Below are 144,179 nucleotides of genomic sequence, written 5' to 3'. Positions count from 1 at the left end.
TCCCAATTAAACATCACATACGGGATCAAATATGTACCACACCTGACTTATTCTGAAAGGATTTCCCACACATGTTTTTTCTCCGGAGAGAGGGATCTGTGCATCATGGATCGCTGTGCACCTGCAGCGTTAACATCTCCGTGTTAAAACAAAGGGGAAACGGTCGGCGATCGGCACTTTGACACAGTAATTAAGGCAGGTTATCTGTGGAAAATGTGTGCGCTCCATAATCAGAATCACAAGACCTTTATTGATCTCCAGAGGGAAATTCGGTATATAGCAGAATATATAGACTTAAGAAAATATACAATCTTAACATCAAAACATATAGACTTCAACATACTATCATTGCACAAGTAAGCAGCGTTTAGTGGAAAACGGTATTTTCCCTCCATTATCCGAAAGCTATGAACTATAAAAATAATGTCAGTTGTGTGTCGTATGAGTTTAGACATGAAACAGGTTTTAAATAGAGCATAAAAGACAGTAGTTTCTGCCAAACAAAAGTTTGCAGTGCCTGGGCACATTCTCACGGCACCTCGAAAGGTTGCGGAGCAGTCCGCACATTCTCACGGCAAGTTCACTTTTCATACATGTGGCGAGTGCGGGAAAAACAGCATACACAATGTTTTTGTGCGTACGCAGCGTTGATACATGAGGCCCCTGATCACCAGCTACACGCTGCTGCTGCTGCTGCTACTACTGCCAGGTCGAAGTGAGAGAAAGCAAGATGGTCGCCGCCCACTCTTAATAGGCTTCCCTCAATCAGCCTTACTGATTACACCTGAAGGCAAACAAGACACAGGGAGAGCAAAGTGAGGGAGTTGCACGTAAGAGTGACATACACTCCAAAACCGATGCAAAGGTTCACACGCCAAGGGCCGTGACAGATCATCAGTATACAGTCGTTGGAAGTGTGTTGGATGTGTTGGAAGCTGGAAATATAAAGAGGGATTATAACCTTGACAATTTGTTGTAAACATAAAGCTTTCTCATGGTCATGTTATTGTGTAGAACTTAATTATTTTAGGGTCAAACTGTTATAATTCAGTCATGTAACATAAAATGTGTTTGATTTTATGTATTTTTGTTCTGTTCAGGAACAGCTGAATAAGACATAGCTGTGGTCCGTCGTGTGTCTGTGACAGTTAAACAGTATGGACACCCTGCAAAGATGTCTAATTGTCAAATGGATTGATGTGGCTGTACTACCAGAAAGAGGAAAACAAAAGAACAAGCCTCTCCAGCCTGTGTTGGGAGTTAACCAGATAACGTTAAATCTGCTTATTGATCAGTGATTCATGCGTCTAATAGCATAACATGCTCCAAGGTCCTGGACAATCTGCACAGCACCTTGCCAGAATCCAATTAAAATGTAAACAGCACTGATAGCATGCATTTTGATTTATAACCCATAAGATTTTCATCACATTAAACCAATTTTTTTGCTTCTTTGTTTATAGCTGGGACTGTATCTGGTACCACAGCATTATGTGTGGTGTATGTAGTCATGACTGTCATGAAGCTTCTTCTGTTGCCTCATGTTGTTAATAATATTCTAATGGCCACAGTGACAGGACATGTAAGGAAAAGACATGAACTGAGAATCCCCACAGTGCCCCTGAGAGCTCACAGTGCTGCAACTTAAGAAAAAGACTTGCAAATACAGAAAACACAAGCAAATTGAGAAAACATCTTCATCAATTTGACAACACAAGCGCAGCATTTCGAAAACGTGCTGCAAAGAGCACAGCAAGACACAATAAGAAAAAGTGCTGCAAATAGACCATAACACCAGAAGTGTTTCCAGAGGACTCTTAAAAGTGATGCACACGTGGGCATGGACAAGCTTATGATATTATCACATTATTTCAAGATAATGATAATGATGTTATAATGATCATGGCGTGCTAAAGTTAGCAGCCGATCAATAGTATACTGATGTTAGCCATTGATCGATATCATGCTAGCGTTAGTGGGCCAGCAAGACCAAGACCAACTCAGTTGAGAGAGACCAACTAAAACGCGTATCATTCATTTATTTGATTTAACTGCAATATCATGATATGCTATAACGTGATATATAACGTTAGCCCGCTAGCCGGGATCAATCACATATTGCAGTTAAATCAAATAAATGAATGATACACGTTTTAGTTGGTCTCTCTCAACTGAGTTGGTCTTGGTCTTGCTGGCCCACTAATGCTAGCATGATATCGATCAACGGCTAACATCAGTATACTATTGATCGGCTGCTAACTTTAGCACGCCATGATCATTATAACATTGAAATTATCACGTTATTTCATGATAATGATTCATTATCATGAAATAACGTGATAATTTCACGTTATAATGTTATAACTAGGGCAGGGACTCGATTAAAAAAATGAATCTAATTAATTAGAGGCTTTGTAATTAATTAATTTAAATGAATCCCATTTTAATCGCATATAAATATTTGACCTGAGAACAGTGAGAAGTAATTTTTTTCACATGGGTGTTTAGTATACCATTGAATAATGACTGAATACATAAGCTTAAGCAACCAAAATGTTGTTTATTTTTGTTCAAGTCCAACAGACCAGTGCAATTTTTGCCATTAAGTGTAGCAATAGCATTTAGAAATAGAGTACATTTCAGAAATTCGGGTGATATGTGAATTCCTTGTTGCATAGCTTGCACACAACCATGCTCTTATTGATGCTTCCATCCATTCGTTTTTTGTAACAAAATGTCCCATCATCCACGGGGCCAACCAAAGCGTCTCATCAGCTTCTTCGTTCATGTTCACTGTGGTTTGTTGTTGTCTGAACTCATGAACGCTAGTTGGTGCTCCAGTATAATCGGTCCGCCTGAAACTCATCCAGTGAGAAACGTTCCGCGGTGCAAAAATAAGTGTGATTAAAATGATGCGTCAATTTTTTAAAACGCGTTCATTTTTGTGTAATTAATTAATCTTAATTAAGGCATTAAAGTCCCGGCCCAAGTTATAACGTGAAATTATCATTATCTTGAAATAACGTGATAATATCACACGTGTATCCAGACATGTGCATCACTTTTACGTGTCCTCTGGAAACACTTCTGTTGTGTTGTGGTCTATTTGCATCGCTTTTTCTTATTGTGTCGTGTTGTGGTCTTTGCAGCGCGTTTTCTAAATGCTGCGCTTGTGTTGTCAAATTGATGAAGATGTTTTCTCAATTTGCTTGTTTTTTGTGTATTTGCATGTGTTTTCTTATGTTGCAGCACTGTGAGCTCTCAGGGCCACCGTAACAATCAGTATCATGAAAGAAAAAGTTAGCTCGGTGAATCCCTACTTCAGAGCAGGCCTTGAACCTCCACTCAGATGGAGATGCTCATTGCTGAACAGAAGGAGACTTTGGCTCAACTAAGCAAGTCCCAGGTGTGAGAGTAGCTAAGTTGAGCAGGCTGTTGCTATAAAAAAAAGCATACATAATACCCTTCTAATACTGTTCCTGGGTAGATAAAGGTTAAAAGAACTGTAAAGCTGGCAGCTGCTGGCCAATGGATCTTGAACATGTCCAACGTGCCCGGAGCTAATAGAACAAGCTCTTAGAAATCCCCAGACTGTGAAATTACCATCAGTGAATGTAGCTTAGCTATTCAATTCTGTCATCTCCACTCAGTCAAGAAAAAGCACATCTGCTTTCTGCAATATTACTGACTCTTACCCGTAGTTTGGAAAACCATTTTCCTTCACCTCAGGATTTGAGTAAGGTAAACTTGAAGAATTGAATAGCTGCCTGATCCATTTAGGGGGGAAATACTCTGGCCGGTGCAGATGGAATAAATAGCTATAACTAAGACTGTAATTGCAACAAAAATAATTTTATTTCATGTCACAAATTTTGCCAAAAATATATTGCAATCAAAATAATTGGCATAGAAGTGGCGTGACATCACGGTGATGGTGATTTTTTTTTAGCAGTATCTTTGTCTGGCATTTCTTTTTAACCCTATGCATGAAAACTATGACACTACACGATGGTCACAGTTTTTTTTTATCACATGGAACATGTGATTTACATTATAGATTCAGTGGAGCAGAAGCATCAGTGACCATGATTTATTCATGGTCTGTTCCCAGTGCACTTTGTTACATCTTTCTATTATCAAAAAAAATCTTTGTGATATTTCTGGTGTTTCCATTTAGATTTTTTTAATGTGCAAACTGTGATGCATAGAAAAATGGTCTATTGGTCTATTCTACCAAAATGAAAACATAAAAAAGGAATCTTCTAAACTAGAATTCTTTTTTTCCTGTGATCCCCTTAAGCATCCTGAGCCTTGGGCTGGGAATCACTGTTTTATCTGACACCTGAAACCTGAAGCATGATTCTAAAAGAACCAGTGAAGAAGAAGAAAACATATTGAAGGTTACTTTCCATTAAGCGATGCAAGAGACAGTTATTGGCCATCAAGGACAAAAGAGCACCGTCCTCGAGATTCACGGGAGAGATTAAAATGAAATATATCCAATAAGTGGTATATGAGCCAGCTGAAACAGATGGGGAAATTAACATCTGTGTGTATTCAATGACGGCATGCATGATGTCAAGAGAGGGTCGAGAGGATGCAGGTTGTCATTTCATTTAATCAAGCACTCAGAAAATGTCACTAATTAGATTCTCGTTCTCTGAAAGAACTTGTACTAATCAGTGAGAGCAACTTGTTTGTGTTAGCTTGAAAAGAGAAGCTGCATATTTGAGATAGCACTTTTATTTTTAAAGTTAGCCTTGGGTTATATTCAAAATATAATTTGTACTTTGAATGCATATATATCATAAACTATAAATAATTGACATAGTCACCGTGACGTCACTCATTGGTTTGTGGACTGTCCAGTTGAGGCATCGAGTTCAGCTTTTCACTCGTCGCCATCTTTTTTTCAGAAACGGGTAGCAGACCATTTTTGGACTGTGAAGGAGCGAGAGGGATCTGATGACACTGACTACACGCCTCTCTACACCGACAAGTGAAGTCGCTGCTAAAAACAAAAACAAAATGTATGTAAGAAAAAATACCTAAGTAAAATGAACAGCGACTCCTTGGAGTTTCTATTACTACAACCAAACACTGAACAATGATACTGATACATTGCCATGGATATGTATTGTTCTGCTTCTCTCCTGATGACGGCTCACCTTGTTAGTGACCTGTCAATCAAAGGTAGCCACGCCCCCAAATCATATATTTATCTTGTATTTTCTTCTTTATTGGACCATTATTTACACTATTAACATCAAATTGTCTTGAGTATTGTTGTTGATTGTTGTCCTAAAAAAATTCTCAGGTAATAAATCAAGTAAGAAGTTTTCACATTTTCTATTGAAATGAATGGACCCAAATGTTTCTGGAGCCGCCCTCAGCAGCCCCCTGCTGGAATTTTCGGTAGAATGCAATTTAAGGCACTTCCTGGTTTGCCTCACTGCTCAGACCCGGAGGATATATATATATATATATATATATATATATATATATATATATATATATATATATGTACATACTACAAATTACGGTACTTCTTTATCCATTATTTCAATCACAGCTCTGCAGCAGGTGAGATTCACTTCCTCTTTTTCTGTAATCACAGTTTAACATGTAAAGGCATCGTGGGGGTCATGACCTGCAGGGAGCCCCTTCAGGTATAATGAGGTCATTTCTGTGATCTAGCCGAAGGTGCCTGTTTGGAGGTCTGACCTCTGGCACTGTGGGATGATACATCAGCTTGCCCCACTGCACTGTGTCTGACGACTCTAAAATAGATGTCTGTTGCTTCCAGCCAGGAATGAAATTAACTAAAACGAGAGATGACGAAACGAGAGATGTGGGCTGCAGCTTATTGTATCTCTGACAACAACAAGCTGTCAGGGAGAGGAAAAATGCTCCAGCGACATTACAACCATTTTAGGTGTGCTTATAATTATAATGTATAAAAAAAATGGTGACATTTTCTTCAGAGACTAAGGTGAGGTCTTTCTCATAGTTTTTTTTGTCCAAAACCCCAAATACGTTCTTTTTTTAAAGGATATAAACAGACTTTGTCGCCTCAAAAACGTCAATATAGGGCGTTTGTACAGGCAGCAAAATACGACTCATACTTACGTTTTAGACTGTCCTCCGCCACCGGGCTGATGTAGTAGTAGTGGTTGATGGCAATACGCAGTTTAAATGGTGGATGTCACACTCAGGGCGGGCGGGAGGGTGTGGAGGTGTAACAAACGTCAGACTTTCACGCAGGTGAACAGGGTTCGTTTTCTTGTGTGAAAACAAAAGTAAGCATTTTTTACGTAAGGTCTGTAGCTCATGTTTTGTGAATCACATTTTTTTTTTTTAAACGTAACTTCCTTATTTATTTTTTAAACTTTCTATTTTTAGAGGGCTCCGCTGTACCCTGTGCTGCTTTTGAAAAATATTCATATGTGTTATGAATGGTATTATGCATAGTTATGGTTGGTATTGACAAACGGTCTATCTCAGGTTAACAATTCCTGCTGCGGTTTCATTACAGTTTTATGTTATTTTTTCAAAATTGTCATCCAGTAGCTATCATCCAACAAACTTTAAAATGTTGGACTGTCTTGGGAACAAGAGAAAAATTGAGGTTTTCCACAAAAAAAAGATTGTAAATTAAATAGCTCCCTAAAATAAACTTTCCCGGCATACATCACTTACTGTGCTGCAGCACTACATGAAACATTTCCACCTTCAATTCTTGTGGAAATTAGACATCCTATAGTCAGAAAGAAACATCTGTTTACTTCAATGTGCCATTCATGTTCAGAAATGCTGAAGTTTTCTTATTAGGTACCTTGTAATAATCTCCAAGGACATGAGTGAAACTCTGTAAAGAGTACTTTGGGTGTTAAAACTGTTTTCTAGGGATTTCCCTTTTTTCTGGAGGTATTGGAAAACTACAAAGATGCAGACAATCCACAATGAATTTAATTTGATCAACCTGAGCCTGAAGCTGCAGCAATAGATGATGGATTTCCCTGTGGTACAGCAGCCCTGTCCTATAACAGGAATATTAAAATATATTCCTCAACACAAGTCCACTGGGTCTTAATATACATGGAGTGTGTATGTGTGTGGGAATGTGGTAGATGTTGGAGATGAGCAGGTTCATTTGGAGTGAGCTCAGGTGGAGATCCTCGAGAGACATTCACAAGGCCTTTGAAGATACTTCCGCTCATTCACTTTGCATTACTTATGGGAACGTGTTTGCACTCACTATGCATGAATCAATAGTCAAGAAGGCTTGCGAATGAAGTGTAATTCTGATGTGCATGTTGATACAGCCCACCCTGAAACCATTTTAAATACAGGTTTAAACTGTGTTTGTTCTTGAGGGTTGTACTTTGTTTGCATTGGGAAGCAGTTTGCATTTGCTGATTATCATTCCTATGTCAATTTTCACAGACAAATTATTCTTAAATCTTTTTTTTTTTTCCCCAATTTTCACCTGAATTTAAAGTTGCGACTACGAGAAATATTATCACCACGGTCAGATCTATTTGTCCATTTGTTTTCAATATCCTTAGCATAGCTGCTGCTGAAAGCTAAGTGTAGCTCCCTGACACACAAGTGACTGACAGCTGTGCTTTGTTGCCTAGCAACAACAAGATGCTTCCCATGGCAACGATAATAACAGTGTGATCAGAGCAGGAAAGCATCTTGGTGAGCCTAATTTTATAGACATCCTGTGTGCCAGCATTTAAAAGGAGTCAACTACAGTGTTTGTGCTGCACATAGTTTTTTCAAACTACAATTCTGGCTTGGATCTTTTGCATATATATATATATATATATATATATATATATATATATAACTGAACCTCTCCTCTCTATGCTCCGCTTTTCAGATAAAGAGCAGCAAAGCATTTGGTGCCTCTGGAGGTCTGAAATCCCCTTGTTTCAGTCTGGTTAAATCCGCAGGGTTAATAAGCACCACGGGGTGCTGCCAGTTGGGGGAGGGGAATCGATAATCTGATAGAAGGCTTTCAAGACAAAACAAGGTGTCCTCCAGCTGTGGTGCAGCTGAGCTGATTGAATCTGACGGGTTTTATTACAAGTCCTGGCATGCTGCTCTGCAGTTTGCCACCAATTAAGGCCACTGCCCTTCTTACCCTTTCACCTCTACAAGATGAACACAATGTATCTGTACCCACTGATTAATGCTGTGACCTGCATCTGGAAGAAGGAGCTGGTCTCTGCTGGCCTCAGACACCGGTGATCATTAGCCTGTTATTTTTCTGTCTCTGTCATTATATCACACCTTGGGGCAATCTACACCTCTGTTGTGAAAGCTTTTCTGGATAGTTTCAAACATCCATCATTTCTCTGTCTCAGTGAACAGATGCTTCTATTTCTACAAATGTATCAATCCACAGTGATTGTGACCAACATACATGCAATGGCCGTCAAGTGGAAGAGAGTTAAGCATAATAGGAACCATTCAATAAACAACTTTCCATTTGTTGTGAGAATGACATTGTCTCTATCCATCTGATTTAGTTTTTTTTTTTAGTTCATGTCTGTTGCTCATTGAGTGGAAGCCTCACTCTTAAACATGGAGACCTGCAGCCTGTGGTGGAGCAAGTAGGACTGGGAAATTTTAAATCTGGACAGCTGCTCGGCTGTCTCCTGCTGTCAAACACAACACAAACAGACAAAGAAGATTGAAGTGTCTAAGTGGTTTTGCCAGCAAAGAGTGTAAAACGTACATCCTACAAATAAGTGAGGAAAAACCCCCAAAGTGAAGGAAATTGGCAGTTTCCTCACATTTGCATTTCATATAGTTGTTTTTTTTTTTTTGGGTAGAGCTAGTCTAGAGAGATGGCCCCAGGGAGCCATCAAGTTTTTTTCTGGATATTGAGCTGTTGAAAGTAGAGCTATGGAATTTTTGGGAAATTCTGCTTTCTGTACTTTGCTTAAAAGATTTCATACCTGTGCATCTTCATATATGCATCTTCTGTGATCAACAGACTTTGGACTGTTGTTTACAGTCAAAAGAGAACACCAATGTTTAACATCCAGTTGTGGGAACTTTAGTCCTGAAGCCAACCTTTTTTCTTTCCACTTTTATCACAAATATAGATTAATAAAGTAGTCTTCACTATTCCATATTCTAATTTATCAGTGACCTGTCTCATGGTTCAACTCACTGTCACTGTGTTTTTCAATATCTAACCAGGACTATATCCCAACCTTTATAACTTTTAATGCTTTAAGTGCATTGACATAAAAATGGTTTATGCTTATGGTCTAGTTGGTACAAGTAGCAAAACAAATGAAATACATTGTCAGGAACTATTGTGCTGGTGTGTTAGGTATCAACATTTTTTGACAATGCTCATTGAAAACATATCATCAGTGTGCTCATAGACTTATTCAAGAAGACAGTGTTTTCTATGTTCAGGGAAACAAAAAATGATAGTGCTGTTATTGAATAATTTATTTCTGTTTGCTTGTTTTTTAGTACCATATCCTTTTTCTGCATCTCTGCTCAGAGCTGAAATGTTCCTTTATTGCCTGGAAAAATAACAGCACCGATGGGTCTCAGAGCTCTGCACTCTGCACAAACCTCCACCAGCGAGACCCCTGCTCTGTCTCTGCCTCAACTTCCTGCTGCGATTGCTCTGAGTCGCCAAGAAATCTGTCAGAGAGTTTTGCAGCCGGCTGGGGAAGAAGAACCCATTCAGCGAAACTTTGCTGAGCATGCTGTTTTCTCTTTGTGCAGTCCACGGCTTCACATCGATCCAGCCACAACATGCAGCAGCCAAGTGACAGTACAACTACATGCCACTGGTGTTCTCTGTGCAGCCGGGAGTCTTTGCTTGGTTGCACCTGTATTTGTGTCACTGTGGAGCTTTATTCCTTTTTTCTCCTCACTGTTGGTGCTCCTTCTGTCCTCTTGCCTCGAGATCAGACATTTGAAGAAAAGTCAGTGTGACATTGGTAAGCACTATTTTCAAAATGGTCAACCAATGTGTACTTTTATACACTAATTATTATCATCTTTTTCTTCTTTCTTTTTTGCTTCAATTAATTTTTCTGCTTTATTTGGTCACACAGAAATTGCCATGTATGATGCCTTCAACTGGAAGAGAGAAAACTCAGTTGTTTTATACGTGGAGAGCTTTTGTTGGTGCACACTGTGCAGACATATAGTGCCAGAAAAAAAGTTTGGACCCAGCTCCTCATTCAACATTTTTTCTTTATTTTTATGCTATTTTTTACATTGCAGGTTAATATTTAAAACATCCAACTATGATGGAACAAATATGGAATTATGTAGTGAACAAAAATGTGTTAAACAAACCAGAATATGTTGTATATTTTAGATTATATGAAGTAGCCACCTTTAGTCACACTGAAAGCAATCATTACACCAATTTTCCATTATATCTGAGTAAAATAATGTAAAATTCCAACACTACAGAACCAGCAGCATTCTGGAAAAATGTAATAACCAAGGTTTATGTTTATTTTATGGAAGCACACAGATTTTATTTATTTATTTATTTTTTAATTCCCTTGACAATTGAATGACAACACAACTAGTGAGGGAAGGGACTGCAAGTGATCTCCTCTGCCTTCCCTGATTATGAATCTGATTTTTTTTTTTTTAACTGGTCAGTTGGAATTTAGGGTTAACACATTTTACACTCTTTCGTGAGTGTAGATGAGAGTGATATTCATGCTGAATGGAGGCTGAATGAGGAGGACTTGTGTGGAAAGATGAGAGGGGCTAAGGGTGCAGGGCTTTGGAGATCTCATTTGAGTTCTGCCTCTTGATTAATGGGGCCCTTCTTTTCAGATTGGGTATTCATCAAGAATTCTGATGAGACAATCAGATTTCCACCGTAACATTATTCCTACAGCACAATGAATGAATGCACTTTTTATGGGGCCCATTGTTTTAATGATGGATTGCATGCTGCATCTTGAGAAAATTGAATACATTAGAGATCAAGTTTTTTACAAGATCACGGAAGTTCTGCAAGCTCTGCTGTTCTACAAATATGATGAAAGTTGAAGACATAAAGCCACTTTCCTGGTTTTCAGATTTTTTATGTTGCTAAAAATTAAATCATATTTCAGATAATGCTGAACAAAGTGACTGTGCAATGTGAAAGGGTCACTTTTTATGCTGAACATAGAAAGAATAAAATGCTTGCGATAGCGTTTGACAAGCAGCATTAAATTGCTGTTGTAATTATGAATGACGAGTGTGAAAGCAAATGAGGAAGCAAGGAATTTAGTGTAAAGCATGGAAAAGGTACCCATCAGGAGTGCAGGGGATGTGGTATGGGTCCAAATTATTATATTAGTAAATTATGATAACTTAACTTCTGTGTGTGACTTTCTATGTCTCAATGCTACTACTTCACTTTCAGTAGTTACATGCATATATTTTACTACTAAACCATGTTTTATAATGCCTAACCATGTACTTTTTTTGCCCTAACCTGAGGGCAGTTGTTTTGTTGGCTAAACCTAACCAATCTGCAACCGTTTCACAATATGAAGCGCATGGCTTTCCCAAAAAGTGTGTTTTGTGAAGCCTAGAAGGTAACGAAATTAAACACAAATGACTTATGAGCATTTCTGTCTGTTACAACTTTAGAAACAAAACTGGTGGACTCAAATGCACGACTCACAGGCAGGAGAAGATATAACAAAAGTCTTTACTTGGCGAAAATTCAATCAAACAAAAACTCACTAACAATGTGGATCAAAGTACAAGAAAAGCGCTCACTTGGAGGATCAATAATCTAACACAAACTTAAATCAAACCTGATAACATGAAAAAACCTGGCTGGGGAACACAGGTGAAACCAATCAGGGGCAGGGTAGACAATCACAGTGTCTGGAAATTCATACAAAGGGAGGAAGAATTGCTCAAGACAATAAAGGACTACACACGGCTGTGGCTCAGTTGTTAAGCCTGGATTCCACTGGATGCGTAACGACTCCGACAGGGGTCTGTCCGCAACGGCTGCGTATCTACGCAGTCCATCAACACCCACCGGATCCGTCTGTGTCGGAGCTGTTGCGGACAGCAGAGTCCCGAGGACGCACGAGATCTCGCGAATTCACGCCTAATCAATTTATATAACTGGAAGATAATCAACATCTCCTCGTTAATGACTGGAGACAAATCCAGCGACTCCGTCTTAACGAGCGCTAACGAGGTCGGCCGGCTTGTTAACGAGCCGGCCGACCTCGTTAGCGAACCCGAGGTATTTTATTTTGAAAATATACCGGTGTTTTATTTTGTGTCTGTGCAAGACTTCCTGTCCCGAACGATCTGCTCTGTGCTGAATTTATGCGTAGTGCTCCATCGTCCGACAAAAATAGAAGCTCTGCGCAAGTGTTGCGAGGGCTGTCGGATGGCCATGCGTTGTCGGACTCATTACGCAGCGGATCTGCAGTCGGTGGAATCTCACACATTGATTAGAATGGGTGCGTAACGGCTCCGATGACGGATCTGCAGCCGTTACGCATCCAGTGGAATCCAGGCGTAAGAGTGGTCATCCACTGATTGGAAGGTTGGTGGTTCGATCCTTGACCTTGGCAGCCTACATGTCAAAGTATCCTTGGGCAAGATACTGAACCCCAATATGGCCCGATGCTGCGTTCATCGGTGAATGAATGAATTCCCAATGGTGGCAGGTGGCACCATTGTAAGGATAGTGAAGCATGAATTTACCACCTCTCTGAGTGAGAAAAGTGGATTAAAGACCAAGTCGAAGTTCCTTTTAGTTTTCTTTATTATCAGTCATCAGAATACACTGCCTAGGTACAGCGGAGGAGAACTTTGTCAATTTCAAGGCTGCTGAAAAAAGGTGTCCCGAGTCCAATGGAGCCCGTGTTCTCTCTGAATTTGTGTGTGAGGTTATTTATTCAAATGTTCCAGCCCATACGCAACGCCTAGGCGCGTCTTCCCGGGCACAAGCACGCTGCTAAATCTACCTTTTAACCTTAAAAGGAAACAATCTATATTTTTGTTTATGTCCACATTCCAACACCTGTTCTGTCTGATATATCTCTGACCCCACAGCCCCCAAAGTCAGGGTGAGGCCCCTCTTACTAAAACAAAACTCCTTTACCACATGTAACATAAATTATACCATTTGTGGCATAAAATATACTACAATAGCCTCGGCCACCAGTATGAATGAGTGTGTTGTTCACACTTGAATGAGGGCAGTCTGTAGTGTTCAACTGCTGTTTCCATGGAACTTCGGCCTTCAAAGTTCTCATTTGAATATTTGCTACTACCACCAAGATCTGCACCCGCGGCGGCTCCACCGCTTTGGATAAAATCGCTATATAAGTGCATTCCATTTACCATTTACTAAAAGGCCTGACATGAAACATGAAACACTAAACATGAACAATGTTTGTTGAATCAAATCAACAAACTTGACGAGACACAAAAAAATGTTCATATCTTGGTTTTCCATGGTTTTCTTGATAATAACCAAAATCATGATCAAGAAAACCATGGAAAATGGCTAGATATCAGCTCTTAAATTAAACTCTTATGAGCTATTTTTGTTGTTATCATTATATTTGTCCAAACAAATGTAGTTCGATGTAACAGGCATTAAAATGAACAGTAAATTAAAGAAAACAAGGGTAGTCTAATTTTTTTTTTCCATGACTGTATATACCCCAGATCCATATAAATGTTTTGTTTTTCATTTTCTGAGTCAGTACACCCTGGGTCTATCCAAATGTGCAAAGGACACTTGGGTGCTGCCCTAATAACCAGGAACACAACTGACCACAACAATGATTGTTTTAACATGGGAAAAGGATATTCAGTGTTGGATCATCAATATGGATCTATTTTACAAAGTCTCCAAAAAACACAGCAGTCCAAGCCTGGATTGCAAAGCTTCTGAAAGGGATATGATCACATTGTAACACTCATTGGACCAGCACAAGCAAGCTAATAACAGCTTGTAGGGGGTCGTAGAATCTGAATGGTCCTGGTGTTAATAGAGGTTTTTCTCCGACAGTAGGAAACCGTTGAAGACTTACTTTGCCTCGTCGTCAGTCATTTAAAATGTAAATTGACTTATCAGACACACTTTTCACATTTCACTGACTTCTTCTAAAATATTCATTGTGTTTCAAAAAGCAGAACTCTGATTTAATTATGCTGAAGAGAACCTGTGATGTAGATTATGAGTTTCAAACGTGTGTGGTGCGTTCAGTAGCCTACATCAGAATTTAGTCAGGTACTGTGTGTGTGTGTGTGTGTGTGTGTGTGTGATAGATCCTCACCCAATTAAATTTCCCCATCCATTAATCTTTTTTTCAATTAACTAAAGTTAATTGATCAAAGTTTAATAAAAGTTCCCTGTGCACCTGGGGAAAACGGCTATAAATGGCTCCTAGTTTTCGAATCGAAGCAAATAGATGTTGTGATTCACCACGCAGTGAATCAAAGCTTGTGAAATTTAGCAGGCTGAGGGAACAGGTGAAATACAATGACTCTCTATGCTCTCGCACTAGAAAGGAAGGATCTCATCATGCTCACAATAATTTCAACTCATAGGAAAATATCTGTTATTTGTCATTTTGTACTTCTGTAAAATATTCCAAATTTCTGTTGCTGAGATGAGGCTGATTATAACAAATAAACTGGGCAAGTCCACATTCTTGCTTTTATCTTGGGGATTTTTATTTAAAAAAATAATCTAAATGATATATATTATATTTCTCTGAGTTGGATTTCCTTGAGTGTTAGTTGAAAAGGTGAGAAGCTGTCATTCTGTCTGTATAACCCTCCTCCCCCTTTTGCTCTTTGACCTTATGTTGGAACTCAATGCGGCTGTCAGACAGCCTGCGAGCTGCGATGATGTGTGGGTGGAATGTTCGGTTGATGTAATGAGCCAGAAAAGTAGTGACAGAGGAGAAGCCATGTGCAGGAAGAGTGTTTTTCTCTGGGTAAGCGACGGACAGGACGTGGGCTTCCGTCAGGAACCGGAGAGGTCGGCAGGAGAGGAAGTGTCCGCCAAGGCCTTGCTACTCCGTTCCGGGTCGTTAGTTACGACTGCGACCCGGATAATCCATCCACGGCTGGGAGCGGACCGTGTACAACCGGAGCCAGAGATTCAGGAGACTTGTGTGAACTGTGGCCTCCTGGGACTTAAGTGATTTAGTGACTTTCATCTGCCAAGCTCATCGAACTCTTTTAAAATACATCCTCCTCTTGTATTTACCATAATCTGTTTTTCTTTTTGGTTATTTTAAAGCTCTGCTCCTCCTGATTTTAAGAACCTGTGTTTTTAATAGAGTCCTAGGCTCTTCTTAAACCTAGGTGGCGTTGTCGGGCCTTTTATTATTTTGAATCTTTTGTTAAAGTGTTGCAATTTGGTGTTAATTTATTCAAGGCCTGTAGCCCTGGGCCTCGCCTGTTGCACATCTCTGTCTGCAACAGGTCACCTGGTGACCTTCACAGGCCGAACAATGCAATTTCATGCATTAAAAGACTCTAAGAAATAACTAGCCCAGGATTAGTTTATGTCTTCATATTTACTTATGAGCAAGGTAGTCAGGGTTCAGTCTGAAATCCATCAAATTCAGTTTCCAATTCCTTCAAGTGTCCAGTAACAGAACAGATATGGTGGAAATATGGGATGCACTCACTATTAGCCACTAGCCTGGCTAACGCCAGACTAATCACAAATGAGATTAGTCTGGACACCAGTAATTAATTTCTCTGTAGAGGGGGCGTGGTTTACGATCGTCCAGAGCCGTTTATTGGGCACTACGAATGTCTACCTACAATGCTCAATTCTGCTTCTGCAACATTTTTCTGCAGTATGTTCTGGCTCTGGCTGCTCACAGTCTACCAGCAGTGTTGGTGTGTGTGTGTCTGTGAGAGAGTGTTGCTTGCTGCTTTGCTTCTCCAGTTCTCGCTTTCTGCAAGATAATTTATTTTTTACGCCTTATTCCCCCCTCATGTCATTCAGCCACACACATCCACTGATTTTATGGGCAATAGACCAGCTGCTGCGGGTCTCTGGGCGGCTCCGCTGTCCCCCGGCTCGCTGCGAGATCACCGGCGTTACAGCAGTGAGCGGTAGCGGGGCTAGTTGGTAGATTAGGCTTTTGCCAAATCCTGTCGGAAGCAAGGCTAAAACATCCTTTTTGGTGGTGAAACATGAGTGTAAAGCCAAACATTGCTCTTTTTTTATAATCAACTTTCGCTCTTAACTATTTAAAACGCCGTCTACAGCTAGATCAAAAGAGAGTTTCACGTCTGCTGCAGCCATGTTGGATCCATAACAAAACTACAAAACTACGAGTTTCCATCTTTCGAGTAGTACGCGTCATCTGATGGCCAACGAGTGAACGCTGGCGCAACTAGCTGCCGCTGCTCGCCGGTAACTTTTCAACTTTTAACGTTCCAGGCTGATTTTATTTTATGTTGCTATGATCTAATCGGACAGTGAAATTGCGATCATTCTGGAATACTTTTAAAAACTGCTGGCACTATCGTTTACGTGAGCTGTCACTTTTCGCTCACCTGTCTTGTCCCGGTGTGATCCTCACCTGGCGTTTTCTGGCCGTCAGCGCTGCCTGAGTCCTCGTCCACAATGTGGGCCGGTAGGACATTCATCCTGTTTGTCTGTGTCTGGCTCTTTGTACTGCCCGTCCACCTGCCAGTGGCGGGTCTAATCCAGTACTCGGCCACTGACCTGCTCCGGCTGCGCCATCACCTGCCTGGACCAACGCCAGAGGCTCTTCACCTCCACCCGGACATCATCTTCCAGCCCCGCCAGAGATACATCCACCGAGGGTCCCGTCGGAACTTTCACCACAACACCTCAACAGCAATAAAATCCATCTGGTCCAGTTCCCGACGCCGGACACGTCGCCCTCCACACTCCACCAGCCGGGCTTACGACCACAGCGTGTTAGCCCGCCTAGCCCGGTCGGCTAGCACCACCACCAGCTGCGACAGCTCTCCACTCAACTTCGCTCTACTCAACATCCGCTCACTGACAGGCAAGGGACATCTCATCCAGGATATCATCACAGACCGTAAGCTCGACTTTCTCTGTTTAACCGAGACGTGGCAACAGCCCCAGGACTACTCCCAGCTCAACGAATCCACTCCTCGTGGGTTTGTTTACACCTGTCAACCCCGCGGCTCTGGTCGGGGAGGAGGTCTCGCTATATTTTACCGCGAGACCTGGAAAGTCTCGCCGGTATCTGTGCCCGTCTCCACCACGTTTGAGTCGTCTGTCTGTAAGCTGTCTGGTCCCACTCCAACCATCATTGCCACTGTCTACCGCCCCCCAAAACCCAATAGTAACTTTTTAACTGACTTTGCTGCTTTCCTCACCCATCTATCCTCTCACTCACCAAACATTATACTGCTGGGGGATTTCAATATCCACATGGACAATACCAATCTGCCACTTACCAAAGACTTCACATCCTGCCTAGAGAGTTTTGGATTACAGCAACACACCACCATTCCCACACACTCCAAAGGACATATTCTGGATCTAATCTGCTGCTCTGGTGTCACCCCTCTGGACATAACCGCTGATGATCTCCCCATAACTGACCACTTTCTCCTCTCATTTACAGTGAAACTCACTCTCTCAATCTCTAAAACACCACGCCTCATCTCTTACCGGAATATAAAGAATATTAACCCCGCCACTCTCACTTCAATTATTCACTCCTCCGGCCTCCTTGACATCCATAATCTATCCACCCCTGATGATCTGGTTTATCACTACAACAATGGACTCCATAATATTCTTGACTCTCTTGCTCCGTTAAAAAACAGGTCTGTCTCCTTCACCGTCTCCGCCCCCTGGTTCACCCCCGATCTTCGCCTCATGAAATCCAAAGGTCGGCAACTTGAACGACTCCACAAGAAAACTGGTCTCACCATACACAAAGACATGTACAATAACCACACATTACGCTATAAGGACTCCATTGCCAGCACAAAAACCCACTACTACTCCAGTTTAATCACCGCCAATGAAGGAAACTCCAAGTCACTGTTCTCCCTACTTAACAATATCACCAAACCCCAGGACTCTCTCCCCCCTCACTTATACACAACCTCCTCCTGCAATGCCATTATGTCCTTTTTCACTGAAAAAATCAAAAACATCCACCAGAACCTCGGATCACTGCCTCACCTCAGCACCTCAGCTGACCTTCCCCCACCCACCCACCCGGATCCGGACATCCAAGCCATCCACCTGTCAACTGGACCCCCTGCCCACACAATTTGTCAAAGCCTGCCTCCCTTCTCTGGTCCCCCTCATTTCTGCCATCATCCACTCCTCTCTCACCACTGGAACCGTCCCTACACCCTTCAAAACTGCTGCCATTACCCCAACCCTGAAAAAACCTGGCGCTGACCCATCCAACTTCAACAACCTCCGCCCTATCTCCAATCTACCCTTCATCTCCAAAATCCTAGAAAAAACTGTTGCCTCCCAGCTCCACTCTCACCTATCCCACAATAATCTGTATGAACAGTTCCAGTCTGGTTTCCGTCCACTCCATAGCACCGAAACAGCACTCATCAAAATCACCAATGACCTCCTTATGGCATCTGATTCCGGACTCCTCACCATCCTCATCCTCCTCGACCTGAGTGCAGCCTTTCATACCATCTGTCACACCACCCTCCTCAGCAGGCTTTCTTCCATTGGCATCACCCACACCTCCCTGGACTGGTTCACATCATACTTCTCTGGCCGCACTCACTTCATTCAACTCAAGTCGCACAAATCCATCCCCTCCTCCGGCACCTCAGGTGTGCCCCAGGGCTCTGTCCTGGGGCCCCTCCTCTTCATCATCTACCTCCTTCCCCTCGGCAATATCTTCCGAAAATTTAACATTCACTTCCATTGCTACGCCGATGACACCCAGCTCTACCTCACCACCAAACCCTCGTCCTCTCTCCCGCCCACCTCCCTCACCGATTGCATCTCTGAAATAAGAACCTGGTTCACCTCAAACTTCCTTAAACTAAACAGTAATAAAACAGAGGTTCTTCTCATTGGCACAAAATCCACTCTATCCAAAACCGACAGCTTTTCCCTCAACATCGACAACTCCTCTGTTTCACCATCCCCCCAGGTTAAGAGTCTGGGTGTCATCCTGGACAGTACATTATCCTTTCAATCCCATATCAACAACATTACCCGGTCTGCCTACTTCCATCTACGAAACATCAATCGCCTCCGCCCCTCCCTTACCCCCCACACTGCTGCCATCCTCGTCCACAGCCTCGTCACTTCCCGCCTGGATTATTGCAACTCTCTCCTCTTTGGCCTCCCTCAAAAATCACTCCATAAACTTCAACTGGTCCAGAATTCAGCTGCCCGCATCATTACAAGAACCGCCTCTATCCACCACATCACCCCTGTCCTCCAACAGCTCCACTGGCTCCCGGTTCAGTTCCGCATTCAATACAAAGTGCTCCTGGTAACTTTCAAGGCTATCCACAACCTCGCCCCCCCATATCTGTCTGACCTCCTCCATGTTCCCACTCCCTCCCGCTCCCTCAGATCCTCCTCCTCAATACACCTGTCTGTCCCCTCCGCCCGTCTCACCACCATGGGGAGCAGAGCATTCAGCCGCTCTGCTCCCCGCCTCTGGAACTCACTACCACCCCAACTCAGGAACATTGACTCACTCCCCCATTTCAAATCACAACTCAAAACACATCTGTTTAAAACTGCTTATTCCCTCTGATCACAATTACCCTGTCCAATCTATCTTTTGTATTGTATTGTTATTAATTCTGTGTATTTTATTGTATTTTATTGCTGAATCTTTTCTATCTTTTTGTACGGTGTCCTTGAGTGCCAAGAAAGGCGCCTCCAAATAAAATGTATTATTATTATTATTATTATCGTCTTGCCGTCCCTCCACGTTCTGTGATTGGATCGCTAAAACAGGGCTAAGAAACGGCAGTAGTTGCCAGACTGTGTTGCATTTCGAAATGAAATTGAGCGCGCAAGGCAGTATGGGTATACCCAGGCTAATTAGCCACTATATGAAACATCAGAACATCACCTTCAGCTCAACCTTTCAAAGATGGAGCTCCTCATCATCCCACCCCATCCCACCTTATATGCCTATCAATCTTCAGCTTGGATCCATGAAACTTGGGTGTCATGACTGATGACCACCTGACCTTCAAGGTTCATGTGTCCTCAATTGCCCAATCTTGTCGATTCGCCTTGTGCAACATCAGGAAAATCAGACCCTATCTGACCGAGTAATCGACACAACTCCTGGTTCAGGCCGTTTTGTTACCGTTTAGACTACTGTAACGCTCTACTGGCGGGTCTTCCTGCATCACCACCAAGCCTCTGCAGATGATCCAGAACGCGGCTGAATGTCTGGTCTTCAACCAGCCCAGGAGAGCACATGTCACTCCGCTCCTCATCTCTCTGCACTGGCTCCGGGTCACAGACCGCATCAAATTCAAAGCCTTGTCTCTTGCCTACAAAATAGCAACGGGCACAGCCCCTGCTTACCTAAACTCCTTTGTTCAGATTCACAAACCCTCCCGTCCACTACGCTCCTCAAGTGAAAGCTGTCTGGGTCCTCCACCGCTGAAGGCCTCTGCGTCTCAAACCAGACTCTTCTCCTCTGTAGTGCCCCGGTGGTGGAACAAACTTCCAAACTCCGTCCGTTCTGCTTATTCCTTCTTAATCTTTAAGAAGAGACTGAAGACCCAACTCTTTACTGAATACCTTCACTCTTGACCTACACTGATGACAACGATAAGTATCGCACTGACCGCTCTCACGACGCTAAAAGCACTTGCATCCTAATGGCCTCAAACTTAACCAACAGCACTTACTCTTGCTATGTTTTTTGACTTCATCCTTGCTTATGTTGTATTAACTCTCATTTGTGCGTCGCTTTGGATAAAATCAGAAAATCAAAATTAGTCTGCTAATGACATTGTAGAATTGTAGAATATGTCCCTGGGTTAATGGTAAGATCCTTTTTAATTGCTTAGAAGACTTGGTCATATAGATTCAGATTTAATCACATGAGTATTTAGGAGTATTTGTCATGTTATTACAATTGGCCATGGTATATGTGGAAACCCTGCCTCTGCTCAGAGACTGCAAGTGTCTTAAGATACCTGGACAAAAAACAACGCAGAATCAAGTAAAACATTCACTCCATTAACTCTGACACGGCACAATAAGATAGAACTAGAGAACTTTGACATTTAAAACACTTCTTCATAAGCCATGTTTTAAATAGTCATTGGCATCAGATGTGATTGATTGACTTAGTCTTTCTCCTGCCATCCACGGACTCTAGGTCAATGACTTATATTCATGTATGAATTTTAATTTGGTGCAGAATAAAATAATATTTTTTGTTTGTGTTGTTTTCAGTGTTAAAATGTTTTGTTTGGTAATTTTTCTATGTCACGACTACAAGGAATACTTGAGTAATTGATAACACAATTTGGCTGCAGGGTGTTTATAACTATTAGTGTTGCATATTTTGTGATATCACTTCTGTGTTTACACACAAATAACCCAAGCTAGAACCCAACCACACTCATATTTGACTCAAATGACCCATCTGACCTCTGTGTCTATCCGTGGCCTTGCCTGGAGTAAGCAGACACACACACACACACACACACACACACACACACACACACACACACACACACACACACACACACACACACACATTTTACTACAAGAGGCTGTATGCAATGCAAAACAGGGAGCATGATGATATGAGGCTGCATCATTATCCCTGAAGGCGCACCCTGCTGCAGAGTCTTAAGGGTTCATAATCTGCTGCTGCAGGGCTTTTCTATTATCATGTAAAAGGAAAAAAAAGTAGTTGCCTTCTTCTTTACCGTCTTCTTTGCTCAGAAAGGCAAAACAGCAACATTTGGGTCTGACACGGATTTTATATAATAGCTTTTGTTCTTTCATCATATTACTACCATTGTAATTGTGACTGTCTTTTTCACACTTACACTGATATGCCATTGTTTCAAGCGTAGAGGAGGAAACTTTGTCATATTCAGCATTGGGGTTTGGTTGGAGTGTCCTTTAAAGATGCATTTGCACCAAAACATGGGTCAATAGAAAATCCCCTGGCTTACAGACATGGAGAAAAGTTTAAAAAGTGTATTGAAACTTGCAGCTGAAGGCAGGTGGGACTGTAAGGGGAATCTGGGAGGTGAAGGGTTGAGTTGGTGAAGCAAGGAATGAAGCAGAGGGAATAGAGCAAGGACTTCAGCTGCAGACGGGTTGGAAAGGGTGATCCAGAAGGTAGGTCATCCCGAGCACAAGGGGAAAGGTATTACCAAGCAGGCAACACAAGACTATTATAACATGCAAACACAGAAAGCACTAGAGGTTTGGTCAAGAAACTACCAGTGATGATCAGGGGCAGCTGAGTGGGGAGGGAATCAGGAGGCCCAGGAGGGGAACTGAGGCTTAAGGTCTAGACCATAACAGATATAGAGATAGTCTAAGGGAGCATGAGCTTGACTGACAGGTGCCTCAGCCTACCATGCTCGGCCTTTGTTCTGCCAAATTGTCTGCAGTAAATAACTAATCCAGTAACTGATAAAAACAAATTCTAGACCTGAAAATATCCCTGTATTAACCTGTGAGTGATGTTTCAGAGTCTATGTAACATAATACTGGTTTTGCACAATCACCAGCTGTGGGTTAAAATCATGAAATTTTAAAAATTGCTAAAGGTGTTCAGGGTAACGTAAGTTTTGAGGCAAAACTTCAGTGGGAATGTGTTGTATTAAATAAGAAAGGATGACTGACAGCCCTTTTCTGCACTTTCATGGTTTGACTCTTAAATGTCATTGATGTGGGGTTGCTCTCTTGTCATTGTGCAAACTGTGATTAAGATGAAATCAATCATTTTTATTTCATGCAGTCTCCCAGGCTGAAAAGTTTATTGCACAGTGCTTTACAGTAGACAGAGATATCAGCTTCACCATATGATTTTTTTTCTTCCACAATGTTTACCTGGATGATGCACAACTTCACATCTTTCTCAGCCCTGATATCATATTTCTAGATCCAGACTCACTGAAATGTGAAGCATCCATATTACTCGAGCTGAAAAACAAGAAGCCTTTCCTCATTTATTATTTAGTCGTTCTCCTCGCTTGCAGCTCCTTTTCAAGTTTAGCAAAACTGGCAGGCTGTGTTTACGTTCAGCTCCAGTCTATTATTTATGCAAGATAATCGTCAGCGTGCATGAGTGAGTGAGTGATTGTGAGAGGATAGTGTCGACACAATACAGTATGCATACTGTACTGAGTTGTGTGTCTGTATAACAGTCCAAATGCGTATGTCTCTGTTGGTTGAGATCTGAAAACACATTCTGAACATTTGTGTTCTGAGTTTGTGTGTGTGTTACTCAACAGCAAACATTACATTCAAGAGGTCTGAGTATAGAGACATCCAACCTCTACAAAGTTTTTGCTACAGTATGAGTGTGTCAAACTGTATTCATTTTTAGAAATACTATATGACAAGTAAACGTTTTGCAGCATTTCCCATTAATCACCTATAATGTGTCAAACCAGCATCTACCTTTTTCCGCTAGTTTCATAGTGAACTGACAATATTATTTTTCTTACAATAACAGAAGGATCTCTCACACAAGTCAGTCTGGCACTCAGTCTTGCATTCAAAATCCTAACTAAGTTATTGTACAGAAGTGTTATAAGACATTTAGTAGAGAAACCTTCAGCCTTGTTTGTTGGTCTTTTTTTTCACCGGTTACTTTCAATCAAGTACTTCTTTATCTCAGTGTTGTACAGTAATAAATTAGAGTCCCATTTCTAAGCACAAATTTAGATTTTCTGCCAATCTTTGTTTTTTGTTTAGTTTTTGAGATTAAAAACTATGGTATATTTCTGTAAGTTGAATTATGGGGTTGGTTTTATGATGTTCTGAAGTTCTGATTTGGAAAGTTTGAATGTTCTGTGGTGTTGAACTGGTCTGAAAAGAGCCAAAGAAACATCGAAAGTAAGATGTTAGAGAACAGTTTTCCAAAACAAGAGTGCATCAAAACACCTAAGTGATGCCAAGGGAACACACACACACACACACACACATACATGCACACATACACATACATACACATGCGCATAGACACATACATAGATGAAAACTCTATACAAGGATGTGAAACTGCCAGTTGAATCAGCTTTGTCTGCTTCTCAAATGTAAAGTCAGAGTTACTTCATTGACTTCTGCAGCAACATCTGCTTCAACACAACCAGCTGCATTTCTTGAATTTTAGAGCAAGAGATTCGTTCAGTGTTTGATTTTTTTCATAGAGTTAGAAATGACATTTGCGAGACATAAAAAACAAGTGACTCAGAGCTTTCCATTTGAATTCTAAGGTCTGAGCAAGCACTTAGATTGAAAGTGTAGTCATGACTGAATCCAGACTGAGAAATAATCCTCCAAATATTCTCCTGTTAGATTTTATTCTGTCTCATGTCAGCACTGTTCTGCATGAGGAACTTTTATGTTTCTGTTAGAAAGGTTGCCCTTTTATTAAAACCACAACATCACTTTCAAGGTATTCTTTTTCAAAGCAGAATGAAACTCTGCAAAGCCCTCCTTCTTCTGTGAAGCTTGGCAGAACAGAGGAAGCCGACAGACAGCTTGATATAACACTGATTTCCTGTCAGAGAGGAGAGAGAGGACAGTACCTGTGAGGTGTAACATCAGTGCCTGTGTCGGTATGACTGCAGCTATCTCCCAGAATCTCAACAAGTTGGTTGTGAGCATGCTTTTTTCCCCGCACATATTAACGATGTCCGAACTGATATTGATCCTAATAGGCCCAAACCTCTTAAGTCATAGATGTCTTGTTCTACTTTTAAGCCATTCTTCTGTGCTACCCTGTGAACTTTAGCCCCAGAGACAATTTATCACTGATTAGATTAAGTGTATTTAGGTATGCTTTTCTCTCTTGATGTTCTCAGTTTACTGGACAATCATGTCTCCAGATTTTGCTTCTTGCTGACACTTTTTAGTTATTGCTATATAAAAAAATATTAGACCACCCTTTTTTTCTTCAATTTCCTGTTCATCTTAATGCCTGGTACAACTAAAGGTACATTTGTTTGGACAAATATAATGATAGCAACAATAGTAGCTCATGAGAGTTTATTTTAAAAGCTGATATCTAGACATTTTCAGTGGTTTTTTTGACAATGAGTTTGGCTATTATCAAGAAAACCGTGGAAAATGGCTAGATATCAGCTCTTAAATTAAAGAATTTGATGAAAAAGGGTGTTCTAATAATTTTTTTTCCATGACTGTATAGTTAAAATAGTTTGTTATGGTTGTTTTGGTTGGTTTTTCATTCGATTACTTTTTCTTTTTAAAGAAAATGAAAAAGCATCATTCAACAAGCCCAACGAACAACTAATTCTAGCAGATTATAGTGCAGACACCCCAATCCCTCCACCAGCATCCATGAAAACAGTAATTCACTTAAGGGTATACACCCTGCATGCATCTGATTTTTAAAGCAACACTTTTCATTTATAAATCTAAATTATTGTGAGGTTATGCACACATCCACAAACCTGACACGCCATACATCGGTGTAAAGATACTTTTCAAAATCACTGTTGATACTACAAGTCTTTGTGGTGAAGTGAAACATTACATAATTTCAAATGTGAAAAGTTTGTTGGTAAGGAAGTGAAGCAAAATGCTTTATTTAGAGGTCAAAGTTCACATTCGATCAGCAGAATGAAAAATTCTTTGAAGGTCAAAATGTCACAGAAACTATTAAATCTGTCAGTTGAGAGCAAAAGACTCTCAGAAATAGGGCAACTACAAGGGCGAGATCACAAAGTGCATCAGTACACAAAGATAGTGTGAGGGCTCCAGGGTGGAAGACAATGAACCTCAGCTCTTTGTACAGCTGATTAATGTATAGCTTCTGTTCTGGAACTAAAAAAAAAAAACATTATGTGGCATTGTTTCAGCTCAAAAAGGATACATTCACATATTTTATTTTCTTGTATAAAACAGCTAAATAACTAACTAATTAGATTTGCACCAAAGTGGCTTACAAGACCACAATGACTTTCCAAAGATCGAAGAGAGTGAAAGAGAAGAGTCGGTCTCCACCCCCACTGATCATCCACCCACGATATCCTCACAGCTGCTGTGCTAGAGTCACATAGGGATGTGAATTAAATAAACTCATTAAACAAACACATAACTAAGAACTTTGCCAATACATGTAGTTTTGCGTGAGTTTAGAATAATCAATAAAAATAATAAACTCCCCTTCAGCATTTGGAAACTTTGTTGTCTGCAGGTCGGCACTTCACACCAAGATTAAATGTATTAGCTTGTGTGAAAAACGTTTTTTTCTGGTTTTGTGTGCTCAGGAGGCAAACAGGGCCATACATCAGCGCCAGTTGATAGAATTGTCTCCCTCCAAATGATTCCAGGCCCAGCCACAAAGCACCACTGCAGTGTGAACATGCATATTTTTGTGCATATGGTCTGCAGATTCATAAAACAGCCATATATAGGTTTATGTGTAATTTAACAACTCAAACATGATGGAACAAGTGACCAAGAAGTCTTTCATAAGGTACAACTTGTAGTTTTTTGGCTTCCACTAATGAATTATGGGTTGAGTCTGACCATAAGACAACATTCTCTTTTACATACAAAATGGCATATATCTGTCGTAGAAAATGAGAGTGTTGCAGATTGATGATGCGAGTTAATGATGTGCCTCTGGGCATTCATCACACAATCTGATTTTCCTTTAGAATTGATATTTTCACTGATTGGTTTGATGAAAATCTTGGTTCTATCAATCTCTCACGGTGTGCCTTCCAATTGACCTGTGAGGTTGATGTTATTACACTTTATTACACAGCTTCATTGAATGTTTGTTTAATGCATTCAATCATGGCATTGTGTTGTTATGTAAAACAGACTGATGGCAACTGCAGTTAGCAACAGTTACCTTTCAGGAAACTTTGTAAATCACCAAGATTTGAGGTAGAGCAGCCCAACAATTTCTCCAACCTAAACGACCCGTAACACACACAGCGTTTTTCAAAATGAGCAGCTCACTGTACCGCAGAGCGTTTTAAAAATAGCACAAACATCATTATACATACACATACGTTTTCATGTTTTTTTCTGGCAATCTACCAACAAGATCTCCAAACTTAATGACAGAATAGATCGTTTGTCAGTACTACCCATAACGACATAAGTGTTTGTCAAAATGAGCGTTTAACAGCTCACGCCACCGTGGATCCTTCTAAATAGCACATATACGTCATTATACATATACATACGGTTTCATGGTTGTAAAATGGCTGCAGTTTCTGTGAATTTAGGCCACAAAACCACTGACCTAGGTTTAGGGCAAAAAACTTCCTGGTAAGGCGTTGTATAAGACAGTATAAATGGTAAATAAATGTACGTAAATGCTGGAAGTGAAGTAGTTATGAGGGTGATGTGAGCCATGGAAGTTACGTAAAAAACGGAAGTTATGTAAAAAAAATAAAGTAAGTTACATAAAAAGGTAAGTCACGTAAAAAGACGTCTACTTTTGTTTTCACACAGGTCACCTCCCCATCCTCCCGCTCCGAGTGTGACATCCACCATTTAAAGTCTGCATCGGCGTCAATCACTACTACTACGTCCGCAAGATTGCATCGGAGGACGTAGGTCTATAATGTAAATGTGAGTCGTAATTTGCTGCAAGTCAAATGTCTTATATTGGCGTTTTTTAGGAGGAGACCAGTCTGTGAGAAGCAAAGAAACAAAAAAACCCTTATTCACTGGGAAGGTGTAAAGATCACATCGTAGACATCATAGATAACTTATTACTTCATACTCTTGGGATCAGAACATCTGACATGCTTTATAATAACTGACATTTCTAGGATTTCAAGGAGTGATTCTGAGATGCATGACAAACACTGATTCAGAGTTTTGAGAAAGTATTTTACAAGTACACTTGTAAACTACTTAAGTTCACTTTGATTTGCATAGTGACAACAAGTAATGTTATGGGGTTAGTGGTTTGTTGGAGTTCAGCACACACTTATCAACATCTATCAGATTGCAGTAATGATCTCTCACTGGGCTGCTGAGTCCCTTCCTCACTAAACATGCTGACAGCTTTTGAGAAAGCAGCACTGACGTGAGAATCCATCTTAAATTCATGAAGACTAGTGCTAATATTTAATATTTCAGAGTGTAAAAACAGAAGACGGCTTGTGCTGCAAGCTGTTTGTATATTTGTAAACACTTGCAGTTTATGAAGAGAAAAGCCTGGATGTGACAGATTATTAAAAAGCTGTCAGGCTGTCATGGAATACATCTCCATGCACCTATTTGGCATCTATTTTTCATCCATTAGAAGATCACCAAACATTCTAAAATGCAGTTTTTTTTTCTACAACAGTGAATTAGATCTGTCCGGATACAACTGCATGTTGTTGTTGTTTCTTCAGGGAAATTTAACTTTCATCAGTCACAGTTTCTCTTCTTCCTGAAATATATTTCAGGCTATTACTGGAGCAGCTGGAACTGAGTAAATTGCACAAAGTTTTTGCAGAAAGTAATTTGGAGTAAATGTAGTTATTGATTTCATAGGCCCATATGAGTATTGTCAAGTGGAAAGACCTCATCGTCCCCCAGAAAATCTTTCAGCTGAAATGAACTGATGTCAATGCATGCAGACAAATGGTCAGATTCCATTCCTAGCTCGGATAATGTTGTGTTAATGAAGAGAACCAATTTCCACCAAATTAAAATTCATTTGCATGAGGCTTAAGTGCATCTGGCGGATACATTTCCATAAGCCAGACAGGGCTTAGGGGCAGCACTTGAGGCGTTACTGTGCTTGTAATAACTGAATTAAAATTTTATTAGAAGCAGCTAATTTCAAGTGAAGAAAATTACTCTGACAAGTCGGAGGGTTTTTGGGACACTGAACGGAGGCAAGGCAGGCACATTAGAGAGCCTCTTCACTCTTCACGCTTCCTTATGAGACAGATTCATGCTGCTGAACATGGAGCAACTTGATGGTTGCTGTGTGTGTGTGTGTGTGTGTGTGTGTGTGTGTGTGTGTGTGCGTGTGTGTAGGTGTGTCCTTACTACAGTGAGGATCGGTTAATTTTTTTATTCAACAGAGTAAGGACAGTTTTGGAAAATGAGGACATTTTTCTCTGGTCATCATTTCTTTAAAGGTTTGTTTGGTTTTAAGATTAAGGTTAGAATTAGAGTTAATTAAGGGTTGGGGTTAGGCATTTAGATGTGATTGTTATGGTTTGGCTGTAGCGGCTAGGGAATAGATTACGTCAATGATTGTCCTCACAAAGATAGAAGTACAAGGGAGTGTGTGTGTTTTAATATTTGATTTAATGTCTGCAATGAAAATTACTCCATGAAGGATTAATGAATTTTTACGGGCTGGATGAAACTGAACTGAAGTAGGTCATGTTTACAATACGAAGTCTGAAGATTAACACACAGCCAATGGGGCCTCCACATGCAATGGTGATGGGAAATAATTTGGCTCAGTTTAAAAAAAGAAGGGAAAAAAACCACTGCATCCATCAATATTTTTGATATTAATGTTGAATCAAATTGATCTGGAATGTGATAGCTCATAGGGGTAAAATCTCCCCCATTTATCTGAGAATACGTTTTAGAATTAAGTCTTTGGCTAATACTTTTAGTTTTACAGCATATTTTGGATTAAATCTCAGTGTTCTCATCAACCTCATTTAGAGTCACAGCAGGAAGCTGTGTTCAACAAACAAACTCTGGACTCACCCTTTTTTTAAATAATGGAAACTACATGCTATTATAAAAATCTTGATGTTGCTAATATTAGTATTAATATGTATATTTTTTTCCTCAGTGACAAAGGTCATCATCACTAATCTGATATGGTTGGTCTTTGTGACATGCATACAGGTAAGTAACAACAAAAAAGGTCATAGTATAGTGTGTCCAAAAAAACAAAAAAATATGTTGTGTAGTATGTCAAAAAGTAAAAGTAAAAAAAACAGTCACAGTAAAGTTTGTCCAAAAATGCCATTGAATAGTACATTGATGGTTAATAGTATAGTCTGTCCAAAAATATATTTAAAAACAACACCATACTATAGTGTTTTCAAAATAAAGAAATAAATGCCGTAGTATAGTATGTTGATAATGGTAATAGTAGTATGACAAAAAATATAAAGAAAAACGTGAAGTACTGTAGTTTACAAAAAAATGGTCTCCTTTGTGGAGATTTCCCTTGGACTAAAGCCCAGAGGATGGGTTTTCTGAAAACCCGCTGCTCAGCGACTGCTGTGAATGGGTTTGTGAATAGACCAATGTAGTGAATGCCTTTTTTCCCTGCTGCTGTGCTTAATTGGCACAGAATACAGTATAACAAAGCCGTTATGGCAGATGAAATGGTCAGTTCATCCATGCCAAAACCCATTCTAAATTGCAGTGTGGGATTGTTTCTCCTCCCAATCCTTCTTGTTGAGCAGTAACTGGTGCTATAAGGCATTCATATACAATATCTACCATCCACTTGCAAAAGCACACTAATTGTTATTTCGTGGGCTGATTTTGTGTGCTTGCTTGCAAAAGCACACTAACTACTATTCACCGGGCTTATTTTGTGTGCTTGCTTGCAAAAGCACACTAACTACTATTCACCGGGTCTATACTTATTCTTATTAGTGCCACGGCTTAGCAGCGAGGCACTCATGCGAGTTAGTGATCGGCGTGCACGTTTTCACACAATGTGCACGTTTTCGCACAACGTGCACAAACGTGCACTTTTTGGCCCATCCGGAATGCATTGCGCCAACTTTGGGGCCTCACCATTCGCACACCGTTGCTCATCAAAATTCTGAAGCGATTTAGGAAGTTGTACGGCCTGAATTTAACTCTAGTCCTGTGAAATTCCAGAGCGATTGAGCATGAAGTGCGAAAACATTTACATTTTTCCAAACTAATGGGGAGGACGATTTTGCCATGTGTGTGTATTGCACGGAATGTTCAGAGGGCCGACTGGGGATTGAGTGATGATGTCATCACGCAGAGTGTAGAGGGAGAGAAGAAATTGTAAAAAATTAATTTGAAAACTGCGCTCCAGGCCACAAATTCCACTCTACAGAAATAATTTATACATAGAAACGTAGGAAAATTTGTCTTCTCGCTCACAATCCTCTGGTAAAGCTGTCAGAGTTATAGTTTGGTCGTAGGACGCACAGATGCACCACCAACACGCACCAACTGCCCGATTGAGCCCCATATTAAAAACGCAGGAAGATTTCTGAAAAAAGGAGATGTTTTTTTAGATCGCTCTAACAAAGCTATTTTTTTTATTTTTCTTGTGGCCATAACTAAAACCAGTATTCTTAAATCTCCATGGGCAGAGTTTGGGTGATGATGCTCTGTGGGTTCCTACTTTAAGTACCCCTGGCTCATTCCACACCATAATTAAATTGATGAAAAAACTGTCATTGTTTATTCAATTTTAATGTGTGTTTATGTGTGATTATGTCTTACTCAGAATGATAAGAAGTATATTTGTAACCAGGACAGTGACTGCACTAGACACCTCAACAAGCCAGGAGGTTATGGTGAGATATTCTGTTTTTTCTCTCTTATTATATCACTATTTGATGTGAATACATTTAAAATTGTAACTATAATTGCACTTATGCATGTCAATAACTATAACTAAACATAGTTATTCAAAAAAACAGTTTTCATAAAAGCTTTTCTTTCCCTGCACAGGAATTGTGACAGGGAAATGTGTTCCTTTCAATTCCACCACCAAGATGTGTGATGTGAGATAAAAGGATGGTGTCCTGCTGAGATTGACACCATCAGGCCGTAAGATGATATTGTGCATGTGTTAGAGCACCTTTCACAAGGCTTTGCCATCAATGTTTTGTTATGTTATGCTAAAAAATTTAAGAGGGAGCATGTTTATCCTAATAGTAAAGTAATGTTCTGCAATTCATTTCAGACACTCATTGCTACATTCACACTGTAAATCTTAATGCTCAATTCAGAAGATTTTTATTTTTTTTGGGGGGGGGGGGGGGGTTCACATTATTTTATAAATGTGGTTCATATCAGACTACGTGTGAACTTACAGTCCTGAATTGTGACCACTGTGAAATGCGACATGACTGTTAAGCCTGAGGTCGCATTGGAAAACATCAGATCATATCCGAGGCGTGATATTCGTGCCCTCTCATAGTGCAGTCCAGCGTCGTGGAATGAGGTGATCCATGTTTTGAAGCTGCCATCCGCTGTGCCATCTTGGAACTCCTTCAGATGAAACCATCTAGCAAGTCTACATACCAGGATGTCTCTGAGAACTCCTTCCTGGAATGTTTAATGAGAATTCAATATCAGGATATCTTCGAAAAATACAAGACCTATAAAACAGTGCTTTGGTATATAGGTGTTGATTGGGCTCAGCTCTGCTAATAATACAAATTAAGAAAAGCAGGGAAATTGCAGCTTCAGAAAGACCCTGGGATTTTCATGGGCTCTTTCCCATAGAGTTCCAGAGGTAATGTGTACTCTGTTGTATTTATGGACTATTATACCCATTCGGTTGAGCTTTACAGAAGAGAGGGTGTCCAAGTCACTCACCAACAAAATTATAACCTGATGGGGACTACCAGACTACATCCTGTTTCCCCTAAATTCCACTGCATGCATAAAGGCTGCAGATCTGTCGGCAGAGCCGATACGCATTCATTATAATCACTGTGTGAGGTTCCACCGACTCCAGATCCGCTGTGTAGTGAGTCTGTCGTCGTACCCCCATCCGTCAGCCCTCGCAACACTTGCACAGAGCTTCTATTATTGATGGACGATAGAGCACGGAGCATCAATTCAGCACAGAGCTGAGACCATGTGAACCAGTAACTCCGTCGCTGAGACCATGTGAACCAGTAACTCTGTCGCTGAGACCATGTGAACCAGTAACTCTGCCGCTGAGACCATGTGAACTGGACTCTGTCGCTGAGACCATGTGAACCAGTAACTCTGCCGCTGAGACCATGTGAACCAGTAACTCTGCCGCTGAGACCATGCGAACTGGCGACTGCCACTGAGACCATGCGAACCGGCGACTCTGCCGCTGAGACCATGTGATCCAGTAACTCTGTCGCTGAGACCATGTGAACCAGTAACTCTGTCGCTGAGACCATGTGAACCAGTAACTCTGTCGCTGAGACCATGTGAACCAGTGACTCTGCCGCTGAGACCATGTGAACCAGTAATTCTGTCGCTGAGACCATGTGACCACCTGTATCGTCCTGATCTATCACGGAACACTGCAATGCACTCAGGAGATACAATCAGAATAGCATGGGTGACATTTGTGGAGAGAGACTGAAGCTGTGCATCTAGAGGCAACCAGCCACCAGGGTTTCCTTCTTGGGCCTTCAGGTATCCACATCTTATGGGAGACATGCGTACATTGTAGACAGTGTTGTCCATTAGAACTTGTTTTGGCATTTCCTCAACAGTCAGGTGGTCCTGAACATATGGGTCCTCTAACAGTAGCTGGTTTTTGAACGCCGACATAGAGTGAGTCTCCCATCTTGAGCACTCTGTCAAAGTTGGCGGTGTTGAACTGTGATCCCTCGTTGTGGTGGGCCAGAAATGTGAGAGCAATGCAGGTGCACTGATGATTTCTGCTGAAGACGTGGTATCTGTCATCACTCTGACTGTGGCTCGCCCTCACAGAGAAAATAGGTTTTCTCCCTCTTTGCTGTGGCTCTTCAATGTGAGGTTCTTTGTGTGGCCAGTGGGGAAGCTAAATAAAGTGGTATGAAGATTTATTATTATTATTATTATTATTATCATTAATTATCCTATTACAACAATATTTGTCACATAATTATTTTTTTATCATAATTTCATAAAAAATAGAATGTAGTATAAATTACTTTAAATGAGATTAGAATTCAAATTTAAAAATTTCACCAGAAATTATTTTATTAGAAATGTGGGCTCATTCAGGATGTTTAATCCATCATTTCAGGACTGTCAAGAATTTATTAGCTTTATCCAATGAGACTTCAAGTTTAATATTGTGTGTGTCGAAATCTACATTTGAATGTCATTATTTGCGTTTGAGAAGATAAAAGTCATGTTAATTGCAATTATCATGATGTCATTAAAAATAATGTTAATATCATTAAAGGCCTTGATAATCTCTCATCAGTCAGCTTTCTTTGAGCAAATAAATATGCACTATTTATTTCAAGATTTAATGGGTTTTTTTTAATGTGCTCCTCTCAAGGTGGTGTCTAAATATTAAGTCAGGATTAGCAAAACTATCGTTCAAGCTATTTGAAACGTTGGTATCGGCATCTCACATGCAACCTTTAGATTCACTTTTTAGTTTTAGACTTATCTTTTCTTTTCTCTTTGTTTTTACATAATTTCACATGAAAAATACTATGTAGCATCAATTACTTTAAATGAGATTAGAATTTAAAGTAAAAAAATAAATATTTCACCTGAAATTAATATATTATTAATGTGGGCTTATTAAGGATGTTTAACCCATCATTTCAGGACTGCCGATAATTTTTTATTTTATCCAATGAGACTTGAAGTTTATTATTGCGTTTGTGGTAAATCTACATTTCAATGTCATTATAGTTATGTTTTAGAAGATAAAACTAATGTTAATTGCAAAATTAATGTCATTGAAAATAATGGTAATGTCATTGAAAGGCCTTGAAAATCTACCATTGCTTTTTTTGTTTGTTTGATGTGCTTCTCTCTGGGTCAGGATTTGCAAAACTATCGTAAAATTTTGAAGCAACCAAGTAGATTGATAGTTGTGTATACAGATAGCTTTCCCCTGAGACGCCGGTGTTGGTCTCTTGCATGCAATGTTTAGATTTACCCTCTCTGCCCCCTCCCCAGAAACAACAATTACAAATCTCACAAAAGTTTTGTTAATCTAAAAAGTTACCATCAAGATGTAACCTCTCCTTGGATGGAAGTGTGTGCAATGGTTGGTTTAAAAAAAAAAAAGATGATGTTTAGTATGATTTGCATTAAGTCATGTATTTAAATATACATTTCATGTTTGTGTTTGTTGAAATGGAATACATACATGTTTTGTGTATCACTTTGTGCAGAATTAACAATTGAAGAATTTTTAAAAAAGCCTATCTTTTCAACTGGTGGAAAAGTCAGAAAATACAGTGACTTCTATACTAACCTCCCCCCTAGGGCCAGAGGCAAGCACACAATCAAAATTTGGAGCTATCCAAGTGGATGTGGATGTGCCTGGTGAAACAGACTGAGGTAAGTGTCGGCATAATTAAACTATTTAGCTACTGTCCAAGCAACTCCAATTCAAAACCTGATTGCCATTGAATTTGCTTTGGGCATTTATGATCCCCTGAAGAGGAATTTGAATGGTTTTGGAGACTTATTGACCTTTCATCTAGTTCCACTGACAGACCAAAATTTCCCAATGACCAAAGCTTTGGTCTATGCAGAGTTTCATAAAAACTGGCCAGATTTCCATCCAATTCTCTTTTAATATTCATTATCGCCAGCAGAATAATGGTAATTTCTTTGACCTTTCCTCCACTGTACAAAAGAATCATAAAAATGTATTAGAAAGCACTCCAAGAAAATGTCTGACTTACTATTAATGCTTTCCAGGCAATGCAGCAAACATTTATTTTTCGGACAATCAATCCTCAAACTCATCCTCAAATCTTTGCATTGGCTTTTCACTGTTGGTATAAAGCACACTGAATGGTTTGTTTGCTAAATTTTGTCTTTGCTTGTGATTGCAATTTTGGCTATTTTAAATTATTCTGAAAATGTTCAATTAAATTTAGTAAGCAAAGTATTGTTCCCAGATGAAATTGTTGGATTTATATGATACCATGATCTTTATATACAGGTACATCTCAATACATTAGAATATCATGGAAAAGTAAATTTCCAGTAGTTCAAGTCAAATAGCCCCAACCAAGTATTGAGTGCATAGATGGACATACTTTTCAGAGGCCAACATTTCCATATTAAACATACTTTTTAAAAACTGGTCTTTTGTAATATTCCATTTTTAGAGACACTGAATTTTAGTTTTTAGTTCATTAAATGTAAGCCATAATCATTATAATTAGAAGAAATTAGCTTAATTAAGACATGCAAAGTTTCATTATGTGTGTAATGGATCTATATAATGTGTTATTTTCACTTTTTGAATTGAATTACTGACAAATAAACTTTTCTATGATATTCTAAATTATTGAGATGCACCTGTTTTATCTCTGCTAGTGGTATGACTCTACAAATAACAATATTTTCAATATACACTCACTGGCCACTTAATTAGGTGAAGTATGTACCTCATGAAGTGGCGGTGTGGTCTTCTGCTGCTGTAGCTCATCTGCTTCATGGTTTGACGTGTTGTGCATTCAGAGATGGTCTTCTGCATACATCTTGACCATTTCTACATGCATGCATTGAGTTGCATGTCATTGGCTGATTAGAATTTTGCATTAATGAGCAGTTGAACGGTGTATATCATGAGTGTGAGTGTTTACTTGGGCTTTGGTTTTTAGCTTTGTTTCTACCTCCTTTCCAGATGGCTATTATGTAAGGTAAAATGCATTCCTCTCATTGCCTAAACATTAAGCCTTAAGTGATGTTTCAATGTTCCAATATGAATTTATTTCATTTGTATAGCAAAAATCCAAAGAAAAATCTTAAGGGTTTTATTTTCATACCTTCTAGGAATCCAAAAACATCCAAAACCCGCTTTTAGAAAAAGTAATGTGTGGAAAGGCTTGCAGGAGTTATTTGCATTATGAAAACCCAAACGGTCTGTCAGACAGTCATCGTAGTTTCTGTTACATTCACAAGGGGACCCAAGAGCAGGACACAGACAGGAGGCATGGAGAAAGGTTTGAACTGTTTTTTTTAACTGAGGAAATGAAGCAAGGCAGGCTGAATGTGGCAGAGGAAATGGTAAACCTGAGCACAAGGGAAAAGCACTTGTAGGTGAGTGAAGATTTGTAGTTCTTATACTGCAGCTGATGAGGAAATGGGAGGCAGGTGTGTCATCAGGGATGAGCTGACGAGCTGATCAGGGGCAGCTGAGTGGAGAGTGAACCAGAGAGCAGGAAAGAGGCCACGCGTGTACCCACACAAATGTAGGAGGGGAACATACCAGCTAACACTAGGAAACTGAGGTTTAAAGTCCAGACAATAACCAACAAGTTCTTCAACATAAACAGCAGAAGAGGTTGTGTGTCAGTTCCACAAATTACGGCACATAGGCATGTATCACGGCCCGCGTTTCAGGGTACATATTAAGGTATCGCGGCTAGGCTCGTGGTACAACGGTGCATTCTATAAACAGCACACACGTACGGTCCGTGGTTGTAAAACAAACCCTGCAGTTTCTGTGGATTTATGTTGTAAAACCACTGACCCTAGGTTTAGGGCCAAAAACTTTATAAAGGCAGTTTAAACAGTAAATAAATGTACCTAAATGCCGGAAGTGAAGTAGTTACAAGGTTCACGTGACTGCCGCAATTCACGTAAAAAACGTAAGTTACATTCAAAAACGTGATTCACGTAACTTACGTAAAGAACGAACCCAGCTCTCCCGGGTGAAAGTCTGTTGCTTCTTTGAACGTCAAGAACATAATTAAAGTTAAAAATGGTTAACTTTTGTTTTCAGACGGTATGCAAACCCAGCTGTCCCGGGTTAAAGTCCATTGCTTGTTTGACCCATCCACCACCCAAACCGCGGGAATCTACCCTTTTAAACTTCCCTTGGCTGTCAATCACTATTATGCTACGGTTTTTCGCTGTCTGTACACACAACCTATACTGACGTTTTGACAAGAGAACAGGCTGACCGTAACAGTTCTAGTGTTAAAGTGAGCATGATCCCCATGAAGAATGTGCTCCAGGGGCCTCAAGTCCTGGTTATTGCTCTTGCGGATGTGATTTTCACTGTCATAGAAAATTAACTTAAAGAAAGTTTTGCATCTTTGTGAAAAAAGATGCGAAACAAAAAAAAAACAACCCAAAAAATGGCTGCTCGAAGGTTGGAAAATGAACATGATAGGTGTACAGTAAATAGATTATTTTAGTTAATGCACTTTACAAAAACACCAGTACCTGGTTACATAATGTAAACTCTAATTCCCAGCTGACATTCTTTATGTCATTCTTTCGTTGAAGAGTTGGTGGAGAGCAGTTTGGCTCTTCTACACAAGCTGCTTTTGGACTTGTGCCTTGTGGAGGCAACCTGAACAGAATATATAGCATGCAGTATAAATCTGCTCAAAGACGGAGGTGACAGCAGCACCAGTGTGTCGCCAACAACAGCAAGTATCTGACTGCAGTACAATGAGCTGCAGTTTCAGTTCGCCGCTGTCAAAGTGCTGTTGTTATTTTGCAGCTCCTGTATATGATTTACTCACCCAGGCTGAATGAGTTTATGTAAATTTAACAACAGGTATTTAACAAAGTCACCGAGCCTCAAACAGACTGCAGAGTGGGGAAAAATTGCTTCACAGCCAGAGGGATGACAGTAAAAATATGCAGAGTAAGGGACAAACTGGTATGTGGAAGGAAGGATGCGGTGAAAAACAATAATTTGGAGTATACAATTTTTACAATATCATGTCAAGTTTAGTGTTGACATTGGAGTCTTTAGTGTTAACCACCAATGATATGTGTAGCTGCACACTAGCTATTTCAGCTTAGAGTATTTACAACAAACATGCTGCAATTATTAAGACCTCAACAGGGGACTTTTAGGGGGATAGCAGGTCAACAGTAGATGCTACATAGAAGTGGAATACACCATTTGAAAGCTGAGAACCAGAAGATTAAGTTGCACTGTGTTTCAATAGGGTGTACTCATAAATCTGTAATATGATTGGATTATTAAAGTTTATAAGAGTTTAGAACACATTATATGAGTATATGAAGGCCATACCATGCTTGATTATGTCTCGTCAGTTGTTGCAGCAATTTTGGGGTTAAGCATTTGTTACACAGATTTGGTGCTAAATTCTACTTTAATGCTCAAAGAAAAAAATCTGTCCAAAATACTACAATAGACCAAGACCTTGAGGAACACCATAGAAAAGAGGGCCCATTTTCATTTATATATCTTGAGGTCAAAGGTCGAGGGATTCTTTTGAATTCACATCAACAGCTCACTACAGCCTCTGAAAGAAAACGTCGCTGGTGGGCCTTGAAATGCTGACAGGTTAAAACACATCAGCAGTCTAATGTCCACTCAATTTTGTTGGAACCTTGAAAAGAACTTAAAAAAGGTACTTAAATTTAACAGGAGTCGTTTCCTTCAATATTCAATTACAAGTAAGTTGACTGTGCTGAAGCGCTTGTAAAGAGAAACAAATTATAGTTCATTCTGTAGTGCATCACATATCTATTTATATATTGAAGGGAGGAGGGACAAAAATGCTTTCAGAGAAATATCTATCTTTTAGTCTTCAATCTGTGAGTGGGCAGGCAAGTCACTGTGTTATAGCTTAGCCAGCGGGTGCACAGAGATGCAATGCAAACAAATTATGATGGTAAATATATAATTTAAGTAATGACAGTGTTTTGTTAGTAGTGGTATAAAGGCAAACATTTTACATCTGGTTCAATTTATGATTATTTAAATGAGTGGTAAGAGAAAAATCTTTTTTTATGTAAAGGAAAACACAAAATTCAGGTGCCAGGTGACAATTCAGAGTATAAAAAAATAATGAAATTCTGTATTGCTTTTCAATGCATGTTCTCCTGAATGCACCATGAAGTCAGGTAACTACATGAAATACAAGCTAAGCACAACAAATAAACACTTGCATGCATGCAATTTACTGAAGTTCAGTAGAGTAAATTGCTCCACAGAGTCATGTTATTATTTGAATTACTGTTAATACATTCTGGGTATGTATGTGACCAAGCAAATTAAATTATTTCAATTTCATATGAATTTGTATTTGGAGGAAAAAAATACACATACTTCATTGTATAGAGTCCCCTGCTTAATGCAAAATTGTATTATTTGATACAACAAGATCTCCAACCTAAACATAATAGACCATCTGTCAATACCACCCATAACGACTCATTGAGCCTTTGTCAAAATGACAGCGTTTCATGGCTCGCGGTACAGATCGAAGCATTCTAAATGTAACACAGACATCATTATACAGTACACATACGTACGGTTCGCGGTTGTAAAAAAGGCTGCAGTTTCAGTGAATGAATGCTACAAAACCACTGACCTAGGTTTATGGCAAAAAAACTTCCTGGTTAAGCGTTATAAAATATAATAAATAAGTTAAAAAAATAACATAAGTGCTTGAAGTGAAATAGAGGGTGATGCGACCATAAGTTAAGTAAGAATTGTTTACTTTTGTTTTCACACGGGACACAAACCCTGTTCACCTGGGTGAAAATCTGCTGTTTGTTCAACCCCTCCCTCTCTGAATGTGGCATCCACCATTTAAGTGCCGCATCACGTCAATTATTACTTCTACGTCTGCAAGATGTCAGCGGAGGAAAGTCTAAAATGTTAATGAGTCATATTTTGCTGCCTGTACAAACACCCTATGTTGTTGTTCTTGAAGGAGACCAGTCTGTCTGATATGCATAGTAGTTCTTTAGTGAATGTGGACAGAAAAAATGATGGCTTTCCAACTGGAATATCCACAAACAAGGAGTAACATTATGAAAACCCTTGTAGAACAGCTCCAATCTGCCTTTTTAAACAGCCAGGCGTTTTAAAGGATTTGACCCGAATACGTCCAACTAGGTCCCCAGTGACTCAAGCCTGCCACTGCAACACTGCCGTGATTTTCCATTAGTGTGTGACAGCGAGGCCGTTTATAGCAGAGAAGCCCTGTGGAGAAAGAGGTTAGCTGTAATTATTCAGCTGATAGGTTATGAGCAGAGCGGGCCTGTCACACCTCTCCTGGCTCCCTGGACTGAAGGATTCAGAGGCCAGGAGGAGTGTTTGGTTATTAGTCACAGCGGCAGCAAGCATTTCCCCAGAGAGGGAAACTGCACTTTCAGTAGTAGTCGTTTCATATTTCATTTGAGGACTCTTTTAGTCTTATCTCCTACATGTGAATAATACTACCATTGGTCTTGTTATCACACATGCTACAAATTTGGTATTCATCCTGACCTATTTCTGCACATATCACTTCCACATAATATGGAAGATGAAAGTTGACATTAGACATTAGAATTTCATGCTGTCAGATGTTCATACTGCACTACCATCAAGAGTGGGTGCAATTTGCTGTGTAATAATATGATGGAAGCCAATGCTGGATGTGTTAGAAATGGGGTTTTAGTGAGAGTAGGTCTCTCCCTCTTTGCACAATTGACTTGACACAGCGCATTACACGTTCAGCTCCAGAGTAAGTAATTGTGAAGATTACCTGCCTGCATTTGTTTAGAGCTTGAGATGCAAACATTTCAATCACAAGTCTTTTCACATAGCTATGGAGCCCCCAACCCCCAGGATCAGCAGAGAAAGGAAACGAAACTGTGCACACAAATTATATACCATGCTCCCGAATTGGTAGTTGTGCATATTGATTTGCAACAACGAAAGCTGCGAAACACCCGATACAAAATACAATATAGCATTAAATGACAGTTACATTTGGAGAGATTGACGTTAATTGGCCTATGCTGTTGCCATGGAAGTGCTCTGGATATGAAAAAAAACACCTTATTGCACTTGGTCTCTTTGCTCTTCTTACCAAGAAATTCCACCCCTACCAGCATCAACCGAACAGCTGGTGATTCCCACCCTGCGAGGTTTAACTCACCTCAAAAGTACTTCCAGACTTTTCTCTGTCCTAGTACCCAAATGGTGGAACGAGCTCCCCACTGACATCAGGACCTCAGACAGCCTGTACATCTTCCGCCACAGGCTGAAGACCTACCTCTTCCAACAATACCTATGTTAAGTCATGGTCGCCTAAATTAAAAAAACAACAACAATAAAAAAAACCTCTTCTTCTTCAGCATATAGCACTCCTGTAGTGATTACAGATGGCTCTTAAAGGTTATGTACTTACTCGGTTCCTGTGGTCTAAGGCTAGTACCATCAGGTTGAATGCACATATTGTATGTCGCTTTGGACAAAAGCGTCAGCTAAATGACATGGATTGGAGTTTTTCTGTAGGTGCTGTTTTTTGTAGGCTCTATTACTCATTTTCTTCTACTGTAGGTTATTGTTAAAATGACCCCTCCATATCACCACAGCTTTTATATGGATTTCCAATATGCCTAATGATGAGAAGTTAATTTTGTTCTAGAAATGATGTGGGATTTTGAAAGCTTTTCTATTAATGCACGTGTGTTGTTCAGTCTGTGGTGTGAATCTGAATCTGCACTATATGTGTATTCATGAAAGAATGTACCAAAGCTCAAGGTTTTCCTATGTAAAAAATATTTGGTGAAATAAATTTTCTGACTGTTAGAGGACTAATATGGAAAATTTTGAAAGCAATAGCATGCAGTTTCTGTCGTGGCTTCCACGGTTTGTTTGTTTGTTTGTTTGTTTGTTTGACCTTGGTGGCATTAGATGGCCAATAAGATCCTCAGACTCATACCCGCAGTATTGGAATTGCCACTCAGGTTGATGACTCACTCTGTCAATAAAAAAAGAGAAAGTGGCAAATGATCTTTGGGCTTCTGCAGCTGCTGCTGTCCTGTTAGCTTGCTGGAGACGTTTCCTCCCACAACGGAGCACAGATGATGAGTTTGTGTGACCCCAGTTTTATCAGATTTCCAATATGAGTGCTTTGCTCCTATACAGGTTCTGTGTCAAGGACCTGAGTGCACAGGGCTAGAGTAGGTACACTGTGGGCGAAGAGTGTATGAACATTAAGAAATATTATCATGAAAGTGTATTCACTGTGGATGAAATTCATCTTCAGCTCTGATGACCTTAGTTCAATTTTAAGTTCTTAATTAAAAGGTTTTTTTAAAGTCATTTTACTTGGTTACCCAATCTTGTCATGTGAAAATCAAGAAAATGTTATTTAGCAATGTTTAAACATTTGGTGTTCTAAGAGAAAGTAAAATAACTAGAACAAGATGATGTCTCATTTTTCATTGTCTGGAACTGTAAATGAGAGTCAAAAGGACTCATTTTACCCCGTACATGTTATTTTACCCGTACTAGCTTAGATATAAAGTAGATGTATGTAGTATGGCTAGGGATGTCATTGTAAACTATTCTGTGTACTTTGTGTCATGTGGGTGAAATTATATCTTCCGCCACTGTATGACTCATACCGGAATCTCTTTGAAGGTACGTATGTGATAATTCATGTTGCATAGAAGGAATTGTACAAATATATGTCAAGAATCTTTCTTCCATTGTGATGGCTATAGTATGACATATTTCACACTTGTTTCCAATCAGCTGATGAAGCAGTAGGAAGAATATTGTGTGGTTGTCCTGAATGACATCGAAAAGATGTGTGAGATGACATGAAAACACCTTTTTCTCTGAAAAACTGAGTCTGAAACAGCAAAGTTGTGGACCAGACAGCTAAACTAAGTCAAATTATCTGTAACCGCTTATCCGAACTTGGGTCGCAGGGGGCTGGAGCCAACATTAGGCAAACATTGGGCAAGAGGCAGGGTAAACCCTGAGCAGACAAAGAGACAAGCAACTGTTCATGCTCTCAGTCACACCTACGGGCAATCAAGAGTCATCAATTAAACCTAAGCTGCATGTTTTTGAGTGGGAGGAAGCCAGAGGACCCAGAGAGAACCAATGCTGACACGAGGAGAACATGAAAACTCCACACAGAAGAATAATTTGAACCTGCGACCCTCTTGCTGCAAAGCATCCATGCTAACCACTATACCACCACTATACACCACTGTGTAGCCCTACAGCTAAACAATAAACTGAAATACTTGTGAAGGTATATTACTCCAAAACAAAGATTTAACTTGTTTATAGACATAAATAGACAGACTTAAACTTTGGTTTTCACTTGCTCGTAATATATCCTAGCTTGAGGGACATTGTCTGATTTAATATACTGTTTGTTCTGTATTTCTCCTTCAAGTCTTTAATAAATGTGTTTTATGGATTTGTGTGGGCCGTACATTGTGAGACAGGACAAAGTATTATAGACAATTCAATGAAAAAATGGACATAACTTATGCAATTGTGTTTATTGCATAGTAGAAAAAATACATTTTAAAAGTCTGTACAAGTTTGTGTTCCTTCTATAAAAGACATGTTCTTGCAATATATCTGCACACTGTGCAGGAATAAAGATTTTTGGCTTTTTTTCATCCAGTTTCCGAAGAGTTTTGGCTTGCAAAGGTCCCACATATGTCACCATATGCTGTTTTGGTTCCTTGCATGAAAAGCAAGGTATTTCCTGTTAAAATTGTTAAGGCAACAATTGTAAAACACCGGTTGATAGAGGCAGAGGAATAGACAATCCATGAAGTCTGTGTTTGTGATAACCACTCGTCTTGAGGTCCAAACTTCAGTCTTTAAGTGTTTTCTCGGTTTCCACAGGATAATTAGGTTTTAGCGTATTCTCCCACCCTGGGGAAGAACAGAATACAGATAGTGAATGGAATATTTTTTTAAATAATTTTGAAATCAAGCAATTTGCCTTCAGTTGACAGTAATAACTTGATGGTAGGTTGATTGTTGGTGGCATTGGTGTTCAGGAAAGCGTGTCTTTCTTTACCTTCTTCCTCATCACAAGCTCATGCTGCATGGTTGGATTCTGGGTGTTGGTGTGTGGTCTGAACAGCTCTTCTGCTCACAGCCTGCACACTGGATTGCTGCAGTACTATAGGGAGAGTTACTGAAGCAGCACCTTACTCACTGGTAGCTTCCATTCATTCATTCTTATCTGGAGAACAATGAAACAGAAATGAAGAATGAGGCTAGAAACAAAAATATACTCACAAAACTTTGTTACAAAGAAAACAGGGTATATAAATGTATCATTCACCTGATCCAGGGTGATCATTGTTTCATTGTCTTTTTCTTTGGAAGACGCCTCATCTCACCACCCAGTGGCCTCAGTTGGTGCCCCGGTTGAAGTGCTCCAGCACGGTGGCGTTGGTTCTCTCAAAAAGCCACTGCTGGCTAAGAGAGGAGGGGTCGCACGAGTTCATGAAGACTCGCCGCTCGCTTGGGCTGCTGTCGATACAGCTGTTACTGACAGGGTGATACAGACTTTTATCCTGGAGGAAAGAGAGTAGCAAAGACATAGACAGGACAGCCATATTCATATATAAATCGTAAACTTTTTCTCAGGGCATTTAGTTCCTTGATATGATTATGGGGTGTTTTGTGAAAGGTTAAATATACAATTTGTTCCATTATATTTTGTTTTCTTGAAACCATTATATAATCCCACACTTATTTCTAGAACAGATGGTTGTGTCATACTATACTTTTCATTATTTGTTTATATCCAATTTTTTCCCTTAGTCTTAGGAAAAAATATGTTTCCATTATATTATTTGTGCTTTCCCAAATAAAATATTTGGATTCTGGACACACATGCCCACAGGCAAAGGTTTAGGACAAATAAACAGGGTGAAAAAGCATACTAATATTTATTTCAGTGAACTAATTGTATTTATTAAATTTGACACCCATGCCCCCTGGCCAATGACATGAGGTCAAGATTTAGTTAAAATTTTAATTCTGTGCCAAAATGTAATTTAAAAATGTAATTCCTGACTTTGTTCCTCCTTTAAACTCTGATTTCATCTCAACCAACTCCTTAGAGAAATAGATGGCGCTTTAAAATGCTGTCCGAATGTAAGTTTGAGTGTTTTGAAAATGTTTGAATTTTACACCCCAGTAGTAGTATAAGACAGGACGATGTGGCAGGCACCCATCCCACGGGTCTGACTGAAGGACACTGAGATTTATGCGCTGAAAGCACTAGATTTCCCAAGATTGTTACATTTATATACACACAAAAGATTCTAGAATCACATCACATAGTGTCTTTCAAGAAAAAGGAAGTGGGGGAGTGACGGCTAGTTAAGCATCCTGCAATTTTCCCTCACATTCATGTTTAACAGATGGTCACCATTATGTTGAAATGATCCATTAATTGACTTCAATGATGCTCAGTTTACCAAAGACAGCAGCTCAGTTGGAAAGGCTAAATAGAGGATACAGCTGTAAATACCACCATTTTTTACAACTCCAAACTCTCAGTTGCTACTTTCACCTCCCATACCTCTCTGTAGCGCCACAGCTGGTTTCCCTTCATGCCGTGACAGTCGTACAGGGTGACGGGGCTGTTGTGGGAGACGGCATCGAAGCAGACCTTTCTTGTGTGCATGGGGTCACCAACCCGAATATCCTCCCTCCAACCAAATGTTAACACCTGTAGAGAACACACTTTAAACGTAACAAACATCACACTGTTTCCATCCTCTGTTGCTCTTCCTGACATTTCAAACCTTTTTTTTTTTACTACTTCCTTTGAGGAGTTCTTCCTACCTGAACTGAATGTATGAAGATACTGTCTCATGTTGAACAGGTTGGATCGAACTTATGATTTTGGGGGTTATAGAAACTTGACGTATTGAGATGACCTTTTATGTTTACTGCATCCTTGCTTAAAGAACATTGTAGGTAAATGATGATCATATGCTAGATGATTCTTAAGGGTCATTGTTGTTGGCGATGTATGAGCCTTAGCACATAAAAGCAGTATTTAGGGTTTACATGGCGTACAAATGGTATTTAGCATGCATCATTTAGCATATTACCATACAAATATTTGCATGTCAACATTAATATTTAGTTCCCTATGAACCCAGGGTGGCAGATGCATGACTCTGCCTTTTGCTCTTACCCCTATACCTTTGCCCTAACCATAACCAATCCCTCTCCTCTACCTAAACCTAACCAACCCAAACAACCAAGAACTAGCCAATTAGAGGCAACGAAGGGCAGGTCATGGTTTTGCCATTCTAGGAAAAACAATGGCACAAAGCTATGTTAAGTATGTTGTTTTTATATTGGCAGTGTAGCATTAGCAGCTACAAGACATTTATATCAAACTATAGCTGAGTTAATAAGGATTCTCTGTTGGTCTTTAGATGTCTGTATAACATTTCATGGTATTTGGTCATTATGTTTAATTAAAAAAAAAACAACAACCTTACATCAACACAGCATTGCCATTTCAAGAGCTAGGATAGTGTGGCTATATATATATATATATATATATATATATATATATATATCAGAAGATATAACAAAGACGCATATACCTGGCTCCATTCAGTCCTGAAAAATGCTGCCTTGAGGCAAGCCTCAGGATTAACCTCTGTTTGAGCGTGTCCATGTGTAATGGTCCTTTCAGATACAACGTGAAAAGTGCAGAACTCTAAACATTCAGTATGGAAGGACTTCAAGGTCAGGGAACTGAGAGCTTGTGAGCCATTTTACTACACAAAGTGTAATGGATGACCCTCACCTGTCCATGGCTCCAGGCCACCTCGCCTCGCCCTTTCACACAGCTCTCCAGGCGTATAGGGCTCCCTGACACAAAGTGTTTGATTTCCATGCACATCCCGCTGCCCACGTTTCGTATCTACAAAACACAAAAACACATGGAAATGGAGTTAAAAAGAACTTTAAAAAAGGGACTGCTCTTAGTTATGGAGACTCACCGCACATGTTCCATCATATATCATTAGCTTTCATGGGCACCTGTGAGTTTAATTTACATGGTCAGAAGCTAAAATATTGATTTATTACACATCATGTAGCCTATGTAACCTTACAATCTATAAAATGACTTGTTGGTCATACTATACTGTGCTTTATTATTTAATGACACCTCTTTTTCTTCCAGAGTACTTTGTGCAGTCACATTCACAGTTTGTGTCCACCGAAGTTCAGTGTTGTTGTTATGTTGTACACTTGGGAAGGGCCCAAAGCCATGTTTGGCCTCTGGGTGTGCACCCAAGATGCTCTGATGATACTTGCACCATGCAGGAGGGGAAAGCAAAAATCCTGTGGTATTGCAAACATGTTTCATCACTGTTTCTGTTCTGTTTTTACCATCTTACCACTAGGAATTTGACCTATTGCTAGCTCCAGCTCAATACACACCCCTCTTTCAACTTGGAAGCCTCCCACTAGTATTTCATTTTTGGAGAGTCAAAAATCTTGTGTTGAATTGAACATGATTATGTGCCTTTCTAGGGTCACCTTATACTGCAGCAGCAAATAAGATTTGTGTTACATAAAAATCACACCACAGCCCAATTCAATCATCATACACAGAAAAAATAATCATCATTAGAGAAATTGCTCTCCTTTCTCCAACCACCTCAGTTGGAATGGTAGATTTGCGTAGTCCGATTCTTGTATGGAGGACATACCATTCTTAATGTATATGCACAAGATTAATTTTTTTGTTACTTAACACAAAAGTACACTGACAGAACTGGATCATAGATTTGTAAATACTGTGCTTCCATCACTTGATTCTTAACTTATTCATGATAAGCTCACAAAGTATGCTCATGGGGGATAGACTCATTTCATTTTCATTTCATTTCGTTTGGTTGTTCTGAGAACTAGAGTTAAATTTAGGCTTTTAAAAAGGTTCTCCCAGATAATTGAAGAGAAGGTGGAAACCAGTGACATTTTCAAACAAAGGCTAGAAATTCAGTTTTAACTTTACTTTTAGCCAAGGAACAGTACATGATATCTTCCACCTTTCTTTGATATCTCTTACTTTCTCTGTCTTTCTTCTGTCTGGAATAATAAGAAAGTATAGGACCTTTATTAGTGATGAAAAAACTTTAAATAACTGTATTAATGCCGACAGTGGGTGGAAGTTCATTGCCTTATTTTAAAATTACTTTATTCTCCCATTAGTCAGTCAGGTGTGCATTAGAGCATGTACAGCACATCTCTGAAATCATTAAATGTGCAGTGCAACGAGAGAACTAGAGAAATTCAACTTTTCAAGGTATTGTACATCCCGGTGTTGTTTTTTTTTATGGATACATGTAAGAGTATGTTTATATAATAAGATAAACCAACGGCGCACAAACTTATAATCTTATGTTATTGTGCATGCAAGCCTGGCTGCACATGAATATATACATTTTTGTATATTTCTGTGTATGATTTCTTCTGTAAAACATCTATCTCTGACTTATCAAAGCAGTTTCACAAACCAATCCTTACCTCTCCCCACGCAGCAGCAGGAGGCTCCACCATTGGGTAGTGTTTGGGCAGATCCCAGGCCACCTCGCTCATGAACCACTTGAAGCTCTTGCAGTTAAGGCGGTTCCTCAGCTCCTTCTGGGCCGTCATGTCACCTGCTGACAAGTGGCGGTACTCGGGGCGGCGCTGGTAGACATATTCGGCATATTCATCCATCCACACCTCTGCCACGCGTTTTAGGTTCTACAACCAAAGAGAGAGTCATCCAGACAAGTCTATTTTTCTTAGCTGGCAGCTCAAATCTGCCAGAATGGCTATGAGCCTTCAACAAATAAACACAAAATCCCACAATCCCTGGCAGCGAGGGTGATTTTATAGAACCACATTGGACTGTTTTGTGAACATAATTGTTGACATAGTCTGGTCTCAGGAAGTCTGCTCTGGCAGTGACATTGGTTTATTGACTCTGCCATGGAATAACCCAACATAACAGTAACATTGTGCTGCAGCTGTTAAAACCTTTTACCATTGAATTCAAGCCGACCTTATCTGTTGGTCGTTTTTGTTGGAGTACGCTTGAAAAAATGATACAAATTAAAGAGAGAAAACTCTGATGATGAAACAGCTATTTCAAATGTGTGCAGGAAACAAGACTGAGTTCATTCTTAGCACCTTTATATGAATTATTTCCTTCATCTGCAGGGTCAGGCTGATCCAGGACCATCAGCATTCCACTGAGGTCCGGTTTAAAGACCGCTGGTCAGAATGAAAAGTCAAAACCAAGGCAAGTGCCTTTCAGTTGCATACTGATCCAAGTTTCAGACTGCAGCAGGGGCATACATAATGAATGGTATTTGGCTACACCTCAGATGATTTAGCGCTTTTAGACAGTTTCTTATTCTGGGTAGGTACTTTGAAGCGTACAAGGAACAAAGAAACTTAAGCTCATTCTTCACAGTAACACCTGCAAAGGCTAAAAGTTGTAGATAGTGGATACACTGCATACTGCTGCCTCTTTTCTGGTGGTCTTTTGTTAGTAGATGCTGAGGCGACTGTAAAGTGCTCCTGTGCATGGAGGAGAAAGAGGAGAGTACTTAGTAGAGGACGTACGAAAGAAAATTGCTGCCATTTGTTATACTGCACCACTTAAAGACTAGCTCACACTAAGGTGATGTGCATATGTGTGTAAGTGTACAGCATGTGTTTGCATATGTGCAGTAATTATGTATGTTTATGTGGGTGTTTAGGTGTGTGCTTGAACTCAATTTAACAAAGGTTCATTCACTCCTTTTTCCGTTAGCTAATTTATTCAGTTACATCTATTTTTAGTTCAGTTTCACTGTTCAGTGCAGTTCAAGGACACAGATGTTGCTTTAGCAGTGTTTGTGTTTTGTGTGTGTTTTAATGAAACTGATGCCTTTTCCTAATCTCTGTACTCCAATAGCGAAGTGCTGAGCTGGAATATATTTGGTTTCACATCAAGCCATACTTCAGCACAAAGCCAAAACGTTTTGCTCTAGTTTTGTGAACAAAATTCATTTGTAATTTAAATAACGTGTGTCAATACAGCAGAATGCTAATAAAGTAGAAATCAGTTTAACTGAAAAGATGGTATTTTTTAAATTTTGCTGCATAATTGGATTTGATTTTGATTTTGATATTGTTTGACTAATTCTAAAATAAGAGCTTTAAAAGAGACAAGAAAAAATCAAAAGAGCTTGAAATAAAGAGGTGGAATAATAATAAAGACCTGCTAATATAATACCACTGTTATAAGCATGTGATATACTGTATTTTTTGCTGTGAATGAGCTTGTCTGTGTCATTCAAAAGCTACAAAATAGATTACAAAGGAATTGTAAAATGCAGACCAGATGAATGGGGAGTATTAGAATGAACTAGTCCTCCAGCTACAAAAACAAACAGTATTATTACTACTTCATACATGTAGAAGTAGTAATACAAATAATAGTAGTATATAAACGTGTTCCTATTTCATCGCCCACATTCATTTAATGTCCTCTTTGTACAAAAGCAGCAGCAGCAGAGTTGCAGCACACAGCTCTGCCAGAACGTTATGCACAAGGCAACATTCATGGTCCCAGTCTACCCAAGCCCCCAGGAACAGTGGCTGGCTTTGAAGCCAATTTGACAAAGTGAACAAATTTCAATTTCCATGTCTGTCACATCATGCTGTTGGGCCCAAAAATGCTTTTTCCTACTTTATTGGTGTTACCACAGTCATGGCAACTGTGTTCCATTTTGTTAGGGGAGGTAAGGTGACGACATTTTCTGACCATTAAGCAAAACACGACAAGGCAGTAATAGTCGGAAATTTTTATGTCCGCTTCAATACATTATATTTCATCATCATTTTTATCAGTTGAAGTCCAGAAAAGGTATGAAATGCAATAAAAAGTATCTGGGGTACTAAAAAAATGCATGGATGTATCAAAATGAACACGAAATCTATAGTTTATTGATTCCCTCTGCTGTATTGTGTCTTAGTCTCACTGTGTGGACCTTTGACCAGTTAGGTTTGACCTGTCTCTACTTAAGTTCAAATGGAGATTTACAGTGTGGTGCACCTGAGAAATGTTACTTGAACAGAAGCACAAACATCATTACAAATACTGTACAGGTACATCTAAAAATTTGAAAATTTTTGTAAAGTATTTCAGAAAGTGAAACTCATACATTATATACATTCATTACACATGGAGTGAAATATTTCAAGCCTGTATTTCTTGTAATTTTGGTGATTATAGCTTACAGATAATGAACACACAAAACTCAGTGTTTCAGAAAATTAGAATATTACATAAGATCATTAAAGAAAGGATATTTTGAAACACAAATGTCATTCTTCTGAAAAGTATGTTCATTTCTATACACTCAATACTTGGTTGGGCCTCCTTCTGCATGAATTACTGCATTAATATGGCGTGGCATGGAGGTGATCAGCCTATGGCACCATGTTGCTTGTATAGCAGCCTTCAGGTCATCTGCATCTGGTGTCTCTCACCTTCCTCTTGACAATAATCTATAGATTCTCTATGGGGTTCAGGTCAGCCGAGTCCAGCCCAGTAACACCATGGTCATTGAACCAGCTTTTGGTACCTTTGCCAGTGTGGGCAGGTGCCAAGTCCTGCTGGAAAATGAAATCAGCATCTCCAAAGAGCTTGTGGAAGCATGAAGAGCTCTAAAATGTCCTGCTAGATGGCTGCTATGTTGACTGTGGACTTCAGTAAACACAGTGGACCAACACCAGCAGAGGACATGGCCCCAAACCACCACTGACTGTGGACTCCAATATTGAACTCTTTCACAATATTCTAATTTTCTGAGACACTGAGTTTTGGGTTTTCATTACCTCTAAGCCAGAATCATTTAAAAAAAAAAAACAGGCTTGAAATATTTCACTCGTGTAATGAATCTATATAATATATGAGTTTCACTTTCTGAAATGAATATTGAACTATTTCATGATATTATAATTTTTTGACATGTAGTTGTATGTTCCATTCGTTGTGGAGCAGAAAGGAGTGTCCTGTGTTGTTTATGCTGCCTGAGCTCCCATGATTATAAAACATGTGATCTGAGTGAATCAGCCTTTAAACAGCCAATATAGATCCATTATGCTTTGATTAGCCCTGCAATCAATCTTATAGATTAGTCCTAAGTACAATCTAATGTGATCCGTTGTTGTTTTGTGCACAGCACCACAGCAGTGATGTAAGAGCACTGTACTGAGGCTGAACGCCTGTATCAGACAGTTATAGCACACAGAAAATCTGTGACTGATCTGCTGTATTGTATTTTGCCATGAACTGTGAAGGCATGCAGTACAGTGTGAAGAATTACCTTCGCCAAGCTGATCCCACCAGGGACCTTGTAGGGGACGTACTTCCTATAGATGTGTCCTACCCTGGAGCAAGGGATGTCCTCCATCCGACCACCGCACATCCACACCTACAGAGATACACAAAAAAGAGTAAGCTCTTTCATCACACGGATCTCTATTGCATATAGAAGCTTCATCCAGCTTAACGTTCAAAGACAGAAAGTTGTGGAAAGGTAGAAGGAAGGTGAAGTTAGGAAACAATCAAGGAGATTGGCAGGAGACTGATGACTAAGAAGAAAGAGGCATGAAGTGCAGTGGTTCTAACAGGCTTATAAATCCTGGGAGACTAAGAGGAGAGAGGAGTGAATTCAGAGGGAGAGGCAATCAAAATGAAATGGCGGCATAGTGGAGCGAGAATAGAAGACACCATAACCAAATTATGATATGATGGTGACCTGAGCAGCAGGGTTAGATTACAGTAAAACTAAGACACTGGGTCACCTCATTGATACAGTATTTTCTGACTGTGTTTAAATTCAGCTAGAATGGGAGAAACAATTGGATAGCTTTTTAGGAAAACAATACATGCCATCTTTGAAATATTGAAATTAAATATTTTAATATGTTTTAAGCACCCAATGTGGTTGGCTTAAGTGAAAACAAACCTTCCATTACAGTAATTTTGTCTCGTTTATTTTTCTTTCCCTTTTCTATCTCACACAGCAGAGACATCTAGCTTTGGCTCCTCATTTTAATCCTCAAACTATAATGACAGCAGACTCTTGGCTTGCAATGTTGAAAATAAACCTCGAGAAAGGAAGAGAGGCAATGAAGAGGATGATGATGAAAGAAAGACTTAGAGACAGCAGGCGAGATGGAGGGGAAAAAAAGGGTTTTTGTTTAAGGACAATAGCAAAATGAAAAGTAGGGAAATGAAAGGCTGGATTTAAACAAACCGGTTAGGTATAAGAAGAAAGAGATGTGGGGCTTTCAAATTGTTTCTGTAGAGGAAAGTTCTTTAATATGTAAATTAGATTTGTGCTATTTGATGGTTGAAGATGGTTGGAGTTGAAGAACATGGACAGGGATAATGAAACATGAAATACAAATTTTTTTTTACAAATGACTTCATTCGAGTGTAGGCATGTACAACGCAGAGTTCAACAGGGGTGTAAAGGGAGTATTCAACCTTGAGTCGACCTGCCAGGACCTGACTTCAGATTGACTTCAGTGGGTAGAACAGATGGTTCTTACACTGAATAGCCTAAGAAGGAAGTCCAAGCAATATTTCTTCAAGGTTCTATTTATCTAACGGCAAAATCAGCTCCTTTGTTACGACATTCTGCAGATGGGAGATTAAACCTGTTTGAAGAAGACTATGTGGCATATTCTTGACTAACAGGCAGGAGAGCCTTGGAACCCCCACCCCCCAATTATAAATAATATAAGTAACATAAGGCTGAGGCAACTACAAAGGCTGGGCAGTGTGTTTTGAAAAAGGAAGATTGCAGCCCAGAGGTTTTGACTTAACCAGGCAAAACCTCTTAAAGAACAAAAATAAACCAGTTGCAGACAAGCTAGCAAAGACAGACTTATCCTCGAATGGGACTCAATATGTTGCAAAGGTTGAGGAACAAAAGAAGGATTGAGGTCTTCTGCCTGGGGACACACAGTACAGTTTCATAGTCCCCAAAGGATGACCCTAAAATAACCACATTGGCTTAAAAACTACAGTTTCCAGCTTTTGTGGCTGTGATTTTTGTTATGTCTTTGACCTTTTTTTAAAATTTGATTTGAAGCTTTCCCACCAACCTCAGAGTTTCTGTTGTTACAAAATAATAATAACTTCAAGCCCCAGCTAATTTAGGCGAAACCATTCAAGTCCTCATCGCTCTGTGCAACCAAAGCAAACCGCAGTCTCTCTGGTCTGTAGCAGATGAAACTCCACCACCAGTGAGCCCACTTGCATCACTAGAGTGCACACAGCTCAGCTGTTGTTCTGTAGTTCTGATAACTACAGAACAACAGAATTCACTCCAACTGCATAAATAAAACATGTTGCTGCAAGACAAAACCCAGCATTGACTAAAAGTACAACTAAAACTTCAGTTGTTTCTATTGGGGCCTTATAAATAAATAAAACAGAAATACCTACAGTTCAGTGTTTTCTATGTGGAAGTGACTCTATTGTGTGTTTGCTCCATCTACAATAATAATAAGGGGCAGCTGTGGCCAAGGTAGAGCGTCCGCCCACTGATCGGAAGGTCGGTGGTTCGATCCCTGACCATGGCAGCCTACATGTTGAAATATCCTTGGGCAAGATACTGAATCCCAAATTGCTCCAGATGCTGCATTCATTGGTGTGTGGATGAATTACTGATTGTGGTAGGTAGCACAGTTTAGGGTAGCCTCAGCCTTGAATGTGTGTGAATGGTTGAATGAGCGCTGTCTGTAGTGCAAAGTGGTTACAAGACTAGAAAAGCATTTTATAAGTTCAGTCCATTTAATAATGACCTTAACAAGGGCTGGCAGCAATACATGAATAGTCAAGATAAAATAGGAATATAAAGCTTAAATATTATTCCAGTCTGTATAATCTGAATGCAATGGCCCTGGAAAAAAAAACACAATTAATTTTGGAATGTATGTTTTGAGAAAAAGATTTTTTCTCTGCCCTCCGTTTGCTTACTTTTATTCTAAATAACTACTTCTTTTGGCTACATCTGTGGAGGTTTAATTATTTTTTGCCTTCAGAGTAGCTCAGTCTTCAACAAAAAGTTTACATAACTGAAACTCCAATCAGCTGGAGCGATTTAAAAAAATCCACCATCAGTTTAAGGCCCTCCACTATCCTCTCGCTCTGCAATGTGAGGTCATATTGCCTTTGTGCTCTGTGTGCGAGTATGTGCCGACATTATTTCACTGTGTGAGCTGGAAATGCTTGCTGTTCCCATACCAGTGTGTCCAGGATGGAGCTTTAGATTACCGGAACCAGTGGATGAAGTGATTGTGTTTCACATGCGAGTAAGGCCTGGCTGTCTGTGGGAGCAGCAGTTCGCTTGTAAGGATTAGTATGAGAGCCAGTTAATCTTTTCACCTCAGGAGACTGGCTGTCTGCTCTGTATCAGCTAATGGGGATCTTAATAAAAAGGAAACCAAATTGAATATCTGTGGGCATAAAGTAGACTTAAGAGGCACAGCTAGACATGTGCTGATAGCAAAATTTAATAGTGTGATAATCCTGGCCAAAATATTAACCTTCCTATAGGATATTATCTCAGTAATTACTTAAGTAAGATGAAAAGCCTCAAAACAATATTAAAACATAAGAGCTTTTCACATCAGGCTCAGCCCTAGGTCACGGTTGGTGTTATTTGAGGCCTATCGTTCATACTTACAACATTAGCTATCCTCATCTCTTGCTCAGGGTGTAAAACAACATTCAAGCATGGAGTTGTATTTTGCATTTTAGTGTCAAGGTGTATACATTCCTCTGCATCACCATCTCAGGTCTAGGAACTGATTTCTATTTCAACATCAGATTTCAACTGCAATTCCTGCAGGGCTTTACTATATACCCGCAAAAAACTGTGTTGGAAAAGGTTCAACAAAATATGTTGAAAACAAGATAACTGAGCCTACTTTGAACTAACTTGATGTTATCTGTGCAAAGAAAACTGTCATTGGAAAATTAGCTAAAAATAAAGTAATAACTCATATGAGCCTCTTCTCTTTAATCTGTAGTTCTTATCAGCAGGATGTCACAACATTGCTTGTCTTCCAACAACTCTACCAGATGATTTTTAAAGTTTATTTCATATTAGTGTCTTCTTCGCCTCTTCTATGGCTAAGGTTTGCTTAGATCTAGGCCCCGTTTACACGAGGATGCTTGTGGGTAACGAGACGGTGTTCTTTGGGGCTTAAAAACACAAAAATCTGAAACCACCCTCCAGAGTGGAAAACTTGAATACGTTCCGCCGTATCGTGTCCGTCTACACTGTCAAGACGCAAAACTCTGCTCAGATCAGCTCACGTCACGTACGTGATAGTATTACTGAACAGAGAAGGATCTGTAATTTCCTCTATCAAACTTTGGATGCACCAATTCGGCGGAGGCGAGCCAGACGGCTATGGACGAGACCTGGGAGATCTAGTCGATGGTGGGATAATTTTGTGGAAGGAGCAGCTGATGAAAATGCGTGGCGCAACTTCCACATGCCCAAAGATACTCTTATCGCTTTAAGTGATGCTGCCTGGCATGCATACCTAATCAAATTCCACACACTTTTGCGTCTCCGTATGCACACAGATTTCCTCCCGAAAACGCTCGTCTAAACACGGAATAAAAAGTGAAGATGCGACGCGACGTCATCGTGTAAATGCAGCCTTAGGCACAAAAGCAGGGGGGTTATGGTCATGGTTTAAATGACTAATGGGAAACAGGAAACTAAACAGAAATAATCACTCTCTTTTTGCAAAAAAACCCCCAAAAAAACAATACTTTTTCGATGGACATTTGAGAATATTCTTCTCTCATGCATCCCCAAACATGAGAGTCAGAGGTCAGCGACACTCCACGCTCCAAGGAGCTGGTTTCATGTTGGTGTGTGATGTGATGGAAACATTGCCAACCTCATAAATGTATTGAAATTTTCACACACAACACCTCTCCTCCGCTCCCTCCACTGGCTACCAGTGGCTGCGCGGATACGCTTCAAGACTCTAGCTCTGGCGTACTCTGCTGCTAACGGTTCAGGTCCTACTTACATCCAGGACCTTGTCAAACTCTACACCCCTGCCCGTCCTCTCCGCTCTGCATCAGCCAAACAGCTGGCGACTCCCACCTTGCGTGGGTCAACTCGCCTCAAAACCACTTCCAGACTTTTCTCTGTCTTGGCTCCCAAATGGTGGAACGAGCTCCCCACCGACATCAGGACCTCAGACAGCCTGTACATCTTCCGCCGCAGGCTGAAGACCTATCTCTTCCAACAATACCTCGGTTAAGTCATGGTCACCTAACAGATATATATATTTAAAAAAAAAAAAAAAATTCTTCTTCTTTTCTCTTCTTTTCTTCTTTAACATATAGCACTCCTTAGCAATGACAGTTAGCTCTTAAAGTTGTGTACTTACTCGATTCCTATGGTCTATGTCTAGTACCATCAGGTTGAATGCACTTATTGTAAGTCGCTTTGGACAAAAGCGTCTGCTAAATGACATGTAATGTAATGTAATGTAATGAAATTCCAGAAATCATATCTACAAAATACATTACAGAAAATGATTTTACATTTGTCCACAAAATGGGGAAAACTCTCTACCTGCAATTTAAATGTGTGATTTATTCATTTTTACCTTGAAGGAGATCTCATACTGTTCTCCTCCCCAGATCTCCAGACCAGTGTCATATCCTCCAAGCTCCCAGAACCACTTCCTGTCCACAGCAAACAGTCCACCTGCCATCACCGGGGACCTGCAGGATACAAAACATACAATATGCATACTTACGACTTGCTTTGACACAGTTGCATAGCTGTACCCAAAACTATTACATGCAGAGTGACAGCATCGCTTTCCACTTCTAAACTGCCAAAGAAAACTATATGCAAGATTTGCTCACAAAAAATTCAGCAACACACTAAAAAGATCGTTGAGCTCATCACTTTGTCAGAGTCAAAGGAACAAAGATGGGGAGAGAGAAAGCAGGGAGACAATGAGAAACTTCTAACAAGTGAAATGTCAAAATATCTAGGAACTTCTCAAGAGAACAACAGAAGTTGACATAAGCAGATGCATATTCATTAGTGAGGCACTTTATAAACTGTATCCTATCTTCCTACGTATGTTTTATAAAAACTGAAGAAGCTTTTCACAAGGTTAAGGATGACAGATGTTCATCCTGCCAACGCTACATTCCTATTGTGAAACTAAACTGCATTATGTTTACTAACAATGAAGCCTCTAACAAAAACAAAAGGTCTAGAAAAGTTTATTAGTGTTAAATTATTGTTCGTACTGGACTTGGCTGTTAGCTGCTCTGGGAGAATAATTCCCTTCAATTGTAAATTGTGTGATCAGGGGTCCAGGATCCAGATCAGATCTGGGCATTAGGCTGCCCATGGGCCACAACCGCTCTGTTGGCTGTCCCTGTCCGGCCTGCGTGATGTTATTTCTGCAGAATTAAGTTCAGAGCATTGGTCTGGCCCTCTGAAACCTTCGAGTATCTCATGTGGCCGCTTGGGAAAATTAACTGCCCACCCCTGGTCTAGATCCTCAGCAAGAAATGTATTAATAGTACAAATGTAACAAATTACTTTCACTTGGTTCGGTTGATGCAACACAACTAAGTGGTTAAGTTTAAGAAGCAACAAACAAAGTGAATAGGTTCGGGAAAAAAACAGGGTTAACTACTTTGGTGCATAACTACTGGATGCAGTTGCATGTATCCATGTATGGAGGTTTACAAGATCACAATGTAAAATAATAACTTGATCTTTAGTTTCAAACGGTACATTAACAGCATTTTTTTTTAGAAATACTTATTAACAGTCAATGAAAACAGCCTGTGTTTGAGATATTGAGTTAAATTAATTCACCATGTACTTTAATGCCACATTGCTGCTGCCCGATAGCTTCACTGGAAGTAGAATATTTAGCAATATATTGGCAGTGTCAATTGTTTGTTTGAAACAAACTGAACATATGAACACACGCATTTGTATGCATGTACCTATTTTATTTGCTGTGACTGTGTGCTTCTCAGTTGGAATCCACTCTGCCAAAAATCTAAGCTAACAATCAACCAATCCAAGCAGCACACTTTTCAGCCAACATGGTAAAAAAATGTCATTGAAAAAAATAAGAGCCACAAAAAGAGAAAGAAAAGAGCACCTAGACATAGACAGTAAGTCAGAGTTCATGTATTTATGGTGGCACTATTTCTCACCAGATAATGAAGATGCACTGAACAGTGCAGAACCAATTAGCCCACTACAGAGCACTTTGACTTCTGTCTGCTGTGACAGCTGAGTGCAGGGCTTGTTAGCTGTTATATTGCTGCTGTGCTTGATTGTAGCTGCAGCACACCTGAGGCAAAAAATGAGGGCAGCAGGTGCAGACACACATTTATATTTGCTAGCTCACAAAGAAGCCAACTCTCTCCAACGCATGCCTTATTCTAATCCGATTAATATGCTATTGATGTTTCCAATCAATTAAAACTAACCCCAAATAAACTTGCTAAAAAATATGTCCCTTTTTAGTGCAGAAATCCATGTTTCCAGGTTGTCATATTTATGAGCTTTACTAGAGGTCGGAGGCAGACAGTCAGCAGGTAGTCTGCTCTCGCCACAGTCATCCCTGAGGAGTATCAATTAAAGGCAAACAGGGCAGCTACTGTACTGTCAGCAGTGAGAAACTCTCCAAGACTTCCCACGCCTCATGAGCAGTGAGCACAGATATGAGTCCTGTGGTGATAACAGCCTGGTTTCTCCAGTTTTCCTTCTCCATCGGTGTAAAAGGATGAAATGAATCTACCAGGGATTACAAACACCTCTGTACCTCTTTGTGACTTTAAAAAAAAAAAAAAAAAAAAAAACGTTTTTCACACATCCGTATTACTCTGGACAACCTACATTCAAACTTATAATACTCATTATTTTTATTCTAATAAGAGTCTTATTATGTCTTTGTCCACTGTGGGTTGTGCTATCCTGATTGGTCTCTAAATTACTACTACAGCTGAACGATGCACGTGTAAAAAAAATTAATTGCTTTGTTTGCCGTGTAATGAAATTTACATTATGTATAATTCCTCATTAAAGTTCTATATTCAGCATATTTTCAGACGTTTATCAGTTAACCATGTCATTCCAAAAACGTGGAAATTCAGATTCAGATTTCTGAGCTTACCACCAGCCAGATTGCTGGTAACAAGAGCATTGTTAGTGCAATCACTGATGTTAGGTGATAATATATTCTGATTAATTCCAAAGGTGTTGGATGTGGTTGACGTCATGATTTAGTCCAGGCCACTCAAGTTCTTTCACACCACACTGGAAAAAGCATTTCTTTATAAAGCTGGCTTTGTGCACAGACACAGTTAGTGTCACGTTAAATCAATCAACCGCTACTAAGTTGGAAGCAGACTAATTTTGTACAAAATATAATTTACTATTTAACACATTTTTGCAGTGGTGGGCCATCAGGGCCAGCAAGGCCTTCTCTGCTGGCCTAACATAACCAGAAATCATGATCATGATTACGATAAAGGTTAATTTAATTTTTCATTTACTTTCCCTAAATATCTAAAAGTATTCATATTCCCTTCATGTCATATTATGCTCCTTCCAGTGCTGTTGTTTTTAGGTTAGAGTTTTTATCCAATCAGAATTCAGCTATCTTATGTTGCCAGGCTGTATGAAATCTGCCCGGGCCTTCACAATCAACAATGCGGGCGTCTGTGCACTGTAAGTGAACGGTAAAATACAGTTGATAGATAGTTGCAATAGCCAATCAGATCACGAGTTGTGTCAGTAAGGCCCTCTAGCTGGCCTCAAGTTGAACGTGACATTTACGCGTCCTGTGATTGGATATAATATATATATATATAATAATATGGATACTTACTAGTTTGAGCCACGGCAGTGCTATGCAGATCAACAGAGTCACACCCGGCCGGGACTGTTAACGGTATGTAAATAATCTGGCGCATCGGTGCAGCTGTGTGGTTGTACTCAAAGCAACAGGTCACAGAAAGTCGTGATACGTCACGTTTTGACATGAAAAAGTTTTTTCACAAAGAGACTTGTTTATTGTTTCGTTGTCGCCAAAGTATGGCCGTCTTGTTAGTGTCTTTCTGATATTAAACTGCGATTTTGCAATTTATTGTACAATCTTGTTAAAGCTTGCATATTCTTTGTGGACTCATTTAATAAAACTTTTTGGAAAGATAATTTTAAAGACCCTTTTATTTTTAAGTTTTGACAGTAGCATATCAGATATGTTTTAATTGCTAATACGGTATTGTTGATTTTTAAAATGCGCCGGATAATAGCCCATTTTGTACACAACTGAGGTGATGCAATGCCTAGTAGTGCTTAAGTGTGTTTCTAACTACTCTCCAGTCCTGGTGTTGAGTGTGCCTGAGTGTGAAATGCACCGCCCGCCACTGCATTTTCGTCATACTTTTGGGGAATGTGCAAGCACTACACCAACTTTTTTGAAGCAACTAATTAGCATTCCAGACTTCAATAATGTTTTGCATGATCATTATATGAAAATATCTCAAAGCCTCAAAAAAGGCTTTGTGTCACAGGTGTGAAAATTGGACCATTATTCAGCTGGTGTAGACAGCTGTTATATTACAGATGTAGGGCTTTTTTGAGAAGGTAGTCATGTCTGGTGTGGAGAGTGTGTTAGATTCCCGCTGGCTGAAAGACTTTACTGTGAAGCAATTGCAGTGAGATTACACAGATGTGTTTGATTTTGCCTAGAAGAATAACCCATGGCTCTAAAAAGAAATGTCTTAATCTATAATGAGCATGAAGGACCAGTTTTAATCATTGCAGGGGAATTGACTTAATTAACTTTAATGAATTGAGACAAAGTGAAGCAAGATGAAGCTACTAACTTTAGAAACTTCCACTTATGTGTGCTGCTTTCATTAAGAAAGCAGTAACAAAGAAACCCAGACCTAATTACCCTCAGCATTATATATTTGTATGCATTTTTATAATTGTGCATGAAGAAAATTAAATTTCACACAACTTTATTTTCTCAAGTATGGGATACACAAATGTGCATTTTTTCCTCCCTCCCTTCTCACACTGGACAAGAGGCAAACAGCTGCATGTGATGGTGCTTTGGGATATTTATGAGATGTCTGTTACATAAAAAATAATGGTCTACTACAGTAAAGTGATCCATAAGTCTACAGTATGCACGTTATACATCTATAATATATAATAATACGTCTGTGTGTGTGTGTGTGTGTGTGTGTGTGTGTGTGTGTGTGTATGCGTGTCTAGGGCATATGTCGCTGTTAGTCAGACTGACCTAAGATTTCGTATGTGGCTTGCACATGGCACGTAGGTGTGCATCCTCAATTTTGAAGATTTTTGAAATTATTTTTCGAAATATCATTATTTACGTAGGACGTGTTGCGGCATTGCACTGTTTCCGATCAGACGCCTTTTAGGGGAGCTCCGCCCCATTGTGTGATAGGCCTACACCTGGTCACTAAACCAATTTGCTCTGGATTTCCACACCTGACTCATCTCATCTGTAAGTCTATTTAGCCTACCTTTCTTTTGGAGTTTTAAAGTGCGCTACAGGGTTCGATTTTTCCAATAATATTCAAATAGTTTCCAGCGAATATCAATGTTCAATGTGTTTATGCTGGATGGTGTGCGTACCTTCTTAAAAGTTTTATGGAGTTGCAGACGTTGTAGTGTGGCATGTAATGCACGAATACATACTTCCTACGGACACGGCAATAGAATTGATAAAGAAAAAAAGAGGTGGACATTTGGCACCTGTTTAGAAGTATTCCACATGTCAAGTGCTGTGGTACAACAGTGTGGCTAGAAGTAGGAGAACCACTGAGCACAATGTTTAATTCATGTGTTGACACAGTGTGTGCAGCTGGAACACTGCAGTGCATTGGAGTAGCTGTTCAGGTGGTGTTTGACTTCCACTGTACCGCCTGGTCTACGAGCACATGGACCATGAAAACAAAGAGACCAACACAATATGATCTAATATGAGTAAAGTCTGTGGACACTCACTCGAAGGGTTCACTGGGGTCGTCGCCCTGCAGCTCTGTAGGGATGGGTATCCGTTTGTAGTACATTTCCCAGTCAAACGCCCCTCGCATGGCGTCCCCAGCCTGCGTGTCATAGCCGAAGTTGTCGTGGTCGATCACATCGATCATCGGACACACGATGGTCTTCCTGTTCTGGGCAATTCGGTCTAAGAGACACAGAGGAAGACGGATGGTTGGAAAAAAAAAGAACTCCACTGCTTTTCAAAGAAGCAAACACAATACAAGCCTTTAATGTTACAGGACGTAGAGTTGTGTTTGTTTGTCTGTTTGTGTTTGCTTATTGTGTGTCTTTACAGTGGTAAAGAAGGCGTCAGTGAGTGCCCAGGAAGAAAGAATGTTTGTGTGTTTGTTTGTTCGTGAACAGTGCCCCTTTTTCCACTGAGCTCTTGACACATGTCAGATGCACATCAACCATCACTGAAATAAAAAAAAAGTTACCAGTGTGTTGGCTCAATGAAAAAAAGGTTTGATGAGGAAGGACCAACTGGTGTAACAGCTCCTGCTGTCCTCTCTACTGCTCATAGCTCAAACTACTGCAGTTGTTCAGTAGGGCTTGGAATATTTTTTCTTTTTTTACCTGTGGCTCCAATTTTCTACCTCTACAACACATATACAACAACAGTAAAATCATAGCATATGACTTTAACACGAGGCTAAAACAGCGAAAAAATACACAAAACTGTTAAACAGCATATAACATTAACCTTCCTGTAGCATGCTGGGAAGACCTGAGGAATTTAAATAAATTGCATATATCTTGGCATTACTTTGGCCTTCAGAAGGAGGCTTTTTCTGATCCTACATCCCACTGCTGCACTCTGATGCACCCACTGAATATATTCTTTGAAAAGCTTTATATCTGTATGAACCATTTCTTTCAGTGAGATGGAGCTCATCTAAACATTTTCAAGGTAACTTATGAGTGATGCTGCAGAGTTAGAATTTTTCTGACTAGATGGCAGTTGGATTAAATACAGTACTGAATGTATGTGGTTCTTTCTTTCTCTAAGAGTGATTTCTCTTCCCTTTTTAAATCACATTATTGTAGATTGATTTAAATGCCACACATGATGCAAACCTGCATGGAAAATTAAATTACACTAACTGTCTCATACCCTCTTCACTCTCTCTCCATCATTAATATGTCTCAAAACCTGCTGTAATAAACACAACTGCCTGTTTATGTTATGCACCGGCAGACACGCATTCAATTCCAAGTATTGTGTGAACAGATTGACACAGAGGTAACGTGGGTCATAAAGTTTGTCGTTGAAACGTTTCCATGTGGGACGGCACCACGCTGGGAAACAAAGGTTCTTAATGGAAAAATGGGTAATTGAGAAAGTGAGACTTTTTGTGAGCAAGTCCATCAGCCAGGAGAGAAGGCACTTAGTCTCACAGCAGGGGTGGTGTGTGAGTGTGTGTTTGTGCTCTATTACTTCAATCTGCTGTGAGAGGACCTTGAGATTGAGAACAGTATTTTTAAAGAAAGGACATATTGGAAAATTTCAACTTTTTGGAAAAGAACGAAAAGAAAGAAGTACAATCTCGATTCCAAATAAGTCAGGATGCTTTGTAAGAGCATAAGTGTAAAACAGTAAAACAGAATGCGTAAAATGTATATCTCACAGTATATATTTGCGGGAAAAAAACAAAAGTTTATCAGTAAGAACATACAATCCACTGTCTTTTTGCAGTTTGAAATGGAATATATTTCACAAATATTTCAGTTCTAATTATGTTTTTGGACTGGGGTGGTATTTTTAATGTGAAACATATTTGGAAAATGAAGTCTTTTTTAAGAAGAGCCTGGCACCGGATACAATGATGAACATAAACAATGAAGGTTATCCCGAAAAACAGGAGAAAGTAGTTATTCTATATGGCTTTCATTTGACAATGTATGTTTAAAAGGCAGATGACGAAGTCTTCAATCATTTTTATGACTACATGTGCGTTTTTTGTTCCTCACCCAGCAGAGGAGGCAGCCAGTTGACATTGGCCTCACAATGGGAGTCCAGAAATGTGATGACTTCCCCTTTAGCTGCGCCGGCTCCAAGCAGGCGAGTCCTGATCAGCCCCTCCCTCTTCTTGGTCCTCAGGATGCGAACCTTCGGCAACCGCATCATGTACTCCTCCAGTGCCATCTTTAGGTGCTCTGCATAGAGGGGAGGGGGTACATGAAGAGAGTGGAATCATTAGTTCGATGTTTAGAGGGTTTGACGATTGTTTCGTGAGGTGGTAAAAGGGATTCTCAATCAACAATTTGGACATAAACATGTCCAGCAAGCAACCAAACTTTGAGCTTATGAACCACACATCTTTCAGCTTTGTCTGTTGAAGAAATTTGCCTCCACAACTTTAGTTTATATGATAACCACAGCGTCAGAGGGAGAAGACAGTGCTTCCAAAAGCTGGCATTAAAATCAGCAGCATATTCCAAAACTAAATCAGGGACCTGCTCCATGACGCCAGTTTACCAAATAAGCAAGGCTTATTTTAGAGGGTCTGACTCATTCCACAAAGCAAATTCAACATAATACACAGCAATCGAGCTTGCCCTATCTTAACTTTGCTGTATGGAACCACATCAACTGAAAATGAGTCAGACTGACCGAAAAAAGCCTGGCTTATTTGGTAAACTTGCATTATGGAACAGGCTCTTGATATAATAAACCAACATGAAGCCTGCAGCATATGAAGTTTTTATGAAATTTTGAGGTGTATGGTACATAAAAAATACAAAATAAATTCAGATCATACAACTGCTTCCCTCTCTGACAACCAAAGCGTAATGCTATTTAATTATCAGAGCAGTGTAAAAACTAATATTTGATCATTTAAAAACTGAAACTTTTTCTCTGCCACTACATGTTATGGTAGCAGTGTGGGCATTTATAATCAGCAATGAAGCATAAGAAACAACAGTGGTGATCTAAAATTTAAGGGTCAAAAATCAATATGCTAACTTTGTTAAAATAACTTTCCTTTCCTTCCTGTGTGTCTGTTTAGTTCTATTTACAGCACTGGGTTGCAGTGCAGTGGCTACTGCAGTATCCTGTGATAGACTGCCAGTCTGTCCAGGGCGTATCTCGCCTTTTGCCCACTGCATGCTGAGAGTTGGGATGGGCTCCAGCCCTCTGCAACCCTGCACAAGATAAATGGTTTAAAAAATGGATGGATGCTTCCTGCAGTAGCAGTGAAGGACAGATTCAGGATGGGGAACTTTTTAAAAAACACAAAAGTTGTACAGGTCCCTCACTGCCTTTACATAAAACACCTCTCATGCAGACAAAGGATAAAACAACTTTTCTTCAGTCTGCCTGTGGGATTTTTACATTTTCATTGCAGAAATTATAGACAGAACACTAAACTGCACAGGCAATGAGTCAGACTGACAAGCTGCAGGAAAGTGTTGCTTTATTGATGCAGGACAAAATGTCTTAAGATAAAAGAATGACTGATAGTTGTATTGCATCAGTAAATAGTCCAAACAGCACACAACCTCTGTGGCGCAGAAATGGAGATGTATTGATTAAATGACAGAGAGCAGATAATGTAGAAAATATGCTTGAAGGAGAAAAGAAACAATGGGAATCTATGCTTAAGGAGTTGTCCATCTCCTCGCTACATATATGAACTTTCCTTGTGTATGGTGTTTGCTCTAACCAGAAGTTGTAGTTGTATTAGGCTTTTCAGGTGGAAGGACAATTCATTTTGTAGGATAACCATTGGCCCTGGACTGCAACTGTAATCAAATCCCATCCAATTTTGCAAGGTTGGAAAAGGCTCTCTATGTTGTCTCTATTTGCAAATGAAAAGCTTTATCTAAGAAGATTTCAATATGTATTTCTTCTCAAATCTTGCATGTTTGTCTTAATATTTAGTAACTAAACCAGATACTCTTGTGCAAATGGTGCATAACTTCTGTGTGGCAGTTAAGAAGAAGCCTCCCTTTTTGCTTTTCGGAGGACGTGATTTTTTTTTTATTTTCTCCACTAAAATCACATATTTGAGAATAACAGCATGAGCCCTGAGTGCTGCTAGTGGTTTGAACATAAATCATTCCCAAAGCAGTCAAAACATTAAATACAACTTCAGCGGATTCTTTACAAAATGCCACAATACGGCCTGTCGACAAAAAAGCAGAGAGAGGGACTTTTCAGAACTTGGGAACTTGACCTTTTAACTTAGGCTTTTAGAAATTATATTAACAAGTCAATTCTAGATCTAACTGAGATGACAGGATAATAAGAGAAAGAGAAAGTGTTTTGAAAGGCAACCGAGCAGAATGCAATGACCTCCAGCAGGAGAAAAATAATGATGTTAAAAATGTTAAGAAATTCAAGAAAGAGACTGCAATGCAAAAGGGACACCAAAAACTGACTTGACTCCTTATTTTTCTGCTGCTGCTCCCTACATTACACATAATGTATTTCTGTCACTGTGAAACATAAAGTACCTTTAATATCTACAAGAAAAACAGGAAGGATGTGACAGGAATTGTTCATTCTGACCTTGATATTTTACCCTATCTAACTACTGCCCAGAAGTAATGATGTCCAACGTCTTCCGTGGCCATTTATGGACACTGTTCTTTTCTTTTATCTGTCCGTTTGTCTTTTTCTCTCCTCTGGTTGGGCTTCAAAGTCCTATTTTACCCTACATCTTTGGGCACTTGACCAGACAAGTCATATTGAATAGATGTCTAACATGCATTTTCCAACTCCACCAGCCTTTAGATCTTTCCTTATTATACCAACTTATTTTATTTATTTTTTTTCACAGAAGGCAACTTACTGTCCAGTTAACCTAACATCCATGTCTTTGGATTGTGGGAGTAAAGTGAAACTGCTACACTGTAGTGCAGTCCAAAAAAATCCCAGGCCAGCTGACAGTGGGGGAGAGGCGGGGTACACCTTGGACAGGCTGACGGGGCAGATGCATAGACAGACAAACAATTCATACTGTGCATAAAGGAGGGCCTTCACAGATTTATGAAAGCTGATCCTCAACAGACATAAAAAAATACACTGCTTCTACACTGGTTCTAGCATTACACTCGTGATATGTGTGCATTCTGGTTTGACTTAATTATGACTATTAGAAGAAGATGATTTCAGATTAAGATTCCCTAATTAGTCCCACAATGGGGAAATTCAAACTCTGCATTTAACCAATCCTTTTTTGAACACACCAGTGAACACACCATGCTTAGGAATAGCGGGCAGCACATATCTGTGTGCCTGTGGAGCTGTGTGGCAGCACAGCACGCTTGTTAATCCAAGACGTTAAATAAAAACGGGTTGAAATCAATGATCAGTTTAAAGTTAACGCCGTTAAGGTACCGAAACATGGTACCGTTTGATTTTACATGAATCGGTACTCGGTAGTACCGACGGAATTCGGTCGGTACCTATAAAAGTACCGAATTCGGTACCCATCCCTAGTGGCTGGTTAGGTGCCTTGCTCAAGGGCACTTCAGTCCTTGACTTGTCAGTCCTGGATTCTAACCGGCGACCCTCCAGTTAAAAGTCCGATTCCTAACCACTAGACGGACTGGCCTTTTCAAGCATTTCAAGCATAATGCACTGTTTGGGTGCTAACCGCTAATGTATGAGAGTATTTTGCAAAGATATATATACAGCTGCATTTCTCTCTCACTCAGTTCAGTTGCGACTCCCTCCTCTGTCTGCAACCACATTGTGTCCACTGTGCCACATGAGGATGCAGTGTTTGAAACTGAAACAAGGCCTCAACACAGCAATCAGTCCTGTAAATAACCAACACCAACGTCAGCCTTCAAACTGAAAGCTACTGATGCTGTTTAAAGCCATCAGTCTTTTTTTTATCTCTCACCTTCTCCCTCTTTATCAGAAATGAATCCCAAATCTCATACCAAAATCTAATCCTTCCATCTCTCCATCCCCAGACTTATGTGATGCTTTCTCTCTCCTTTAAGGATTATATTTGACTCCGATGAAGGTCAACCATCCGTTTCTTCCATTGTTGTGTTTATTGTGTTGCATAGCAGCTGACCTCCACACTGTAAAGTTTGACATTGCAACAAGGGTAGGAGGGCTCCATAAGGTCGGCGCCAAACTCCGCAGAAAAAGCAATCTGTCCTCCCTGTACGCTCCTGCAATAAATCAACCCATTAAAAACTAACCATTATGAGCCTGACTCCAGCTCTTTATAAACGCTCACCCTACACAAAGTGACGCTTACATCATCCCGCTAATGACAGGAAGTGAGGCAAAATTAATCAACGAACATTTGCCCCGTGTGTGAAGAGAGCTTGTATGGGGAGAGGTGAGGGAGAAAGATCAGAGCATTTAATTATGATTGGTTAATTTTCACTGAATAAATTGGAATACTGCTCATACTGTTTACCAAAAGCAAGGAGGCAATTAATCACGCTAATGAGAGTGAGCTGATGTCGGCAAACACATTAGTCTTTATTAAAATGTGAAGCGGAGGAGATTGGAAGGCTGAAGCGCTGTGGATGTTGGGGTCACTTCCCAGCATGGAGCAGAGGGGTGATTCGCTCATCACCAGGTTGATGATAAAAGTCCAGGCAATTTATAGAGCACAGGCTAGAATCCACCTGAACTCCCAGTATACCATCCATCCCTTTCTGTTTTTCTTTCTCCCCCTCTGCAGTCCGGCACTCACTTATTTCTCCTGTGGACGGTGCTGGGGCTGCCCGGCCCTCTTTCATCTGTTCACATGGGGCTATACTCAAACATGAATTAGCGGTTAGCAGATGAAAGGCACGGCAGTCGGCCTCAGGCTCTTGTCAAAGTGTCTGTGTGCATTTAAAATGTCATTGATAAAATGTACATGTGTTTTAAGCTTAGGCTTGTCTGACTTTGATGCATTTCCTGAATTGAAATCACACCAGCTAGTTAGCCAACCCTGGAGGTTTACTCCATCACAAGCTCCTTAACTTCTCAATGTCCCTCTTGGCATGTTTTAAATGTGCTGACTCGTTATATATATATATATATATATATATATATATATATATATATATATATATGTTAAATGGAAATAAAAAATTACATGAGCTAATGCAACAGCTTCAGTCTGTTCATTCAAAAAAACCCACAGGATTTTTACCTAACTGAGACTTAACTGCATCCAGTAATTAAGTACAGAGGTAGTCATTTTTAGCCTTAGCCTGTTATTTTTTCCTAACCTTAACCAAGTTGTTTTGTTTCCTAAACCCAAGCGACAACCGCCAGGGCTAAAAAGTGAAGCAATTGTGAAACTGTAATTCCTTGACTGGTTCCAAAATGCTCCAAATCCTCACTGACTCCAAAATTAAAATTCCCAACTTTACAGCAAAAATAAACATGTTTACATTTTAAAATAGCTCATTTCCCACTTAATGACAACTGTGTGGGGGGTGAATTTGGTATAACTCACCTGTTGAATTTATATTAATACTTAAAGTTATACAACACTAAGGTTGTGGCCGCTATGAATGCCAGACGGCTGCCCTCACAGGTGGCTCGCCACTGCATTCAGTCCGCCTAAGCTAAACTCCGTTCCAACTCTTTGCCCCCTTTTTGGATTATTCGAGAGTTAGGATGAGTGAGGCATTGCCAAAATGGCAACAACTGGAGCCTTGAGAGCCACCCACTTTGAGCCTCATTTGTCGCCTCAGAAACCTATGGGGGACATCACATTTGTGCCTAAACATAAGTCGTTTTTTGTTCCTAAGTCTTACCAAGTGGTTCAGTATTTGACGTCCTGGAAAGCAGCCTCACCAATCAACTATATTTCTCGCATACTGCAACTTTAAATGCATTTAATGCTCTCAACCGTATTAACAAATTTCAAAAGTGATATGAGCGGTTTGGGTTGGGCTTCCTGCATGACATGCACACAAACTAACACACAATCACAAAGCTGCCCACATGCGTATTTCCACAACAAATACCCCCATCAACATTCTCCCTAATACATTTTTTAAAAATCAAATCAGCGTTGAGACACCGTGGCTCCAACATGGCACGCTAAGCTCTGTTTCTATGGTGGTGGATTAATCCCAAGATGCTCTGGCACATCACCAAGCACTGGAGCTGATCGTTTATTCCCTCAGCAAAATATTCCAATGCCCTTCTGAACTCTATCACACTCTGTCAATTTTCTTCCTGCAGCAGCATGAATTTCTGCTTCTATCATTAAAAAAAAGGGTTCTCGAGTGAGTGACGGAGTATATTGTAGGTCAATGTTGGCTGCATTGTTAGGGACAGGAAATGCAGGGATGTTAGTGAGCTTATGCATAGTTGCATATTATGCTCTGTTGGAATGTTCATTCTTTCACTGCACGACAGTAACATCGCATTACTGCTGATGTTGCATTGATCAGTCTCGTCTTAGCCTCTGTCGTCAACAAGACCTCAAGGTACTCAAACTCCATCCAGTTCTATATCAAAAATAATGCAAAGATAGATTGGGGAGGTGAAAATAGAAATAGAACAGAACATTTAATCCCCACCCCTACATATTCTACATCACACTTACTTACAGAGGGAGGCTGAAGTCAGCCCTGCAGGATTTAAGCTCTGTTAAGCTCCAGGCCCTGATGGCCCGTGGGGGCTGAAAGTCAGATTTTTTTTCTCCACCTTGAAAAAAGGTTTCTACTGAGTTCTTTTGATGTCTGCTAAACACGAGTTGTGCCACCTACCTGGAAAAGCATTCTAGCTCTATTACAGAGTTTCACTCACAGATTTTAGCTATGCTCAGTTTCAGCGCACATTAGAGTTAAGACCAGTAGAGATAATTAGATCCCTATTGTTTGCTGATTTTCTATATATATAAGCTCCTTCTAAAACTACAGACAGATAAATATGCATGAGCTAACAATGAACAAAGATAGAAAATAACAATGCCCTGTAGAGAAAGAAATAGTTTTACAGTTCACTACTACTAATACTGGTAAGACTGGTAGACAGGTAAACCAAAGAATGGATAAGAGACGAGTGAAGTTGCTCAGTGGATTTTAAATGTAGCTCCACACTACATTTTCTAGCTTAATGCAGAGGCCAATGAATACATCACCCAAGCTACTGAAGACAATGTTTATTTGTCCTCACACAGTAAACGTGACTCGTCTGGTCCTGTCTTCTTCAGAAAGATGTTTGAATCGATCAGCTCCCACTGATGGCTCAACATCCCTAAATGGCAACACTTAATTAGCTCCTTTTGTCCTCTGTCGACTGTCTTCCTCTCAACCTCCCTCTTCATATCACTCTCTTCCTCGTCTCTCCGTCACACTTCACTGAGCACCATTACCTCATTATCTCCCTACACCCTCAGTCCCATACACAAACAGATACACATACACACACTGACATGACATGAATAAACATGCTGAAGTGCATTCAGTCTGTCTCCACTGCTGGCTCTTTCTCTCTCTTTCTCTCATGTCTTCTTTGCTTCCATTGCTGCCTGTCCCACAAATCGTCTTCTATCTCCTCATCAACACTGCATCCTCTCCATCATGCAGATGGTTAGGCTGCTGGTATTGATAAGACTCTTCGAAGAAGCTCTACACTGCTGACAGCTGCTTTCTCAGACAGCCAATGTTACTTTATCATTAATAAAACTGTCATGAAATGAAATCAGTCCATTAAGTACCCATCAGAAACAGAGTTTACAGTATGAATGTTTATTTCTAAACAAGCGCCAAGCAGATGCTCCAATGTTTTGCTTGCTAATGGGCATCGCCAATGGATAGTGATCTCCGTTGGTCAATAGGTCCGTCAGTCAATTCAGCCTTTAATCACAAAGCCTTTGCTCCAGAGCAAGACTATCTATCTGGATAAGTACGGGCCAGATTGTTGTGCAAGCAGTGATTATTCATGATCCACAGAGGATGACTTTTCATCTATCACTACAACCAGATCAACATTGCTCCTTCATTAAAGCTAAATTGCTATAATGTATCTTAAAATTGTACATGTACTTGATAGATATTTGGGACTGGTCTCCCCTCAAAAACGTCAATACAGGGTGTTTCTACAGGCAGCAAATATGACTCATATTTACATTTTAGACTGTCCTCTGCCGCCATCTTGCGGGCGTGGTAGTAACGGATGGCGATGCAGAGCTTAAACGGAGGATGCCACACTCTTTCACATAGGAGTTTTTAACGCAACTTCTGTCGCTCAGGGTTTGTGAATTACGTTGTTTATTTAACTTCCGATGTTAATGTAACTTCCGTTGTTTACGCACCTTCCATTATTTATGCACCTTCCGTTGTTAATGCAACTTCGTTTTTTTACATAACTTTTGTGGCTCATATCACCCTCGTAACTAATTCTGGCATTAAATCAAAGTCAGAGGTTTTGTAGCATAAAATTCACCAAAACTGCAGCCTTTTTTATAACTGTGAACAGTACGTGTATGTATAATGACGTGTGTGCTGTTTTTAGAATGATCCGTGGTACTGTGAGCCCCGAAACATTAATTTTGACAAATGCTCAAATGTGTCGTTATGGTCTATTCTGTCATTTAGGTATGACATCTGGTTGGATATTCTTGGTCCCGGAGGATGAATTGTAATGATTTTGGTGCTTGCTGCTTGGTTGGAAGGAAGGAAAACCTACAGCCACATGGCCCTTTCTGGAACAGTTTGGACATGCCTGCTTTAGGGCCATGATTAAATCAAAAGTTCCAATTGAACTTACACAATTTCAAAATGTAATCTTATATACCTAATAATCTAATAGACAGATTGCGATGAGATTCACTTTGAATTAATGACCTCTGGTGCCAACCTCAGATATGAAAATTTTAGCCAAGCTAAGTCTTCAAGCATGTGTAAATAATCCCATTGCTGCTGGCTGTTTCAGTGTGCTTACTTTGAGGATGATCCTATCCACTGCCAAAATCAACAGTTTGGAATTTAAATATTCAAAAAATTAAGCGAACAGGTTTATTGAAACGATCCAGTAATGTTCAGTAGTTTAAAATCCAGAAGAATGCAAAAGTAGAGCCTGATAAATAAGTACAATCACAAAAAAGATTTTTTTTAAATACATGGAAAAGATTTTATGGACAAAACCACAGAGAGACCACATTTTGACATCTCTAAAAACAAAGATAAATGCAGACACTCATATATTGCAGAGAAACACATTTTAGCACTCAGAATGTAAGTGCATGGCAGTAAAGATAAATGTTTACTGTCTCCTTGATGTTGTGGACATTTGAACAGAGAGACACTAGCATTGCTTGACTTTTCATTTTCAATATTTCATCATGAAAAAGGTTTTCAAGCTACAATATCCTCACCATTAGAAGAAGAAATAAGAGGAAACGCACATTTTTTTTCTGGATTCAGTCCACATGAAGCTGTGGTTGGCAGCACTGTGCACCAGCACTGGCAGAGGTTATAATCATTCTCATTCGACCAAACACAATGAAAATCCGTTTGCCTCCACAATGTGGGACATATTTCTACGCAATTAGCAGCAGACCTTGTGGTCATCTCTGTGGTGGCTCCAGGTTGGAGGCTTTGCTGACGCCTGCTGGGAGCTGTGCTGTTTGACCGCCAAACCGCTTCTACATCTGACTGGAAATACATCAAAAGTCACTCTGCATAAGAGCAGAGTACAGGCCACTCCTTATTTGAAATGAAGTATCGTAGCCATTCGCTCCACTGATCCCATTGGGGGAGCAGAAAATAGGAAAGTAATTGGACAATCAATCTGCCAATGGCAGGTTTCCATCATAGAGTAGCTGATAGCTCAGTGTGGACCAACTGAGTAAATAAAGGCTCTGGCTACCGGCTGTGATTACATGACACACGTCTTTCTCGTTCAGAATAAAAATCAATGTTATCGACAAATTCAACAAATGAAAGGAATAAAGTGTCCTGTTTACAGCCACTGAAGTGGGCAAACACAAAGGAGAGTTTTCATCGATAACACTCCACTATGATCAAAGAAGAACCTGGATTGAACCTTTGGCCCATTAGTTTTACTGCAGTGTTTTCTATCAATGCATTACTGTTGAAGTAATAAAGTTTACCAAAAAATAGTTGGTAAGTAATATGATCAAAGCCAGTAGAGACTAAAAAGACACACATATCACTTGGTCATTATGAAGGGGAAGGGTGTATAAAACATAAAACATTGGGTAATAGAATAACTATGTGTATTGTAAGGGAACATTGAGGCTCATGCAGGAACCACTACTGACTAGATTTATTCTTAAATTGCACGAACACATTTAAGAAAGCTTGTGGCATTCAATGTTTTTCTCGCTAAATACAATGCACAAATGCTGGAGTGGTCTCTGGTCTGTTGTATGACTCATGTGCATTGACGAAAAAAAGAAAAAGAGAAGGGAAACATAACAGTGGAAAGAAAAATGGAACAAAGACTTCCCAAAGAAAGAGTTTCCAACAATAAGTAAATGCACCACACAACAGCGCAATACTAACTGTCAGCTATTATGCCATAATAGTATGCAGAAGTCTTTCCAAATTAACAGCACTAGTAAATTGAATGCAGAATGCAAAATGCACCAGTACAATTCCTTAATATGGTTATGAAACAATATGCAAGAAGAACAGTGAATCACTGTTTCACTAAAGTTAACACAGAGACTTATTTAATAGACTTCTGCTTTGTATTGAGAAAAGTAATGTGTTTTTTCAACTATGAATATTGCTTTATAGTCAGAGAGCAGCGGTGACTAGATTATACACAAAAACAAACCAACTATTTGGCAACTCACTTCACCTCGTTCAAACCCCACTGTTACATGGCCAAGGGAAATGAATGAATTACACCTTTCCCTGCATCATTAACTCCTGTCAGACTTGTGAAAAGCTTTCAGCCCCAAACGGCTCCTACTGGTGCTGTTTATGTGCCAGCAGATTCAGGCTGCAGTGGTACTAGCCTGTTCCCAGGTGCCAAGGTGTTAATACGCAATGCTCCCCTGCAGCTATCGCTGTAAACACTATTTTCTTTTTTTTTTATAAAGTGGAATTCATTAATAAACTATAAAGTCCCAAAGTGACTGTTCATGGGGTGTCAAAATCCTCGATGACATAATGTGGTGGTGAAATACAAATAAACAATATCATACAGGAAATGTGGTTTAAATAAGCGTAACATAATTTTGAGATATGTTTTAGGCTAAACATATTGCTTTGGCAGTGAGCAGCTTGCAGATCCCTTTAATGTAAAAAAGCATCATGATGATCGAAGTCAACTGAACTCTGGTGGCATTGTGTTTTCTTTACACAGAACTAACAGTTACTATGGATTCCAACAGCAACCCAGCTTCAATATGAAAAACATAGATATTCATCAAACTGCCATTGCAGCAAAATTCACACTTCCTTTTTATATATTCAGTATGTTCCAAATATTCATGTTTTCACTAAAACATGACTACATAGGGCTCTGCTAGTTGACGGCACACAATCTCACATTCACAGTCAAAATAAAAACACTGCCATGTTGGCAGGAAAGCAAGAGAATTGCAGGACAAATTATTGCAAGCAGTTTGTCTCTTCATCTGCTGTGTGCCAACAAGCCAGAACAATTGGGGACAAGTAAAAGGCAGAAGATTTCATCTGATTTCTTCAGAAATAAGGATTAGTCAGTCTCTGGGAATGAGTCAGCTTTAAAACACGATAGCACACAGCACTTGCATAAAAGCTGCCGTTCATCATAAAGGTATAATTTCATGAATGGTGTGGCCATTAGTGATTAAGTAGTTCACTGTTGGTAAATCAACGCTGTACCATAAGTAGCATAATTGGGAATAATTGGGAAAGCAACAAGCATTTGTAACTTACTGAACATACTGTTATATAGATGTTTTGGTTGTTTTTTCCTTGGAAATGTCTCCCTGCTGGGAATCAAAGTTGACTGCAGCAGCTGTCCAAGCTGCAAACATTTAAGAGCCCTATTTCAAGGCTTTTTCAAGGGGTTTGTATTCAATAATAAGAAAGTTTTTTTGGTGGAGATTTCCCACTGGATGAACTCTGCCAAGACAAAAGCAGCAGGGTTGGGAGCAGAGGTGAAGTTTGACAATCTGAGTACCACAGTGACTGATCTGACTCTGGCGGATCTATGAGACAGATTTAGGAGCTTTGCTGATCTGATCTCAAAAAAAGCTGATATTATAGAACATACAAGGCTGCAGCATGCAGGCACATACTTTAATGCACACAATCTGACATACCACACTTCGTCTTCTTTAATTTTCTCTTTCCTGATGTGGAGAGGAAGGAGGCAGCTTTCTGTTTCATTTCTGTTTCTGTATGTGACAAGTTACAGCTACTTTCCCTGCCCCGTCTGGCCATAAATCCGTGAAATGACTTGGGCTCCACCAGCAGAATTTATTGCTCATGCTCATCCACCAATGCTAAGCTGCCAGATGCACAAGCAACCATTTACCCAGTGTGACCGTCCTTACACAGCAGCAGAGACGCCATGGGTATCACTGTATTATTATAATCATATTAGAAGAGTTACGCAGTATTGACATTATCATATTTTACAATAGTTTTGACTAATACCACTGTTGATAATGTGAATATTTTAGGGTTCGGGGATAGGGTAAATGGTAACCTCTTTAAGGTTAATGGTCACCAAGAAAAAAAAAAAAAATTGTGAAGCTTGTGAATTAGGTTTTTTTCACGTAACTTCCGTTGTTTACGGAACAAAATGGCTCACATTACCCTCGTTCCTACTTCACTTCTGGCATTTACATACATTTATTCAGTGTGTAAACGTCTTTTATAACACCTTACCATGAAGTTTTTTGCACTAAACCTAGGTCAGTGGTTTTGTAGCCTAAATCAACCTTCAACTGCAGCCTTTTTTACAACTAAGAACTGTACGTGTATGTACAATATCATGTGTGCCATTTTTAGAACACTCCAGTACCATGAGCCACGATGACTCATTTTGACAAACGCTCATATGGGTGGTATTGACAAATGGCCTATTCTGTCAATTAGGTTGGAGATCTTGTTGTTTTTTCAATAAACCAATAGTTATGTGGGGTCAAGTCTTTCTCCCTGTTCTCTAAAAGGTTGCAAAGTGGTTGAAAAAGAGAAAGTTGCTATTTATGTCTTTACAGCACATTATACTCATACTGTAATATCTGATACATTCAGGAGTACTTTGTCATTTCTGTATCAGGGTTTAAATTAAGATATTTTAACACTTGCTTAGGGCTCGCGGGAGAGTGGGGAGACAGAGAAAATGAGGAGATATAAAAGAGCTGTTGTCAGCTCTGATAGCAACACTTGCTCACTGTCTGTAGCTCAGTGTCACGCTTGAGCTGCGGACTGTAAATCAGAGCTGCCTGCTGGTCAGATGTGGTAACAGAGAGAGGGTGAGAGAGGCAGAGCGAGGGATAAACAGAGAGGCTTAGACTGAATGGTGGGGGTCACTCTCCCCTGACATGGTGAAACGACCTCAACTGAAAACTAATTAAAGGAAATACAAGGAAAGTGTAAAAACCTGGAGGAGAGGAGATAGTGTAGTGAAGGACTGAGTGGGATTTTATTATTTACTCCATAACACGACTGAAGAACCATGCTATGTAGGAGGGAGAGGACAGACGCTTTACTGCAAAATCTGCAATCTGCCACACTGTGCAAATTAAGAGAATAAAAAAAAAAATGAAGACGCTGCTTCCTGATTTACTACTATTTGACAGCAGGGGGTAATTTCATGGAAATCTTCTTTTTAGTAGAAAGCAGATAAGTTTTGGTAATTTGAAGGGAGAAAATAACCATTCCAACTCTGAAAGTACCCAATAAGTGTAATGACACAATCACCAGTCCTCATCTAAGTAAAAAAAAAAAGTAACTAGTTTGAGACTCACAACCACAGAGAGGAAATGGTATTGATGCAAAATGAAGGAGAACAAAAAGATAATTGTAGACCAGTGCTTTCTGCTTGATAAGGTGAGCGGGAAAACAATAACTAACCAGTCTGGGACTGATCTTAGGGTATACCTTTGCATGCAAATAACTCATAAAAATCCATCATGTTAAACTAAAGTTTGATGCTGAAATCAGATTTGTTTGTGTTTTCCTTGCGGGATGAATCTCTGGTGGATTGAACAGCTTTATGGAAGATCTTACACAGAACAGAGAAATTTTAATGGTAATTTGTTTAACTGGCTTTCTCTCATAGAATCCATTCTTAACATCCAGAATAAAAATTGTACACGATCACCATCATGTTAAGTGTGGAGCCCCTCAGCATGCTACATCATTGGTGGACTCCAAGGACTGCAGTTGAAAATGATCCAGCTGGCTAACACACAAGTGTTAATGAATGTGCAGTATGAATAAATAAAGGAAACGTCAAAGGAAGGAATGCACTTGGAATTTAATATTAAGCTTTGAGAAAAATGTGTAGTGCTACTTCAGCTTTTTTAATTAGTGAGGTAAATTTTCAAACTGTCACAGAGTAATTTAATACATAATAAACTGATGGGGGAGATGAGATATGCAAGGATGAGTCAGATTCAGTCCAGAGGGTGAATGATTGTTCGAATCATAAACCCATCACCTCTACTAAACAATTGCCATGAAATTTAGCCACCTCTCCAGCTTTCCCACCAAACCTCCAGGGCACCTCTTGCAATGATTCCTTTCCAAAATCACCACCACCTGACATTTAGCATTTGTCAGCTACAGCTTAAACAGACACCAGCTAAACATGGAGTTAGTATTTGTCTCACAAGAGTCGATTGGACCTTTAGTTTTATTTTTTCAAAAATCTGTTGCTCGGCTATATCAACACTGGTTTAGTACATCATTGTTTTTGCATGCTACCATCACTTTTAATGTAGGATTTAAGGATTTGCTTATACGGATGGAGAACTTTACTCCAAAATGTGGTCTGGTTCAGCTGATTAAAAAAGTAGGAGCAGAAAAAAAGCGACAAATCTGTTCAGATGCACTGACAAGGTCATTGTAGGAAGGATGCCGTTTTTCCCACCATGATCTGATCATATGTGATCCTCAAAAGATAACAAAAAGATTTCAGTAGAACTTCGTGAGCAGTGAGAGGAAGGATTGTGAAGCCTTAAAACTCTGGCCTTGGATGCAAGACTACAAAAATAAAGCATAGCAAGCTTGGCGGTTCCCCATAGAGGTTGACCTTTGGGTATCAACAGAAGATTTAGCTCACAGGATGAGGCATAATGCATCAAGAGCCTCTTGAGCCTAAACTGAAGGATGTAATGAATGAAGGTTGAAACAATTCAACGCAACTATCAATGCATGCAATAAATGTTTTTCATTTATACCTAAAGACCCTAATACATTGAGTTGTTCAAGAGCATTGGGACTTGAAACTGAAGCTCTGGTTTAAAATTTCAGAGATGTGAAAGGATGACGAGTTACTGAGGATAGTGGCTGTTTCGTTTTAGTTAACTTTGTATAAATAGCTTCAAACATTCACAGCATGTTGATAAATGGAGAGAGAGAGGCTCATATGGAAAAAGATGCTAACTTTAAGCAACACTGGAGGGATCCTTTAACGACCACATTAATAACACTCGAGGTCATTTCTATAATTGCAACATGTGTAATCTCACACACCTTACAGGCAAACTTTGCAATGTTTAAAAAAAGTAAAAGCTGCCTCATCATGAGCTAATTTGCCCCAGGATAACTGTTAGAAGCAGTTCTGGTGCATAATGAAGTTATAAATATAGCAGGGCATTAGTATGGCTGTAGGCTCTGCAGATGCGGTTAGGCAGAGCATGGTAACTCAGCGTCAGCAGGATGATTGGGAGGGTTTCTTCCTGTCTGTGTGTAATATGTAAACTGAAGTACCTTTTTTTCTTTTTTTTGCGGTGGGCCAGGACCTTAGTGATTCACATGGATTGATTTTGTTTTGTGAATGAGAGTTATATCATGAAGAATAATCATCTTTCATTATAACTCTCAGTAAAGAGAACGTCTGCCCCCGGGGTTATTATGAGTGTTGAAAAAGCCAAAAGGGATGACGTTGCAGACCCACAGTATCCAGATCAATTTTCCCTCATCCTACAATGGATAGTCCCTCAAAACCTACAAAAGCCAGGAGGGGTATGAATCGACCAAATCTGGATATTATAATATTCAGCTTTGATGACTACCAGCTTAAATTGCTTGTCATCACTATAAGGGTAAGTGTTCATTTCAGTGAATGTTAACATATGCAGTGGGCAGTGTAACATAATAATTGTCCTTACTTGAATGTAGCATTAACAAACACTGGTCTGTATTTTCAACTTATCAAGATTTCACCATACATTATCACTGTCTGAATGAATTTCAAAAGCACCCCATATAATCATACCTAGATGGACAGCAGTTATCATGACAGTGCCAGTTATATAATTAAAAAAACTACACTAGTTAGTTTTTGAAGTTCACAAACATTTCTTTAAAAAAGTACTCAAATAAACTGTATTAACTGTAAATGAATATTTAATTGATACAAAAAAAACTGTGTGTGTTACTTCTCAAGGTCTCATTGACATTGAACTAGGAATTGCGTTGTGGATGAAAGTGTGCAAAACTATGCACAGATGTATGTGCAACTCACCAGACTCCTTAAACTAATTTTGAATGATAAAGGTGTAATTTGACCCATCATACCAGATGCCAAAAAGTTAACAAGAGAGTCTGGGAGATGTCAATCAAACACAGTCCGCAGACACCGAAGCACACCTCGGATGAGGTCTAATCAGACAGAATAAGTAAAACCACCTGTGTCAGTGAACCATAACTGTGCAGGGCTTTTTAAGCTCCTGTATAACCCCTTCTCAAAGTTAAAAAATAAATCACAGCAGAGTATCTTTACATTGGACTGCATCCTCAGTGAAGTATTCCACACCTTCACACACAAATGCAAATACAGTAATATTTATCTTCCCACCTTTCCCATATTCTTATGAAAAATGATTTCTCAGCGAGGTAAATTAATGTGTGAACCAGAAATTAAGGCCACACTGGCAGTCATAACCAAACTTTATAATAAATCACTTTTTTCCCTCTTCCTCTATAATGCACTTTCTCCCTCATTTATTATGCATGGTTCAATGCTGAGCATTGATTTGTGGTATGCTGCATAGAATCTTTTTGGGATTATTCTTTCCAACATTGTTACTCCGGCCACTCAACCGGAGACCAGAACCGATTGAAGTTCACTTTGTCCTCGTGTCTTCTAAAGCCTTAATTACAAGCTGACTCATTGCTTATCAAAGGACAGCGGCAGTGAGAAGGAGTGTTAGAGCAGGCGGCCTGCAAAGGTTAAATCCCTTCTCCGCAGCTGTGTAATGTTCTCTCATCCATCCTGGCGACAGAGGACCTAGACACATCCCAGGTTCCAGGCTATTTCACACACAACGGAGTTGTTTTTTTTACCTCCAGCCATGTGAGGGGCAGAGATGATGTAGGGAAAGAAGTGTCATGATGTTTGTCGTGGATTCAGTTTGATTAAAAGTGTTAAACAATAGCTTATAGGGTGAAGTCATCTCATGGGTATTGGCCTGAGGGAGACCTGGATTAATGGAGCTGTGATTCCCCGTGCCTTGTATTGCAATCTTATTGATTTTTTTTTCTTTTGTATTCAGCACCTTTGCCGGTTTTGCACATTTACTCACTACTACTAAGTTATTATAAGGTGAGGTCACATGGATAATTAGCCTATACATAAGATAGAGTCCTGATTACTTGCACTGGAAAATATCTGAAGAATAAGTTCTTTTGACTTTTTTTGTCACTCAGCCTCAAACAATTTCTTAAAAAAACACTATATGTTTGTAGCTGTTAGTTTGCTTTTTTTTTTGTTTCCACTCCACACAGCAGCAGCAGTGGGGCAGGGAAGGGGGGGGGGGGGGGGGGGGGGGGGGGTGTCTCTCAGCTGTGATGGGTGTTAACCTCTAAATGAGTCTGAGGCAGCGGAACATCTCATTACCGTGGAGACGAGAGGTAAACACATCCTTCAACGAGGGACCGTGACAGAGAGCACTAATTAACAAGGAATTAAACACTTTCTTAAGAGGCCTGATGAAGGAGGGACAGTGAAAAGGAAAATAACACAGACAGGTGCGCGCACGTACACACATGGACACACACGTACACACACACACACACACAAAAAGAGATACACAACAAGCAAAGCCACACATGATGAACAGAGAGATGTACGACAGATGTCTCCTCCCTTTCGCGGTAAAAACAAAAACATAAACTTTGTTAATGGGGATTAGCTGTCAGAGCATACTTGATGTGCATTTTACAACAATTCAGGCAGTAATTTTCTGCAGATTGTGAGAGTTTAGGGCTGGAGGAATTAATATTTTATATTTCTATCTATCTTTAAATTTACTAAGCTTGTTAGCGGTGACTTTTTGAGCTTGTGTTTTCACACCAGTAGTGAGGAAAATACACCTGTGTCTAACAGATTTACAGTATACAAAATGACTTCATATGCTTAGAAATACTGAATCCTCGTTATATCCATAAGGTTAGATTCGTGCAATACAATAGAGGCTTTGCAAAGGGTTTATTGTGATATTTCAAACTGAGCTGCAACAAAAGACACACACTTCTTCAATTGGCTCTTGAATCCTCTATATCTGAATCGAGAAGACCATACTTTATTTCTTTTTTAAGACCAGGTCAGGGAGCACGATATGAATGGTATGAGAGGATTCTCATACCAGTGACTACTCGTAAGAAAGTCATTGTGATTTGACTACTGATTCTATCAAGCAAGTGGGATCACACGATGCAGTTTAGCCTCAAGCAGATACAATGTATAGAAGGTCGACCGGGCCAAGCTGCTAAGTGTTTTCTCTAGGGTCAAAGAAGGATTTCAAGGTACTCTAGATCAGTGTTAAATAATTTAATATTGAACATAAATACTGAACTTTCATAGAGATGCTCACTCAAACTGTGCATTTCTCATGGTGTTTTTGTCTGGTTTAAGCTTTGGAGCAGAAATGTCTCATTTAAAATGCCATTATTAGATAAAAGTGTGAGGTCTGGTTAGGCTCCCTATACATTTCACAGATGCATTACAACAGATGTCTGTCATTTTCATTGTCATAACTAAACCACTCCTAGCTGATTAGACAAATGCAACATTAACTGGATCAGCCGAGGGTTAGGTTGCTGCTAACATTGTCATTTGTTTCAGAAATGAATGTCCAAAGCATGTTTCTGAATAAATGAGGAAATATATACACATTGAGGTTGCAAGAAGATGCTTGATTTTACATTATATCTCTATAATATGTAGTTGAAATAGTTTTTCACAAGCTCTGGTTTGCACAAAGAAAAGATTCAGCGTGTCAAGTTACCATCTAAGAAATTCCCAATAGTCGACTGATTAGTGTGGTTTCCAGCTGCCGGGGTTGGTCTGTTCTTTGTGGATGTTTCCCATGCTAATATCTCAGAAACAGAGCTTGCATAATTTAGGTAGGCTTTGTGAGGCTGAGTGTGAGGAGGTCACACAGACGGAGAATTTCTTAAACCCCTTTTGGACAAGGAGTTTCAGTCGAGGCTTCAAAGGAGGTTTGAAAGACAGGATCCTCATTCCCCGGCCAAGTAGTTATTATGTCTTTGGTTCTGATGAGTTACTTCTGCTATTTGGCTGAAAATTCTTCCTCGCAATCGCTTGAAATTGTATTTCCCAGCCCTCTGATGGATGGAAAACATGCTAAACTATAAGGAATACATCAAGTTTCTACAGTGTGTGTACCAAACTCATTGAGGTTTAAGATTTTAGCATCTCATGGTGACTTCTAAGACACATTGGTTTCCCTGAAATCAACTTCCAATTGTTTAAAACTTTGGGGAAAGAAAAACTATGGAAGCTGAGGTGTTTTATGAGTGCAGATGGGTGTTCTGATGAGTGATGAGTGTGTGTCCTCTGTACCTTTGTCGCTGAAGTCATCCACCAGGATGACCTCTGCTATGAGCTGTGGAGGAGAGCGGTTGAGCACGCTGTGGACAGTCCTCAGGAGCGACGACCAGCCCTCGTTATGGAACGGGATGATGATGCTGGTGTTGGGCAGATTCTCTGCATACAGCTTCTGTTTACAGCTACAAACAGGTAACAGAAAAACATAAATTGAATTAATACACGGAGGGTGCCCATTTCACATTCTGTCTTTTTTTTCTTCATCCATCTTATTGAGGAAAGGAAGAAAGCATCTCATTTACATCCATCATGCAGCAAGCATTCTTCTGGATACACATCGGCCTGCTCAGCAGATCTCAGGTCACTGAGGTGACATACAGATTCAGTGCTCAGATGGATTTGTTTGAGCAGACAGCAATCCTACTCAGCTGAAATCTACATGCAATCTTCTCTGAAACCGCAATTCAAAGCATTTTCTGTCATTTGCTATAACAGTGAAAATTGCACATTCGCTTGCCTCTGAGAGAAAGAAAACAGATTTCACATGTGTTACATATAAATCAAATGTAATCCAAACTGTCTCCTGTTGTGTTGCACAAAATAATATAGAATAATGAAAACAACACATGTTGTCATGTTCTGGAAAAGAGCTACAACTTGAGCTTACAGTAAATGGTAAGGTGTATAATCTATCAAAGCAACATCTGTTGTTGGCTGCCTTAACAGCAGCAAAAGAAAAAAAAATCATGGCTCAAAACCAGCTCAGAAAGGGATACAAGCTTTGTGTTGGACAAGGTTATGTTTCTTTAAAGATGTTATGGTAATGGCATCGTCTCCTGCTGGAATTTATAAAAACAACATATATAAGTGATTTTCTGATCTGAAGCCCTTTTGGCAACACAACCTTGTTAGTCAGTGCCTTTTAAAAACCCTAACAAATCACCACAAAATCATTTATATTAGGGTTTTCTGATGCAACACAGCTATTTATATGATATGTTAGGTGTAGGCAAAAGAAAACGACTCAGCTAGGGATCATGTTGTGGTTAAATAACTACTTCCTCTTTCATTATAATACTTAAAAGAAATCAACATTGACTGTCGATGAGAAAAAGCACTTTGGGCAGAAACATACAACAACTTTTAGTTAAGAATCCTCTAGATCTTGAATGAATCTGTGTGCAGCAGACAGCGACATGTTCCTCCTGCATCAGAGGCTGCCATGATCTTATTATTTGCAGCACATGCAGCTGTTATCACTTGCTGTAGCTGTTAACATGTTCTCTAGTCATGGGTCACAGAGATCGCCTCCTACATGCTCGTCAAACGACGGGACCCCTGCATAGCAGCTAATCGTAGAAAGAGAGTTATGGGCCCTCGCTGATGGAGAGAGAGAGAACGTGTGTAGTAAACTGTCTCAGTCGATCAGTGTCTGTGTTGAACACCAGCATGCGTGTTCCTCATTCAAATATGAACGCTTGGAGACAAGCAGGTGGAGTGATAGGCAGACGGCCGGCTGGTGACTCTTAACAAACCCAGTCCAATTCCACAGGGGATGGAGGTGTGTGTGTGTTTATGTGTGTATGTGTCTGTATGTGTGTGTGTGTGTGTGTGTGTGTGCTTCAATTAAATCTTGTCAGCGTGTAGAAATTGAATGTGTCAGTCCCAGGTCTGGGACTGACTGCCTCTGAGGCGCCGACAACATGCCAATCACCAAGAGGCAGACGCTGCCTACAGGGCAGACAGAGTAAAGGAAGTCGTGCGGAGCAGCCGGTGGTTGGCGGGGAAAGCAGGTGTGTTCGTATGATTGGTCACAGGAGAGTGACAAGTGTCTGGCAGCCACGGGGGCTACATCAGTCTTTAACACCATTTACATGCTAATAATTCAATTACAACCACACGGAAGTGAGGCTGTGATTATAGCCGTTGTCATGTAAACACTTGTATAGATATTGAAAGAGGGGAGGACTTGAGAAGGGCCTCGTTTAAATCTGAAACACTTGGCCAACCGCCTTGAATATTTACTTAGTGTATCAAAGAGAGTTGGTCTTCATTATGTAAAAAAAAGTAAGACTCACTCGGAAAGTACAGGTCTCCACTAGAGGTTAAGAATCTCCTGAAACTCTACTCAGAAAACAATCATTTTAAAGTCGATTGCTTGTCTGTCACAAAGCACCAATTCAGACTTTTTACACATATGTATTATGTTGTTGTTTTTGATCCATTTATTGCTGTTAAATCACAGCAAAGTAAGTATATATTTGGTACATAGCACTGTAGAGGCAATGTACTGCCAGTCATCCTGATACCGTTGCTGGAGAAGGTGGTGAAGTTCACTGAGCTGCAGTCAGTTCTAGGTGATATTATTATTCAGATGTGACAAAGTTTGGTTTTCTAACATATGTGGGAGTTGAGGTACAAAGCACTGGTGGACTAGAGGCGGAAAAAGTGCCCTCTTGGATGCCCTTTTGGTAAATAAAACATGAAGTGCCCATGTTTTTTTCCACTGAAAAGGCCTTTTTGTGCACATACAGCAGGTGCCCTTTTTATTATATTCGCCCCTGCCCCTCAAACATCCTGAGTCCACCAGTGGTACAAAGTAGCAATAATAGTGGTTATTTCTGAGATGTATGAGGACAGAAAGTAATAGTAGCGTGGTTCACAGTAACATAAAGAAACACAAATTTGATCCTGCGGTCAAACGAAATGAAAAGCAAGAGGTTCTACGTTGCACACAAACTACATCGGGCAAAATGTTGCCTGGAACTGGAACTTAAGACTGAAAGCTTGTTTTTAGCTTAGCTGGAAATGCCTTCGCCATCAACTAAATTAGTTGCTGATCACTTGCAGCAACTACGAGCCACAGCAGTGAGGAGTCAGGTGTCCATGACAATATAAAATGGTCACTTTAATTGTGTGAATGACCAGACAGTCATAAGTGTGCAATTGGTCCAGTAGTATGAGAGATTAGCTGCAGATGTAACAGACAGACAGATGGAGAGATACACACGTGCAACAGAAGTTATGATCCCCTCCAGACTTATGCCTGGCAGAGATAATAACGGCTCAAGAGACCTGAAAGACTTGTATCTTGACTTCCAATGTACTAATGAAGATTTGTCTTGGACCCAAAAGGACTTGATCTGAGACTGGACTTGCACATGCCCCAGAAGACGTCACACCGGCTCTGTCATCTGCATGCATGAGTGTTCAAGATGGGTATCAGTGGATTTAATAAGAAGTTTAAGCTGAGATACATTGCAGAATATGTGGCTGAATGGAGGTAAAGAGTACCTGTTAGCACAGACGTACAAGTCAAGGAAGTCCTGCTTTTATAAACACTGATGAAAAAAATATTCAGTCCTTGTGGGGAAACTGGCAGAGAGGAGGTGTTCAAAGCTGCTCTCCTCATGAAAGTAAAGGGTCAAGAGTCAGATGATAGTTCTCTCTCTAATGAAAAAGAAAAACTGTGATTAAATGCCTTTCAAAACGCCATTCCTGGGGTGAGAGGTAGCGCACAGCTCACAAGAGTCTATATCGGTTCTGGTTTCTAAATTAAAAAAAAATAAAAAGGAAAAGTTTTTGTTGCAGCAAAGCCCTACCAGTAATCGCTGACAAATGTTGCAATAAACATTCTCTACACCACCTGCTTTTCCCATGAAGATAAATACACAGATGGATATCAGGGACTTTATTAAAAAAAATCCAGATTTAGTCACAATGTCTGTGCATTGGTGTTAAAACTGAAAAAGTTCCTTATCATTGCATCACCAGCAAGCCAAGGCATGAATTGTTGACTGTCTACAGGAAGCTTCTGACTTTGTTTAAGAAGTGCTTTCATACATTTACCGGGAGGTACACACACACGCACAGGCACATGCACACACGCAAAAGACTCACTTTACATGGCGGATGTCAGGCAGGGAGCGGTTGAGGGAGATCCGATTGCTGATGTAAATGTTGAAGCCGTTCTCTCTGTAGGCCTGGTCCACCCGGTCAGTTTCTGTCAGAGGAAATGGCCTCCCCTGTTCACCGTTACCTGCATCAAATGCAAACATGCAAAAAGTGATAAATAAGTAACTTTCCATCAGTGTACCCATGATACTGTATATGTATGCCAGACAAACACAGCTTCAAATGAATGCTTGCTTAGTTTTTGGTTACATGACATATCAAATGTGTACGTTGATTATATGTCTATGTTGTATAGGTGGCCCTACATTTTAGAATTCTGAATATAGAGTCTTTCTGGTTTTTCCCTAAATACAGACTGGACGTCCCTTGAGACATAATATTTCTTTTGAAATACAAACCGGGAGAAAAGTAGCTGCATGTAATAGATTGCAGCTTCCAAGCACAGATGTTTTTAGGGCTTTGATGAACACATTTAATTATAGATCAACCTTCAGATTAATTGGTGAATCTTCTGGTCTATAAAATGTCAGAAAAAAGTTTTTAAAAAATGTTTTCCAAATCTTAAGTTGACATTTATAAATTGCTCTTTTTGCGTGATCAATAGTTCATAACCCCAACATATTAAGTTTCATATCATAAGAGACCAAGAAAATCTGCAAATATCTAGATTTGAACAATGATTTAAATAAAATATTTATCAATATGTTTTCAGTTCATTGAGTAAACTAAGTATTTCAGCTCTAGACTATATAATACAATATCTATGTGCTTATGCTACATGCAATACAGTATACTGTATAGCACTTAGCTTAGATGTAAGGCAAATGTGTACCTTATCACTTTTCAACAACCCTTCCCCACACACAAACATTGTGGAATCTCAGCTTGTTTCAGGAGTGCATCAAATTACACTGTGTGGCATGTTTCATTAGCCACTCATCAATGCACTCCACACAAACACAGAGGCACATGCATGCAGGCTGATCTATAGTCAGAGGAGAGCATCAAATTAAAGTGAGCTGCCTTGTTCCATTAGGCAGAAATGATCTGTCTACATTCCTGAAGGTAATAACTGTGGAAAACAACTCCTCACTTTAATGGCTCATTTCAAAGATAAACTCTCCTACTTAACATTGTGCTTCTCCGTGCATAATAAACTTGTTACATGGATCACTTAAATTATGTTTTCTAGTCCTCCTCAGGCAAATCTGAACCCTAAGAAATATTTTGAAAAATTAAAGAAAGATTATTTTAGACTGAGTCACAGGGTTTTTTTCTGTCTTTTTTCACCAAAAATGAGACATTCATGCATCTCAGTAATGTTTTTAATGGGCAATGCATGTTACACACTTGCCTACTTAGCTGGTGGCATGTGAGGTGATGCAGACAGGTTTGGGTATTGAGGCAGACACTTCAGTATGACTACCGCTCTCTCCAGGAAGCAATAAACCATTCATCCTCAGTCTTTCAATGAGCCTCTCTCAAATATGCTAAAAAATATTCTCAAGCTGTGTCACAATTTCAAACAACATTTTTATCAGCAAGTATTGAGCATAAAGTGTGTTTTTGCAATAGAAAAGTACACCAAAAAGTCAGGAAACATACTAATTATACTTTTTTCTATGGTCCTGTACATGGGCAATATTTTTCCTCAATGCATTGCACAAAGAAAGCAAAGTCTCCACTCGCAGGTAAGATAAATTGGAGCACAGGCCAGAATGTACCTTTTTTATTCATGCTTCCGTTTACAGTTGTACAGTATCTTCTCTACTGATGATTCAACCAGGAGCCCATGTCCATATAAGTGCTAACTATGAGTCACCTATCATTGTCTGCAGAAAAAAAATCAATAGGAGATTTATTTTCAGGAGCCATAAATTGCTCATTCTGCAACTGTATTGTATGATCTTTCACAGTCTCAAAACCATTTGGTGCTCTCGTACAAATCCAGCTCGTTTGTTATTTAAGTACCTAATACCCTATAAAAGCCAGTTAAATCTGTTGCATTTGTAATTTTAAAAAAAGGCAAAGGCGTGTTTCCCACTCAAGGCCTGAGGCTGAATCAATGCTTATGGTAGAAGATTAACTGTGTTTAATTATGAACTCAGAACTGTACTCGCAGCATTGATTCACACTGCTTCTGAGAAATCCACTTGGAAGGAATTAAGAAGAGAGAAAAAAAAGAGTTGAACTAAGACTGCTGGAGTGTGTGTACGTGTGTGTGTATATGTGTGTGTGTGTGTGTGTGTGTGTGTGTGTGTGTGTGCGTGTGTGTGTGTGTGTGTGTGTGTGCCCTTGTGCTAAAACACAGCACATGTTCTAAGCAAACGAAACAGCAGCATCAGCAGCACAGAGTCTCGGCCCTACCTGAACGAGCAGCATCTCTTCTCATTGCTTCGTAGTCGTGCCAGTCCGTCCGCCGCACGCCATCAAGTCCCAACTGAGCAACCTTCCTCATCTGGTTCAACCCCTGAAAGAACACATAGAACCAGACCGTTGTGTGGAATTATATCAACTAGCCTACAAACTTTAGTCAGATCACACAAAAGGTCTTCGTGTTATAACAAGGAAATTCAATTTATGAATGGGGTTTGTGAGGAATTTTTTTTCTTTCTGGGGATGTAGCAGACTCAGTTTTAAGGATCTGGCATGGTGAGTTTCAAAGAGTGAAAGGTGAGTTTTTATTCAAGTGGGATGATGTTAGTCCATGTGGTAGCCAGTTCATTGCAGAGAGGGCATTTCTTCAATCTTGACCTCACTGTATAAAATGACCTGCTGCGACATCGAGGATAATCACAGCCTCATGAGACTTTACAATCACTAGAGACCAAACGCATTCAGAACATCTATAGCTTTTCCTAGGTATACAGTTTGGAAAACAGAAGTGATCATCACCCAATCACTTACAATACAGAAATTTCCAGAATGACCAAAGATTTTGAAACCAAATCAAAGTGTGGATTTTTCTGTGTTGTTCCAAAGATCTTGGTGTATTGATGTAACTTTTTATGAGCATTTTTATCCATTCTCGAAAATACAAAAATTGCCTAAATTCAGTACTAAATGTGTGTAACAAATATCAACCCTATAATTGCAAATAAAAACATAGCTCAACATGGAAATGTTTATGTTCTGAACCTGTATACACCTTATTAGGTTTAATTAATTAAATAAATCATTTTTATTAGAGATTTTTGACCAGAACAACTTGACACACAGTGCTTAGCTGCATCACAAATGAATCTTCAGGTTCACAGCTTTCGGATCATGTACACCACTGATATGTGGCATTTATTGTTGACCTGCTAGCTCCCCCTAAACATCCACTGCTCACAACCCCCCAATTCCCTATAAAAAGGGGGACTAATAATAAGGGGTTAACAAGAAATGAAAAAAAAGTCAAAACAATAAAATACGGAAAGAGATTTTTACTAAATCGTATACATTTGACCAAAGATATTGGTGCAATAAAATGCAAAAATAAAATATACAGTTAATGTTTTTGACAAACACACAAACTTGTAGAGAAACAGACTTTATCTGAATTTATCTTCCTCCTTTCTGACAGCTAAAATCTGTATGAATTTTATTTTTCTTCCTAAAGTGCGCTGCTGACAGCTGGGGGTTTGCACAAAATATATATTATATATTTATTTCAGCATCTAGAAATTGACATTCAGTTAAACTGCTGTTACACACACATACACACCCTCATCACCATAAGCCATTATTCTCTATTCAGCATGTAAATACAAAAGCAGCCATTTATGAAACCCACTCTGCTTTAGAAATTACTTTCAGTGAATCAAGATTTTATAGGATCACAGTGAAACGACAAATCAATTAGCTCCATGGGAGGGTGCAATTAGTTAAATGTTGTTAATACAAGCGACACGTCTGACTGCATGGAATATCATTAACCAGGCTGCTAGCTGATACTATAGTTTAGTCAAACAAACTATGATTGGTGTAATGGGAGTGTGTGTCCATGTGAGTAAAGTACAGACAGCAGCAGCTTACAGATTTCTGACAGTCAGGAGTCAACCAAGGCGGTAGATAGTGTATAAAACATGAATAAAACACTGTCAATATCCCACACTACATTTTACTTGTATACAGTACCTACTTTATACTGATGTCAATACTGTACTGATATTTGTATTTAGAATATAATAAATCAGTATTTTTTTTATTTTTTTTTTGTAATTATACTATGTGTGTGCTGTCGGAACATAGTTGGAAAGACACTTACAAATAAGTTGTTGTTTGTGTTTGCAGCAGTGAGAATTACCTCTCCTCCACTTGTTAATTGCTACGCCTATCAATAAAAACTAAAGGGGTGGAAAATTTCCTGTAAATTTTCAGAAACATTCCATGGGAAGTTAAGTTGGGGAATTTTGGAAATGTTCCAAATTGGAAACTTTCCATGGGAATTATCGGAATTTATGGGAATCCAAACATCAATATAAACATTTTGTTTTGTCATAATTAGACATCCATGCAAAATAATACAATTAAAAACATGACATTTCAACAGATTTATCTGTGAGTTGAACTTCATCAAGTTTAAATTATTTTCATAGAACAACCAAAACATGAATGTTCCATTTCCATGGAAAGTCTCCAACTTTGAAAATTGCGGAATTTTGCAAACCTATACATGCTTATATAATGTTGTCACTTTTCCACAAAACACATAACAACATGTACTCAGTCCACACTTGGAACAACTAAAGTTAAGTTTATGCTGGTGACCCCTACAGCCTGCCGTGGTCATTACACTGCCACCTGTTTCAAATGTATGTGCATGTGGCTAAAAATGACAATGTACTTGAAAGAAATAAAAACTTTGATATTTGTTGTAATTGTGTAATGTCATTTCATTAAAGCATGACTGAATCAACAGTTGACCGATATTATTGGCCGATATTGACTTATGTTACAGATATATCTTGGCAGTTTTTCTCAAAAAGTCACACTCTAAATTTATGAATAAAACATGACTCGGATGAACACAATTTTAATTAAATAGCCTCTCCCCTTTGTTGAAAACTGCCTTTTCTCAATCGGCCTGAATTTGAATGAAACAGGACTGATAATGAGGATAAAAATGCAACCTCCGCATGCAACCAAATGAAGACAAGTCCCTCATAGTGTGATGAAAAATATAATTATATGCAAAAACATGAAAATGTTCACCACAGCTGAGTTTGAGCAGCAGGGTGTGGTTTGACGGACAGTTCTGACTGACAGACTGTCTGGATTTAATGCACCCAGGCACAGAGCTTCAACACCACAGCCATTAGCTTTGATTAATCACGGAAAATCAGCATTTGGTTGTTCAGTGCCTTCTCTTAGAAGAATAACTAGTGGCTAATTACTCTGAGTGATGTTGTTAGTATTGTGGTGAATTCTGAATGATTTGTATGAGGAGGTCATTGAGCTGGAGCAGCTACCATCCCCATTGTGCAAGCTGAAATTAAGGATGGAGATTGTAGAGGCTATTCAGTATTGATTAAGGTGTGAAAGACAAAAGCTCAAAGCACATAATTCAGGCTAAAATATGAGTTTGAGGTTGTCCTAATTTTCTGTTTGTGATAAAGGTACTTAAGGTTTTTTTTATTAAGTATAATTGCCTCTTAATGTTATCCGTCTCTCTTCTTTTTGGTTCATATTTTTTCTCCATCTCTGTATTTCCTATGAAAAGGAACTGTGCCAGCCTCTGTAGAGGACTTTGCAAAGAACACTCTAAGTCCCACAAAAGCTGTTGTAATCACTCAACTCTAATATGCAGGAAATGAAAGTGGACACCAGTGGCACACCCCTTCCTCCCCCCATAGAGGCACATTCATTTTCATTCAATTCATTTCAGTTCAATTGAATTTAGTTCAGTTCACTTTGAATTTACTGTCATTCAGCATCAGAACAGTGCCCATCAAACATCAATGACATTAAAATGCATTTCACTTGCAGAAATTAGAGCCAGACAGATATATCCGTTGACAGATGTTATCGGCCGATATTGGCCTATCAAAGGCATATCGATATAAGTGTATGTGTTGTTATGAAAACTGTTTTTACACAGTATATAATACAGAATGTTGCTTGGCATGATTTAGAAATGGTGCTAGCTATTAATTGTTTTCGTATTTTTTATATATAGTCAGCAATTGACTGACACTGAACAATAATGATGTCTATTTAGCTATTCATTGTATTCCTATTAATTCTTTATTTTCTCCGTTGTCATTTATAGAATTGGCTGACAATGTTATAGTGTTTGTATAATGTATAATAACAACGTTAAATAATATTTTTATGTTTGTTTTATCTTAGGGAGGAAATAGCCCTCTGGACACCTTTGCAGAGTGCTGAAAAAATGTGTGAACAGTCTACATAAAAAAGGTCTATTTCTATTCCAGCTCCAAAAAAAAAAAAATACTATATCGGCTATCATATTGGTTATTCTTTCATTTTAATCAGTATCGGCATTGGTCTCAAAAATCCCATATCAGTCAGGCTGTAATAAAAAAATGCCTCATTACAAAAACACTCCTTACAGATTAGGAGAAGTTGCAAAGGAAGGTCACATCAATTGTCATTGTCACTTTTTTGTTCTCATTAGGATAATAATAATAATAATAACATATCAAAAATGTAATTAAAAAAAAAAATCAGTCAATGTATTGTTCAAAAGATGTTAGAAAACCTAACAAACATTTCTCCTCTGTATCACATCTCACCTGCTCCAACCTCACTAAACAAAACCCCCCAGGGTTGTCTGACCCTTTCTCATCCACCCCAACACTTGAAAAAGATCCAATTCAACTGGTGCAGCAGGTGGGGTAGAATTTCACATAAAGAAGTGAATCTACACTGCTGTGTGTCTGTATTGTGCAGTATAAACCATAACACCAAATACCCACCTCATAAAAGCTGGTGTAAATGGCATTCATGTTGTACAAAGAAGAGGGGACAAAAACAGTAAACACAGTCATCTTTATTCTTCTCTTTGTATTGCTTCCCCTGCCTCCCTGCTGTGTGCTCTGCTGCTACGTTCCTAATGGCCATCATTACAGGGACGAGGCTTCACGCTGCCACAAACAAATTTCAGCTCTGGGCACTTTTCTCCTCCATCAATATTCAAGGTGCAGCATACACTGGCTAATAGGGCATGACAGGAGCTACACCACAAACCATGCAGCCCATGTTTTATCTCCATCAACTATTCTATCATTAATTACCAAGCGCTGTGTCAGATAAGTGACAGGTTGCAATGGAAATTCATACTTTATCAAGCAAAACATTCAGCTTACAGCACAGAGAAAGTGAGCGAGAGAGGGAAGTGGCCAATTTCACCTGCACCAGTGATCACTAATTAACTTTCATGTTGCTTTTTAATGGTCTATTCATCTATTCAGCTAATGTTTGCTGCTTACAAAGTATCTGTCCCTGGGTGGAGATAAACATTATGAGTTCCACTTCAAAGTGTTTTTTTATTGATGGTGGAAGTGGCATATTGCATGAAAAAAGAGTAAAATGGGTTTTACTCTTTCAGCACCATGAACAGAGTTAAAAGGCTCTATTTTACATGCAGTCGACCATTGGCAAAAACCAAGCTCCAGACAGTGATTGCCAAAGCTTGGCTTTTATCTTATCTTATTTTATTTATTTTTTTATATCACACAGCTAAAGCACAAGTCCATTTCAAGTTTTCATTGGGAGCAATCTGCTGATAGACCAAAGGTATTGCAACTGGATTTAAAAAGGTTGAGTCTCAGGTGTCAGATTAGTCATTCCCAACAGTATTACGCTGTGCAACAGCCACACTCCAGACAGCTAGTGCAGTGGGTACAGTTACAGTTGTTGGCTAGAAATGAGAAGCCTGCTTAACTTTCCTTTGGTGTAAAATCAAAAACAAAAAAACTGCCCTGAAAAGCTTGACAGGCACAGCAACAGAAACTACATTTGGTGGAGCTAAGTGAATGTTGCTTTTTCAACTCTTCTCTACTCTATAATGCGTTGCACTTTCAGATTATCTTCAACATTACTTCTAATTCTTGACATATCTGCTAAACATTTTCTGCCATCTCTCTTTGGTTTCTGAAAATGTCTTACATGTCGCACCTGACCACATTTGAAAAGGTCTTCAGCACCTCAAACAATGATGAAAAAGCCCACCACAATGAGCAGAAATGCCATGCTAACCTCTCAGGCATCACTTTTTCTGCAAAGAGTTACCTCATCATGCTTTTTTGGTGGCAGCTTTATTCTCCAGTGGATGTATTCTGGAACAGAGGAGAACCTTTTCTCCTGAGAAATAAGTGACAGCGACATCGGAACAAAAGGCCAACGACCTCTGAGGTCTCACTTGTACCTTCTAAACTTTCTATTAAAGCACAGTGGAAAACTCTGAACGTTGATAAAAAAGTTAAACCCAAGGGTGTTTTAACAGGTTGTGATTTCTGCCCATCCTCCAAATGCTTTCACAGGACTTTCCTTGTTTGTATTTCTCCCTCTATGTTATTTTTCATATCACTATATATTCCAGGCTATATTACAAGCATTCCCAAGAGTATAGCTATGCTAAGTCAAGTCTTATTTGACCTAGCATAGCTCAGCTCTGCACTAAGAGAAATTCTAATATTGCACAATAATTATTATAAAAAGATGACAGCAAGGTTTGATTTTCTACTACTTAGCTTGATTATAGCTGCTGATGGCTTAAATTAATTATCAGCCACAAGCTGTCGTACTGTTGCAAGGCATCATTACTTTGATATTTCTAGCATCCACTTTTGAACAGACAACGCTTAGTTCGATTTCAGCTGCTTTCAGGTTTGTTGTGCCGAACAAAGACGAAGAGCGAACAAGGAGAGATAGAGGACGACTATTGGACTGCCTTTGTTTGGCATAGAGGAAAAGCTGGTATTACCAGCAGTGCAGTCAGTGTGATAAGAACAGAGCTGCCCATTCGTTCTCCGAGGAGGACGAATCAGACCACCTTGGGTCAATACTTCCCTTTTCTGTTTCCTCTCCTGCTGAAAGCCGACAGAAGCTGGGAGCGAGGATAGGAAGCTTTGCTGTTCTTTTTTCTTCCCCTTCCTGTTCTGTCAGATCACAGACAGATCTGCCTCAACCCCCAGAGACACAATTACCTGTCTTTCCTATTTCACCTCAGCCTCTGCTCCTCCTCCTCCACCTTCAGCCACTTCACAGGCAAGTCAATCTGTGCTGGAGGCCCACAAATCCCCGGTTACCCCTTCTAAGAACATGAAACTTCTGCATGCACTAACTGACCTACTCCTGCTTTACTTCAGTGAGAGGCCAGGCCAGAGAGAGATGAATAAGTCTGTCCATTCACAAGTCAGAGCAGTGGCTAAAAAAGGCTGTAGCAGACACACAGTGCAACACATTCCAAAAAACAACAAGTCCTCCAACATAAACGGCAGAAGAGGTTGTGTGTCAGCACCACAAATTACAGCATGTAAGCATGTATTGCGGCTCGCGTTTCACAGCACATATCGTACGTAGAACGATGGTCTGGACCTGAATGAGCCGATATACATGCAGCAACTGGAAGAGATAAGTGTTATTGGTGATCCAGTGCTGAATGTGAATTGTCCGCATGTTCTGTCCTTTGATGCTGAACTTTACAGGCAGCTCATCTGCTACCCACAGGAAGTCATCCCAACCTTTGACATGGCAGTCAACAAGCTTTTCTTTGAGCGTTTCCCAGACTCCATCTTGGAATTCCAGATCCAAGTCCGCCCTTACAACACCCTGAAAACCAAAAACATGAGTATGGAGTATGGCGGCACGACTCGCGGCACAACGGCGCGTTCTAAAAATGGCATACGGTCCAAGGTTGTAGAAAAAGACTGCCGTTTCTGTGGATTTACGTTGTAAAATCACTGACCTTAGGTTTAGGGCAAAAATCTGGTAAGGCGTTATAAAAGACAGTTTAAACAATAAATAAATGTACATAAATGCCGGAAATGAAGTGGTTACAAGATTCACATTGCAATTTACGTAAAAACGTAGGTTACATTGAAAAACATGATTCACGTAACTTAAGTCTTTGACCCCACTACCACCACAGCCTCCAGCTGACAGCGTGAATCCGCCTTTTTAAACTTCACGGTGAAATTCATAAATATAGCTTATTTTTCTCTGCCTGTACACACGACCTATTGACATTGTTGACAGGTGGACAGGCTGTCCAAAAATTAGATTAGGTATCAGGTAATTGGGTATCTGTGTTTTAAAGAAATGTGTTATTTTATAATTACTTGCAGCTCCTCATCTTGAATTCTTGAAGAAAACTTTCTCTCTGATGCCTCCACACTGAACCATGGACTTATTTTAAATAATTCAATGTAATTGATATAAAAATGGTCATTTTATGGGTGAAGTATTCTTTTAAAAACACTCCATTTTGATGCACATGCAAATGCCTAGAAGTCCACTCTCTATGCTGTCTGAGTCTGACATGAGCTCAAGGCAGAGGACCTCTAGGCAGAGGCCCCTGCAGCGAGGCACTCCAAACCCCCTCAAAGAGAGGCTCAGCAAGGCCACTGCACAGTCTATTATCTCCCAAAAGGAGTCATTATCTAGAGTCCCGCTGAGAGGAGAGAGCATGGAAGAGGACCAGAGCGAGGCCAGGACTCATGGAGTCCTCTGCCTCCTCCGGTCTCAGACATTCTGCTCAGATGTTGATGGATTGTGATGTGAACACTGATGGTACAAAATGTTTGGACCACCTGCTGTTTCTAAAGGCAAAATCCAGATATAGGCTCTTTGCGCAAAAATCAAAGAAAAGATCGAGTAAAGGATGAAGACAGGGACATGACATTCTGCAAATGGGTGCAGAAAATGTTACATAAAGCACATATATCTCAGTACGTCAGTCATAACATAGGAGAAAGTGGTTTCTTTCTTTCAAAAAATACAAACCAGGACAAATAGAGAAAAAAAGATTCATATTTTAAATGACCTTATCTACATTCTCTATTCAAACACAACCTTCTGCTATATATATTTATTAATGATATTGCCATTTGTAGCTGGCAACACATAAGTGAACTAACGCTGAAACAGCAATGATGAATAGAGAATGAAGGACAAAGACTAAAAGCTCTGTTTAACTATTCTCCAGGTTGAATCCTCCATACAGTTTGTGTCTTGAGTGATACAAAATGTTTTAAGAGATGAAAAAACAAGATATAAAGTCTTACAGCCTGGTTCCAGATTGATGCACATTGGTTCACATATTTTCACCAATTAATGTACTTTCACATTGCAGCACTCTACTTCTACTTTTGCAAGCTTTGTGTTTGTGCATATCTGCGTGTACACACACACACACACAGTAAACAAACAGCAGCCAAAAACAAAACTAACAAGGAAGAACACTCTAAGAAGTACACACTAAGATGATGAATATACAGCCAGTTGTGTATGTGTACAAATAAACAGAAAGAACCCCACTTACACACTACGGAGGGTAAACAGTTCTGTACATAAACACCTTGAGCTAAAAGCAATCCTGCTATCACCTGCTAACAGCCGACTGCAGAGAGTCTCCCAAATAGCTTAAAGGTTATTAATAAAAGCTGCTGGCAGATACAACGGGGAAACATGCAGATATCGGAATTTGAAGTCATAAATACTAATAAATGGTGATTTTGAAGACATTAAATAAGGTTTTACTGGCTGATTAAACTCTATGCTGCAGAAGATTGAAAACAAAATAAAAAGGTACTCAAGCAACTCCACTCAACTTTTGTAATGCTTATTGGTAGCAACTTTTTTTTTCTTTTCCATTGCTGTCCTGCCTGCTTGCTGCCTCCATAGTGTGAGTAAATTGTTAAAGCGAAGAGCATTCACTGGGAGAACAGGCTACAAAAAGTAGTTCCTCTATGAAAACTTCTGAGAGCGATACCCGCGGATGCTGTTTTTGGAAAGTTCCATTACTGTGGAGTTTTTTAGAAGTAATTTACCAGCACTTTGCAGGGGACACATAATGAAATTATTCTCCGTTGACTTGGGAAAACTGCAGGGGTGTAAATCAGGGGTTTCATCACGACACGATATAAGATCAATTCATTGGACAACAATAGGATATTTGACACGATACAACTTTGATTCAGTCGAATTCAGGGGCCAGTGATCGATATGAGATGACATCATATTTAACACAACCTGTACTAAAATATGATTTTACCATTTATTTCTGAGCTCTTCCAGATATTTAAATGAAAAACAATCGGTTATTATTTAATATAAAGAATAGAAATAGACCTTCCATTTTCTATAAAGTGCCACAGCGCATTTAAGTGCAAATGTATTTTATTGGTCAACTTAAACAGCCTGTGATGATCTTGGACATAAAGGATTCCCAAGATCAGTTTTATTTGTGCTCAGTTTGCTTCTCAAAACAAAACAGGGAGATTGTCAAAATAAAAGCGTACATTAAAGAATATGTGGCCATTGCATCGATGCAGTTGGATCATTCACAGATTAATTGATATATCTATCTGTATTGTTGTATCATTACACCTCTAATAACTGCAGATGTCTCAGAGATGCATTATCACAAAACCTGGGCACAAGAAACCGAAAATATTCTCGTGGTCAGACTCTGAGCAGTAAGTTAGAAAATACATTATTTGGATTTTGGGTGAACAAACCCTGAGGCAAGGGGAAAAAGCATTTTAAGCACCCTTTCACAGGTTTTTGACTTTCGAACAAAGGAACACACAAAAACACATCATGAGCTTTAAGCATGGTGTGATGGACCCGCTGGGGGGTTCAGTTGTAATTTACAGCTGTGTTGGTTCTGCTGGGATCACCGCCTCCACTGGCTCCAGTCCAAACCCATCTGAGCTGTTCAAATAAGCTTCTTATTATCATGTCTGAGGGAGAGGAAGGCAGAGGTGTAACAGCATGGGAAAACTATTCGGCGGACATTAAATGCTGAGCCGTGCTGCTGCCGGCTCAAAGAGCTGCTTCCTGTCCTTCCCCAGCTAGACGCCAAGGCATGGTATCAGTTAAGCGAATGACAGGGCAAGATGCTTTTTTTCCCCCACTGCACAAGGGATGGTTTATATATTTTTCTCATTGTAGTGAAGTTCTAACGTGACAGCAGTAGCATGAAGTAGAGCTGGGCAATATGGACTAAAAGTCAAATCCCAATATATTTAGGCTGAATATCGATATACGATATATATCTCGATATTATATCACAAAGTGAGAGCAAATGTTCAGTCAAAGTCAAATATGAGATGTCAGAAGTAGTTTTATTGAAACCATTTATTTAAGCAAACACAAATACTGTACTGTACACATTTAAATAAAAAATATTTTAAATAAAAATAGCCTATGAAATAAAATAGGCCAATCTTTTTCTGAAATAAATATATTTGTATGAGAAAAGAATAATGAACATTACAAAAGAACTCAATATGACAAACCCTAGTAAGGGCAGCATTTATATATAAAGAAAGAAAAAAAATGTAACTATATTGATATATGCTATGTGGTCTAATTCTATATCACATTTAAAAATATATCAATATTTTATCTATATATCGCCCAGCCCTAGCATGATGTTGTTGCAAATGTCTGAAAGAGATTGGGGTGGATGGTTGGGTCAAAATAGTGACACAACAACAAGTGACCTATTTTATCGTTTAGTTATGAGGACTTGGTGCTTGACGTCATTTTCTGCATCATTACAGTACTCTTGTTTGTGAAAACTGAAACTAAATTAGCATCCCAGATACACATCTGCCGTTTGGGGTCGTCATCAAAGACCCAATTTTAGTGATGAAGGCCATTTCAAACTTTATCTCTTTGTCAGCTGGATTTCTTTTTTTTTTGTTAAGACTGCAGACTACATCTGAAGTCACAATGTAGCAGTGGCAGCCCTGTGGTCTTCTCTCTCTTTGTGTGAACGTCTCTGTCAGCAGAATTCAGACTACAGATGAGTGAGCAGTCTCTGCTTGTTGCTTCTGAGCCAGGATCTATTCAACACGAGGCTACTAAAGAACAGATGTGGCTTACATCGACCCACCTAACCCTACTCCCAGCATCCCTCCGTACTGTACATCTCCTCATCCGAAGCAAGCTTACTCTGCTCTGCTAGGCCTGATTCGCACCGTGATCCACTGCAGTGATCAATGCTCAGTATGGTTAAGAGGCACAAATAAATTGGTTAACACAAAGAGCTGTCAGTATGGTGCTGAAAGGCATTTAGCTACACTGTAGAGAAAGAAAAACCACAGAAAAATCTGGGAAAAAACAAACATTTACAATCTTATAATAAAATGAAAAGTCAACTCGCAGACAGATTAAACAAAGAGCTGCTCCTTAGCTTTCTTTGGGCTGAAATGTTCTACAACTTCACGCTTCTTGCCACAACTTAATCAAAGACAGCTTGTGTTCAACATGCTTTACAATGAGTGCTTTTCATTCAGCTAATTATTCCCCAAACCCATCCTCACTCATTTCTCCTCCAGCCCGACCTGCAAATCAATCAGGGCCCACTATCATCAAGGATTTTCTGATTCCTTGAATGCATCTCACAGAAGATGAGGAATAAGGAGGACAGAGGTTAAAAAAAAATCTTTTTAGTGTTTTATCTGCTTGTTTCTCATATCAAAACAGTTAATAGATGCAGTTTTTACCAAATGATTCCTGCACATTATAGTTCAGTGCCTCGTGATTAATTGCAGTCTCCTCAAAATGACAAAGGGCCGAGCAAGGATGCCTCGTTTGGTAAATGCATTTTCTTCACCTTTGTATCTTTGTTAGGAGGAGTTAAGAGACACAAATGTGGGAGCAAAAAGCCACATTAGGGAGTAGCCCATTTTCAATGTGCAGAGAAAATCATTATAGCAGCAGTTTATTCTCCTGTGTAAGTAAGTGTGGAAGTACTCTTTAAACGGTCAGGTCATACAGAATAATTCCCCACTTAAAACTACCTTGCCACACAGATAGTCTTGGTTTTATTTAAGATACCTGTAACTGAGGTTAGTGTTGCTTTTGATTATTTTTTTCGAAAGTCACCAACCACCTACAGACACCATCCCCCTCTTACTGTGGATATATTTCTCTAGCCAGTGCCGTTTATAGTGAGCCACAACTGTACTTTTCAGATTCTGGATACTTTTTGACACTTGTTTGGCAGGACTGAGTGTTGACATTGGGATCCACTGTTCCTGCTGTGAATCTGAGCCGACTACTGCGATATTGTTCCTTATATTGTATATTCTTCCAGCTAAAATGCTCCAAGGCAAGCGGCAGAAAATATTGCAACCAAATAACAAAGAACACCACTGAAGAAAAGCTGCCTTCTCCTCCTCTCTGGGAAAATAAATCTTTAAAAAACAATATGTATGAATGATGTTCATTTATATTCTATGTTATCTAATACATCACTGGGAGATATTGTGTATGAATGAGACTTCTGCTCATTCTGTTTATATTTAATCCACTGTGATCTTATTCTGATGGTTTAAACACTGTGTTGTCTACAAGCGGAGCAGACAGAAACCAACAAGGGGAAGGAAATATCCGCTACAAATGTCTCTAACAAGACTTATGTGGGAAAAGGCTGAATGGGATAAGGGTATTGATTTTTATCTACTTCAGTGAAGCCATAACATCCCACAGGGAGCACTCAAACACAGAACACAAACACATATTTTTTCTTCCTTTTTCTCATTTGTCCTTTGTTCCATTTGTCTTTTGCTATTAAAAGTTTGAAAGAAAAAAAAGAAAAGAAGAAAAGATGTTTGCAGCCAGTTCCCGGCAGTGTAAAAGAGGTCCTTTTAGAGGTTCTATTAGAAGCCAATGTTGGTGCTACCTTATGTGAGTCGAGCTGCCTGGCCAGTGTGTTTCTCCACTTTTCACCTAATCCATGCTACAAGAACCATACCCACATGACACTAAAATAACTGCACATTAATTTCATGTGAGCGTTGAACCAATTCACAACAACCTCAAAGTCATACGACAATTCCAGTGTCTAAAATTTCACAACTTACAGTGTGACAAGAGACAAACATACCTGGATGCCTCACATCAACAAAACCCTCCATAAACTGGGTCTAATTAGCATAGATATAGCCATTAAACCAATTGTATCAGGTGTAATGTTTTACTCACCAGCCTTCTGTACAGCTATTGTACTGAGGATAGACATAGCAAAACAAAGTGATCAAAGCCACCCAGTGGCAATACAACCCTGAATTTAAACAGGTCCTACTTATGAAACAGGTTCTCCGAATTGGACCACAAAACATTATTGCTTTTGTAATTATCCTGGATATTTTTTCCACATTGGATGCCCTATATATTTGCAGGACGACATCATTTTATACTGCCTTCCAAAAAATCACAGCTATAAAAAGAGACTGTCCTCCCCCATGCAACGCTGCCATAGGTTATTTGAACAAGCAGCTTATTACGACCCATATTTATATTTATTGTAAGGCGATGACCCCTAGTGGCTGGTGTCATTTTGACGGCAAAAGAGGAAGTCATCCGAGGGAAGAGGTCAGGGTGGATGAAATGGTCACAGGAAACAGCTGTTAATCCCCCATGTAAAACTAAAAGGCAACATTGAGTTATTTTAACATAATTACGAAACTTACAGTAACATGTACAGTTCCAGATCGCATGTGTAAGTAAATCACATACTTGCAAACGGAAACAAAGGAAAATAATAAATGTAGTTTAAGTAAACCTAGCCTAGTTACTTTAGTGACTAAACCACACAGACTGATTGACAAAGTTAACCATGTGTATAAAACTGTGAACATTAGGTTGAGGCATAAGAATGAAGTTTTGAGTTCCTGTCGTTGTAAGGTTTGGAGGACTTATATAAAAAAAATTAAGACATGGGGGTCCTGTAGCTTGCCTGGTAGAGCGTGTGCCTCATGTGTAAAAGGCTGAGTTCTTGCCGCAGCGGCTGCAGGGGACGATTGAACCTTTGCTGCATGTCAAAAATGCCCCAAAATATACTCAAAAGACAAAGTTAAGACACATGTTTTTATCCAAAGCACTTTACAACCCACCACACAAGGTGCGGGTCCTTCAGGAGCAATATGGGGTTCAGTTTTTGGCCCTGAGGACACTTGAACAGAAAACCCTGTGAGTGGATGAACCACTACCTCTTCTGATTGATTCCCTCCATCTGCAGATTTTGCTGCTCTAATCCAACATCAGCCAGAGCAGTATTCCCACCCTAAATAACTGCCCTGACATAAAATATGTTTGACAACCTCACAGGATGATCCTGTGATATCATTATATGTCTAAAAAAACCCTGAACAGACCCAGATTTGCCTACCCACTACAGTCCAAAATAACAAAATTTCTCAAAGTTTCTCTTTCAGTTGAGAACTTGGAAATTCTTGAGAGTTTTGAACCACCATTAGAATAGAATAAATATAAATAAGTTCTTACTCTCTCAGGGTATTAAGCGTGAAACACTGTACCAATACAACTCAGAAATGAAGATTTATTATGTAATTAGCCTTCGTGTAGTTGAAATCAGGAGAGATATTACAGGCAATCAATGCTAAACGTTCTCTCAGGATGTCAAATTAAATTAGATCCAAATCTAAAAGCACCTGAGAGTTCATTTACAGCAGTGATACATTAAGTCTTTACAATATATAACACTATTCCACAAAGTAATTCTTAGGAATAAATGACTGAGGACTCTTTCACCAAACATTTCAATAAAAATCACTTGAAAGGGGAAAACAAATATATTTTCACAGTGAGGAATGTTTCCACAAACGCGCTGCAAAAGAAAAGCAAGGACGGCAAACTTGTTGCATCAAACTTGAGCCATTCATCCTAATAATGTAACTCTCTCATTTTTTTTATACTCCATGGACTAGATTTAATCCTTACTTTTAATCTATTGTGAAAGTAACCAGTGGCACGCATAGTTGATCCCCATGGCAACAGCTACAGAGCAGGTGCTGAAGGACAGTAACTTCAATTAAAAAACATGATAATTATCTACAGGTTCTTTTCATGAAGGAAAATCTGAAATTTCATTGCAAAATGCAGTCCATTCAGCTGCAGCACATCACCCTGTTTGAAGCAGAGATGAATAATACCAAGCAGCATGCAAAACTAACAGCACAAGTGACTCTACAGGAGATGAGCTCCTATCCTTTTGCCATTCGATGCCTCTATAGCTGTCTTACGGGGCTGCTGGGCATCTCTTTGCTTTTGTTTAGTCCAGAATTAAACCATAAGCTATACACACGAATGCAATCTTAAACTACGTAATTTGATTAGACATCCCCAAGATTTATCACCGCAGTTTAACAAAACCGAGAGTCCCCTGTTGCCTGATCGCCCTAAAGTCTCGGTGCTCTCCACGGTGCTGATCCCGAGCAGCCCTGGAAATCCAAGACGCTCTCTATGGTCCTGACTCTGCATCTCCCCATTTTCCACGCTTTTAAAATGATTTCTGTCATGATTCCTATTACTTCTGAAGTCTCCTATATGACTGTGTTTTTATTTTAGATTGTCAAATCCTGTTGGGAGCAGAGTTCCTTGAAATTATGAGAAAACAAGGAGACTTTAAAAAAAAAAAATACGAGGCACCTGTGGGGGTTTTTAAGACTCCTAGAAGATACCCAGTTCGAGTAGAAAAACACAAAAGGAGTAGCCTATATAACGGAGATTTGCTAACCTGTATCCGGAGGATGCCGCCCGGACCGTCCACTGTGTTAGGCGAGTTGTCGAACACTCGGTCCTTGTACAAGGACCACAGCCCGACGTTAGGGAGGAAAAGAAGAGCCGCTATGAGCAGCCCGGCGAACTGCAGCAGCCTCTTCTCCTTCCGCCTCATCTCTCCGGGAGAAAGCGTGTGAAGCAGCGGCGGTGGAAACTAGCGAGTCCTGACTCCCTGCTCCTCTAAGCACAGTCAACTTTCACTGACTGACTGGGGGGGGACGGACTGCTTTCAAGCTAGTTGAAATACCCCAGCCGACGTGACTTCCTGGCACGACTTTCACAATAAAATCCCTCAGGCTCAGAAGTTGTTTTGACGTTTCTCAATGGCAGCGCCTAAATGCGTTATTTAAAGTATTAAATACCATGCACAAGTGGCTTTTTTGATGTTGCGCATTTCAATTTCACATTAAGTATTCATTAACTACCCACAACATCGTCATAAAATTACATAATATACGTGCATTATATGCATCTAAAATGTCTTTGCATTCAAATGTCACGTTAAAGTTATTTTGGAACCATGTGAATGTATTTATTTATAGCCAGTATGCAAAGCAAATAATGTTTTCATTCTAACAGTCCATCCATGTTTATCACTGTATGACAAGGTATCAAACCAAATCAAATAAAGCAAAAAAGAAAAAAAAATAACTGAAAAGTCCCGAAATAGCAGATTAAGAGGCAAAAAATAGTAATAATAAAAATGGATACCAGCAGTGTGAACAGCTATGCTTTGTTCATAGCAATTTTAGTTAAAAGGCACATTACCTATTCACCAACGTTAATATGTGGTACAAAAATAAAGTCAAACCCACGTGGATATGTGGAGGTCTCACATGCACAATTACATGACAAAGGAACTCACAGCAGGCAGCTTGTGAGCACATCAACGGGTTTTTTTAAACCCAACACTGTAGTTGATGGCTGCAGCTACTGCCAGAACAATTTACCAAATTACACAGTGCATTCACGTCCCTGTGCCCTGTGTGTGATTATGCTGGTGAGTCTTTCTACCTTACAATTTGAAAAGACTCACATCAGTTCAGGTTCACTGGGGCTGAGACTTTATTATAGATATTTATTTATTTCCAGTTTGCCTTTCCAAATTAGCATACATATTTCTGTAGGTCTATAGGTGGACTATTAACCACTGTCACTCTATTTAACTATATGCTTTTGTTTTGAAGGGAAGATTACTTAACTTCCTGTGGATTCTTGATTCTCTCTATTAAGCTCGACGCAGTTTATCATTTTGAAAGAAGGCTGATGGAAAACCAGTAACTCAAACGCCAATAAACTTTGTTCTCTGAATTTAGTGCTTCCTTAAATTTAAAGACAGTCACTTTATCCAAATATGTGAGCAAAATTACATCCATGTTATGACAGCAGTTCGTTACAGGTAGTAGATAGAGTAATGAATACAGAATAAAACTGGACAGACAGAGACCTTACTATTTAACATTAGAACCAACAGTCAGGGCCGATATTATGTTACGTAATGCAAAGGGTGACGCTGCGTAACGCTGCTAAGACAACAAATAAAACGTGATAATGCCTCAAACTCACCATTTAAACGTCCTGGGTCACTGCTGCACGTTGGCGAAACGGAGGCCACGTCACATGATGACCTTTCACCTGGTAATCGTAAACGTGACGTAAACTAAATGACGTCAGCCAAGTGATTTTATTGATAGCTAAATTATTATAACTATTTTAAAATGTTGTTCTTTATGAGGATCACTGGCAGGCCTTAAATAAATAAACTTGATAAAAGGACACTTTGGACAACAAGGAGCAAAGACCAGGTGCACCAGTCACTTATTAACTAAACTAAATTTCAGTTTTTTAAAAAAACAAACAGTGCTTTACTTTCAATTCAAATCCTCTTGACTCACTTGTCTTGATTTTAAGTTAGCGGGTAAATTTGACCTTAACAGAAGAGGTGTGTCGTGTTACTTCACTCATGTCACTCCATTAAACGAAAAAAACGTAAAAATCAGTGTCATGTAAAACCATTGTATTTTATATGAAGGTGCAGGACTAGAAATGTTGTTTTAAGAGAGCAATTTAACAGCAACTGCAGTGATGTCAAAGTATACAACAGGACTCTTGGACACCACTGCTGGGTGTGGTGGTCAAAGGTGCAACAGATTAAACTTCTGACCACACACCCAACAGAGATCAAACAAACTCAGTACTTTTAACCAGAAAGGGCAGTAATACACTGTCTTCATGCCTTGTGTTAGGTTACTCTTCAAAGGGAAACAGACCAGTAGTGACAGTTCTTCTGTGTCATTTTGTCGCTGCTGCTTTCCACTATGCAACGCTGTCCTCATTCCACAATCTCATTGTATTCACTCCTTACATTTGTGTCTTAATAGAAAGCCAAAACGCATCCGAACACTTTCCCAGATAACATTTCATGCTTCCATGTCAAGAATTTTGTCTCTCACCCCTCTTGCACTGATTCTCTCCCCCTTCTTTCCTTTTCTCTTATGCAATTCTTTTCTCGAGGCTACACTTGCAAAGAGAGAATACAATTACTCCATTGTAAAATGCATTGTCACTGTTCTCCCTGCTTCTTCCATAATTAACACCAGCCAAGCTTGACTCTAGACTCTGAGCGAGAGCTTTTGCAAAATATTGTTCCAGCTAAAACCTGTGAAGGAGTAGAGCAACTGTCAGCTCAACAAAGAGAATAAATGTTCTTTCACCAAATCACTTGTACAGACATCCGTGAGTATCTGCTCCGCTGCCTTCAGGCAAGAAACTTGATCCCTGATAACACAGGGTCATATCATGATCTCAATGGGCACTTGCATCCATTCCTCCACATACACATAAAACAAAATCAAAAACTAAACATTTGCATCTGTCGTGGATTTTTAAGGAAATAAGGAAAGATATATGTTTATACCACATTTAGATTTATGGTTAGTATGTTCCTCTTGTTAAGAAGAGGGTAATTTATAGCCTCTTTTATATGTTTGGAAGACCGCAGATGGTGACCGATGAAGGAGAATCAGACGAATTTGTTAAGAAATGAAAACCTTTAGGAATAAGCATTAAGTAACACAGATTTTGTATCTTGTGTCTTGCTTCAATTATGGAATTTTGTTTGGACGCTTTTTTACAGAAAGTGAACACACATACAGTATTGTGCTGTAATATTATAACTGACTGTAAAATTATCGTTTCCTCTTGCAAACCAGCAAGTCAAGTGTATTACTGCCACCTACTAGACTACAGTGTGTGGGTTTGATTCCTTCCTCATCCTAGACACATTCTAAATTTTCCTTTTGCAAATTATCTAACATTAATTATTTTCCATAATTTAAGATTTACTGATAAAATTACTGATTTTGGAACATAGTATTTGCTTTAAGTGCACAATTTTGGAATCCCACAAAAAAAAAACTATCAAACCATAAAAATGTATTTATTTTTTCATATGTCTGTATAACTGTTTAAATAGTCTAGAGGAAATCCTTGAATTTATTTGACCTGTAGGAGCAAATCTTGCAGCTCAGTTCATTGAGATAGAATGATGCTTCAGAAAATTGCTCAGGGAGAAAGTCACAGTGCGCCCCTTTTTGAATGGGCTCTGCTAATGGCTTTCCGCACACAAGAGTCAATCAGCAATTTGCCATCAGAGGATAATAATGCTGGCATTTACTCTGGGTTGATACTCTGAAAAACCTACCTGGATTTTTTTTCCCCCTCTTTGAAATGCACACTGAGCGTGTGACACAAGCAGGACGAGTTATAAAGCGTAAATCCCCACCACATTCAGAGGTTGCAGGGTTCATCCATAATTCATGCGGGAAGACGCTGAACAGATTGAATTGTCACAACTCAGGCTGGTGCAGATGGAGAGAACGAGAGAGGAATGAGCTCTCTCTCTCTCTCTCTCTCTCTCTGAGTGTCCGGAGCAGGAATAGAAAGAGCAGGATTAGTACGGGGGAGAGACTCCAACACATCCTGGGTTCAAGTTGAAACTGTTAAACAATGTCTAATCTTCCGTTAACCCGCACTCATTCTTTCTGCTCCGTATATGCATGCCTGTCAAATGCAAGGGTTAGAAGAGATTAGGGTGATGCTTGACTGGTTTAGAAATGAGGATTTGTTCATCGTGTGTGTCAGAGATTACTGGAGAGGGGCAAATTGGCTGCCACTTGAAACAATAATGAAACATGGGGCAGTTTGAGGTCAAGAAGAGGAGGTCAGCATCTGTGCTGTGCTATCAGTGACGGTCACACAATGCAGAAAAGTGAGTGTAAATGAATTCACAATGTGTCGTTCATGCCAACTGAAAAAACAAAACTTGAGCGAGCAAAACCGAATGATGCTTCAGGCATGATGACCTCACTGAGTGTCCAGCACTCACCTGGCTGAGTGGCTTTGGATGAAGGACACACAGGGCAAACAAAGTGTTAAAGAACTCTTCACAGTTTCAATGCAGGTACATCCTCTTATTGCTATGAAGCAGATCTATTCCAGGGTAAGGTGTTTCCATGCATTGTTTTTATTTCATTGTATTTTCTATTCAAGCCCTGTTAACGCTTTAGAGTTCTATACACAGATACACTATGCTAATTTTATACAGTCATGGAAACATTTTTTAGACCACCCTTGTTTCCTCTAATTTCTTGAGCTGATATAGTTATTTTCCATGGTTTTCTTGATAATGATATTGGTTATTATCAAGAAAGCCATGGAAAATGGCTAGATATCAGCTCTTAAATTAAACTCTTATGAGCTATTTTTGTTTGATCATTATATTTGTCCAAACAAACAGGCATTAAAATGAACAAGAAATTGAAGATAACAATGGTCTAATATTTTTTTCCATGACTGTATACATCCATATGGGGGCTGTAGTTGATCACAGCTGATATCGCCCGACTATCACAGGGCTGACAGACAACCATTTACACTCTCATTCACTCCTACAGGGAATTTAGAGTCACCAATTAAACCTAAGCTGCATGTCTGTGGACTGTGGGAGGAAGGCGGAGTACCTGGTGAGAACGCACTTTGACACGGGGAGATCATGCAAACTCCACACAGAAGAGCCGCTGGCCATAGTCGAACCGGCGACCTTCTTGCTGAGAGGGAGAGTGCTAACTATGCCACCATGTAGCTCATTATATATATATATGAACTTTTGTGTTTTTTGATTTTCTTTGTGCTGTGTGCTTGAATTTGATAAGAGTGGAGAAGCTCCAACACACCAACATTCGTTTCAAGTTACTGTTTTATAGATTTATCAGCTCAACAAGCCCACATACAATTTTCTGTAAAAGTGGTGAGATAATTGTGACAGTCAGCTTTTGAGTTGTTTGTTTTTTTGTTTTTTTTGTATGTATATATATTTACAATACAAGACAATACAATACAATAAGATGACAAAAACAATTGGGCACTGATGACTGGTTGAGGGGGTTAGGTAACTCCCAAAGCCTTTGTGAAGAGATAGTGCTTGAGAAGTTTTTTGAAAATGTCCAAGGAGGAGGCATTTCAGGTTTCGGCCGGGAGAGAGTTCCAGAGGGTGGGGGCTGCGGAACTGAAGGCACAAGCCCCAAAAGTTTTTAGTTTGGTGCGGGGGGTGATGAGCAGACCTGTGTCAGAGGACCTCAGGTTTCGGGATGGTGTGGGGGTGGAGGAGGTCAGAGAGATACGGAGGGGCGTGTTCGCGGAGGGATTTGTAGATCAGAAGGAGGAATTTGTATTCGATGCGTGATTAAACTGGGAGCCAGTGAAGGTGGATGAGGGTGGGGGTGATGTGCTGCCAGGGCGTGGACAGAACTCTGATGGCAGAGTTTTGAAAGTAATGGTTGCCTGTTCAGGGATTTGGTTGGGAGCCCTGACAGGACCCCATTGCAGTAGTCCAGGCGGGAGGTGATGAAGGCATGTATGAGGGTTTCTGCCACGGAGTCAGGGAGTGATGGTGGGAATCTGGAGATGTTTTTTAGATGAAAAAAAAAGCGTTTTTTGTAACAGATTTGATGTGGGATTGGAATGAGAGGGTGAAGTCCCAGGTTGCAGATCTCGGAGGATGGGGAAATGGAGCAGCCGTCCACGGTGAGGAGGAGATCTCCAACCTTCCCAAACAGTGCCTTGGGGGGCCACGAGCAGGAGCTTTGTTTTATTGCTGTTTAGTTTGAGGAGGTCCAATGTCATCCAGGTTTTGATGCGTTGCAGGCAGTTGTCTCCTTTATTTTAGTCTGGATGTGTGAATTGGGGTTTTCTAGCCTTTACTGGGATTTACTGCAAAATAAGATACCATAACAAAAATCTGATGCAACAAGAAACTTACCTAATATTTAATTTAGAACGTATTGCAATAGTCTCTAATTTAGAAATGTTTCTCGTGTCTTTTTCTTGTTCATTGTATTTTTTGAGAAGAAGAACATTTCCCTTTGCATGTTCATACCATTTCTGTTCCTGTGTGTTTTTAATTGAGCTGAACTGTGATTAGCTGAACATAAGTGCTGGCACTGTTTTCCTGGAGACAAAACAGATAAATGTGGGCAATTATTTCTGCCCCTGGAGCTTTAGCCAAACTATCTCACCTTCCTGTAAGTGAGAAACTGAAATTCTTCCTGTGGAGAATTAAGCACGATTCTTTCTGCCTTGTAGCAAAGAATGACAGTGATATACACTATCTGTGGGGATTTGTGTTGATCAATACCAATGACTTCAAGAACTGTCTCTTCAGGTGATAAGTCATCTGCTTTCAAACCTTGCTGTTCAGCCTGCAGATACTGTCCCATTGTCAGCTGTTTAGAGTGAATCTGTGAGGTCAGTCATCTTATAAGATGAAAACAGGAAGGAGCCACACAGAAGGACCTGGAAAGAGTATAGACTCGACATACTGTAGGCCTAGATATAAGAGGTTGATTAAGATAGAAGAAGAGGATTAAGATAAACATAATTTTTCAAGCCAAATTGACAATCATTCCCCAGTTCAAGCTATACATTTGTAGCTTTTTCTGCACTATTTTCTCCATAAATATGTCTTACGTGATATCAAACTGACTGTCTCTGATTGATTGATTGTTGGACACAACCAGACATTGCTTTGGGCTGTAGGAAATGGTGATGAGATTTTTTTTCACTATTTTAAAGACCAACTATTAATTGAAAAGAAAAAGATTGTGTCAATTAATTAGTGACATAGCAGCCCTACAGCAGTCATATTAATCATTAGATACGTTTTTTGGATGTCTGCAGTTACAGCAAGCAACAGGTGACAAAAAACCTGTTTAACTTGAATATAATGCACCTAAATAATACATGCATGGTTTTCTTTGAAGAATTCCCATAATGCAACAGCACTATCTGAGTCAGCAGGATGTGCTATGGATTGATATTAGCTGCAGCCTGGGATTTGAGCACACTGTTATGTTTATTGCACTCTATATTACTGTTGGTGGTTAGAATATTCAAGGCGGGAAAATGTGCATTTAATCATTGATATAGCCAATATGGCTGGGAAAATGTCCCGTAATAAAACTCCTGTGCTGCCTTTGCTTTCTTTCTTTGGGTGATAAAGAGGCTGGAGGAACACTACATACTAAACTACACAATTTATGTGCAAAAGTGCCCTTTCTTAATGTCATGAAAGGTCAAGACGAGGTAACTCACCAGAGAAATTACAGTTGCACATGCAAAGACCAAGCGCAAAAAATATCAGGCATGACCGGTATGCTGAGTGGAGGAGTGGTATTGAAGCAGAATTGTTTTATGGTTCCACTTTACTTTCTCATCTGATGCTTTCTATATAATTGCTCAGCTTTTCTGGCTAAATTTGTAACAGAGTAATCTGTCATGTGGCAGAGGGGAGAAAGGAAAGGACATTCATCCCAAAGAGGAAGCTATAAAACCTCTATATATGCCGTAACACACTACTTGGTGTGAAGATAGTTGCATGTTCATATCTGTTTCCATCTAGCTAATGTGTTTAAAGTCAGCTAAAAGTGATGCTTTCAGGAGCAGCTTCAGTGTTATGCTGCCATTATGTACAGTATATCTGGAATAATAAAGAAACAAACTAATACAGGCTTAAATGTAAATCACATTGGTTAAAGTTTCTGTAGACATAAGAGACATGGCGAAAAGTCATTAAACATTAAACATTAATATGTCACTTTAATGCATTTACAGCCAATTTATATATGAAATTGTTCATACGAAACTACAGTGTCAGTGTTAACAGGTATATGGATATTTTTAAGTGTTTTGAATGTATTAGCCAACAATTATTACTTGTCCTACGAAGTAATTGTTCCCAATTAAAAGAGTATAAAGGTCAATCCCCTTATAAGGAATCCCCCATCCCCTAAAAATGACAGTAACATTGTGATTTGAAACAAACTGCAGTTTAAACACACCGTTTAGTTAAGTTAAGGCACAAAAAGTACTTTGTTAGGCAACTAAACTTCTTATGTTTAGTGAAAGCTCTAGGATTGGGTAGTAGTAAATGTAAGTAAATGTAAATGTCTTTGTTATGTAACTTGGTTAGGTTGAGTAAAAGATCATGGTTTGGATTCAAATTAAAACATTCTTTGCAGAAATAAGTCAACTTTTGACCTTTTTTACACTGGACATATACAGCAACAAGTCCTGTCTTTCATTGACAGATTGTGATTTGAAACAAACTGCAGTTTAAACACACAGTTTGGTTAAATTAAGGCACCAAAAGTACTTGGTAGGGTTTAGGCAACTGAACTACTTGTTATGTTAAGTAAAAGACCATGGATTTGGTCGTAGTTAATGTAAGTAAATGTAAATGTGTTTGTTATGTAACTTGGTTAGGTTTAGGAAACAACATTATATGATTTAGGTTGAGTATAAGATCATGGTTTGGGTTCAAATTTGATTTTTTATTTTGTATTTTTTTTTTTTTTTTACCTTTTTAACACTAAACATATATAGCAACCTTTTCTTTCTTTGACCCGCCCATCCACCTCAACCACATTCATGCAGGGACATCTGTGGACTTTAATTGAAAATATTTTTGTGATATATCAGGAGCAAGTTTAATACGGGAGAAACATTTCCCTTGACAATGGGGATGTAAATGTTATGAGAGCAGGCTGATTTGAGAGTTGTCAGTAGTCACTGTGTGTTGGAAGTGTAGGGATTTTTGCCAGGCAGGTGGATGGAAAACAAAACCATGTCAATTACAACACTGTGTCATGTAATAACTCCTGGAATGCACCGAATAACACAGAATAAAAACACATTTGTCACTTGAGTTCATTCATTAATTCATTTTTTGAAACAAAAGTCTTCTGGCTTGACTTTATTCTAAAAACACCATCAGTCCGTTTTCTGGTTTGTGCCAGCCAAATCAAACCTTTTCCACTCAACGAACCTTCTGTTTTGACAATAATAGAGTCTGCTCCCTTTGTGTATAAATTAATTATGCAGCATCAGTATTCCCTCAGACTCATGGTGTAATTGGCAGGGAAAGAAAGATTAGGCTCTCACATTCCCAGAGCTATTCCTGGACCAGTGCCCTCTGTAAATGTGTCTCCACTGGTCCCACAGTACTCTCTACATCCCTGCATTACATTCATTCTCTGTATGTGTTTTGTTGTTTTACCCTGACAGCTTTGGTTGTAGTCTTGCTTCCTTCGTTTGAAATATTACAAGCACTGCCAGGTGGTTGTATCTTTCCCGGAGTCATTCCTATCGTTGCCTAGGAGCTTGGCGGGGACAAAATCACAGTTGTGGGACAATAGACAGCCCCCATCATCCCTGTCTGCTGTGCCCATTTTCAGACTTCTGTAGCCTCCCATTGGTTACTTTTGCTTTCCGATGTGTCAATTCAGGACCCCAAGCAGTTCATATTGTGCCTCTCTCTCTCTTTTGCATTAATGTGAAATTGCTGACCTCAGGTTTTTTGGAAGACTTGTGAAGGCTGTTTGTTTGAGAAGGCCCCCATTTCCCTATTTTATGTTCTCTTTTCTGTGCACCAAAGGCTCAGACTGTCTCTCAGATGCATGCTCTGCTGCACTAGATACACAAAAGTCCAATAAAAAAAGCCAGTTTTCTTCTGAGTTGTGTCCTTGAGATATGCAAGTCCAATGTTGCATTTCGTTATGGTTCTGGTCTGTGTAGATCTTTGTTGATTTATTTTTTTTATCAAGAAAATAGTTAAGAAGGACATTCGTTTTGCGGAAAATCACTCTCTTCTAGGTGTAAAAACAGGGAACAAATTATAACAGGCAAACAATGAGAGGAGCTCTTTCCCTCTGACCCTGTATTAATGCACCTGCACTTTGTCTTGGAAATTTAAAAATGGATGTAAAAGCTTAAAGGATTCATTGCATCATAAATGTACTGCCATGAGAAGAGGCAATGCAGCGAATAATTGCAGTGTCAGCTATGGCTGTCGATAAATACCATCAAAATGTGTGTTATATAATTCATGTCATCTGAAAAACCTCAATGAAATGTCTGCCAGGATCTGAAATTCTATAGTCATCCATATACCGTTTGTATAGGGACGCCCTGTGGCGACCCAAAAGAAGAATGCTGCCAAACAGACATGGTGCTGTTTACCCTGATTATCTGGGATCTATTTTAGTATTTTAGTCAGGCCTTCGAGGTGTTTGAGAATGAGGTTAGTTATGGTAAAAACAACATCATCAACCCCTCTTTTGCTCCTGTATGCAAATGAGAGATTCCACACTATTCCAATCACATCTTTTTATCATACTATAGTTGAGTGAATAATATAATGTGTAAATATGTTCTTTTTTTTCTTTTTTCTTGGCTGGGGGGTGAGAAGATTCAAATCTCAATATCAGCAATATGTAGGTAAAGCATTTCTGGTTTAAAATGATGGGCCTAAAATGTATAAGTAGAAGTTGGTTTGAATGATGTGTAAGATAGGATTTACCTTGCAACTGCAATGCACCAACCATCAAACTTCTGTCTCAGTGTTGTCTTCACTCAACCCACTTAATATGTCAGCTGAGACTACATGCTCCTCTGCTCTGTAGGCAGAGGACACACATTGAACTCAGCTTCCCTGGATACTTTACATTTTTTTCCTATGTGTGAAACCCTGCCAATGGAACCAATTGTCCCAATTGTAACTCATGCTCCCCTTACTGTTGCTGAACCAGTCAAGCTTGCATTTTGGAGGTGTGCAGATTCTTGAAAACAATTTGTCCTTCATTATAAACTGATGTATAAAAGCATGCTTTTCAATTCTCACCAATTACCATCAAATTTGCTGCTGTAATAATAATTGTCCCTACAAGATTTAATCAGCTCAAACTATCTAGATAATCAAGCCAAGTATTGCTCCACATACTTGTTAAAAATGCTACATTCATCTGACTTTTTAATATTTCAAGCTGCATGTCCCAAATGATCTAGATGATCTAGAGAAGACAGTATTCAATATGACCATTTTTCAACTACCATTGGTTAGTGTGACCTATGACACCCCATGACATCACAGGTCAATAAAATGGACAGCTCCCTGAGGCTCTATTTCTCAGCTGATAGAAAGTTGCTCAGTTGCTCCACTCTCACTTCTCACTTTAGGCTCACAAGTCAGACATAAACATAAGTTATTTCTAGAACTTACTTCTTAAGAGGACTCAAGAGCCTGCCTGGTTCCCTGGTTGGCCAGGTATGCTAACCAAGCAATAGGAGCCAAAGCTCAGTTAGCACTGAACAGTTAGAGTATCCCTCTCCCCACATGGACTTGGTAGTGTAACTGGGTAAGCAAAACTGTTTAACCTTAACATCTATTGAGATGCATTGATCTGAGTTAGCCACTGGACTTTATTGTTTTAACATCTGTTTAATGTCTACTCGTTGGAGACACATAACTTTAGCAAGTCATTCCATTTGCCTTAGCTTCACTGGCATCTGCAATACCTGACAGCAAGCATGATAAAGGTCTGAATTTTTATGTTATGCCTAGCAATATGAAATCTTTAACTCAAACTTAAATTAAGTCTTTATTGACTTACAGAGCTGCCTCACTGTCCTTTGTCCTTTGCCTGTATATATGGGATTTGAAACACAGTCTCTCTCTCTCAGCCACCTTGTGGTCCCAGCGGCCATGTTTGATTCTGCCAACTTTTTTTTCTGTAATTTTTCCTCTTCAGCCATATTGCCTCAGTCCGAGTTTGTCTTTGTAGATTCACTTACAGACACTCTCTGTCCCTTACGCAGGAGCACACACACACTCCCCTTGGATCCTTTTAGTTAAGTGGTTAGATTATATATTATTTCGAATGATAAAACTTCTTCTTAAATTAAAAAAAAAAAAGATGTATGTCTAAGAATGTTCTTAAATGCTATTCGCCATTTTTTTCTTAAGAATTGTCGTATGTCTTAGGAATTCTCACTTAGGATGTTCTTAGATTTGTAACTTAAGATCACTAGATCATTAATTAAGTAGTATCAAATACAACAACTGCATCCGTGATTTACTAAGAGTACATTGTAATGTAATCTAGGAATAGGCTGACATGTCATGCAGACTGAAAGGCCATTTCAATGATATGTCAACTGCCAGAATAAGCTTTATGTGATACATTCACAAAATAATTACTCTGACCAACTTCAATTAACAAAATTTGTTAACACATTGTCTAAGGCTAAAGTAAATATTAAAGAAATCAAATAAATGTCATACAAATTTGTTCAAGTAAATACATATCAAAAATAACCTTTTCACTGTACCTATTTTCAGACTGCTGAGGGCTTCTCTTAAAGTTGTGAAGAAATATGAAAAGAAATCTAAGAACTTTGTTTTCAAGAATCTCATTGGTTCTCAGGTTCGATCAATCTTAAGAAAAAACTTAAGAAGAAAGTTAAGAAAAAAGCTTCAGAAAAGAAAAGATGACACTTAAGCATTTTTTCTTAAGAATGCTTTGTGAATCCGTTCCCAGAAATCCAAAAGACATTGTTGTCATTATGAGCGTGATGCTCATAATGACAACAATGTCTTTGACTTTGACAGTAGCAGACTTTGAGTTTTATCCCCTTCCATTAGGAATAAAACTGAGAGGATCTGCATCCAACAACATGGTGCTTCAGTTATCTTGCAGCTCTATCTCAGACTCTCTCCATCTCTGTCTCATGTGTTCGTCTCTTCCCGATGCCTTACTAACCATTCTGAGCAGCGATCACACCCAGCCATCCTAATATATCTAACACCTTCATCAGCATAGCCAGCCCATCCACTTTTCTCTCATTTTCTAACTTATTTTCTTCCCTCTGCTGCCTTGATCCTCCATCAACCAGTAAAAAACAGCGGCCTTAATGAGTTAAGCAGATGGTGCTGCCAATGTATCTACTTGAGAACAGTGAATTTGCTCAAGATGGAGCGATGGAAGGGAGAATAAAAGTTTCTAGTGAGCTGAACTTCAAATATAATTAATTCTGCATATAAGGGACTGAATGTAGATTCATTTTCCCAATTGTAACCCCTGCTCCCCTTACTGTTGCTGGACCTGTCAAGCTTGCATTTTGGAGGTGTGCAGATTCTGGAAAACAATGTGTCCTTCATTTTAGACTGATGTATAAAAGCATGTTTCTCAATTCTCACCAATTACCATCAATGTTGCTGCTGTAATGATAACTGTCCCAACAAGATATATATCAGCTTCAACTAGTGAAATAATCAAGCCAAGTATTGCTCCATGTGCTGGTTCAAAATGCTATATTCACCTGACTTTTCAATATTTCAAGCTGCATGTCCCAAGCTAAAGTTTAAAAGTTTATGCTAGAGTTGGAATGCTCACCTGCTGGTGATCTATAGAAGACAGTATTACAGTGTAGAACTTATTGATCATTTTACATTTTAAAACAATTCATTTCACTTTCACACAAAATAAAAACTTTTAGTTGAGAACTACCTCATATATGTGTATGCCTAGCATAGAGAATACGGTTGGAACAAGAGTGTGCAGAATATAATCTAGTGTGAATGTAAGAGACAGAGCAAACTGAGGGAATAAAAAGATGAGGAATAAGATCATACAGCTACGCTTCAGTGCCTTCTTGCTCCAGTCTTCCAACAAGTGCCTTGTCTTTGTAATTGAAAAGACATACTAGATATTTCAAGTCAAAGAGAATGGAGTGTTATCAGCTGGAGCTTCTATCTATTATTCATTAAAGTCAAATATTGCAGGACCTCATCAAACACTCAGGATGCCCATGCGACCCAATGCTGGAACAGAGCTTTCATGCAAGAATCAAGCAAATTCTAAACCAACATAGGAAAAGTTGTAAAACATTAACTGAACTTGAATGCAGGCTTATGTAAATTGAATTAACTGCAATCTGGAAGAAAACATAAAGAGGGAAAACAGAATGTTGCTGCTTACTTTCAGACTTTAATCAGGATAATACAAATAAATGCATATACATTTTACACAAAGGCTGTCTCAGTTATTACAAAGACGTGGTTTGATATTTAAGAACTTGGTGGCTTTTCATAGAACAACATTTCAGAATGCCAAAAGCAACTTTTCAGCTGATGTGCAGTAGAAATAAATTATATTCTGCCAGGCTGATCAGGCTGAGATTACATTGTTTGTGTTTATCTTTCCTTCTGATGAGTTCAGATTTAGTTCAGAATCAGAATTATGTCCCTGATATAAATCTTAATGTCAGTGAATAATATTTGAGTCTTGCATAACCAGGCGGCAATCATGTTTCCCTACAAAACATAACTGCTTCCAAAAAAGGAGATTGCTTCTTTTGTATCCACTGCAAATGTCTTCATGTTCTTTGTCAATAAACGGCTTGCCCAGCGATTTAGTATCGCTTAGTTTTGCACTTCTATAAAATCAGTGGACTTGAAAGAAACATGTCAGAAATTGGTCCAATTGGTGAAGTATAGGTCAACCTTAGTCCCTATGGTAAGGCCCAGAAACAGCTGATCAGTGTTTGTTGTTCATGTTGCACCTTCTTTACAGTATATAGTAATATATTATTTTTATGAATGACTGGTTACTACAGGTTGTTGTAGGATTTTGATAATATTACATTTATTTTGTGTTACAACCTGAAATTGGGGAATGAGAGTCGCAAAGAAAAATACTGCAGGAAAGATGCTGAGGTGGACTTCTTACTATTAAACTTGTAAGTAATATTAGTTGGCTTGCTATGTCTTGTGTTGTTGCACTTGCTTGATGTTTAGGCTGTGTTATCAAAGGTGTTGACTAGTTTTTTGTTTTTCACAATGTAATCATAAGAAATGTATGTGTCGTGCACCCACATACTCCTTGCTCTATGGTATTCAGATTAAACTTTAACAAGCCCATCCAAACATTCTCCAGTGGGTGCTCAGGTGGAAAACACTGTCAAACGAACAGAAAGTCGTCCAATTTCATGTTAAAGAGAAAAGGAGCAGTTCTTTCCTATTATTCAATGGTGGTAAGAGCAGTAATATTGTTGTCAAAGAAAAAAAAAACAGCATATGAAGAATGGTGCCAATGCTTTTCTGCCAGAAAAAAAGCTATGGAGACATGCCTTCTAGATTTATAATGAACTGCAATAAACTTGAGCTCCTGAGCTCTTATTACCAGCTATGAAACAACATCATCCCGTTTTATAATGCTCAGTCGTATCTCTGCATGTGCTGTGATTTTGTTGGAACTTACGTCAAATACACTGTAGAAAAAAAAAATTCTTTGTAATTTTCAGTAAAATACTGGCCAGAACTTCACCGTGAAAAATACAGTGAAAATATATGAGACATTACGGAACGCTTTTGCTGCACGGTGAAAGCTGTTTTACTGTAAAGTGAAATGCAAACATCAGCAAAATCTATAATTTAGACAGAATAATCCAGTACTTGTGACATTTCTTCATTAATTTTACCAAAATGTTATGTTTTTTACGGTAAAAAACACAGTGTTTTTTACATTTTATGACTGTGAAAAATTAAAGTTTAACTGTTTCATGACTTAATTCAATGTGTCTACTACAGTGATATACAATTTTAGATTTGATGTTCTATTTCTCTTGCAATTTGACAGTGTTTTACTGTGATTTCTACAAGCATTTTATACAGTGTAATATCTTACAATTAAGTATGTTTCCTATAGTAACAGTTCATGAAGATGCAGAGCTGTGAATGATAGTACATCATTAAACCTTTATACATTACCACCTGTGGCTGCAGGGGAGGAGGAGCAGGGCAACCCACTGTGAATAAAAATAAATAAATAAATTAAAGGTCAAATAGGCTCGTCCTCCGACAGTGAGTCTGCTTTCTAATGTATTATATATAATGAATTGGCACTCGTATACTCTTGGTCAGAAAGGAAGGAAGGAAGGAAGTTGTTTTTTTTTCTCATTGTCACGCTTTCAACAAGACTTTCAACTTCCCAACTTAATGTTTAAAACTCAAAGTGATTTTGATTTACAGTGCAGGTGTTTGGTATAAGACTATATTTGCTGAAAAGCTGTCAACAGTTTTGACAAAACTACTGGGACATGGGGCAATAGAGCTTTTAAATGACAGGCGGTCGCGCACATGATGTGAACCCTCGGTGGGCGGATGAAACTGACAGCGATGAGCTCAAAGACTCAGAGAGAAACAGATTAGATGACATTTTTAGAAAGTAAAATAAATATGAGCTTCAGCTGTGATTCCTGCAGCTACAGTCAAGCTGTTTGAATGAATGCTGCTATTTCTTACATATTAAAACGAGTGCATTTGAATCAAACAAATTCACTTTACAATTTGATTTCAGTGCCATACATTATTACTGTGGTTGAAAATTACTAAAGTGTGCCATTATTAGTTGGTGCATTAGTTCACATTGGTAAAATTTCACACTGTTTCTTGTTTCTTTTTTCCTCCAAATGCTCCCTGTACAGAATTCCCTAAGTCCAATTTCTCCTCCTGATTGAGGCTGAGAATGACTCTCTTGGTATCTGCCGTTGTGCAGCTTTATTTGCATTTAACAGCTTCAGATCCTCGTATGCATGGAACCACATTATAGGCAGAGTGATATGAGCTACTCAGGCATGGGGAGATATGGTCAAAATGAATTCATAAATTAGGGATTTTTTCATCCATTCCATCTTTTTCTTTCTGCCTTTTCCCTTGTGATTTTCCCCATGAAAGCTGAGCAAAGCGATCGTTTCCATATTGATCGGCAGAGACAGATATACAGTTTGCTGCTTTTACTTCTTATTCCAGTGACTTATGTGTGAGTGGTCGAATGATGGTTTATGCAGCTTATGCTGCACAGGCATGCCTACAGCTTTATATATCATCAGTGAAAGACATTTCACACTGCTTCCTTTGATGCAAATGTTGAGTGTATGTTCATGTCAGAGTATATATATTAATGCATGGACTGTATGTTTCCGTGTACACACACATTTGCTTAATGTGAGCTTCAGTGCTAAAAACTGCACAGTGACATTTGGGGAAGAGCAGTGCATCAACGAATACAAGTTTGTGTTTAAATGATATGATGATTTTGATCAAGCATAACAATTAATGTAACAAATACAATAGGAAAAATACACGCTCTAGTTATTGTGTTTTACAATACAGATAAGAACTACAATTAAATTATAACAGCATGCTAAATACATGCATAGTAAGTGGCTAGATTATCTTAAAGAAGGCCTTGGGTCATGATGGACTGTCATGCTTAATTTGATGAATGAAGGACAAACTTTGCTGTTTTTGCATATTCACCATACTTGATGAGTGTTTATATGGGAGGCAGGATCGGACTGATGTTTGTTTGTTTTTCATCTTCAGAAATATTGTGATATCACAGTGACTAGATCATATTCCACGCAGTATGTGGTGGAGGCCTAAACTGAGCTTCAATGTGAGTCAATATTAGACTTACGGCTGTGGCAGAAACAAAACTCCAAATGAATGCTAATGTTACCTTGTGTCAGCTGGATGTGTACATTTTTAGTTACATTCAACCTAACATACCTGTCATATAAACGAAATTGTGTTTATAACTTGTTCCACTGCCCCAAAGGGGCCAAAAAATCTATTAATGCAGCTTTAAATCACCTTATGCCACTTTTTCTGTCTATTTTTAAAAAAATAATATATTGCCCTGCAGCTGTAAATGGTTTAAAGATCACTTTTAAGCATAAATCCAATCCAGAACAGTGATATAAATTAGGCTTTCATGGACTACTCATGTTACAATGTATTGCCGTCACACACATACACACACATACACACACGCATTTCCCATTTATCGCACATCAGATAAGAAACTCCCTGCTGTATCAATAAATTTGGCTCAGGTCAGTCAGCAATCATCTTATTGATAATACAGTAGATTATTAGACTAATTAATGAGCTGCCCTTCCACAGTGTGTCTTCAGTCCTAACTCACCACATACATTACATAGATTTGTGTTGCCAGTTTGGCCTTTAGCTGATGGCTATCGACAGTCTGGACAATGGAGCTTTCACTGTCAACCCACACTGTATCAATGCATCCGACCCGGAGCCGGCAGAAATCAAGTAATTGATAATACATTAGACCGCTAGATGATTCAGCTTCTACCCCATCCATTACACAAAGCCATCAGTGTGACAAGACCAGACCAGGCTAGATTCACGAGCAGATTGATTATAAATACGAGCCAAAGCCGATTGAAGGAAATATTCGTGTCAGCCTCCTGGTACTTACAAGAGGGATGTGGATGTAAAGGCAGCTCAGCTCACATGTCTTTTACCTGCTGGGTGTAAAAAATGTTCAAGGTTATACAAGAATTAAAGTCCCACTCTACTAAAAATATGTTTTTCTTATTTTTATGGCTGATCTTGACTAGTATCTCAAAGTTTGTCACTAGAGAGGCGTTTTAATATCTCTCTACTGAAGGAGGAGCTGTCTGTACACACCTTTTAGATAAGGCACTTCAAAAAGCCAATCAAAAGCCAAATAAAAAACCCGAATGTGTTTGAGAGACTTACTTTTTTCCCCAAGAGGCTAACCACTGTGTCGCTTCAACAAGCACTCCGGTGTGATCGCGTTCCTTTCAGAAGCTTTGGAATCCAGTCTTGAACCACAGTGTCCTTTAGATACTTTTAAAAAATAAATACATAATGATAAATGCAACACTGAATGTCTTCCATCATTGTTGTCCTTAGCCATTTACTAGTTGTGTATGATGCCTTCCGTCTGTCAACCCTGCAATACTTTTGGTTGTTTCTAAGTTCATGTAGGGGGAAATCTGGGTGGATGGATGGTTAAAACAAACGTTCATCCAGGAGACCACTCGACCATTCTTCATGTCCAGTGTGAAACCAAAACTCAACCACAGGTGGTCTGGCTGCTGCAGCATATCAGTGAATTTGATACTTTTAAAGTGTCTTAAATTGTTTTTATCTCAACTCATTTTTTAAATATCAACTCTGACACTCTATGTTTTATAAGAAACCTGATGAAAAGCGGTGGATGATCTTCATATTTTGAGATTTTTGGTGGATACTATCTCGGCCTGCTTCACAGGCCTGAAAAACCGCTGGGCGATTTTAAAATAAGCCTCTAATTTTCTGGAAATTCTGGAAAAAATCTGGAAAAAAAAGTGTGAACTCTTCTACTAAATAATAGATTTTTCAGTCTCTGTAGCAGATAGAAATTAAACTCAAAAAGTATTTGAGAGCTTATACAAAATACTACAAAACGACGTAAACGCTTTCCAGGCTTCAATGGGTTAATGCTTGTAATCTGTCTCAGATGATCTCTCAACCAACTAGAATTTTCACGAACAGTGCTGGCCATACTTCTGCCACTTGCATTGATCATATTTACACAAATATTCCTGAATGCTGTACTAAACCAATTTCTCATTCTGTGGGTTTTAGTGACCATAATATTATAGCAATTACCAGGAAAACAAAAATTCCTAAATGTAAGATCAATATAATACATAAAAGGATTTTTAAGAAATTAATTCCTGAAAGTTTTTTGGCTGATGTTGGTGATGTTGACTGGACTGCTGTGTATGTTGCTGAGGAGCCTGAGGCCTCCTTAAATATCTTTATGAAAAGCTTTATGAAGATTGTTGATAAACATGCCCCTATGAGAAAATGTATTGTAAAAGCGAGACCAGCTCCATGGTTGAATGAGACTCTAAAAAGTCTCATGAAGGAAATAGATGAAGCCAAATCTAGATTAGTAATGTCTGGATTAGTGGAGGATAAATTCAAGTACTGTCAATTGAGAAACCAGGTTACAAAACTGAATAGATCAATGAAAAAAGAATATTATATGCAAAGAATAAATGCAGTAAAGCAAGATGGTAAAGAGCTCTGGAAAACCCTTAATGAAATAATGAGGAGAAAAACAACTGGCAGGGCTTCTTTTGTTGAATCAGACGGCATATTTCTGACCAAACCATTGGATATAGCAAATTATTTTAATGATTTTTTTATAAATAGGGTCAATGCACTAAGGCAGAATATGGGTGATACTGACTCTGATTATCTAAAACGTATAACAAATAATGTGATGTTAGACAAGTGTTGCACTTTTCAGTTTAATACTGTGGATAAAGGAGAAGTAAGGAAGTTGTTGAAGTCCCTCCCTGACCACAGCTCAGTGGGTACTGACATGCTGGACAGTAAAGTACTTAGTCTGGCAGCTGACTATGTTTATGGTCTGATATGTCATATATTAAATACATGCTTAATGAAAGGTTTTTTTCCCACTATCTGGAAAGAAGGTAAAATTATTCCCTTACCCAAAGATGGCAGACAAGCACTCACTGGCAAGAACAGCAGACCTATCACTATTCTCCCAGTTCTTAGTAAACTGATGGAGAGAATAGTCCATTCACAAATACAGGAATACTTTACTGACTGTAATGGTTTGAATACAGATTTCCAACATGCTTACAGACATAACCATTCAACTTGTTCCGCCCTTACAGCAATGAAGGATGATTGGCTTAAAGAAATGGATAATTCTAAGATGACTGGTGCAGTATTACTCGATTTCAGTGCGGCATTTGATGTCATAGATCATAATCTACTCATCAGTAAATTAGAATGCTATGGATTTAGTCCAACCACCATCAAATTTATGAAGAGTTATCTCACAAGTAGGACGCAACGGGTTTATTACACTGGCAGTTGGTCTCACTCCAGGGTCTTGGATTGTGGGGTCCCGCAAGGGAGCTGTCTGGGACCACTCTTATATGGTATCTTCACAAATGATTTACCATCAGTTTTGTGTAAAGCGACTGTACAAATGTATGCTGATGATTCCACACTGTATTATGCTGCAAAATCTGTCAGTGAACTGGACAATGTTTTGTCAGCTGAGTTAAATATGGTTTTTGATTGGATAAAACGAAACAAGATGGTACTGAATATCTCTAAAACGAAATCAATTATCTTGGGATCAAGTCATAAACTGTCATCTACACCAAAGATGAGTTTGAACTTGTCTGGGGAACCTATAGAACAGGTAGATAAAGTAAAATTATTGGGCATAATAATTGATAATCAGTTGTCATGGGCAGAACACATTGATACCATAGTGAGGAAGATGGGTTGTGGTATCTCAATGGTGAGGAAATGTCTTTCTTATGTCCCTACAAATATTGTGGGACAGGTGGCTAAATCGTTAATTTTATGTCACCTGGATTATTGTGCACCTGTATGGTCCTCCACATCTAAAGGTCAACTAAGGAAATTACAAACTGCCCAGAACAGAGCTGCCAGGTTGGTTTTACATTGTTCCATAAGAACAAACACTATCAGTATGCACCGTCAACTTTCATGGTTAATGGTAGAGTACAGGTTGGCGTGCAATACAACAAAAATTTTTAGAAACACTGTCTATTCTTTTCAACCTGTTTTCTTATATAACCAAATTGTCAGATGTGATCAGGTTCATTTTTATGTGACAAGGTCAGCTAATGGTGGTCAGATGATGTTACCATGTCCAAAATCAAATGCCTTAAAGAGAACAGTTATTTATCGTGCTATCAGTTATTGGAATAATTGCCCACTGAATATACGTGAACTGAATAGTAAAGTATCTTTTAATTATTACTTGAGAATGCACTATTTAAATTTGTGAGTAGTGAATTAACATATTTACTGTATGAAAGTGAGAATTAATGTAATAGATATGAATGTACAACAATAAACAATAAACTTACTTTAACTGAACATTTTAACATAAGTAACAAATGTACTTTAAATCAATTATTTACTGATGTTGACCAAAACTATGACCTTTCTCCAAACCTAGCCAAGGTTATTAGGTTTCAATTTGTATTGCTAACCACATGTTTCAAATTGGTGACCATAATCCAGGCAAAATTTGTCCCCTTCATAGTGTGAATAAGAGTGTGATTAAGTCTCATTGTATATGAAAGTAATTTTTTAGGAGACAGAGTTGGTGCCCGGCAACTTTTTTCACACTGTGTATAAACCCTATAGATGTATTTTTAAAGTGGTAAAACTAAGTGCCTTTTATTTTATCTGTGAAAAAGGAGTTTGATCAACTCTTTTGTCAATTCTCTAAAGGCTACGCTGATTGTCAGGTAACTGCTTCCAGCCAAGAAATAGTCTTTTTATACTTTTTTTGTAAAGATTAAAGAAATGAGATATGACATTTTACTAGCATAAAGTTACTTCTTCTGCAGATTTTGTTATATTTTTTCCCTAATAAATTTGGCCTGTATTTTTTTGATGAAGGTTCAAGTCTCAAATGAAATATGTGTTCTTCCTAGGATTTCCCCAAAAAACTTTTAGGACCGACAAAGGACGTGTTTTCCAAACTAGACACAAGAAAAGTGCATGACTTTGATCACTGAACAATGTAGAACTGTTCAGGGCAACAACAGAAGGCACTCCAATTCCAACAGCTGTACCCTCTTCAACAAAATCTAAAAAGCAACCTTTATTTGGAGGGGGAGTGTGACAGAGCTGCAGAGAAATGTGAAGGCAGATTTTGAAATGTGCATGAAATCAGGATGCTGTGGTTAAAATGCAATGTCTCTGTCCTTCTGTCTTCTTCATGCTGGCTCACATATTTAATACAGGACAAGTCTATTTGTTTTGTGCTCTCATTTTCAATAATTAAGTCTTTATCCAAACTGTGCACATATGTAATGTCTTCTTATTCCTTTCTGCCTGTGTTGTGTACATGTGTCTACCTTCATCCATTGGTGTTCGTGCCAGTTTTCTGACAATCTGTGTGTGTACTTCTGCTTGTGTTTGCCCTGTACAACCTGTGTTTTTGTTCCACTTAGTCTTCATGTACATTTTACACTGCATGTGTGTGTTTGTCACGCAGTGTGTAATCTGGCTGGAGGTGCTGATGCTGTCTCTCCGTCTCTGTGTGCAAGTGTGTGTTTTTTCTGGTGTGTGTTAGTGTGTAACCTGGCCGGGTTCTGTGCTGTGATAAAAGGCCAGCTGCTACCTCAGCTCTCTGCCATATGGAGCTAGACCAAGGCTGCTCCTGGACAGAAAGATTAGAGAATAAATGACTGATATCTGGGAGCCAGAGAGGCTCTGAGAGCCGAAGAGAGACGAATCACAACCTACAACCACCAAAGACAGAAATAAGTAACAGTGAAGAGGTAACTGACAGACAACGATTGGGTCTGCGTTGCATCAGCAAAACTGCATTGTGAGTATATAATTATGCATTGATATGGAGGCTGTAAATAACAAGCTTCCCTCCAGAGTACTGGATTTATGCAAATGTTTATTTGATACATTTGACACAGTAACAAATCAAAGTAACATTGCCTAATTAATTTTGATAGAATAATACACTGGCTTTAAAAGAATTGACCAGATCACTAAGAAAATCGGTTCATTCATGAATGTAGACTGCGAGGCGAACGTTCAAGAAATCAATAGCTGAAGTGATTTTAAATGGCGGAATTACAATAATTTGTAAAGACAGCAACTGTAACAATCTATAGTAAAGCAAAACAAACATTTCATGTTGAAAGACTGATGCAATAGCTAATATAATGTTCACCAGCCAGGGTAACATTTTCACATGCTGACAGTCTTAAACTGCATGGCCTGTACAGCTACCAAGGCTGTTGGTAGGTTGTCAAAATGTTAGAGCTGTTGACACATTAATGTGAAGCGAAAACACAATTTTTTTACAAGCTGATGACCTTTTCTTACACGATAGCGCATTTGTTGCAAAGCAAACCCCAGGGCCTGGGCTCACTATCACGACTGTATGTTAATAATCTGTTCGTCTCATTTGCACAGTTGCAAAGCAAATATCACCTTCCAGCTAGACATCACTTCAGACTAACTCCCCCTCCAAACACTTGCCCACTATAATTGACTCCATCCTTCAAATGACTGAGATCTAATGAGGTGTGATTTTGAAGATTTATAGAAACCTTAAAGGGCTCCAGCCATCATTGCTGTTGCAAGTGAGAGGTGCTTTGACTGTAGATATATTGGCGAGGAACTAGATCACCATACCTAGGATGGGGTACTGAACAGGATATTTTCGTCATCTTTCAATGCCAGACATAATTTAATACAATTTAAAATGCTCCATCTGGTTCATTGGTGTTTTTTAACATATGCCCCCACCCATAGACTGTATTAATAATGAACATAGTGACCGTGATGTCACCCATTGGTTTGTGGACTGCTTGTTTGAGGTATCGAGTTCAGTCTTACACTTGTCGCCATCTTTTTTCGGAAACAGGGAGCAGACCATATTTGGACTGTGGGAAGCGAGAGGGGTCTGACGACACTGACCACATGCCTCTTTACACCGGCAACCTGATTGAGCAAAGCTGCTGCTAATTCATGTTAACATTAATTGGAGCATTAACTGGGATGTTCATTTTAGCAAGCAAAAAACAAAAAAACAAAATGTATGTAACTTACTTAAGAAAAGTTAACAGAGACTCCTTGGAGTGTCTATTAGTCCAACCAAACGCTGAACAAGACATTTTTAATGAACAAAATGTTGAAATAAACTGTCATTAAGTGAAAATACAGTGTGAAAGGGTCAAAGTTATGAGACCAAACCATTAAACATCCTTTTATACATATAACTTTACTGACACAGTGCCGTTGATTTAATTGCTCTGCTTCTCTTCTCATGACGGCTCACCTTGTTAGTGACCTGTCAATCAAAGGTAGCCAAGCCCCAAATCATATGATTTTTTATCGTCTATTTGCTTCTAAATGGGACCATTATTCCTAATGTCCTAAAAAAATTCTGAGGTAATAAATCAAGTGAGAAGTTTTCTCATTTTGCATTGAAATTAATGGACCAAAATGCTTTTTCAACCTTCATGAGCACCCCCTGATGGCATTTTCAGTAGAATGCAGCTAAAGGCTCTTCCTGGTTTGCCTCAGACCCGGAGGTTGCCGCCTGCCCCCACCCTAGACACCTTGAATTTCACCCCTCTTTTTTAAAATCTCCTATCATGATTAGTATCATTGTTGTTATTTTATTGTATAGCATGTCGTATAATCTAGTCCGTCCTATTCTTGTGTATAAATACTTTATATTTCTAGCTTGTCTTGCTGAACCTCTCTGACCTCTCTGATGTTCCTGTGTCTGTATAACTGCGGAAGTACTGATTAAAGCTATAGAAATAGCACTAACTGTCAACAGAAAGCATCTCAAGTCAACTGCATGAAAAGAAAAAAGCTTTTCGTTCCGCTTGAACACCCAGTTGGAGCTCCTATATAAGTTATACAGTATAGGCAATGTATTTATAGTGATATGCTGCATTGAGTGGAGTGCCAATTTGCAGCCCTGCATATAAAAAATAAACACAGAGGAAATGGTGGAAATGATGGTAATGGTGCCTTCATTTGACGTGGTGTTCGCTTTGTAACTTCAACGAAAGTTTTTCTACCTCACCTTTTCATGTCAAAAGTACAATATGTTCTAACAAGTTTAATTTAAAGTTGTGGGGTTTTTTAGCCATGCATCACGAAGATAAATGCCTTCCATTTGATCAGTTCAACTGTATTAACATTCTAGAAAATTGTATTGATGACTAGGTGACCGTTCGATAACTATTTATCCAATGGTTTGATTATTTCCTCTGTGCTTGACTGGACTTAAAATAATATTGTTACAGTTTCTATTGGCTTTTATCCAAAGAGACGTACATCCAAGAGTTCACACAACACAAGCGAAGCAAATATGATGTGGAGGCAATAACTGTTCTGTACCAGGGCTCCAGGTCAACAACGTCATGGAATTTAAGCTTTAAATATGTGTGCCTGACACTTTAATCATTTTAGCCTATTAGCTTGTGCTTTCTAAACCATATCCTGTGGGTTTAACACATGCAGCAGCCCTTCTCCCATGCTTTCACCCTGCAACATATATAATGGTACAGATTGGCCATTAGTGTTAATGGGAACATGATAAGAGACAACAGAGACTAAATCGATTTCTTCTTATTTTGTGATCAATATCGAAGGAGAGACTCGCTTTTAACTGCAGTATCTGAACTCATTCATTCAATATCCTTAGCTTATCCGAAGTTGTTGCTAGGGTACATACTAGACAGGTCACCAGACTATCGCCAGGAAGACACATATAGAGGCAGAAAACCATTCACATTCTCATTAACTCCCACGGGCAATTTAGAATCACCGATTAAACCTAAGCTGCATGTCTTCGGACTGTGGGAGGAAGCTGGAGGACCCGGTGAGAACCCACACTGACACAGGGAGAACATGCAAACTCCACACCGAAGAGCCGCAAGCTGGATTTGACTGTGAGTATTGCACTTTTTCATTGAAAGTGCCATAATACATATAACATAATGATCCACTTGGAGACTCACTGGTGTAAAATAAATAGAGCAGAGTTCTTCAGTATATTTTTGGTTGTAATCATTGTCAACATGTATTGTAATGCAGAAAAACCTGTGTCATTATTTCGGTCATACCTTTTGTAATCTACAAGGACACTTGAGTTTGAAGGCCTGTCTGTAAGCGTTTTCTTCTATTGTTGTGCAATAAGCACTTGTATGACAACACTTATCCTTCCCTCAGCTCTTAAGTGTTTGCTAGTCTTGAACCCAGCTCAAAGGAATTAAACCTGGACCCTAAGCTTCATCTTAGCAACAGCATTGTGTTTGAATGTAATCTAAAGAGTAATTTAACAAGTATACTGTGAGAGAAAATGTATCTTCCCCAGCTCAGTAGTGACTAAATCAACTTAAAAAAAAAAAAGAAGTCATGAATTTCCCCATTGCCTCTGAGGTTTAAGCAAAAGTTCAGCTGCAGTTGTGTAGGCTTACAGGGCAAAGGCTACATCTAGCCAATAATTTATTATTCATTACATTTTTTTGGAGCCAGGGTACTGGCCTGCAAGTGTTACAAGCCAGTGGGTTCTGTTTTCAAGTTTTATGTTTACATTGGCCTTCAAGCTACAATTTCTCTGGCAGTCAACAAGTACTTGGCCGAGCTATGTCCGCTAAGAGCCAAGCAAAAGATTTGTTTGTGTGAGACAAAAAAAAACATTATTCTTGTTTTATTGTTGCATTTTGCAATATAGTAGGGGAAGCACATAACACCAGAAAGCATTACTTTAATTGGACCATCATAGAGAGATGTATGAGTGGGTGTGTATCTGTTGGTCACTGCTATAATGGAATGGACACATCTCTTCAGAGTCAGCCCAGATTTAAGTGGCTATTATATTCTGGCTGATGTTAGCTACTATGTGAAATTGTTTATTTAACTGATGGATAGAAAAGCAACTTATTGCTGAGCACTCAGTTTCCTCATATCCTTCTATGCTTTACCTGTTATTGGTGGATCCACAATAACAGTTCATCTCCTCTGTCATCAAAAACGCATCACATCAATAGATTTCAAATGGCTTTTTAAATGTTTTATACATTTTGTATGTCTAAAAATAAAAATTGCATATTCTTGGTACACTTTTGATGCATAATGAACAGTAGGTCATGCTTTAATGAAGGCTTCCAGCTAACCATCAGAATTAAAGCATTGGTGGAGTGTATGTCAACGTACAAATGTGAGGTCTTTACATCAAATAGGTTACCAACTAATTTGATGTATTTCTGAAACATAATGTGTCATTTTCAGTCCAATCTTTGGTTGAACTGCTCACAATTAGTAGACTTGCAACCTGTGACAATGGCTCACAAGAAGACATTGCTTAGGGTCACAAGCAAAAAAGTTTTTGAACCAGGGATCCATTGCATCAAATTTTAAACATACAAGTTGAACAATAGTTTATGTTGATTTTAAGATGTTTCAAATAAAAACTAGTGCCATACTTGCAACTAAGAGTGCATCAGTATTCTAAAGCCATGTGGGACGTCCAAATGTATCAGTTTATGAGTGAAATGTGCCACCAACTTTTGAGATCTAGGTCTACAAATCGTTCACTTCTGTTTTTAAATTGGTATCTATTGCTGTGATCCGTATTGGATATTTTGACAGGCTTGAGGCCATTTTATCTGAGATATGATGCAAAAACACAGGTATAAACACTGTAGACCTCTTCCTGTCAGCTGTTGTCAGTAGCACAGAAATATTTTTGGACTGATTGAGATATTTGCTGTTAGAAATAAACAATGAATTCAATTCAGCCCCGGAGCAGAATGAGCTCCTGGGAAATGTACTCAATTCATTTTAATATTACAGCTCATTATTATGGACCCACAGGGTGACCTTAATTCCGTCATTCCCATTTGCAATTCAGAGATAAAGCTCCATGCCTTTTCTCAAAGAAGATACAAAATGACCTTCATTACTCAGCAAAACATAGTTAGAAACCACAAAATAACCTTCCCTCTACAGTAAAACCCATCAGAGCTTGGCTGAATGAACTAAATTCTTTTAAAACGGCACACTGCTCAGTTCTGGACGGACAGAACAACCTTCACTTCACATTCCAACTAAGCAACCCTGCAGAGAGAAATCTACTGTTAAAAAAGAAGGATGAACCAATCCCGAGTACAGAGAATGAAAGTCATTCCCTCGTGGGGTGTAACCTCTCCCCAAAATGTCGCGCATGCATCTTTCATGCCGTGTTACACCCAACAGTATGTGGCAGAGTTTAGGTCCGCTGCTTCTATACAAAGACTGCAGGTGGTGAATATGTATGAGTGCATGCCAGAGTGAGCATGTATATGTGTGTCCGTCAGAGTAAAGAATTAACTTTTTAAGCGGGCATTTGTCTCCCTGGTCCGACTTTAAGGAGTATGCATATTATGGAACATTTTATTTCAAAATAAGCACTAAGATTTTATTCAAAACAAGTTTTACACAGAGTTTTTCCTTGTGATGCAGCCGTTAGTTTAAAGTTGGTGTTTTCGCCATGGTGCCAACATTTTCTAAGCATGGATTATTATTGTCATCAGATCCCTCTCACTCCTCCACAGTCCAAATATGGTCTGCTCCCCGTATCGGAAACAAGATGGCGACACAAGATGGCAATGAGTGTAACGCTAAAGTCGATGCTTCCAACGGACAGTTCACAAACCAGTGGGTGACGTCACGGTGACTACGTCCATTATTTATATACAGTCTATGGTTTTGAGCCGCCACTTTTATCAACAGCTGATCATTTTTATGCTGTGATTGGCGAGATATGAACGTTTGATAAATCACACGTGAATCCTGTAGTAGTACGAAATATACATTCAGATCTGCGCTCGTTGCTACGTTCGTTTGATAAATGAAGGCCACTGTGTCTACAGAGGAGCTGTTTCAGCTACACTTTCAGTCGTCCTTCTCTGATGGAACAGATACAGTTTTATTTAAATCAACTCGGCTGTCTACACAAACTATGTAATGAGGCATGTTTTTAAACTTCAATTGCATTTTCTCCGTGACAGTTATAACTGGCTACTGATAATAGTGGCTTTAGTATAGTAATGGAATTAATTTGCTAAAAATATGTGAGAGCACTGGTCCACCATGAAGTAACCACAAAACATTTTCCAGTTAACAAAAGTAATTTAATTATGAGATAATAAAAAAAATGAGAGAAAAAAGGAGATTTGCTTCTTTTTCTCAAGGAAATATTCTTGTCTTAATTCCGAGGGGAAGGTGAGGAAGGGGGCATTTTAGTAGGCCAGATCTATTTTGGGTTATGGGAAATAGTGAGAACAATGTTTCTCCAATTTTTCATCTGAATAACAGATGGAGAGGGGAGATGTGGGGGCAGAGAGAGAGAAGGAAAGAGAAAGAGGAGGATTGGGGTTGGAAAGAATAGAAATAGAGGGCACTGGAGCTCATCCAGCATGTATCATACTCAACAGGAAAGGGTCGGCTACAGAGAGGGAGGGAAGGGAGCCTTAGGTTCACAGATGTGAGTATCTCTGCTCAGCACAGTATGTACAGTGAGGGGGAAATAAAACCAGACAAAAGAGTTAGAGGACATCCTCAATGTGCCCCCTCCTCTTCCTAAAGGTGTATATACAACTCTTTTGAAGATATGGATGAGAGGCAAGAAATGTGAGGTAAGTCTATCATTGAATGCAGTGTGACCTTTACTGTCACCTTCAAGTCTGCATACAAATCACTGAGTTGTATTCATGGAGGAAAGGCTTCAGAAAGACAGAGTTCCCATGAGAAAAGCTTTCTTAGAGGTCCCTGTGCGTCATGCATGGAGACAGATTTCAGTGGTGTGACGCAAAGTCAGCCCTGTCATATTTAGGATGAGTTATTGACATCTTTCTGTACTTTTAAGTACTTTTTAAAAACCCAAATTCACTGAGAGGTATTACTCATAAAAATGACCTGCAACAGGAGCAGAGATGCAGCCGGAGGTGCTAAATAGATGGTCCGTTCCAAGTCATAAATATTTCAAAGCCATGATTTACTATAAGAGATTGTATCGTGTGTGCAAGAGGTAGCTTTTGCTTTTGTCTTGGTTGACGCAAGAGAACAAGATGCATACAGTTCCCATGTTTTGGAGCACATACTTTCATATTTATTTTTTGAATGGTTACGTCATTTCGAACACACAAAAGAGGAGAAAGGGAGAGAAAATATAGAGAGGATGGAGATAGAGAAGAAAGGAAGTGGGTGGAATAGAGGCTAGAGTGAAGGGAAGTTGTGGAAAAAACTAAAATGATGGGAAGATTTCTAAAAGTAAAAAGGGCCTGTCACAATGAAGTGTTCAGCTGGAGCACAGATCATTTCGTTTTGATCTTTAGATTCCTGTTTACTTCATTGTGAAGGTTACATTTTGTCTTACTATATGCAGATGTGCGTCAGTCATGTTCCATTTTTAGCTATGATGCTGTTTTTGATGAATTCAACTCTTGTCTTTCCACAGCTAGAGAGAGAGAATCAGAGGCTAATGAGATGCTTTGGGGCTGTGTTAGCAGGCACTCTGGTGTTATTTTTCTGATGGATGTCAGATGTTGTTACAGATGCAATCTGTCAATTATTTGTGTGCAGTTACTCAGACGAGTTCAACAGGTTGGATACCTTTTTTTTGTTCAGTTGTTTTTATCTCTCTACCTGCAGAAAGCTAATTCTACCTTCCACTGCCTTCAATCAATCTCAGCTTTAATGCTGATAAAGGCCGGAATCTGGCCTTATCTGCTCGTATGCCGCCTTGCACTTTCCTTTATAGTGTGAACAAGTATTCCAAACTAAACACAAGCTGCTGACATTTGGAGGCAAAAACAATGCAAGACCAAGAAAATAAGTGCAAATTTGACTATTGATGTGTGGTTAAATTAGAGATTTTTTTTTGTGGGGAGAATTTGACAAAATAATTATACACAGTTGTTTATTCTTACCATGTAATTACCTACATATCAACAAAAAATGTCAAATTTGCTTTTTAAAACTTGATTGCTTTTGTGAAACCTTAAGATGTTGTTTCTGCTTTAGTAGTGCAGGATGGGTAAAGAATACATCAATAAGATTTATTATGAAGTAGTGTGTCTCTTAACATTGCAACCTTTATTTATGAATTGATAAACCTGGTTGGTTGAGGTTAGATATAAATGCAAGCACCGACCATAACTCTGCACGATCCCTGGGGTAACTTGGGAACCTTTAGTCTGCCTCCCCACCACACATTAAAGATAGATTGTGGATTATTATTAATATTCAGTCAGTGGGGGTCTGATTAACAAGCCTGTAATCTTTTCAACAATTCTGTCTGAACTGTGTCAGCAGCTGAGGCTCATGTGGTTCACCTGCATGGTTTTGTATTTTTCATGACACTATTCTCATCATGTGAAAATAATCAACTGGACATCCTGGGAGTTTCCGCGTCATCACTGTGGATATTTTTAACAGTATGGCTTTTTATATAGTACAGAACTCTCAAACAAACACTTACTGACCACAATGCACTTCATGCAAGCAGAGTAAACATTTGGGATAAGCCTATTGGCTGCTTATTTCAGATGGCATCAATCTCCTCTGTTTTCCATGTCTCTGTCATCTATTTTAAGACTGGTCTCCCTTCAGAAACGGCCATATAGGTGGATGTTGAATGTTGGAATTCACCCATGAGAAGGGGGTTTGTGTCCCATGTGAAAACAAAAGTAAGGGATTGTTCCTTATGCTTTGTGCATCAGGCTTTTACATAACTATGCCACTTCCGGTAGTCAAATCACCCTTGTAACTACTTCACCTCAAGCATTTAAGCAAATTTATCTAACTTCCGTGGCTCATGGTTTGTGAATTGCGTTTTTTTACGTAACTTGCATTGTTTACGTGATCAGTGGTTTTGAAGCCTTAAACAAAACTGCAGCCTTTTTGTTTTTACAACAGTGAACAATACTTGTATGTATAATGATGTGTGTGCTATTTTTTTTAGAACATTCCGCTCTACCGCGAGCATAGACTGTATAAATAATGTACTTAGTCACCGTGACGTCACCCATTGGTTTGTGGACTGCCCGTCTGAGGCATTGAGTTCGGCGTTACACTCGTCACCATCTTGTGTCGCCATCATGTTTTTGAAAACGGGAAGCAGACCATATCTTGACTATGGAGGAGTAAGAGGAATCTGACGACACTGATACACGCCTCTCTACACCGGCAACCTGACTGAGCAAAGCCACTGCTAATTAACTGGGATGTTCATTTTAGCTAGCAAAAAACAAAAAGTACATTACTTACCTCAGAAAAATGAACAGCGACTCTGTGGAGTGTCTATTAATACAACCAAATGCTGAACAAGACATTTTTACTGAACAAAACTTTAAAATAAACTGTCATTAAGTGAAAATACAGTCAGTCCAAACCGGTGGATACACATTTTTCAGCCTCTCTCCTGATGACGGCTCACTTTGTTAGTGACCTGTCAATCAAAGGTAGCCAAGCCCCATATCATATGACTCTTTATCTTCTATTTTCTTCTAAATGGGGCCATTATTTACACTATTAATATCAAATTGTCTTGAAGAAGATTTTTAGCTAGCAATTGAAACCATAATGTTGTCCTAAAATAAAATTCTAAGGTAATAAATCAAGTGAGAAGAATCATTTTCAATTAAAAATGAATGGAACAAAATGCTTTTGCAGCCGCCGTCAGCTCCTCTTGTTGGAATTTTTGGTAGAATGCTGCTTAAGGCACTTCCTTACGCTTATATCATTGTCATTATATGTCATTATGGGTGGTATTAACAAACTACCTATTCACTCATTTAGGTTGGAGATCTTGTTGTCTGTTTGATAGTGTCACCACTGCTGCATCCTTAGCATGACCAAATACGTATGTGATTGGTTTCAAGAAATATAAACAGGCTGAAGCGTTTGTTGCCCACAATGATAATTGATGCAGCCAAACCTTTCTCTTGCACTGACAGTGCTGTTGAAATCTGGTTATGCGAGACAAATGTTGTGTGGAATATTTCACAAGTTGTTTCCCTTCAATTAACTATTTAATGGGAAAATTTAAATCACATGGAAAAGGGAAAATAAATTGCCCCAGTTTGGTTCTGTAATAGTGTCATATGTAAAATAAGCATGTAAGTGAGTTAATAGTCAAAATGTCAAGCAATGTATAATTTTTCTCTACAGCAACTTGTCATTGATTGACAGGTGAAGTTTTTTTCTCCTGGAAAAAAAAGTATTGAACTACAGTTTTTCAGTATTTTTCTTTTCTTTGAGGAAGTTTTGAGTTTTCTTGGCTTGAGCTAAATCAAGTTCCATGAAAAGAACCAGATCTTCTGCATAATGAAAACCCTGAGACGACCCGAGACTCTCTTGGGTTTAAGTCTGGCGCAGAGATGCTAATTGGTCCCCGTCTATCTCTTTCTCTCTCCCTGCATTAGTGTGTGTGGGATGATAAAGTGCACCATCACAACGGATTTGGGGAAAAGTCGAGCTCGTAATGAAGCTGCTTTTAGGGAGACAGACAGACGGACAGACAGTTCATGAGGGGGAGGAAAGTGGAAAGAGCAGAAGTGAAAATTGGCAATGATGTGAGCGGTGATTGTATTGAAGTGTGAATGACTGTGCAGGTGCTAGAAATGGAACTTCATATATTATTTTTTCTATGTGTTTGTTCAAGCAGTAGAGACATTGTAAGTAAAGTAAATTTGATGCTGCCTGTAAAAATAACTCTACTCTCCCTGTTCATTTGTAATGTGTCCTGATATTTTGTGATAAAGTGCAATATAGTATATGGGATTGGTTGACTGCAGGTTAACAGCCCATGTGGAGAGCAAAGAGAGACAAAATGCATCAGTCAAAAAGTAATCTCCAAACCAAGCTGCTATTGTTTGAAAACAATTTGGTGTTTTACCCATTTTTATGATATCCATTTTACCCATCCGGAAACACTGATCATGCTGGCATGATCAAATCACATGACTTCTTCATAAACAACATAAAAACGAAGCAACTTCAAGCCCTGCCGTCAACGTCGTTTTAAAGTACTGGCTTGAAACTCCATGCCAGTTTTTGTTTGATGATGATAGTTCAAGTAAACCTGGAGATAAGGTATAAAAACTACATATTATCCACATTTTACCTCTTATGTTTATGTTTATGTTGTATTTGCAACCTGTGTTAACATCTAAAATTCTTCATTGAGCATGATTGTGTTTTTGAAATGTTGAAATCAAATGTTTTGAATGTTTTTCAAAATCAGGTTTGATGTTTTTTGGGCGTTTTGGGAGGTTTAAAATGTTGATCCAGTAAGTCAAATTGAAAAATAATTATCAGGTCATATGGGCAAGGTTGTGCTGAAAAAATAGCCCAAGACTCTAAAGGTCTGCTCAAGTGTCATTAGATTAATGGAGGATGGATTCCAAGATTGTGTAAATCTTAATGTTACAGCATGTAATGATATTTAAGTGGTAGTATCCTTCCAACTTTTTGGCAAAGGTTTTAGAAAAATGCCTTCTTGTTTCAACATGATAACGTCCTCTTGCACAAAGTGAGGCCCATAAAGAAATTGATGTAGAGGAACTTGACTGCTTGAATGGTCCGTGACCTCAACCCCATCCAACACAGGTAGGATGAACAGGAAGCCCAACTGCTATCCAGGCATTACTGGCCAACCTCAT

General features: G+C 39.2%; 1 protein-coding gene across 1 annotated transcript; it reads right to left on the bottom strand.

The window, feature by feature from the left end:
* Positions 1–44,510: 44,510 nt before the first annotated feature.
* LOC131987122 (polypeptide N-acetylgalactosaminyltransferase 10-like) lies at positions 44,511–108,991 on the bottom strand. Its single transcript, XM_059352282.1, has 14 exons — positions 108,628–108,991; positions 92,268–92,370; positions 89,886–90,024; positions 86,001–86,167; positions 66,029–66,214; positions 64,019–64,202; positions 58,587–58,704; positions 53,252–53,359; positions 49,410–49,631; positions 47,680–47,796; positions 46,429–46,578; positions 45,178–45,412; positions 44,908–45,075; positions 44,511–44,759 (listed from the first exon to the last, which is right to left on the bottom strand). The coding sequence occupies exons 1-12, from the start codon at positions 108,784–108,786 to the stop codon at positions 45,248–45,250; spliced, it is 1,818 nt and encodes a 605-aa protein (XP_059208265.1). The 5' UTR covers positions 108,787–108,991; the 3' UTR covers positions 44,511–44,759; positions 44,908–45,075; positions 45,178–45,247.
* Between the last annotated feature and the right edge of the window lie 35,188 nt (positions 108,992–144,179).

The sequence above is a fragment of the Centropristis striata genome, chromosome 15 (assembly GCF_030273125.1).
Source record: "Centropristis striata isolate RG_2023a ecotype Rhode Island chromosome 15, C.striata_1.0, whole genome shotgun sequence".
NCBI lineage: Eukaryota > Metazoa > Chordata > Actinopteri > Perciformes > Serranidae > Centropristis > Centropristis striata.
This window is presented reverse-complemented; position numbering and strand designations above follow the sequence as displayed.

Excerpts from the sequence above, each read along its gene's own strand:
- LOC131987122 (XM_059352282.1), bottom strand. The coding sequence starts at position 108,786 with ATGAGGCGGAAGGAGAAGAGGCTGCTGCAGTTCGCCGGGCTGCTCATA. Across the intron at positions 53,360-58,586 it reads AGTATGAGATCTCCTTCAAG|GTGTGGATGTGCGGTGGTCG; the intron begins GTAAAAATGAAT and ends GTATCTCTGTAG. Across the intron at positions 47,797-49,409 it reads CTGCTGCTGCGTGGGGAGAG|ATACGAAACGTGGGCAGCGG; the intron begins GTAAGGATTGGT and ends TGTGTTTTGTAG.